This window comes from Triticum urartu, chromosome 2 (assembly GCF_003073215.2).
Source record: "Triticum urartu cultivar G1812 chromosome 2, Tu2.1, whole genome shotgun sequence".
NCBI classification, from domain to species: domain Eukaryota; kingdom Viridiplantae; phylum Streptophyta; class Magnoliopsida; order Poales; family Poaceae; genus Triticum; species Triticum urartu.
The window spans coordinates 505,913,373-506,057,551 of NC_053023.1; the positions used below are offsets into that span (position 1 = coordinate 505,913,373).

At 46.1% G+C, this 144,179-nt stretch overlaps 1 pseudogene; it reads left to right on the plus strand.

Annotated features, from left to right (window-relative positions):
- Positions 1 to 104,562: 104,562 nt before the first annotated feature.
- On the plus strand, positions 104,563 to 105,433 carry LOC125537151 (annotated as a pseudogene).
- Positions 105,434 to 144,179: the final 38,746 nt, after the last annotated feature.

Genomic DNA, 144,179 nt, shown 5'->3' on the forward strand with positions numbered 1-144,179 from the left:
GTGACTATAGACTTGCAAGATAGGATCAAGAACTCTCATATATTGATGAAAACATAATAGGTTCAGATCTGAAATCATGGCACTCGGGCCCTAGTGACAACCATTAAGTATAGCAAAGTCATAGCAACATCAATCTCAGAACATAGTGGATACTAGGGATCAAACCCTAACAAAACTAACTCGATTACATGATAAATCTCATCCAACCCATCACCGTCCAGCAAGCTTACGATGGAATTACTCATGCACGGCGGTGAGCATCACGAAATTGGTGATGGAGGATGGTTGATGATGACGACAACGACAAATCCCCCTCTCCGGAGCCCCGAACGGACTCCAGATCATCCCTCCCGAGAGGTTTTAGGGCTTGGCGGCGGCTCCGTATCGTAAAACGCGATGATTTCTTCTCTCCTATTTTTTATCCCCGAAAGCAGTTATATAGAGTTGGAGTTGGAGTCGGGAGGTCTCCAGGGGGCCCACGAGGTAGGGGGCACGCCCTAGGGGGGGAGCGGCCCCCACCCTCGTGGCAAGGGTGTGGGCCCCCTGGTCTTCATCTTTGGCGGGGATTTTTTATTATTTATTGTAAGATATCCCGTGGAGTTTCAGGTCATTCCAAGAACTTTTGTTTTCTGCACATAAAACAACATCATGGCAATTCTGCTGAAAATAGCGTCAGTCCGGGTTAGTTCCATTCAAATCATACAAGTTAGAGTCCAAAACAAGGGCAAAAGTGTTTGGAAAAGTAGATACGACGGAGACGTATCAGTGGGGTTGAGCTTCCGATCCTTGGATGGCGCAGTTTGCTCCGGATCTAAGGCCAGAGCGGTTGCAGGAGCTATCTCCTAGATGCGGTCCGATGACAAATTTAGGTCATGTCCATCGGGGTGACCAGGAGTGGTTGTCGCAGTCTCGAATACGGCAAAGATCAAGTCTCCACAGATGTCCGCAATGTCGTTCAAGCTCCCAAATCTATCCTGGTGCCCAGGGGCGTAGCGATCGATCTGCTCTAGATGGCCAAGCGAGTGGGCCCATAGTGTGAAGCCGCCGAACACGAAGATCTATCCAGGGAGGAAGGTCTCCCCTTGGATAGCATTGTTGTTGATTATTGAAGGGGCCACCGAACCTTTTGGGGACGGCACAGTGGAACTCTCAATGAAAGCACCAATGTCGGTGTCAAAACTGGAGGATCTCGGGTAGGGGGTCCCGAACTGTGCGTCTAGGATCGATGGTAACAGGAGACAGAGGACACAATGTTTTACCTAGGTTCGGGCCCTCTCTATGGAGATAATACCCTACGTCCTGCTTGATTGATATTGATGAATATGAGTATAAAATTTTTCAATTTTTTTTCGTTTTTTTCTTAATCTCGGGTCACTATGGCTTAATCTCAAGTCAAATCGCACTCCATGGTCAAACTTCCCGGAAGGTCACCCATCCTCACACTACTCCAGCCCGAGCACACTTAACTTCGCAGTTCTATCCAACCCCAGCACCAATTCACTTAACAGGCACTTGTTGATATATCTATCATATCAATCCTATTAAACCTTTTTGATGTCTAGGACTTTGTTCATGTAATGAGTGTGATGAATTTTGAAAAAATATTTCAAACTTCCCGGTCATATTACGTATCATATTTTGAAAAAAATCCAATTTTTTTAACCCAATTTTTTTTCTGTTACTAGTGGCGCACATAGCAAATGGTGCGCCACTAGTAAGTTTGAATTTTTTTCCATTTCCCCCCCTCTAGATCTTAAAAGCCCTGTATCTTTCATTTTGTTAGGTTTTGGGGGATTATGAAAATCTTGAACGTTCCCCCGGTTCAATTCAGATGTAACTTTTCAAGTAGATGATTTTTCAGATAATTTTTTTAATCCGAGTTCGTATACAAAAGTTATGCCCATTTTACTAAATTCCAGAGAGATTTTGCAAATAAAGTCAAAATTCATATTTGTAAATTTTCCCAACAACTAGGCCACATATCACATGGAAACTTATTTTCTTTTATTTTTTTCTAAAACTGAAAAGGCGGTCCACAGGGGGGTGCAAAGAAAGTTAGTAATGGTGCACCACCTAACAATGCGCCATTAGTAACCCTGGTTACTAATGGCGCACCTGTTACGTGATGCGCCATTACTAGTTTTTGCAAAAAAATAAAAAAAATGTTAGTAGTGGCGCACCATGGTTGTGGTGCGCCATTACTAGTTTGAACTATTAGTGGCCCACTGTGCCTTGGTGCGCCATTACTAGTTTTGGAAAAAAAATCGCTAGTAATGGCGCACCGTGTGTCTGGTGCGCCATTAGTAATGAGGACACTAATGGCGCACCTGTATCTGGTGCGCCACTGCTATATAGCGCTATATAGCAGTGGCGCACCACATACATGGTGCGCCATTAATGTCCATATTAGCTATAGCCCTTTTCCTAGTAGTGATTATTCTTGGTAGACCTTTCCTTAGAACGATTGGTGCAATTATTGATATGAAGGAAGTGACTATTATATTCCAATTTCCATTGAGGAAAGGCATGGAACACTTCCATAGAAAGAAAATTAAATTACCATATGAATCTATTATGAGAGCCACTTATGGATTGCCTACCAAAGATGGCAATACCTAGATCTATCTTCGCTTTTATGCCTAGCTAGGGGCGTTAAACGATAGCGCTTGTTGGGAGGCAACCCAAATTTTATTTTTATTCCTTGCTTTTTGCTCCTGTTTAGTAATAAATAATTTATCTAGCCTCTGTTTTGGTTGTGTTTTTTTGTGTTTAATTAGTGTTTGTGCCAAGTAGAACCGTTGGGAAGACTTGGGGAAAGTCTTTTTGATCTTGCTGTAAAAAAGAGAAACTTTAGCAATCACGAGAATTGCTGCCATTTTTTATTGGACATTGATATATAGTTAATTATTTTTGCAAATGATTAATAGATAAATTCCTCAGGTCCAGAAATTTAGTTTAGAATTTTTTGGGTTCCAGAAATTTGCGTTAGTTACAGATTACTACAGCCTGTTCTGTTTTTGACAGATTCTGTTTTTCATGTGTTGTTTGCTTATTTTGATGAATCTATGGCTAGTAAAAGAGTTTATAAACCATAGAGAAGTTGGAATACAGTAGGTCTAACACCAATATAAATAAAGAATGAGTTCATTACAGTACCTTGAAGTCGTGTTTTGTTTTCTTTCGCTAACGGAGCTCATGAGAATTTCTGTTAAGTTTTGTGTTGTGAAGTTTTCAAGTTTTGGGTAAAGATTTGATGGATTATGGAACAAGGAGTGGAAAGAGCCTAATCTTGGGGATTCCCAAGGCACCCCAAGTTAAATCCAAGGACACCAAAAAGCCTAAGCTTGAGGATGCCCCGGAAGGCATCCCCTCTTTTGTCTTCGTTCATCGGTAACTTTACTAGGAGCTATATTTTTATTTGCCACATGATATGTGTTTTTCTAGGAGTGTCTTGTATGATTTGAGTCTTTGCATTTTAGTTTACCAAAATCAACCTTGCTGTACACACCTTTTGAGAGAGACACACATGAATTGGAATTTATTAGAATACTCTATGTGCTTCACTTATATCTTTTAAGCTATATAGTTTTTGCTCTAGTGCTTCACATATATCTTTTAGAGCACGACAGTGGTTCTATTTTATAGAAATAATTGATCTCTCATGCTTCACTTATATTATTTTGAGAGTCCTTTAGAACAAACTGGCAATTTTCTTTTAGGCATTATAAAAACTTTCATATAAGTCCATTGAATACTAAGAGAAGTTTGATACTTGATTGTTTTGAGATATGGAGATGGTGATATTAGAGTCATGCTAGTTGAGTAGTTGTGAATTTGAGAAATTCTTGTGTTGAAGTTTGTGATTACCGTAGCATGTACGTATGGTGAACCGTTATGTGATGAAGTCAGAGCATGATTTATTTATTGATTGCCTTCCTTATGAGTGGTGGTCGGGGACGAGCGATGGTCTTTTCCTACCAATCTACCCCCCTAGGAGCATGCACGTAGTACTTTGCTTCGATAACTAATAGATTTTTGAAATAAGTATGTGAGTTCTTTATGACTAATGTTGAGTCCATGGATTATACGCACCCTCACCCTTCCACCATTGCTAGCCTCTCTAGTACCGCGCAACTTTCGCCGGTACCATAAACCCACCATATACCTTCCTCAAAACAGCCACCATTCCTACCTATTATGGCATTTCCAGAGCCATTCCGAGATATATTGCCATGCAACTTTCCACCGTTCCGTGTTTTATGACACGCTTCATCATTGTCATATTTCTTTGCATGATCATGTAGTTGACATCGTATTTGTGGCAAAGCCACCATTCATAATTCTTTCATACATGTCACTCTTGATTCATTACATATCCCGGTACACCACCGGAGGCATTCACATAGAGTCATATTTTGTTCTAAGTATTGAGTTGTAATTCTTAAGTTGTAAGTAAAAATAAGTGTGATGATCATCATTATTAGAGCATTATCCCAGTGAGGAAAGGATGATGGACACTATGATTCCGCCATAAGTCGGGATGAGACTCGGGACGAAAAATAAAAAAAAGAGAAAAGAGGCCAAAAGAAAAAAAAAGGCCCAAATAAAAAAATGTGGGAAAAAGAGAGAAGGGACAATGTTACTATCCTTTTTCCACACTTGTTCTTCAAAGTAGCACCATGATCTTCATGATAGAGAGTCCCCTATATTATCAATTTCATAAACTAGTGGGAATTTTACATTATAGAACTTGGATTGTATATTCCAATGGTGGGCTTCCTCGAATTACCCTAGGTCTTCGTGAGCAAGCAAGTTGGATACACACCCACTTAGTTCTTTTTTTGAGCTTTCATACACTTATAGCTCTAGTGCATCCGTTGCATGGCGATCCCTACTCACTCACATTGATATCTATTAATGGGCATATCCATAGCCTGTTGATACGCCTAGTTGACGTGAGACTATCTTCTCCTTTTTGTCTTCTCCACAACCACCATTCTATTCCACCATAGTGCTATATCCATGGCTCACGCTCATATATTGCGTGAAGATTGAAAAAGTTTGAGAACATCAAAATTATGAAACAATTGCTTGGCTTGTCATCGGGGTTGTGCATGATTTAATATTCTGTGTGATGAAGATAGAGCATAGCCAGACTATATGATTTTGTAGGGATAACTTTCTTTGGCCATGTTATTTTAAGAAGACATAATTGCTTAGTTAGTATGCTTGAAGTATTATTATTTCTATATCAATATTAAAATTTTATCTTGAATCTATCGGATCTGAAAAATCATGCCACAATAAAGAAAAATTACATTGAGAAATATGTTAGGAAGCATTCCATATCAAAAATTCTGTTTTTATCATTTACCTACTCAAGGACGAGCAGGAATTAAGCTTGGGGATGCTTGATACGTCTCCAATGTATCTATAATTTTTGATTGTTCCATGCTATTATATTATATGTTTTGGATGATAATGGGCTTTATTTTACACTTTTATGTTATTTTTGGGACTAACCTTTTAACCGGAGGCCCAACCCAAATTGCAGTTTTTTGCCTATTTTAGTGTTTCGTAGAAAAGGAATATCAAATGGAGTACAAACGGAATGAAACCTTCGGGGGTGTTATTTTTGGAACAAACGTGATCCAGGAGACCTGGAGTGGACGTCAAGAAACAATCGAGGAGGCCACGAGGCAGGGGGCGCGCCCACCTCCCTGGGCTTGCCCTCCACCCTCTGGGCCCCTCGTTTCTCCACGGACCTACTTCTTCCTCCTATATATATCCATATACCCCGCAAACATCCAGGAGCACCACGAAACCCTATTTCCACCGCCGCAACCTACTGTACCCAAGAGATCCCATCTTGGGGCCTTTTCTGGAGCTCTGCCGGAGGGGGCATTGATCAGGGAGGGCCTCTACATCAACTCCATGGCCCCTCCGATGATGTGTGAGTAGTTTACTTCACACCTTTGGGTCCATAGCTAGTAGCTAGATGGCTTCTTCTCTCTCTCTGGATCTCAATTCAAAGTTCTCCTCGATTCTCTTGGAGATCTATTCGATGTAATCTTCTTTTGCGGTGTGTTTGTCAAGATCCAATGAATTGTGGGTTTATGATCAAGTTTATCTATGAACAATATTTGAATCTTCTATGAATTCTTTTATGTATGATTGGTTTATCTTTGCAAGTCTCTTCGAATTATCAGTTTGGTTTGGCCTACTAGATTGATCTTTCTTGCAATGGGAGAAGTGCTTAGCTTTGGGTTCAATCTTGCGGTGCTCGATCCCGGTGACAGAAAGGGAAATGACACGTATTGTATTGTTGCCATCGAGGATAAAAAGATGGGGTTGAGATCATATTGCATGAGTTTATCCCTCTACATCATGTCATTTTGCTTAAGGCGTTACTCTGTTCTCATGAACTTAATACTCTAGATGCATGCTGGATAGCGGTCGATGTGTGGAGTAACAGTAGTAAATGCAGGCAGCAGTCGGTCTACTTGTCACGGACGTGATGCCTAAAAACATGATCTGTAACGCCCCGAGACCGATGTGCCAGGTGTCCTCCAGTTATTCGCTGTTGTTGCCTTGTCTTTTCTTGCATGTCATGCATCTCATATCATGTCATCATGTGCATTTCATTTGCATACATGTTCGTCTCATGCATCCGAGCATTTTCCCCGTTGTCCGTTTTGCAATCCGGCACTCCTATGTCACCCGGTGTCCCTTTCTACCTCTTTTCGTGTGCGGGTGTTAAACATTTTCGGATTGGACCGAGACTTGTCATGCGGCCTTGGTTTACTACTGGTAGGCCGCCTGCCAAGTTTCGTGTCATTGGGACTTCGTTTGATACTCCAACGGTTAACCGAGGGACCGAAAAGGCCTCGTGTGTGTTGCAGCCCAAAACCCCTCCAAAGTGGCCCAAAACCCACCTAAACCCCCGCCATCATCTCAGTCATTCGATCACGATCGCGTGGACGAAAACTGCACCTCATTTGGACTCTCCTAGCTCCCTCTACCTATAAATATGTGGATCTCCTCGAAAATTCGCGCAGTCTAACCCTAGCCTTCCTCTACCTCGCGCCCGGACAAAAACCCCCGCGCCGCCGGACATGTTCGCGCCACCCTCCTCAGCGAATCCGGTGCCGCCACCTCACCACCCTCTCTCTCCTCCCACCGTGGGCCTGAGGAGACCCAGATCCGGCCCGCCCGGGCCCGGATCCCCGCGCCGCCGCCAAGTCAGCGCCGCCCCGCTCCTCCTTCGACCGCGCCGATGCCTCCTCTCCCCGCGAACGCCACCTCGGCTGCCCCGGTGAGGTTCCGGCCGCCGCCTCGCCAGTTGGTCTCGCCGCCCCGCCGCTCCGGACAAGCACCGGGATCCCACGCCTCCCGCAGCCGCGTGACGCCGCCCCTTTACCGCCGGCGCGCCACCGCGGCGCCGGCGCCGGCCTCCTCCGTCCGAGCTCCTCGGCCCAACTCTGGCCACCCTGTTTTCTCCTCGCCGGTGAACCTCGAGTGCCATGTTGCTATAGTACCACCCGGATCTGGATCCAGATCTGATATCCACCTCAGTTGACTTTCCCCCCGTAACCCTAATTTTTATGCAATCTTCATCATGCCATAACTCTGTCATCGTGGCTCCGATTCGTGCGTGTAGCATATCAAAATGTTCGTCTCGACGAGTACATCATTACATCTCACTGCATCATTTTTATTTGAGCTCATCTTGATACCCGAAATGTCGTTGGAAGAGGGCTATGTGATGATTATGTCAGATCTGTTTCAGCAAATGGCCTTTTTCTCATTTTTGCCATGATTAATGTGTGCATGCTATGATCCTGAGCTCTACATCTGTTTTGTAGAATGCCATGCCATCTTTACAGGGGTGTATGCCATTTATTTTTCTGATCTTTGTGGTGAGTAGCACAATCATGCAAAGTATCTTAGTCAATGATGCTGATTTCAGAGACTTAGAATTTCACAAAATCCTTGCCCTGTTATTATTTTTATGCCATATGTTCATGTTGTTTCCTAGTGATCCGTGCCTCTTTTGAGGATGATCAGTAAGGATGTTTTGTTAATATTGTTGTGCTCTATCCATCCATGTCTTTGTTTGCATTTATGGAGCACCCTAGCTTGAGTCAATCGAGCTCTACTTTTGCTATAAAATGTTCCTGGCAGATTGTTAACATGTTTAACGATTTTGCCAAGCTTATTGTTATTGATCCGTGCATGCTATGTTGTTGTTCTTGCCATGTCTAGCTCCTATGCCATGTCTTCTTCATGGGTGTATGCTTAGTTTGTCATGCCATGCTCTGTAGTGAGTGCATCGAGCTCGTAAACATGCCTACTTGTTAATCTGTTTGCATGCTCCAGTTTTTCACCAAGTCTGAATCTGTTTATGTTTTTTCTATGTTCACATGCTTGTAATTGTATTTTCTGATTCCTTTTGGCTCAAGGTCACTAAGGGACTTTTGTTATATGCTTAGAGTATCTTCATGCCATGCCTTTATTTTCCATGATATGTTCCTGTAGAATGTAGTTTTCATGCTCTAAAGATTGCTTCCTGATGATAAATTCCTGACATGCTGTTAATTACACCAAGTCTGAGACCTGTTATCTTTTGCACTTTTGCCATGCTTGTTTAAACCTATTATTGGATGAATTAGCCATAGCTCAGTGTACATATTTTGTCAAGCATCTTGATTGGATCCCTGCCATGTATTTTGTTGTCATGTTTGAGTGATGTAGCATATTTAACTTGATGCATTTAGTTGGTCACTTGCTGATTATCGCAGACCGGTGCCATAATTGTTTTGTTTGCCATTTCCAAACCGTGCATCCGATTCCGGTGATCTTTATATCGATTTCAAACGAAATCAACTCCCCTTTCCAGTGGCACTCTTGGATTTCCAAGTTGAGGCCAGGTTCAATCATTCCTTTCCAAATCATGCATATGTATGGCATACCGCATCCCGCATATCATACCATGTTCATCTGTTGGTTGTTTACTATGTTGTGTGCTTCTTTCCGGTGTTGCTTCTTCGGGTTGGTTCCGATAACATCGCGTTTGTGAGGACCCGTTTGACTACGTCCGTTTGTCTTCTTCATGAACTCGTTCTTCTTCCTTGCGGGATTTCAGGCAAGATGACCATACCCTCGAAATCACTTCTATCTTTGCTTGCTAGTTGCTCGCTCTTTTGCTTTGCCGATGCTGCGATACCTACCACTTGCTTATCATGCCTCCCATATTGTTGAGCCAAGCCTCTAACCCACCTTGTCATAGCAAACTGTTGTTTGGCTATGTTACCGCTTTGCTCAGCCCCTCTTATAGCATTGTTAGTTGCTAGTGAAGATTGGAGTTTGTTCCTTGTTGGAACATGGATATTTTGTTGGGATATCACAGTATCTCTTATTTAATTAGTGCATCTATATACTTGGTAAAGGGTGGAAGGCTCGGCCTTATGCCTGGTGTTTTGTTCCACTCTTGCCGCCCTAGTTTCCGTCATATCGGTGTTATGTTCCCGGATTTTGTGTTCCTTACACGGTTGGTTTATAATGGGAACCCCTTGACAGTTCGCCTTGAATAAAACTCCTCCAGCAATGCCCAACATTGGTTTTACCATTCGCCACCTAGCCCCTTTTTCCCTTGAGTTCTGCAGACTCAAGGGTCATCTTTATTTTAACCCCCCCCCCCCCAGGCCAGTGCTCCTCTGAGTGTTGGTCCAAACTAGAGCCCTGTGCAGCGCCCCCTCGGGGAAACTCGAGGTTTAGTTTTGGTTGTATGGAGCGCTCATCTGAGTGTGCCCTGAGAACGAGATATGTGCAGCTCCTATCGGGATTTGTCGGCACATTCGGGCGGTGTTGCTGGACTTGTTTTACCATTGTCGAGGATGTCTTGTAACCGGGATGCCGAGTCTGATCGGATTGTCGTGGGAGAAGGAATATCCTTTGTTGACCGTGAGAGCTTGTGATGGGCTAAGTTGGGACACCCCTGCAGGGTTTGAACTTTCAAAAGCCGTGCCCGCGGTTATGGGTAGATGGGAATTTGTTAATGTCTGGTTGTAGAAAACCTGAAGTTGATCTTAATTAAAATACATCAACCGCGAGTGTAACCGTGATGGTCTCTTCTCAGCGGAGTCCGGGAAGTGAACACGGTGTTGGAGTAATGTTTGACGTAGGTTGCTCTAGGATCACTTCTTGATCATAGTTTCTTGACTGTGCTTTTGCCTTCTCTTCTCACTCTCATTTGCGTATATGTTAGCCACCAGATATGCTAGCCGCTTGCTGCAGCTCCACCTCATACCTTTTCCCTACCTATAATCTTAAATAGTCTTGGTCGTGAGGGTGTGAGATTTCTGAGTCCCCGTGACTCACAGATACTTCCAAAACCAGCTTGCAGGTGCCAATGATACCGTGCAGGTGATGCAACTGAGCTCAGGAGGAGCTCGATGAAGATCTTGTCCTTTGTGTTGTTTCGTTCTAGTTGATCAGTAGTGGAGCCCAGTTGGGACGATCGGGGATCTGTGTAGCATTTGGGGTAGTCTTCTTTTATTTTGGGTTCCGTAGCCGGACCTTGATTGTATCTGGTTGATGTAATGCTTTATTCATGTATTGTGTGAAGTGGCGATTGTAAGCCAACTATGTATCCTTTCCCCTCTATTTACTTACATGGGTTGTTGTGAAGATTACCTCACTTACAACATTGCTTTCAATGCGGTTATGCCTCCAGGTCGTGCTTCGACACGTGGGAGATATAGCCGCATCGAGGGCGTTACAAGTTGGTATCAGAGCCTTCCCCGACCTTAGGAGCCCCCTGCTTGATCGAATCGCTGGTGTTGTTGAGTCTGGAAAAATGTTTTGAGTCATTTAGGAATTATATATATCGGAGAGTTATGAATTCTTGTTACTCCTCAGTCCCTTCGTTGCTCTGGTGAGGCATCCTGACGTAGAGTTTTGACTCTTCTCTTCTCAAATTTCATAAAAAAAAAGATCACGCGGGTATCTTGGAATCGTTTCGATGGTTTTGTGACAAGAACATTGTTCTTGGTGCCTCCTGACATTTAGGGGTTGTGGCAGTGTCCCGGGGAGTTGAGCTCCGAGGTGTTGTCATCACAATTTTATCGTTGCAGTTCTGGAATATCCTTCGTTGACCATGAGAGCTTGTGATGGGCTAAGTTGGAACACCCCTACAGGGTTTGAACTTTCGAAAGCCGTGCCCGCGGTTATGGGCAGATGGGAATTTGTTAATGTCCGGTTGTAGAAAACCTGAAGTTCATCTTAATTAAAATACATCAACTGCGTGTGTAACCGTGATGGTCTCTTCTCGGCGGAGTCCGGGAAGTGAACACGGTGTTGGAGTAATGTTTGACGTAGGTTGCTCTAGGATCATTTCTTGATCATAGTTTCTCGACCGTGCCTTTGCCTTCTCTTCTCGCTCTCATTTGCGTATATGTTAGCCACCTGATATGCTAGCCGCTTGCTGCAGCTCCACCTCATACCTTTTCCCTACCTATAATCTTAAATAGTCTTGATCGTGAGGGTGTGAGATTTCTGAGTCCCCGTGACTCACAGATACTTCCAAAACCAGCTTGCAGGTGCCAATGATACCGTGCAGGTGATGCAACTGAGCTCAGGAGGAGCTCGATGAAGATCTTGTCCTTTGTGTTGTTTCGTTCTAGTTGATCAGTAGTGGAGCCCAGTTGGGACGATCGGGGATCTGTGTAGCATTTGGGGTAGTCTTCTTTTATTTTGGGTTCCGTAGCCGGACCTTGATTGTATCTGGTTGATGTAATGCTTTACTCATGTATTGTGTGAAGTGGCGATTGTAAGCCAACTATGTATCCTTTCCCCTTTATTTACTTACATGGTTTGTTGTGAAGATTACCTCACTTGCGACATTGCTTTCAATGCGGTTATGCCTCTAAGTCGTGCTTCGACACGTGGGAGATATAGCCGCATCGAGGGCGTTACATGATCATACCTAGATATTCTCATAATTATTCGCTTATCTATCAATTGCTCGACAGTAATTTGTTCACCCACTGTAATACTTATGATATCTTGAGAGAAGCCACTAGTGAAACCTATGGCCCCCGGGTCTATTCTCTATCATACAAGTTTCCAATCTATTTTATTTTGCAATCTTTACTTTCAGTCTATATCATAGAAATACCAAAAGTATCTATCTTATTATTATTATCTCTATCAGATCTCACTCTTGCAAGTGGCCATGAAGGGATTGACAACCCCTTTATTGCGTTGGTTGCGAGGTTCTTATTTGTTTGTGTAGGTACGAGGAGACTCGCGCGTGGTCTCCTACTGGATTGATAAATTGGTTCTCAAAAAATGAGGGAAATACATACGCTGCTTTACTGCATCACCCTTTCCTCTTCAAGGGAAAACCAACGCAGTGCTCAACCTCAAAAAAACGCAGTGCTCAAGAGGTAGCACTCACCCACACCCCCTGTTATTCTACGGCGACGGCAGCCTCACACCGCAGCCGAACCAGTGAACCCTCGTACTCCTCTCTGCGTGGGCATCCACTACCGCGTCTTCCCTGGCTCCGCGTCGTCCCCTTCCTAGGCATCGCCGTCGTCCACTGCCTTGGTGCTCTCGGCGCGGCGTGGTCCATGTGGTCAACGACCGACGTCCATCGGAAGATTACTGTACGTGGAGAGGCTGACAGTTGGGTCCACAGCAGCCGCAAGGAAGTTCCTCCTTATTACGCGCTAAATAATTATTCCTGCACCTGACAGCGGGGACCCACTAGACGGGCGACCGTATTTCGATAAAAAACGTTTCCCCCTGACTACTGGGACCCACCAGCTACATCTTCGCACACAAGGAAGTGCGTCCGGGCAAAAAGAAAAACGATTCGCCCCTGACTGCTGGGACCCACCAGCTATATCTTCGCATGCAATGAAGTGCCTGACAGTCGGGACCCACCTGGTCGAAGCATACGTAGCATTGTCATTCTGGTCGCGAACGTGTACGTACATACTGGTCGATGTAGAGCGCGCACGTGTCGTAGTTGAGGCGCGCATGTAGCATGTACACATACGTACAACGGCCAGTGTGCAAGAAAGAAAATATGTCCACGTACGTACATACGGGCGGGGTCTTGAACGCATACTCGCGCATACGTACGGCCAGGGCTCGTGTACATGGCTGGGTCAGAACGGAGAAACTGCGTCATCGTTGTTTTCATGGGGAGCCAACCGGCTAGGTCGGAATGGAATGCGTCGTCGTGTCCATCGGGAGGGCTTGGATGGAACAACCGATGGAAATGAGGCCTGGCGTACCGCAGAACGGAGGAAACGGCCTTGTGTTCGACCAGCCATGGTCGAAATGGGGGTCCTATTCATCGGGAGGGGTGTGGCGTACCGCAAAACAGAGGAAACGGACTTGTGTTGGAGTGCTACGGTCGAAACGGGGGTCCTGTTCATCGGGAGGGGTGTGGCGTACCGCAAAACGGGACTCCGCGGGATACTGTTCATCTCCACCGTCGACCCCCTCCAGCCTCCACGGGCTACTGTTCATCCACCGTCGACCTCCTCCAGCCTCCACCTGCGACTGTTCATCCACGGGCTCCTGTTCATCCAGCCTCCACCGCGCGCTACTCAACCGGCTACTGTTCAACCAGCCCTCTCCATGGGCTCCTGTTCAACCACCCCTCCACGAGCTACTGTTCATTCAATCCTCCACCATCTACTATTCATCCAGCCCTCCACGGGGTCCTCCTGATGATCCAGCCCTCCATAGGGTCCTGTTCATCCAGCCCCAACCGGCTCGATCAATCGGGGTCATGTTCATCCAAAGGCAACACCACGAGGTCCTGTTCATCGACCCCCATCGGGAACTATTCATCCAAACCCCCCAGCAACACTCACTGTTCATCCAGAGGCAGCATCGATTGGCTTCAGTTAGCAGCAGTAGTGAAGGACTCGCTCAATCAAGTTCAATTAACAACCACCGATCGATCGCTCGGGTTCAGTAACGCATAGCCTACAGTGCAATCGCTCGAGTTCAGTAGGCGAACGCCTCACTCGGGTTCAGTTAGAGCCCAATGCCTCGCACCCACGCGCGTGCATGTACGAGAGAAACGCGCAAACCTCCATGCATCGCTCGGCCCCGACCACCCACCGTAACCGGGAACACCCCGATATTTTCCTCGCCCTTGCTTCTACCATGGTTTTTTCCGTCATGGACGGCCCAAAGAATGTCATGCAGCTGCGTCTCCGGCCCGCCCAGTACGAAAAGCCCATTTTCTGTCATGATTTTTTGTCATAGAAGTAGGAGCCCACCACATATATGATGATACCGGGTTTTGTCACAATTATCGTCATAGAAGTGTCATAAGTATGATAGAAAAAAATCGTTCGGTCCAAAATGTCACGGATGTGTCTTTTTTTTTGTAGTGCACGCCGGTACGGGCGTCGTCGGTGCCGCGTCGTACCGCGCCACCGATGTATGCGGTGGCCGCGCCTCCCGTGCTTGTGGCCGCGCCTCCCATGCCTGCGGAAATGCCATGCAGGCAGAGACAGAAGCTGGGTGCGTGGAGAGCAACGAGTCGGTGGCCAGCTTCTCCGTGTCCGCCGCCATCATTGAGGAGAAGTAGAACACAGGAGGCCGCCGCCACTTGGGTCCCATGAAGGCCACCGCCGAGGCGACGACTGCGCATTCAGGTGGTTTCTTTGCTGCTTCATCTCTTCCGAGGACCTTTGTCGACCCTGCAAGTGTCTGCCGGACATGAGGAAGACAAAGGGATCGGCAGGTGGCCATTTAGATTAGGTACTCTCTCTCTGGTTGGCGGGAAATATTTTTTCTAAGAATGGATAAATTGGATGTATCTATAACTAAAATAAGTCTAGATACATCCATTTCTGGGACAAGTATTTCCGGACGGAGGGAGTATTAATTATACCAAGAGAGTCGGATTAGCACCGCTTAGTTCATGTAAATGTAATGAAATCTATCATGTTTATATGAAGATCCAGCTTTTTTATATGAAATCCTGCATGCTTATATGAAAACAGTCCGTGTTTGCACGAATTTCACCTGGTTGGTTAGAGTTGTGAAAATGTATGCCGCTGGCGTTTGATGTCATCCTCCGCGGAAGTAAGCGGGAGGCACTTGTGCACGTCGGTCCTAAACAAACAGTTTTTAACCCCTTTCTGCGACTGCATCTGGAACTGCCGCCAAGTGAGTGTGGGCGATAGGGGGGTCCTTCCCACATGACCCAGAAACCATCGGGGATATGCCCTCTTGGCACACACGTTCGACAAAATGAGGTCGCTGGCGAGTATTCAAATACGGAAATACGTGCAGTAGAGCTAAAAAATACAATTATATGGAGAAATTGTTTCCGGTCGCAAGTACATCCCACACAGTCAGTCCCCGCTAACGTTTTCGTTCGTATGTACATCACACATAGTCGCTCCAAGGAAAACGTTTCCGTTCACAGGTACATCACACACAATTTTTCCTGTTAAATCGTTTGTGGTAGCGTTGCCATTGCACACGATATTAATAATTTTATCATTTGCGTTATTGAATGCATCACACACGGTGCGCAGAAAGAAACTGTGTGGCAAAGGTTGTCCATCACACACACTTTTTATGTGATAAATGTTTATGCAAGGTGGCCTACGCAAATAGTTTTCAATAGAAAGTCGTGTGTGCAGTGGAGATTGATCGCACACGTAGTGGATCCTAGAAACGTTTCTGATCTCCACGTATATCCCAGATGTTTCGATTTCGCAAACCGTGTGCAGTGTAATCCCTATTTAATCCATAATTAATCCGTAATTAATCCAATTAATCCCTAATTTAAAAATCACATGTTATGAATTTGAAAGTAGGCAATCACTTATTTTATATACAACCATGTTTATTACAAATATAGGTTCAACCATGAATCCATAATTCAATGAACATGTACATATACTGAAGAACTACAGAAGCACCAAGTAAAGAATGATGAACCACAGTTGTACTAAAGACTGTAAAGAGAGAGGCGAAAGACATTCTGGTTGCTGGAGAAGGTGAAGCGGAATGCCCATATTGTGGCCTCCTCCATGCGTAAGGCGCGCATGACTCTAGGCCAACCCCTTGTGATGGTTGCTCGTCCATCCGTCACTGTCTTCATTAGGACTTCTTGATGCTCATTGTAGTATGGATGAAATACTTTAACCTTCATTGCGTGTCCACCAATCATGTACTTTGCAAGGTAATCTTGAGTGAACTGCTTCGGGATCCACTGGGAACGAAAAAGATTCAGACATTGTTGTCTAACAACTAATTATGGGCAGTAAAAAGAGAAGGCTGCAGAGTTTGTAGTTACCATCCTACAGCTTACTGTTGTGTTGGATAGAGCATAAACAAATAATTTGCTTGCCACCATTCGTATCTTGTTGCTAATAATCCTTACCAGTTTCCTCACTTGATGCTTGTTCATCAATATCTCATTGCCCCATACCAAAAAGGGTCGATGCGTGGATCCTTGCCAAGGGCATATGTACCAACAAGCAACAAGTCAACATTAGAAGCTAACTAGTGTCCAGGCCTGGATCTATATGCACTACATTATGGAACGACAGGGGGTGTCGTGGAATTGTCACGGCAGATGTCCTAGTGAAACGACTTAGTCGTGGAGCCATGGCAGCTAGGAAGCTCAAAGGGGTTGATCGGGACAAAGGACACGAGAGGTTTATACTGATTCGGCCCCTTATGGTGAAGGTAAAGCCTAGTCCAGTTGATGTGGTATTGCTAGGTTTCGATGACCAGGGAGTGAAATACGCTAAGCCTGATTCTCGATTTGATGTTACTTACCCTAAGCCGCCGCCGGGTCGTCCCCTTATATACACGGGTTGGCGCCTGGCGGCCTACAGAGTCCCGGCCGGCTCATACAACGTGTCTGGCTCGGTGACTTCTTTTACATGCCTTACTTTACAAGTCTTATTCATATGTGGCGGTTTATAATTATGGTCCTTAAGCTGCCTCTAGGCTTGGGCCTATTACAAGCTTTATCCTAAACTATAACCTTGTATACTCTTCGGGCTTCTGTTTAAGTAACCCACCATTGGGATTGACCCGGCCCCTCCTGGGCGGGTCATACCTGGTAGTCATATCCCCAACATTAGGCCCCAGGTTGATTTGAACTTTGTTCTTGAAAATCTTCAATACTTAGAAAAAATCCAAATATTACTACTTTGCGGAAGCCTTGTAACCCGCCATGACATCATCTCCGGATTTTTCGGAAACCCGCCACCACGTCATCTTTTAATGGATCTTTATCTTTAATGCCTTTCCGAAAATCGAGGCGCCTGGGTAGCTGGATAACCATGTTTCGGTCTCCTCGTTTTTCACGCCCACTTATGAGTCTTCTCCTTATAAATAGGCACGACTGGCCTTTCTTCATTCTTCCCATTTTTCCATCGTCTTCTTCCTCTCTCGCAACCCTTCTGTCGCTCAAGCTCCGCCGCCACCGCATCGCTCATCGTCGTCCTCAAGCTCGGCCGCTGCATCACCCTGAGCTGTCCAGAGAAACGGCGACGACCCTCCGCAGCAGATCTACGTCCGTAAGTTCTTGCTTTCTCACACCTTAGATCTGCATTTAGGGTTTGCGAGTTCTTTATTGTGTTCTTCGCTGTTCATCGCAGATTTCTTTCAGTCTCTCCACCGCACCCTCCTTTGATCTATAGGAAGTATAGAACCTATGCAGTAGTTGTTTTGCATCCATTTCTGATGCTAGTAGATCCCTTTCTCTTGTACAAATGCCTCTTTAGAACTGACGAACTCCTCTGTACTGGTTTTTAGGTCTAGATTTATTTTCCTTTTTTCGAACCGTCTTGATCCAAAAGAATAGCAACAACTTGTGAAACTTGTTTATCTCAGCACTTAGCCAATTCCGACTCAGGTAACTTTTGAATGTCTTTAGTCATGGCGGCTTATCATGCCAGCTCACTTTTCCTTTATATTTCATTAGCCCTTACTTAAGCCGCCATTACTCATTTGTACTATCATCATTTAACCTGTAATTCCACCAATAATTTGAACCGGCACATTACTTTCTTTTCAGTTTGTCCTTTTTTCATCATGTCGTCAAAAGCGCCAACGGTCTGCAACTGGGTTCCTTCCACAGTCACTGAGGACACCTTGAAAGATTTTGTCACGATCGGATATTTGCCGGCGAAGACTATTATGTCTATCGTGCTCCTGACCCGGCCGAAGAACGGCCTCAGGCCAAAGACGGTGAAGTTATCGTTTTTACTGACCAATGAATCGGGGTTTTTCACCACCCGGCTCAAAGTTCTTTAGAGACGTTCTGCATTTTTTCAAGCTTCATCCACAAGATCTTGGACCCAACTCCATATCCAATATCTGCAATTTTCAAGTTCTCTATGAGGTATATCTTCAAGAGGAACCGACTGTGGAGCTCTTCAAAGAGTACTTTTATTTGAACCGCCAGAATGAATGCACGAACGACCCTAGCTTGGAACTTGGCGGAATCTCGATACAGCACCGATAGGGTGATGTGTTTCCTTTAGTAGTCTTACCAAGCCATCCCAAAGATTGGAACCAAACTTGGTTCTATTGCCAAGACACACCGCCAGCTTATGAAAAACCACTGCCGGGTTATCGCGCGGAGCGTCTTGATTCTAAGTTTCTGCTCCCTGACAAGCTTACTGCTGCTGAACGCAAGAAGCTTATCCCATCTATCAAAAGGATTCAAGCTTTATTGGGAAACGGCTTAACTGGAGTTGACCTGATCCATTGCTGGATCGCATGGCGGGTCATCCCTCTAAGCCGTCGATCAAAGTTGATGTATAAATATGGCGGAGGCCCAAATGACTCTCTACGTCATAGTTCTGTACAACTAACTAAAGAGGACATTGTTGCAATGTCAACCATCCTCATGAACGGAAAATACGAGGACTGCAGTAAGGTTGGATTAAATCCTTTCTGCAAACTTAACCCGGCACCAGAGGTGAACCACCTTGACCTCCTTTTTTCTTCAGTAGTTAACTACTTGCATGACTTTTAAACTGTTATTTGCCTATAGGCCAAATCTGACTTCTGGAAGGCCAAATATGATCATGAAGCCGCCAAGGAGGTTAGAGCCGCTGTCATAGCCGCCAGGAAGACAACCCGGAAGTCCAAGAAGAAAAAGACTGCTTCTGATATATTCCAGTTGGATGACATTTCTGAGTCGGAGGTAGCCCTTGACTCCCTTGGCCTATTTTTTAACAACCTTATTGACACTGACTATTGCCAAGACGACATGGGGGCCAGCCAGGCAGCAGAAGAGGTAACTATTTCCTCCGACTCAGAACTTTTGCCAAGACCGAAATCTCGACTGGTAACCCGGAAAGTAAGGTTTTCACACCCTTTGGCTTATTTGGATCCTCATTTTCTTTTGAAAAAGCAACAACATGGGAGCCGTCGTCAGGCCCGGACTAATGACGACGATGAACTGCCCTCCGTCTTACAAAAAACTCCTCGAAAACGCCAGAATGAGGTTTCTTTCACCTTTGTCTTTTGCTTTTATCAATGAATCTATTTCCTTACTCTCTTAACTTTATTTTACTTTTGCAGGAGGTTTCTCGCTCTTCTGGCGACTCATCACAAACTCAATTTCTGGCTTTCAAGACTGCCCCTGGGTAAGGAAAATCATCTTTATTCTGCATCTTTAAAACTGCATCATTATACTAACTGTCTCATAAAATCTTTCTTAGCGGTCAAGCAAAGTCCAAGAAAGCCAAGGTGACTAAACCGGCAGAAGACCCGAAAGATCCTACACCTGAGCTGGTAATTCTGACTTCTGCTCTTGAACAATCTGAAGCACCAGAAGACCCTGCTGCCAACATTCAACCCGACCTTCCCGAGACGTCAGCTGATGAGACCATTCTCAATCCATCCACCGTCGGGCCGTCCAACTCAGCTAACCCGCGGGCGTCTTTTGACAATGACGTCCTAATCACTGGTAGCAGATTCGTTGAGCCGGGCAATCCAACTGTACTGGCTAGGCACTCTGCCAAACAAGAGCCTCTGGAAAGGTAGAAAGTACGGTTTGACGTCTCTCACTATGCTCAACTGAATGTTAGTGACGTGCTGTCTGGATACCTCAGTCATGTGCATTCCACCCGTGACTCGGAAATTGAGATGGTGAAGCAATTGCAACTGAAATATGAGGTATGTTCACCGGCTTTCATTAGCTTACATATGTTGTGCCAGCCCCCAAGTCTCCGAATTATGATGAACCTGAATGATCCGTAGACTTATGATATAAGTTGATGCTCTGTCTTAGATTTTTCTTAAGTCCAGCATAACTTTCACCTGTAGTCCCCAAGGGCCGGCTCATTTTATCAGGAATGAGCCGGTAATTGACTTTATAACTATCTTGAATCCGTCCAAACAAATAGTGTGCTCCGGCTCAACATGAAAAAACTTTCTGAATATCATGCATTAGCCCCCAAGTGCCAAGTGTTGTTACTTGTAAAACACTTGGGACTTCAAACATAGATGAGCCATTTTGCATTTTTTTAATTGATTTGGCAGACATTAGCCCCCAAGTGCCGAGTGGTGTTGCGTTGCAAAGTACTTGGGACTTTATTCATTATAACCTTTATTGAAATCAATTTTAACACACTTGTGCATGTTGGCAGACCGCCCTAACTGAATTGGGTTCTCAATTAACTAATGCAAAGACCCGGCTGGCGGATCAAGAGGTGGAGATAAAGAATGCTGACTCCAAACTTCAATTGAGCCTCTCTGAAACTGAAAAACTGAAGACCAGTTTTGATGCGGAGAAGAAATCCTGGGCCGATGAGAAAACCTTACTGATACAGCGTGCTGAGAAAGCGGAAGCGGCTCTCAAAGAGGTTACCACGGAGCTCACCGGCTTAAAAAACCGTGTGTCTCAGATGGTCTCCACAATCTTTGGTGAGTCATTTGCATTATTTACTTACACTCTATTTTTGCAAAAAGAATATAAGCCGCCTTCTTAACCTTTTAAAACACCCGTAGGTCCCCGGAGCAACAATCTAAGCCAAAATAGTTTAGTAAACTCAAGGCGCTTTACACCCTGGTGGAGTAGTTGTACACTGGAGCTCAACGGCGCTTGCCACTATATCCCCAGTCAACCAAGGACCAAACCTCTTGAGTGACGTCTTGAAGAAATTGTCAATCTTACCTGCCAGATTCCAAGAGGTCAGGCGGTCTTGCGCAAGAGTCGGAGCACTAACCGCACTGAGCCGTTCCAAAGCCTGGGTACCGGAACTCGACCTGGCGGATGTAGCCAAGGGGTATCCCCCCTTGAAAGAAGATGGGACTCTGTTTGATCAAGACGATTTTGTTGCTTGTGTGAGGGGAGTTCGTCCTCATGCTACCATCCTTGGTGAGGAAACCAATATTGATAAATATCAGCCGGGTTTTGATGTTGAGAACAAGAAGATGGAAACTCCCTCATATAAAGTGACAGATCTTATCCCGCCGGTTCGCCAACACACTTTTGCCCTAGATATTGACCCAGCTGGTCTAATTGACGATGAAGCTGAGTTCATTGCTCTGGATGGCTTTGATTGGTCCAAACCCAGCTTCCAACCAGTAGAGGGAGGTGAACCGGCAAGGGAGGATTCATAATCGTCCGAATAATCCGGCTTTTATTTGAGAAAAAACAGGTTTAACCTTTTTGGGCTCTCAATACCTTGTAATAGGTTAGCTTGAAAACTGCCTGTTTTGCCTATGCCGTCGTGCATAGTATGTTGCATATGACTGTTTTACCTGTCATGTCAGTATATGCATTATATCCTTTATCACATCTGCAGTGTTAGGGTGTTCCTGTATGCAAAAGATTAAAAAACTGTACTGGCGGTTTATCGCTGGACAGGTCAAAACACCCGATACATAACTATGAAACCATCATAGTGGAATAATCAGGACCAGATGTAAAGATAAACAAGGCTAAAAAGCCTTTGATTAACGAAAAAACACAGATAAATCTGTTTTATGTACGACAATGTCATACCTGTGTTCTTTGATTCTGAACTGCCGGCTTATATGACCCGGATAGTAAGGTTAACAACCCAATCTTTGTAGAAGTTAATACCTCCATATGTCTGATGATTGTCATACCTTGGAAACTCATTATACAATAACCGAGTCAGTTTAAATTGAAACCATACTTACAATTAGATTTGAGACAACAAAAAACCAGTAAAACAAAATAGTATGTTTCAAACGATGTAAATCAAGCATTAAGAATAATTTGGAGGCTACTGATTCGAATACGATCAGTAAACCAGACCAAAGGGGTTAATCTAGGATTCGAATACAATCATATAGCCCCCAGTGGCTTTGGCATTGCGTCGATCAAGAGGGTACCGACAGCTATGTTCTCTTTGGTTCGAATACGACCTATGTTTGAACAGGAAGCCCCCAAATGACCTTGAGAGGTTTTTAACGACCCTGATTCAAATACGATCCAAGTCAGACCCAAAAGGGGTTAAGCTATGATTCGGATACTTCAAGAAGCCCCCTAGTGAGTTAGGCTTTGCGCCGATCAAGAGGGTTACGACAGCTATGTTCTCTTTGGTTCGAATACGACCTATGTTTGAACAGGAAGCCCCCTGGTGACCATGAGGTTTAACGGCTAGATTCAAATACGATCATGAGCCGGACCAAATGGGTCAAGCTAGATTCGAATACGATCAGCCCCCTACTGGTCGTTTGAATAATTATAATAATAAAGATATATGATCAAAAAAAGGACAGAGGTCCTGCTTTATTATTTATCATAATATATACAATGTCAAAGTATGTACATTATGAGAGCCGGTGGCTCAAGTGTAGTAAGGCCGGAGATGAGCAATATTCCACGGCCAGCGGGTCTCCTCCTCCGACTTACGTGAGTCTTGGTGCTCTCGAACATCGATAAGGTAATATGACCCGTTGTTTAAGTTTTTGCTGACCACAAAGGGTCCTTCCCAAGGTGTGGATAGCTTGTGTGCATTAGACTGATCCTGGATGAGCCGGAGCACCAGATCACCTTCTTGAAAGGTTCTGGACTTAACCCGGCGGCCGTGATAACGGCACAGATCCTGTTGGTAAATTGCTGATCGGGCCGCTGCTAAGTCCCGATCGTCATCTAATAAGTCAAGAGCATCCTGTCGCGCTTGTTCATTATCAGTTTCAATGTAAGCCGCCACGCGGGGCGAGTCATGATGGATGTCGCTGGGCAGAACTGCCTCTGCTCCGTAAACCATGAAGAAGGGTGTATAACCTGTAGACCTGTTAGGGGTAGTATTGATACTCCATTACATAGAGGGTAATTCTTCCACCCAACATCCCAGCATCCGTTGTAAAGGGACCATAAGCCGGGGTTTTAGACCTTTCAGGATTTCCTGATTGGCTCTTTCAGCTTGACCATTGGATTGGGGGTGAGCTACTGATGATACATCAAGCCGGATATGCTCCCGTTGATAGAACTCTTCCATGTCTCCTTGGGACAAGTTGGTGCCATTGTCAGTGATAATGCTATGTGGGCAGCCAAAACGAAAGACCACCTTCTTCATGAATTGAACTGCCATGGCCGCATCACACTTACTGCTCTGCCTCAACCCATTTTTTGAACTTGTCCACTACCACCAAAAGGTGCGTCTTCTTATCTTTAGACCTTTTGAAAGGTCCAACCATGTCAAGCCCCCAGACTACAAACGGCCAAGTGATTGGAATCATCTGCAATTCTTGAGCCGGCACGTGCGCTCGTCGTGCAAATTTTTTACACCCATCGCACCTACTAACCAGATCCTCCACATCAACGTGAGTCGTTAGCCAGTAAAAACCATGACGAAAAGCTTTGGCCACAAGAGACTTTGAACCGGCATGATGGCCACAATCTCCTTCATGGATCTCACGAAGAATTTCTTGACCTTCTTTAGGAGAGACACAACATTGAAACGCTCCAGTGACACTGCGATGATACAACTCACCATTGGAAATTGTCATTGACTTAGACCGCCGGGTTATCTGTCGAGCCAAGGTCTCATCCTCCGGCAAATCACCCCGGGTCATGTAAGCCAAATATGGCATTGTCCAATCTGGAATGACATGAAGAGCCGCCACCAATTGTGCTTCTGGGTCTGGAATAGCCAAGTCCTCTTATGTAGGCAACTTGACAGAAGGGTTATGTAGAACATCTAAAAAGGTGTTAGGCGGCACCGGCTTACACTGAATCCCAACCGGCTTAAAGCATCGGCCGCTTCATTTTTTCTACAGTCAATGTGCTCCACCTTATAACCCTTGAAGTGTCCAGCAATAGCGTCAACCTCACGGTGATAAGCCGCCATGAGAGGGTCCTTGGAATCCCACTTGCCTGATACTTGCTGAGCCACCAGATCTGAGTCGCCGAGGCACCATACACGGCTTAAACTCATCTCTCTAGCCATTCGAAGCCCATGGAATAAGGCCTCATACTCAGCTGCATTGTTAGTACAAGGAAACATCAATCGCAATAGATAACAAAATTTGTCACCTCAAGGAGAAGTTAAAACAACTCCAGCCCCCGAGCCTTCCAATTGTCTGGACCCATCAAAATGAATCGTCCAATATGTGTTGTCTGGCTTCTCTTCAGGTATCTGCAACTCCGTCCAATCGTTAATGAAGTCCACTGGTGCTTGAGACTTGATGGCAGTACACGACACATACATTAAACCATGAGACCCAAGCTCAATGGCCCACTTGGAGACTCGTCCTGTGGCTTCTCTATTTTGAATAATATCTCCTAAAGGAGCAGAGCTAACCACAGTGATAGGATGACCCTGAAAATAATGCTTAAGCTTCCGGCTTGCCATGAATACCCCATGAACAAGCTTATGCCAATGTTGATATCTCTATTTGGACTCAATGAGCACTTCGCTGACGTAATAAACCGGCCTTGAACCGGATGTTCCTTGCTAGCCTCCTTGCGCTCGACGACAATGGCCACACTGACAGCACGTGTGTTAACAGCCACATATAACAACAGTGGCTCCTTCTCAACCGGAGCAGCAAGAACCGGCGGTTCATCGAGCTGTTGTTTCAGATCTTCAAAGGCAAAGTTAGCAGTGTCACTCCAGACAAAGTCATCCGTCTTCTTCATCATTTGATACAACAGCATAGCCTTCTCACCCAACCGGCTTATGAACCGGCTCAAAGCTGCGACACGACCCGCCAGCCACTGAACGTCATTGATGCACGCCGGTTTAGCCAAAGATGTAATTGCCTTAATTTTTCCGGGTTAGCCTCAATGCCTCTGTTAGACACCAAAAAGCCCAAAAGCTTGCCAGCTAGGACACCAAAAACGCACTTGGCCGGGTTAAGCATCATCTTGTAGACCCAGAGGTTATCAAAGGTTTCCTTCAGATCAGCTACCAAGGTTTCCTTCTCTCGGGATTTCACCACTATATCGTCTACGTAAGCATGAACATTACGCCCAATCTGATTATGAAGGCAATTCTGTACACACCGCTGATAATTCGCCTGGGCACTCTTAAGCCCAAAAGGCATAGACACATAGCAGAAGGCTCCAAACGGAGTAATGAAAGCCGTCTTCTCCTGGTCCTTAACTGCCATTTTGATCTGATGATAGCCAGAATAAGCATCCAAAAAGCTCAAACGGTCACAACCCGACGTGGCATCAATGATTTGATCAATACGAGGGAGAGCAAAAGGATCAGCCGGACAAGCTTTGTTTAAATCTGTGTAATCCACACACATACGACAAGTGCCGTTCTTTTTTAGCACAAGCACCGGGTTAGCCAACCACTCTAGGTGAAAAACTTCAACAATAAACCCGGCCGCCAAGAGCCGGGCCACCTCTTCTCCAATAGCCTTGCGCCTTTCCTTGTTGAACCGCCGAAGAAACTTCCTGACTGGCTTAAACTTGGGATCAATATTGAGAGTGTGCTCAGTGAGTTCTCTCGGTACACCCAGCATGTCAGAATGTTTCCATTCGAAGATGTCCCGGTTCTCACGGATGAACTCGATGAGCGCGCTTTCCTATTTGGGATCCAAGTTAGCACTGATAATGAATTGTTTGGATGAGTCGCCAGGCACAAAATCAATCATCTTGGTATCGTCAGCTGACTTGAATTTCAATGCCGGCTCATGCTCAGTAGTTGGCTTCTTGAAAGACGTCATGTCCGCTGGGTCAACATTATCCTTGTAAAACTTCAATTCTTCTGTTGCACAAACAGATTCAGCGTAAGAAGCATAACCTTCTTCACATTCCAAGGCTATCTTCCGGCTTCCATGCACTGTGATAGTGCCCTTATAACCCGGCATCTTGAGCTGCAGATAAACATAACACGGTCGTGCCATGAATTTTGCATAAGCCAGCCGTCCAAACAGGGCATGATATGGGCTTTTGATTTTGACCACTTCAAAAGTTAACTTCTCTGCCCTAGAATCATGCTCATCTCCAAAGGCTACTTCCAGCTCAATCTTACCAACTGGATATGCTGACTTACCAGGCACTACTCCATGGAAATGGTGTTGGATGTCTTAAGACTTTTGTCAGTCAACCCCATGCGATGGAATGTCTCATAAAAGAGAATATCGATAGTACTACCTCCATCCATGAGTACCTTAGTGAATTTGTATCCACCAACCTGAGGGGCCACCACCAAAGCCAGGTGACCCAGATTATCGACCCGGGAGGGTGATCTTCCCTACTCCACACAATAGGCTGCTCAGACCATCTCAAATAACGTGGAACCGCCGATTCAACCGCATTCACAGCTCTCTTATGAAGTTTCTGGTCCCTTTTGCATAAACTGGTGGTGAACACGTGGTACTGCCCACTGTTTAGCAGCTTTGGGTTACTTTGATACCCGGATTGCTGCTACTGCTGACTACCTTGGCCGGATTGCTGATAATAGCCGCCTTGATTCCCCTGAGGGCCCTGGCCATGAAAAACACTGCCACCTGAGCCGCTGCCCGTGCCATGAAAGTCGCCACCGCCTGAGCCATTGCCAGGCCCATGATTACCGTCGAACATGTTAGAATTCTTGAAAGCCTTCATGATCGTACTGTCTTTCCATAGATGGGTGGCCGGCTTCTCCCGGGTGCCGTGCCTTGGACAGGGTTCATTTAACAACTGCTCGAGGGTGGGACCTGACCCGCCTGACCGAGGAGGTGGCCTCCCCTTATGCCGTTGATTGTTGCCTTGTGCGTTGGTGTTAGCTACAAACTCCAGACTACCGTCAGCCTTACGTTTATTATTACCTCCTTGATTTGCCGGGTTATGCTGATGACCTTTGCCGTTGCCATTCTTCTTTCCCTTCCCTGTCTTCTCTTCGTCAGACGCAGGATCCTTGGTACTATCAGAATCGGCGTATTTAACCAAAGCCGCCATCAGCTGGCCCATGTCATTGCAATCACGTTTGACCCGCCCCAGCTTCTGTTTCAGAGGTTCAAAACGCCAATTTTTCTCCAACATTAAGACCACGGAGCTGGTATCCATCTTATCGGATGAATGTATTATTTCCTTCACCCGGCGCACCCAATGGGTCATGGATTCACCTTCCTCTTGCTTGTAGTTAGTTAAATCCACAATCGACATGGGTTGCTTGCATGTTTCCTTGAAATTCTGAATAAACCGGGCCTTTAACTCGGCCCATGAGCCGATGGAATTGGATGGCAACCCCTTCAACCAAGTGCAAGCTGTTCCATCCGATATCATGGTGAAGTACTTAGCCATTGCTGCGTCACTGACCTCCAGCAACTCCATGGCCATCTCATAACTTTCGATCCATGCCCCGGGTTGTAAGTCAGCTGTGTAGTTATGCACCTTCTGAGGCCCCTTGAAATCCTTTATTAAACACTCATTACGTAGAGCCGGCACCAAGCAAGGGACACCTCCCGTCCTTGTGGCCACACCTGCTTCAGCAGTGGCCGTTGGATAAACCGGAAAAGCCTGGTGAGCTGCATGCTCCGTTGCCTGTTGAACCGCCCGCTCGGCCTCTTGGCGGATCCTCTCCTGGTCCACCAAGTTAAGAGCTCCATCATGCGCCGGGTCATACCTGCATGGTTGGTTACGGCGCTGAGCATTGCTTGACATGGCTGCTGAATCCATATGCCTGCTATAGCTTGGGCTTCGGCTTGGGCGAGGGGTTGAATGGATCATGTCTCGACTATAAGAGTGTGACTCCTGCTACGCCAGGGCTGTCTGAAGAAGATCTTCGACCCTTCGTGTTTCGATCGCCATCGGAGAATCGCCTTCCATTGGGAGAGCCGCCAGACGTGCTGATGCAGCAATCAGATTCTCCAAAGGGTTAGAAAAATGACCCGGCGGCGTTGGTGTATGATGAGGCGGAGCCGTATTCACCCGAGGGGGTTCCATAGCTCGTGGCTGACCCAGCATCCCAGCCCCGGGTGTTGTAATCTGGCTGGCCTCCGGCGGGTTACTCGGACCAGCCCCGGGTGTGTGGAAAAGATTCCTAGGATCATAAGTCAGGGGCAGACGTGATTGAATATTCTGGTGTCTTCTCCTCATGACCTCGTTTGACGCGTTTAGATTCATTGAAAGCTGAAAAGCCTCTGATTGAGGCTGTTGATCCCGGGTGTCCAAAGCCGCCCGTTCTACAGCCAACCGGACGTCCTCCGCCGCCAAATTTTCCTTGGCTTGAGCTATCTCCTCACGCAGCCATGCCACCTCCGCATCATGTTCAGCCTTGTCTGCCGGTTCAACCACGGTGGTCAACAGGGCCGTCATTTTATCCATAAGATCCATCAACAGCTGAGCCGGCGGGCGTGCAGGGTCTCCTGACCTGGTCGCTGCCGTCCCAGAGGTTATTGCTGCCGTAGCTGTAGAGTTTTGTGCGGGCTGTGTACCAGTCACGAAGACCCCCGCTCTGATCGGCGGCTCAAAGGGGTCCGGAATACTACTGCCATCGGAACAGCCTCCAAGACCACCATCTGGTAGTTGATACAATGAATCCGTCTCACTTGTGGATAACTCACTGTCAGAATAGATGTTCGTCTCACCACCATCCACAGATCCTTCAGAGAACTCCCCTCCATGGATGAAACCCACGAAGCCATGCTTCACGGCGGGCTGAGTCTGGGCGGGTCTCACACACTGAGCCGTCTTGATGAGGTCGGTGCAGATGTCCGTCTCAGGGCCCAGCTCGCCGATCTGGCCAATGAAGACGTGGATTCCACCGAAGGGGACCCGGTACCCATACTCAATTGAGCCGGTGTCGGGGCCCCAGCCTTCATTGTCGATGTAGAACTTGCCGCGACGACTCTTGGTCATTCGGCCCGCAACATATCCCTTGAGCCCTTAGAAGTTGCCCTTCAAGAACTCAAATCCACCATGCGCTGGCCCCATGGTGGGCGCCAGGTAGGGGTCCTACTTTATTATTTATCATAATATATACAACGGTGGGCGCCAACTATCGTGGAATTGTCACGGCAGATGTCCTAGTGAAAGAACATAGTCGTGGAGCCATCACAGCTAGGAAGATCAAAGGCGTTGATCAGGACAAAGGACACGAGAGGTTTATACTGGTTCGAGCCCTTACGATGAAGGTAAAGCCTAGTCCAGTTGATGTGGTATTGCTTGGTTTCGATGACCAGGGAGCGAAATACGCTAAGCCTGGTTCTCGATTTGATGTTACTTGCCCTAAGCCGCCGCCGAGTCATCCCCTTATATACACGGGTTGTCGCCTGGCGGCCTACAGAGTCCCGGCCGGCTCATACAACGTGTCCGGCTCGGTGACTTCTTTTACATGCCTTACTTTACAATTCTTATTCATACATGGAGGTTTACAATTATGGGCCTTAAGCCGCATCTGGGCTTGGGCCTATCACAAGCTTTATCATAAACCGTCACCTTGTATACTCTTCGGGCTTCTTTTTAAGTAACCCGCCATTGGGATTGACCCGGCCCCTCCTGGGCGGGTCATACCTAGTAGTCATATCCCCAACAGGGGGAGTACAAGCCGAGGGATGAAGCTAACCTCGGCAGAAAATGGTGGCCACTCCTGTTGTTGTCCTGCATAAGTAGTGGAAAGGCATGATAAGTACAGCAATCTTAACATCAAACAAATATAGCAAAGGTAAATAACATCATCTCCAAGTGATAGCTTGAATGGAATGCAATGTTACCGACAGCAGGCTTAACAGTCATCAAATATTTCAATTCAAACTGGTATTGTTGAAAATGAATAGAACGTAGGTAATGCTTAAACATCACACTGGATAAATGTGTAAAACTGAAATAAAGGGCATGTGTTAACTACACCAGGAATAACTAGAACCGAATATAGCCGTTCAAACTGGTATTGATGTGGTCGAGCGGCACAGTTCCGACTTGCACATAATGAACCACACATTGTGACTGACTGAAATAAACAAGGCATAAATGACCAGTATAACAACCAAATATAGCCATTGAAAACTGGACAAAGTCTCACTGCAACCAACCTAACAAGCAAATACAGATAAATAGGGCATATGCTTGAAAATTGGACAAATGCTCACTTCAACCAACCTAACAAGCAGATAAAGATAAACAAGGCATCTGCTTGATAACTTGAGAAATGCTAAAAAAGCAACCTAACAACCAAATACAGATAAACATGGCATCTGCTTGATAACTGGACAAATGCTAAAAAAAAGCAACCAAACAACCAAATACAGATAAACAAGGCATCTGCTTGATAACTGGACAAATACTCACTGTAATCAAACTAAGAACCAAATAGAGATAAACAAGGCATCTACTCAATAACTGAAAAAATGCTCACTCCAACCAACCTAACAACCAAATACAGATAAACAAGGCATCTACTCAATATAAACAACCAAATATAGCCATTCGTGAAACTAAAGTGGACAATTCAAACTTAAACATCACATAGACCTATTGAACAATACATTTTTGCATAACTGAAATAATTAAACACGGCACAGTTAAAGCACCACACGAAAAATGCTACTACAACAAAGGGTACGGGTTGGCAAGCTATAAAAGGTAATATTTGCTGATAGAATGTTGCCTCACATTTGATGGACGGGATCCTTCTAGTTGGAAGAGCACAGACCCATGGTGCGCTCTCTGATGTCACAGATGGGTTGTTTCACCTTGAAAGAACCTTCGTGGGTGCCCTCCTCGTGGTCGTGGTTGTGGTCAATGAGATCTGAATTGGCAATTGAGGATCCCAAGCCACCGCCATAGAACGTGTCCTTCAGAAGTGACAAAATGGGATTGATGGCGTATAAAGCTCGCAAATCCTTGACCGCTTGGTGGAGGAGATCAACGGCAGGGCCGTCGAAGAGACCGACGGCAGTTGAACCAAAGGGGTTGGGGATGGACCACTTAACCTGTGACATGGCTCGCGTGAAGCTGTCGGTGTGGATGAGCTTGATGTCGTAGCCAGCTTTCCCGAGATACAGTAATACGCTAGCCCGCTGACATGAAGCCTTCGGCATGGCAACGTAGTCAACACCTTCGCTGACTTCCGCGGCGACGTGTTGCTCCGGGATCGACAGGTCAGGGCAAATGGCGGCCACCTCGCCAATGTCCGTCGGAGAGGCCATGATAAACCTCTTCTTGCTCGAACGCTCGTCGGGCTCCTCGAGATACGTGGTCGAGCTTAGGCTGCAACATTCTAGAGCAGGGGATGTGGATCTGGCGGGGAGGGACACCGCAGGCCTCATCTAAAAAATCAGGGGAGTGGGGCGACGGTATGGGAATCGCTAGATAACCTGAACTTTATTATCTAAGCTAGGAGAAACGGGCAGACCGGCAGGGTTGGCGGAGGCGCCGGCGGCGGCCGCGATCTAGCGTTCGAATGGGGGAGGGGGCGGGTGGGGGACTATGGAGGGGAGTGGTGTTTGAGAATACGTTGCGGCTACTGAAAATTTTAGTAATGGTGGGTGGAGATGGTCCTGGGCGAGGGAGGGCGAAGGTTCAAATGCCTCAGCTGCTAAAATTTTACTATAAGGTCCGTGCTGGAGGAGTGTGGGTGACAGTTGAAGTACGTCGGCTACTAGAAATTGGGTAAAGGAATTGATGCGGGGCGGGAGTGCCCAAGATCGCGCACGGTCCAATAACAATATGCGTGTATGATAATAAGGAAAAGTGGAGCGGATCCGCCAATTTTTGCAACGCTCAAGGCGGGTAGTTTGTTTTTTATATTTCTAGCTAGCTGGTCTATCACACACAGTTCATCCTAATTTCCAAATAAACTTACCCGCCTTTAGCTTCCACAGGTGGTGGTTTTACAGTGCACTTGCATCGCACATGGTTAAGCCAGTACCTCCACCCTTTGCTCGTGTTTGCGCGGTCGTGCTGATTTCAGTGCACTTGCATCACACACGGTTGAGCCAGTACCTCCACCCTTTGCCCATGCTTGCACGGTCGTGGTGATTTCAGCGCACTTGCATCGCACACGGTTGAGCCAGTACCTCCACCTTAATTTGCTCGTGCTTGTGTGGTCGTGGTGATTCACATTGCACTTGTATCACACACAATTTAGATATTATACCCCGTGTCCGTTGAGGATCATCAGAGTCTTTGCAGCAAAAAATAACGTTAGCGAGGGTCAAAAGATAGCCACACCAGCATGTGGCCCAAATATATATAAGTGAAAAGGGTGGTATGTGATGTTCAAAATTCCAATGCACAACTTTGACCCCGCGGGCCCACGGTTGGGCGCGTCATTGAAGATCGATGAGAGGGGCTAGAAGTCAAGAACCACCTGGAAGTGGCCAAATATATGTACGCATATTGGGTATGTTTAAAACTTTAAATACATAATGCATAACTTTGGTGGCACCTGCCTCGCAAACCCAAAAGCACCCTAACAACCACCTAGCTAGGATATATATAATGACATAATGTCATACCTAGCTAGGATGCTTGGCCCACCACGTCCCACTTCGTGTCAGCGGGGAGGATGCACGTAATGATCGATATTTTGGTCATACATGCATGTCACCATGACCTACCATAAGACGGACCAATGAATCTTTCGTTTGGTCAAATGACAGTTGTTGTTCTCGATAAACCGCTTGGGCCAATAGATTGAACCATCATAAACATCGCACGAGAGGGACCACAAAACCAGCACCTCTTGCATGTGGCCCAAAATGATGTACGTTGGGAAGGGGTGATGTGTGTTTTCAATATAGAATAATGTACAATTTAGATGTGGTGCCTACCTCTCGATACAGACAAAAACCATGAAGGCAAGGAAGTTAAGGACGAGATACATACGCAGGGTTTGATGTAGGTCGAACCAAACAATCCGAGCATCTGGGAGGGAACCCTGACAACGCATGAGCTCGAGCTTTGGTTGATCGACATTTGATGGTGACCGGCCCTAACATGAACTAGGAGGAATCCATTCATGGCCAACACATACCCCTCATTATCGGTCAAAGGGATGATATATATGCACTCGGGGAGCCCACAGATATCCATGTCGTCACAAAAAACCGCACAAGGGAGACGTGGTCGATCACAAGACCCCGTATACACTTCATGCAGCCCGAAAATATGTATGGGTACGATGGTGTATGATGTGTTTAAATCCCAAATGCACAACTTCGATGGGCCACGCCAAGTACATTACAAACCGAAACCGTACCTGACTCCAAGCCTGGTTCAATACCTAGCATGGGACACATCTATATATATCTATACATCTATACACATATATAGTGTGTGAATAACTATGAAAGTTGCTCGTTGGATGAAGCCAATCCGACGGTACAGAGATGGCAAATCCAAGAACTACTGGTCGTTGGATATCATCTACATTCCACCAAATTCTGCCACATGTACAATCTAAAAGACTCCATGGTTGAACTTAATCATAATGCACAAACCTCTAAACACAAGCACTTCTCCTTTGTTCTCTAGAATCTTCCATATCTTAATTGCCCAAACCTTTTTTTCTAAATGAATTGTCACTTTTTGTTTTTACCTTTACAATGCACAATTCCTTGAATCCTAAAATAGTTTATTTCCAAAACTAATTGATTTTGGATGAGATGAACTATAAGAATTAAAAGAACATCTACATCATGCATATCTGGGATAAGAGGCGGGAAACTGATGAGAGGAGTGGCGAGAAACGGTAGCCTATTTTGAATGAAAACCTAGTAGAGAAGGAAGCGTGAGCTACACGACGCATGCGCACAGTGCTTACCCATCTATTGCATGTGCTGTCGAAAGGGCTAAGGGTTGCCGTTCGATCTGGGAGCATCCAACGGTGCACACGTACGATCCGTGGGGTTTGGGTTCTGGCCAGTAAGAACCCAGGACTCAGATCACGCGTGCAGTGGGGGGGGGGATATCATACGGAAACCAACATTCGGTGCAAACCGGTGAAAACCATGAGAAAAAGATGTTTTGAAGTTTCAACAAAATGTAAACAAATGTGGGATGTTCAGACGATGATGTTTTATTGGCACACAAAATTTCAAGTTGAAACACATTAGGAGATGTGAGCTATGAAAAAGACAAAATCAGTGTTGAATAGTAATGTCACTATTTAGGGCTGAATTTGTCTTTTTCATAGCTCACATCTCGTAATGTTTTTCAACTTGAAATTTTTTGTCGCAATAAAACATCACCTTCTTAACATCCCACATTTTTTCAGATTTTTATGAATCTTTAAAATATGGTTTCCACAAAGTTTTCATTGAATATCGGCTTTCGTGAGTGAACCGTGTGCTATTTGAAAACATTTCGTGAGAATAATCTTGGTTTTTAAATCCCCGTAAATCCAAAACTAAGCTAAAAATCGTGAAACCTGCCATGGTGTCACGACATTGCACTTATATGTCGAGGAATTTTTTTCATCCATTGTGGCGCAAGTTTTATTACAAGCCTCTTACAAACCGGAGCTTCTCTCAAAGAAGCCTCGTGGTTCCGATAGGGAAACGTGTTCCCCTTGTGGGCGAAGCGTAATCACTGCCTCTTTTCACCTTGTATTTTCTTCTACGAGCAACATGGAACGACAAGATATCCGTGCTGCAATTCAAACTTATTCAGGGTTCGTTTGGCATTTTTATACACTAATTGAGTTTCCTAGGCATTTAATGTCCATAATTCAAATCTAAACTACAAATATATGCTCCAGTTCACCAAAATGGCTAGAAAAATTATACATGTGTCCTTGGGTGCATGTTTAGGTCTCATGCCAGGAATGGGAATGAATTACAACCGTACCAGTGTCCTGGCTCTTCCTCAGACATTTTGAATCTTGGTTTTTAAGTCCCCATAAATCCTAAACTCACCAGAAAGTCATCAAAGGTGGCAAGGTGTCATGTCATGGTGCACATATATGTTGTGGTAAAAACATTGCCAGTTTGGGCCAAGCTTTATTACAAACCTCTTACAAAACGGAGCTTGTCGCAAAATCCCTCGTGGTTTCGATAGGGAAACGTGTCCCCTTGTGGGCCAAACGATAATCACTCCCTCTTCTAGCTTCGTATTTTATTCTACACACGACACGGAACAACTGGAGATTCGCGCTGAACTTTGAAATTATTCAGGGTTCCTTTGACCTTTTTATTCATTAATTGAGTTTTCTACGCATTTAATGCCCATCATTCAAATCCGAACTACAAATACATGCTCCAGTGCACCAAAATGGCTAGAAAAAACGTACATGTTTCCTTGGGGTGCATGTTTTGGTCCCATGGAACAAATGGGAACGAGTTCAACCATCTCGCCGTCCCGGCCTGGCCACAAACTTTGTGAATCTCGGTTTTTAAATGTCTGTAAATCCAAAACTCACCAGGAAATCATGAAACTTGGCATGGTGTCACTACATGGTATATAGAATTTCCCAATTTGGGCGAAGCTATATTACAAGCCTTTTACAAACCGGAACCTGTCACAACCCTCGTGGTTTCGGTAGGGAAACATGCCCCTCTTGTGGGCGAAATGATAATCGATGCCTCTTCTCACCTTGAACTTTGTTTTCTACAGGCAACATAGAATAACAGGAGTGTCGGGCTGAAATTGGAAACTGTTCAGGGTTCGTTTGGCCATTGTATATATATTACTAATTACTAAGTTTTCTATGCATTTAATGTAGTCCATAATTCAAATTTGAACTACAACCACATGCTCCAGTGAAGGAAAATGGGTGGGAAATCGTACATGTGTCATTGGGTGCATGTTTAGGTCTCGTTAAGGAATGAGAATGAATTACAAACTTGTCGTCGTCCTGAAACAATGAGAATCTCGGTTTTTAAATCCTAGTAAATAAAAAAGTCACCCAAAAAACATGAAACTTGGCATGGTTTCATGACATGGCACATATATGCTGTGGTAAAAAAATTGTCCAGTTTGAGAAGAGGTGGACACATTAGTAGCCAACAAAGAACTTTTTGAAATAGAAGGCTGACACGTTAATATCGCAAACGGTTGTATTATATTTACCGTGTTGAAATTTAACCATACTCAGTGGCGTGCATGCAGCTGTTTGACTAGACGGGACGAGCGTGAGAAGTCCGCCGTGTAGCTTCGATGGGACGAGTGCGAGCAGTACGGTGCATAGGCTCGATGGGACACGTGCATCCTGTCCACCTCGCAGGCTTGACGGGACATGTGCGAGTAGCAAGGCCTCCCATGCTCACCGGGAAGCGGGCTCTTTGACCTCCATGCACCAGCCGCCGCCCACCTCGCTAACAACTTCTCCATTAATGGGTTAATTAAAGCACTTGGACGGAGGGTGTTTGCTTGTGATCCCATAGCAGCATTTGCTTTCTTCGTGTTTTCAACTAGTATTCCGCCCTAAATTAAATTGCCACATAGGGCAACGGATAATATGACCACAAATAAAATGGCAACGGATAGTACAACGAAAAATTTACAATGGCGCACATAATAATTGTCTTACATATTCCGGATAATTTAAAATGCCACATGCGGCAAAGCCCGGAAGACACGGGGGCAAGAGAAGAAGGAAATTGCAGACAACGATCTGGTCGCTACTATCTCTACTCGTCGATGGATCGCCGGGCGGCGAAATCCTCCAGCAGCTTCTTCAATTCCTCACGACTCTACTTGAAAGCAGCCACGGATTCCTCCACCTCCTGCTCGCGCTCGATCCGGAGCTACCACAAGCCACCCATCAGTTCCTTGACGACCGCTTTCAGCGTCATCTGCGAGGCACTGCTCTGCTCATGCAGCATCTTCCAGTCGGTGGCCTCCTCCTCCTTCTCGGCGACAAACTTGAGGAGCTTTGCATTGTCATCCATGAGCTGCTCAACGAGGCCGGTCGCCTTGTCAACCGAGGCATCGCTTGTTGGGGATCGTAGCAGAAATTTAAAATTTTCTACGCATCACCAAGATCAATCTATGGAGTAATCTAGCAACAAGGGGAAGGGGAGTGCATCTACATACCCTTGTAGATCACTAAGCGGAAGCGTTGCAAGAACGCGGATGAAGGAGTCGTACTCATAGCGATTCAGATCGCGGTTGATTCCGATGTAAGCGCCGAACGATGGCGCCTCCGCGTTCAACACACGTGCAGCCCGGTGACGTCTCCTACGCCTTGATCCAGCAAGGGGAGAAGGAGAGGTTGGGAAGACTCCGTCCAGCAGCAGCGCGATGGCATGGTGGAGGTAGAGGAGCGCGGGACTCCAGCAGGGCTTCGCCAAGCATTACGAGAGACGAGGAGGGAGAGGGGTAGGGCTGCGCCAACAGGGAGATCGAATCGTGTGTTGGGCTGCCCCTTTGCCTCCACTATATATAGGGGGAGAGGGAGGGTTGCGCCCCCACCTAGGGTTCCCACCCCAAGGGGTGCGGCAGCCCTAGATCCCATCTAGGGTGGCTGCCACAAGGGGGAGAGGGGGAGGCGCACCTGGGGTGGGCCTTAGGGCCCGTCTGCCCTAGGGTTTGCCCCCTTCCCCTCTAGGAGGCGCCTTGGGCCATGGTGGGAGGCGCCCCAGCCCACCTAGGGGCTGCTCCCTTCCCACTATTGGCCCATGTTGGCCTCCGGGGCTGGTGGCCCCACCTGGTGGACCCTCGGACCCCTCCGGTGGTCCCGGTACACTACCGGTGATGCCCGGAACACTTCCGGTGGCCAAAACCATTCTTCCTATATATTAATCTTTACCTCCGGACCATTCCGGAACTCCTCGTGACGTCCGGGATCTCATCCGGGACTCCGAACAATACTCGGTAACCACGTACATACTTTCCCTATAACCCTAGCGTCATCGAACCTTAAGTGTGTAGACCCTACGGGCTCGGGAGTCATGCAGACATGGCCGAGACAACTCTCCGGTCAATAACCAGCAGCGGGATCTGGATACCCATGTTGGTTCCCACATGCTCCACGATGATCTCATCGGATGAACCACGATGTCAAGGATTCAATCAATCCCGTATACAATTCCCTTTGTCTATTGGTACGATACTTGCCCGAGATTCGATCGTCGGTATCCCGATACCTTGTTCAATCTCGTTACCGGCAAGTCTATTTACTCGTTCCGTAACACATCATCCCGTGATCAACTCCTTGGTCACATTGTGCACATTATGATGATGTCCTACCGAGTGGGCCCAGAGATACCTATCCGTTACACGGAGTGACAAATCCCAGTCTCCATTCATGCCAACCCAACAGACACTTTCAGAGATACCCGCAATGTACCTTTATAGCCACCCAGTTACGTTGTGACGTTTGGCACACCCAAAGCACTCCTACGGTATGCGGGAGTTGCATAATCACATGGTCTAAGGAAATGATACTTGACATTAGAAAAGCTTTAGCATACGAACTACACGATCTTATGCTAGGCTTAGGATTGGGTCTTGTCCATCACATCATTCTCCTAATGATGTGATCCCGTTATCAACGACATCCAATGTCCATGGTCAGGAAACCGTAACCATCTATTGATCAACGAGCTAGTCAACTAGAGGCTTACTAAGGACATGGTGTTGTCTATATATCCACACATGTATCTGAGTTTCCTATCAATACAATTCTAGCATGGATAATAAACTATTATCATGAACAATGAAATATAATATAATAATAACTAATTTATTATTGCCTCTAGGGCATATTTCCAACAGTCTCCCACTTGAACTAGAGTCAATAATCTAGTTCACATCGCCATGTGATTAACACTCACAGGTCACATCGCCATGTGACCAACATCCAAGAGTCTACTAGACTCAATGATCTAGTTCACATCACTATGTGATAAACACTCAAAGAGTTCTGGATTTGATCATGTTATGCTTGTGAGAGAGGTTGTAGTCAACAGGTCTGCCATATTCAGATCCCTATGTATTTCGCAAAACTTTATGTCATATCATAGATGCTGCTACCACGTTCCACTTGGAGGTATTCCAAATTGTTGCTCCATTATACGTATCCGGTATCTCTACTCAGAGCTATCCGGATAGGTGTTAAGCTTGCATCGACGTAACTCTTTACGTCGAACTCTTTATCACCTCCATAACCGAGAAACATTTCCTTATTCCTCTAAGGATAATTTTGACCGCTATCTGGTGATCTACTCCTAGATCACTTTTGTACCCTCTTGCCAGACATGCGGCAAGACACACATCAGGTGTTGTACTCAGCATGGCATACCGTATAGAGCCTATGACAAAAACATAGGGGACAACTTCATCCTTCCTCTTTCTTCTGCCGTGGTCAATCTTTGAGTCTTACTCAACTTCACACCTTACAACTCAGGTAAGAACCCCTTCTTTGACGGATCTATTTTGAACTCCTTCAAAAACATGTCAAGGTGTGCGTTCTTTGAAAGTATCATCAGGCGTCTTGATCTATCTCTATAGATCTTGATGCCCAATATGTAAGCAGGTCTTCCTTTGAAAATCACTCTTCAAACAACTGTTTATGCTTTCCAGAAATTCTACATTATTTTGAATCAAAAATATGTCATCCACATATACTTATCAGAAATGTTGTAGTGCTCCCGCTCACTTTCTTGTAAATACAAGTTTCTAGCAAACATTGTATAAACCTAAAAGCTTTGATCACTCCATCAAAGCATATATTCCGACTCTAAGATGCTTGCTCTAGTCCATAGAAGGATTGCTGGAGCCAGCATACCTTTTAGCATCCTTAGGATTGACAAAACCTTTTATTGTATCACATACAACTTTTTCTTATGAAAGCTGGTAAGAAAACTTGTTTTGACATCCATTTGTCAGATTTCATAATCGAAAAATACAGCTAATGCTAACATGATTCCGACGGACTTAAGCATCGCTACATGTGAGAAATTCTCATCGTAGTCAACTCCTTGAACTTGTGAAAAGACTCTTTCCCACAAGTCGAGCTTCATAGACGGTAACATTACCGCCCACGCCCGTCTTCTTCTTAAAGATCCATTTATTCTCAATGGCTTGCCAATCATCGGGCAAGTCCACCAAAGTCCATACTTTGTTCTGATACATGGATCCTATCTCGGATTTCATGGATTCTAACCATTTGTCGGAATACGGGCCCACCATCGCTTCTCCATAGCTCGTAGGTTCATTGTTGTCTAACAACATGATATCTAAGACAGGATTACCGTACCACTCAGGAGTAGTACATATCCTTGTCGACCTATGAGGTTCGATAGCAACTTTATCCGAAGCTTCATGATCACTATCATTAACTTCCTCTTCAACAGACGTAGGCACCGCAGAAAACATCTTTCTGTGTTGCATCACTCTCTGGTTGAAACAATGGTTCGACAACCTCATCAAGTTCTATCTTCCTCCCACTCAATTCTTTTGAGAGAAACTCCTTCTCGAGAAAGGACCCGTTCTTAGCGACAAACAATTTGCCCTCGGATCTGAGATAGAAGGTGTACCCATCTGTCACCTTTGGGTATCCTATGAAGATGTGTTTGTCCGCTTTGGGTTCGAGCTTCTCCGGCTAAAGCCTTAAGCATCGCAGCCCCAAACATTAAGAAGTGACAACTTTGGTTTCTTGCCAAACCAATGTTCACACGACGTCATCTCAACGGACTTAGATGGTGTCCTATCTAAAGTGAATGCAGCTATCTCTATCGCATATCCTCAAAAATAAAAACGGTAGATCGGTAAGAGACATCATAGATCGCACCATATCTCATAAGGTTCGATTACGACGTCTGGACACACCATTACAACTATGGTGTTCCAGGTGGCTTCAACTATGAAACAATTCCACAACGTCTTAAGTGATTGCCAAACTCATAACTCAGAAATTCTCATCGATCAGATCATAGGAATTTGATCTTCTTGTTATGATGGTTCTTAACTTCACTCTGAAATCGCTTGAACTTTTCAAACGTTTCAGACTTGTGCTTCATTAAGTAAATATACCTATATATACTCAAATCGTCAGTGAAGATGAGAAAATAGCGATATCCACCGTACGCTTCAATTCTCATTGCATCACACGCATCGGTATGTATGATTTCCAACAAGTCACCCGTTTCATTGTACCTGAAAACGGGGTATTAGTCATCCTGCCCATGAGGCATGGCTCGCATGTGTCAAGCGATTCAAAATCAAGTGACTCCAAACATCCATCGATATGGAGTTTCTTCATGCATGTTACGCCAATATGACCTAAGCGGCAGTGCCATAACAAAGTGGTACTATCATTATTAACTCTACATCTTTTGGCGTGAACATGTGTATTACCACGACCGAGATTCAATGAACCATTCACATAGGGTGCATGACCATGAAAGGTATTATTCATGTAAACAGAATAACAAGTATTCTCTAACTTAAATGAATAACCGTATTGCAATGAACATGATCTAATCATATTCATGCTCAACGTAGACACCTGATAACATTTATCTAGGTTCAATACTAATCCTGAAGGCAGATGGAGCGTGCGATGGTGATCTCATCATCTTTGGAAACACTTCCAACACACATCGTCACCTCGCCCTTAGCCAGTCTCCGTTTAGTCCGTAGCTTTTGCTTCAAGTCACCAATAATAGCAACTGAACCGGTATCCAATACCCAGGTACTACTAGGAGTACTAGTGAGGTACACATTAATAACACGTATATACTTTGAAGTTGCCAGCCTTCTTATCTACCATGCATTTGGGGTAATTCCGCTACCAGTGACCGTTCCCCTTATAATAGAAGCATTTAGTCTCGGGTTTGGGTTCAACCTTGGTTCCTTCACTGAAGCGGCAACTGGTTTGCCATCCATGAAGTTTCCCTTCTAGCCCTTGCCCTTCTTGAAACCAGTGGTCTTGTTAAACCATCAAAACTTGAGGCGCCTTCTTGATTTCTACCTTTTGTGGTCTTTAAGCACCGCGAACAGCTCCGGGATCAACTCCATCCCTTGCATGTCATAGTTCATCACGAAGATCTAGTAGCTTAGTTATAGTGGCTAGAGAACTCTATCAATCACTATCTTATCTGGAAGTTTAACTCCCACTTGATTTAAGTGATTGTAGCACCCAGACATTCTGAGCACATGCTCACTAGCTGAGCTATTCTCCTCCATCTTGTTGGCAAAAGAACTTGTTAGAGGTCTCATACCTCTCAACACAGGCATGAGCCTGAAATCCCAATTTCTGCTCTTCGAACATCTCATATGTTCTATGGCATTCAAAACGTCATTGGAATCCCGATTCTAAGCCGTAAAGTATGGTGCACTAAACTATCAAGTAGTCATTAGGATGTATCTGTCAGGTGTTCACAACATCCACAGACGATGTTGTAGGGGTTTGCACATCGAGCGGTGCATCAAAGATGTAAGCCTTCTATGTAGCAGTGAGGACACTCCTCGGACTACGGACCTAGTCCGCATCATTGCTTACAATATCTTTCAACTTAATCTTTCTCTAGGAACGTATTGAAACAGGGAGCTACAACGTGAGCTATTTATCTATAACATATTTGCAAAGACAATTTAGACTATGTTCATGATAATTGAGTTCATCTAATCAAATTATTTAATGAACTCCCACTCAGATAGACATCCCTCTAGTCATCTAAGTGAAACATGATCCGAATCAACTAGGCTGTGTCCGATCATCACGTGAGACGGACTAGTCATCAACGGTGAACATCTCATGTTGATCGTATATTCTATACGACTCATGTTCGACCTTTCGGTCTTCCGTGTTCCGAGGCCATGTCTGTACATGCTAGGCTCATCAAGTCAACCTAAGTGTTTCGCATGTGTCCCGAGGCCATGTATGTACATGCTAGGCTCGTCAACACCCGTTGTATTCGAACGTTAGAATCTATCACACCCGATCATCACGTGGTGCTTCGAAAAAACGAACCTTCGCAACGGTGCACAGTTAGGGGGAACACTTTTCTTGAAATTTTAGTGAGGGATCATCTTATTTAAGCTACCGTCGTTCTAAGCAAATAAGATGTAAAACATGATAAACATCACATGCAATCAAACAGTGACATGATATGGCCAATATAATTTTGCTCCTTTTGATCTCCATCTTCGGGGCTCCATGATCATCGTTATCACCGGCATGACACCATGATCTCCATCATCATGATCTTCATCATCGTGTCTTCTTGAAGTTGTCTCGTCATCTATTACTTCTACTACTATGGCTAACGCTTTAGCAATAAAGTAACGTAATTACATGACATTTATGTTGACACGCAGGTCATAAATAAATTAAGACAACTCCTATGGCTCCTGCCGGTTGTCATACTCATCGACATGCAAGTCGTGATTCCTATTACAAGAACATGATCAATCTCATACATCACATATATCATTCATCACATCCTTTTGGCCATATCACATCACATGGCACATGCTGCAAAAATAAGTTAGACGTCCTCTAATTGTTGTCGCAAGTTTTTACGTGGCTGCTATAGGTTTCTAGCAAGAACGTTTCTTACCTACGCGAAAACCACAACGTGATATGCCAATTTCTATTTACCCTTCATAAGGACCCTTTTCATCGAATCCGATCTGACTAAAGTGGGAGAGACAGACACCCTCTAGCCACCTTATGCAACTAGTGCATGTCAGTCGGTGGAACCTGTCTCACGTAAGCATACGTGTAAGGTCGGTCCGGGCCGCTTCATCCCACGATGCCGCCGAATCAAGATAAGACTAGTAGCGGCAAGTAAATTGACAATATCGATGCCCACAACTGCTTTGTGTTCTTCTCGTGCATAGAAACTACGCATAGACCTAGCTCATGATGCCACTGTTGGGGATCATAGCAGAAATTTAAAATTTTCTACGCATCACCAAGATCAATCTATGGAGTAATCTAGCAACGAGGGGAAGGGGAGTGCATCTACATACCCTTGTAGATCGCTAAGCGGAAGCGTTGCAAGAACGCGGATGAATGTGTCATACTCGTAGCGATTCAGATCGCGGTTGATTCCGATCTAAGCGCCGAACAACGGCGCCTCCGCGTTCAACACACGTGCATCCCGGTGATGTCTCCTACGCCTTGATCCAGCAAGGGGAGAAGGAGAGGTTGGGGAAGACTCCGTCCAGCAGCAGCACGACGGCGTGGTCGTGGTGGTGGAGGAGCGCGGGACTCCAGCAAGGCTTCGCCAAGCACTACGAGAGACGAGGAGGGAGAGGGGTAGGGCTGCGCCAACAGGGAGATCGAATCGTGTGTTGGGATGCCCCTTTGCCTCCACTATATATAGGGGGGGAGGGAGGGCTGCGCCCCCACCTAGGGTTCCCACCCCAAAGGGTGCGGCAGCCCTAGATCCCATCTAGGGTGGCGGCCACAAGGGGGAGAGGGTGAGGCGCACCTGGGTGGGCCGTAGGGCCCATCTGCCCTAGGGTTTGCCCCCTTCCCCTCTAGGAGGCGCCTTGGGCCATGGTGGGAGGTGCCCCAGCCCACCAAGGGGCTGGTCCCTTCCCACTATTGGCCCATGTAGGCCTCTGGGGCTGGTGGCCCCAACTGGTGGACCCCCGGACCCCTCCGGTGGTCCCGGTACACTACCGGTGATGCCCGGAACACTTCCGGTGGCCAAAACCATACTTCCTATATATTAATCTTTACCTCCGGACCATTCCGGAACTCCTCGTGACGTCCGGGATCTCATCCGGGACTCCGAACAACATTCGTTAACCGTGTACATACTTTCCCTATAACCCTAGCGTCATCGAACCTTAAGTGTGTAGACCCTACGGGCTCGGGAGTCATGCAGACATGGCCGGGACAGCTCTCCGGTCAATAACCAACAGCGGGATCTGGATACCCATGTTGGTTCCCACATGCTCCACGATGATCTCATCGGATGAACCACGATGCCAAGGATTCAATCAATCCCGTATACAATTCCCTTTGTCTATCGGTACGATACTTGCCCGAGATTCGATCATCGGTATCCCGATACCTTGTTCAATCTCGTTACCGGCAAGTCTCTTTACTCGTTCCGTAATGCATCATCCCATGATCAACTCCTTGGTCACATTGTGCACATTATGATGATGTCCTACCGAGTGGGCCCAGAGATACCTCTCTGTTACACGGAGTGACAAATCCCAGTCTCGATTCGTGCCAACCCAACAGACACTTTCGGAGATAACCGTAGTGTACCTTGATAGCCACCCAGTTACGTTGTGACGTTTGGCACACCCAAACACTCCTACGGTATCCGGGAGTTGCACAATCTCATGGTCTAAGGAAATGATACTTGACATTAGAAAAGCTTTAGCATACGAACTACACGATCTTGTGCTAGGCTTAGGATTGGGTCTTGTCCATCACATCATTCTCCTAATGATGTGATCCCGTTATCAATGACATCCAATGTCCATGGTCAGGAAACCGTAACCATCTATTGATCAACGAGCTAGTCAACTAGAGGCTTACTAGGGACATGGTGTTGTCTATGTATCCACACATGTATCTGAGTTTCCTATCAATACAATTCTAGCATGGATAATAAATATTATCATGAACAATGAAATATAATATAATAATAACTAATTTATTATTGCCTCTAGGGCATGTTTCCAACATCGTTGATCTTGAGCAGCTTCATCAAGCCGTCGACCAGCTCCTGCTGCATAGTGATGCCAGTGAGAATGTCATCGTCGCCGGCGAAGGACTTCAGGAACGCCGGCTCGTCGTGATGGCTGACGCTGTGAATGCGCTTGTGAGAGCCCTCGCGTGCCCATGGGAGCTTGTTCAAGGGCTCCGCGGAATGCCCGGACATCTCTCCTGTGGCTGCGGCTTCGCAGAGGGACCTCTCTAGTGCTTCCGCGACCTTGGTCTTTGCTGCCTGGTTATATATCCACCCTAAACTCCTCCTACCGTTCATGGCAGAATGACTTGATAGTGAAAACTAGTTTTGTGGGTGATGAGTAGAGGAACTGTGAAGTAATTTTCAAGTGGGTAGTTTTTATAGCCTGGTGCTAAGTATGAACACATATTAGTTTGATAAGTGTGAACAGATTTGCAATTACTTATTGCGTTGTAATCAACAATGTGATGAGAAACAAGGTCAAAATTTAGTGATGGCAGAAGGTTGACCACGTGGTTGCTCGTCGTTGAGGCGGCCGTGGCGTGCTCCGCTCTGGCGTCCCTACGCGCTCTCTGCTCTCGTTGAGGCAAAGTTACACTGGCAAATGTTAATAATTCTTAATAATTGTCTTACATGTTCAGGGTAATTTAAAATGCCAAATGCGGCAAGGCCCAGAACACTCACGACCTACATATGCATACAATTATAGTAAAATATAACCTAAAAGGCTGAGTTGGCGGCCTTCCCATGATATTCTTCTCGGACTCCATGATCAGCATAGCACCCTTGCAGTCGTTCACTCCGAGTGTCCCGACCCGCCTCCGCCTACGGAGCTGCTGGCGCTGGGTGGCTCTTGGGGTTGCTGGGCCTCTTCCAGAAGAGCTTGATAGCTTGCAATCGCGCGCATGACAACTCCGCAGAACTGCTCCATTTCCATGTCTCTGGCCTGGTAGCAAACTCCGTCGATCACCTGCATCCTCAAGATATCACGTTAGCTATGTTCTACTTTGTCGGGGACATCAACTCCGCCGAGGATGCGCTCGAGCCGGGCCACCACATCATTGGGATCGAGGTTGACACAGCCGCCGCGGGCAATGATGAAGCTGTAGGCTGCCTTTATCTTGACTGAATCGCAGAGGTCCTTTGCCACTTCCTTGCAGGGCATTCGGCTCTTGATGAGCACTGGTGACGGTGGCTCTTCGGGTGGGTCGTCGACCATGCTGCCGAGCAGCTCTAGATCTTTTGCACGGTGGATGGAAAAATGCTCATCACACCTCCTCTGCAATATGTCAATTGTGCTCCCAAGGACTGTGACGCCGATATCGCTGCCGATGGGCCATGGTGCCTGCACCGGCCGATGAAGCTCTTGCTCCCCGACCTAATCCGTCTCGTTCTCCTCGCCGAAGATGTAAGGCAGGTAGGCATCAACGTCGAAGCTTTGGTCGTTGCCTGGCATGCTTGGAATAACTAATCGTAGATGGGTGAGTACTAGATCTTCGCAGAGTGTCGCGGCGGTGCGTTGCTGCCTGTGTTATATGTAGCAAGCCGTTAGCTGGTGGCGGGAAACCGGTGAGGGAGTTGGCGTGGATTTTACTATTCATCCATGTGGAGCGCGGGAAGCATTCGCTGGAGCGCGGGAAGACTAAGTGGAGCACACACACAACCCGAATACCGTATCCGGTGCCACGTGTTATTTATCACACAAGTGTTAACATAAGGAAATGTATGTGTAACTTACTAATCATCGCACACGAGTACTCGAAGACGCGTCATGTGCGATACTCCTAACCACCGCAAGCAACTAGTTTGCATTTTTCAAAGTTTTTTGTACACACAGAATCGCACACGAACTAACTGTATTAACTGTCTATGTTGTAATTTCTCATAACAAACATTTCATCCGAGTCGGCTATTTGCCACGTACCACACACATCTTGTTAAGTTGAACCGTTTCTGTTGCATTCGCTAATCGAAAATAGTTCGTCCGAGTGAACCGTATGCCCTATATCACACACACCTTGATTTGGCTAACCGTTTATGTTGCACTCCCTAATAGCAAACAATTCATCGGAGCAAACTGTATGCCGTATATCGTACACACATTGATATGGCGGCCCGTTTCTGTTGTTCTGCCTCATCGCAAACAGTTCGAACAGGTTAACCGTGTGGCCTGAATCGCACACGCAACTAAAATCTGAACCGTGTTTGACGCGTCCTCAATCGCAAATGTTTTGCACCTTTTTTGACGGTTTTCATACACCACCGTTTGCGATTATTGCATCGCACATAGTTTCTCGAAGGGTCTCTAATCGTAGTGTCGCGTTAGCAGCATCCAGCAGTAGTGAGGAAATTTGATGGCTGCCGTTGGAGATGCTCTTATGCTGGAAATAATATAGCCACATCCAATCCATTTGAGTTAAATTGCGTGTATGATTCTCCCTCTATAAAAAGTTTATTGCATGTACAGTGTACACATGACTTGCAGGGTGGCTACAGTTTCATATAGGAAATTAAAAAGAAACAAATCCATCCTTAATCTTGTATTCTAAGTACTCTGTGGGTTCCACTATCAGTATAGTAGCGAAAGAAGTATATATTAAATAAATAATATATAGTATCAAAATCTAAAGTTAAAGACAAAATTCAAACTCAGGTCATCGCGTTGCGAGCATCAGGCGCTAACTAGTCCAGCACATTTTTGTTGTAGACCATGCTGGAGATATATCTCCATGTCTACTCTTATACTCCATCTGTTCCTAAATATTTGTCTTTTTCAGATTTCAAATGGACTACCACATATGGATGTGTATGTTGACATATTTTAGAGTGTAGATTCACTCATTTTTGCTCTGCATGTAGTCACTTGTTGGAATCTCTAAAAAGATAAATATTTAGGAACAAAGGGAGTAGAAAACAGAGTTGGTAATGATGGTGTGCGCGCCACCTCAATATAGGCAATATAAACAGATTTATATCTAACGGATAGGAAGTAAACTATGGCAATTTTGCAAAAAGATACCCACACTCCTCTCCATGTTTGCAAATAAGGTCTTCCCTCGTTCATCCTTTTCTCTACTCTTACTAGCAATGTGCCCGTGCGTTGATGCCTTCCCACCCACCCAGGTTCAAGGCATGGTACTTGCAATTTGGGTTTGTTGCACCAATTATACTGTAGGGGGTTCCCTTACAGTCTTTCTATCAAAAAAAATGTGCCCGTGCGTTGCAACGGATCCAAAATATAATAATACATGTTCACAAACTTGAAAGAAAAACACTCTAGTTTGGTGTATATATCACTAAAAATATACTCGTATTAGGTTTCACTCAAAATGTATTCCTTGTGGCTATTTTGATGTGGTGGGGGAGGGATGTGGTTGGTTTCAATATACTAAGGGGTTTCTGCAAGTTGGAGCAGAGAAGTGGGGTCTTGTTGCAAAAAGCCACGACTTACATCATAGTCGTTAGATGCAGATCTGATGGTCAGAAATGACGGATGGCAGACACACTGTCATCACCAACTGAGTCTTTTGTAGGAGTAGAGAAAAAAATAGAGTTGGTGATGATGGTGTGCCTGCCATCCTGCAATATAGGCCGTCCTATTTATATCTGGCAGATAGGAAGGAAACTATGGCACTTTTGCAACAAGATACCCACACCCTCCCCACATTTGCAAATAAGGCCTTCCCTCGTTCATCCTTTTCTCTCACAAGATAAACTACTCATATAAATGCATCTTGATGTTCCGTGCAACGCATGGGAATCTTGCTAGTCTATCACAAGATAAACTACTCATACAAATGCATCTTGATGTTTCGTGCAACACACGGGCATCTAGCTAGTTTCTTTTAAAATAGTTACTGCGATAATTGGGTTGAAGTGATATATTTTATGTCTGCCCTGAATGATTTTAGATTCACTAGTGGTAACAAAGAAAAGGTTGTATTGCTAATTACAAGAAAACAGGGTGAAAGCTATCACATGAGGCCAGTAAAAACAAAGCACATTGGGTTCAGCGTCATCGTCACTACAGCTGTGCACGCGCGAGAAGTCTACATAACGAGGGGGCTACGGAGAAAAAGAGGTATCGAGTGTGTCTGAGTGAGGCACAGAGACACAATGTTTGAGAGAGAAACAAATTGATATATTAAGATCAGATCGAGTTGTCACCCTTCTGCTGTCATTGTTGGGGTTGGGGTCAGGGTGGGGAGGGAAGGGAGAGAAAGACGTATCGAGAGTGTGCGCCATATGCACAGAGGCACAACTAGCGAGTGTGTGTGTATCTGTGTGTGTTTGAAAGAGGAGTAGATAGATTACTATCAAGATCGAGGTGCCACCCTACTCCTTCGGTGTCGGGTAGTGTGTGTGTGTGCGCGCGCGCGCGCGTGTGTGTGCGTGTGTGTTTAAGAGAGAAGCCAATCGATAGATTAGTATCAAGATTGAGGTGTCACCCTACTCCTTCGGTGTCGGGAAGTGTGGGTGGGTGGGTGGGGGGCAGTGAAACTTACATATCTTTACTCTTATAAAAAAACAGAGTTGGTGATGATGGTGTTCCTGCCATCCTACAATATAGGCCATCCAATTTATATCCGACGCATAGGAAGGAAACTATGGCAATTTTGCAAAAAGATACCCACACCCCTCTCCACATTTGCAAATAGGGCATTCCCCCGTTCATCCTTTTCTCCCACAACATAAACAACTCATACAAATGCATCTTGATGTTCCATGCAACGCATGGGCATCTTGCTAGTAGGGAGAAGGAGTTTGTGTGACACATGTCTATATTAAGGGATAGGTACATAAGATGTGTGCCAGGCATACTTATGTCAGGACCCCGATTCCAAGTCACATCGATCTAGCCGGTAACACCTCATATCACTTTGCGGCCTCACGCATGGTATTCCCACGGGTGTCGCCTTACCATGGCCCGGGACCGTTTGCGCCTTTTGGCTCACGTATATGATAATGTCGCTAGCATCCATATGACAGAGAACCCGGGCCGACATGGCTAGTCATGAACCCAAAGCGGCACTAACCTATGGGGACAGGCATACATGAATCACATCGAGCATGTCGGTCAGCAGCGTGTGAATCCGGGCTGTACCACTGGGCTAACAGGACTCCGGGAACCCGGGCTGTAGCAGGCTAGGCATGACTCCAGATGTCACCGCGTGACATTTCCCCGAAGGGACAGACACAGGAACGAAGTGAAACACATGCCGGCCAGTCAAGTGCACTAAACAGTAGTGCTGGGCTAGCAGGACTCCGGTGAACCGGGCTGTAGCGGACTACTAGGCTCATGGAAGCACTAGACTACATTTCCCCATAAGAGAGGCTACCAAGGATAAACAACTAGGTTGTCGGATCCCACACATACCAAGCATTTCAATCATACACACAATATGCTCGATATGTGTAAATACAACATGGCATCACAACATAACTCTACGACTCAAGTATTTATTCATTAGGCTCCGAGGAGCGATATATTACAAACATGGGTCTCATGACCCAACATTCAGAGCATACAAGTCAAAGCACAAGCGGAAGCTTAACATGTCTGAGTACAGACATCTACAAATGGAAAAGGCTAAGAAGCCTGACTATCTACCAGATCCTACCGAGGGCACAAGATCGTAGCTGAGGTATCAAGCTAAACGTCGAAGTCCACGCGGAACTACTAGCGAGACTGACGTCTCTCTGCAAAACATAAAATAGGCAAACGTGAGTACAAATGTACCCAGCAAGACTTACATCAGAACTAGCTACATATGCATCGGTATCAACAAGGGGGGGGGTGGTGGAGTTTAACTGCAGCAAGCCAGCTTTGACTCAGTGACTAACCTGAACTACGATTGCAAGCAACTCTTTTGAGGTGGCGCACACGAGTCCACATATTCACCATTCAATACACCACTATGGATCCGCTCCTGTCTCCCTACGAGAAGGCCATCCATAGCACTCACACTTATCTTGCGAGTTTTAGAGTATCCACTTTCATTTGTCTATGAACTGTTATAGGCAACCCAGAAGTCCATTACCGCGGACACGGCTATTCGAATAGATTATGTTAACCCTGCAGGGGTGTACTTCTTCACACAGCTCTCACCACTTACCGCCGTTTACACGACATGTACACGGCAACCTTCAAGCGGAAGCCCAACGAGGGTGTCGGCCACGGCCTACCTAAACACTCAAGTCTCTAGTCCAGGTTTATCGCCTATCCAGGTTCCATCCGCAGGGAGTCCGGCCGAGGTTTCCACATACGGCCCCGAACGATGTGAACAGGGTTCCCGAGACACCAAACAGGCGCCCGGTACACCGTGCCACGGTGTATCTACCGCAACATAGCCCACCCCTAGGGTCGGCGCTACGCACGGCCGCCAACACATAACCTAGAAACACCAGAAACTAGTTGCAACTCCTGGACAGAGTACTAGGGTGATTAAGAAGCCGAGAGGGTCAATTCAGGATCCCAATGAGTGGTATTAGCTGTTCATGGATCACAGACACAGAACTCAGTTCCTGAGGACGGCTGCAATGAGACAACCCACCATGTACTCCTACATGGCCTCTCACCGCTACGTTTACCAAATCATGTTCACACACTTAGCTCACACACAGTAGGACATGTTCATCACTGTTCCAATTCACCCCCGATGAATCAGACTTGACTCAACTCTAAGCAGTAGCAGGCATGACAAACAAGCATGAATGAGTAGGCACATCAGGGCTCAAACAACTCCTACTCATGCTAGTTGGTTTTATCTATTTACTGTGGCAATGACAGGTCATGCAAAGGAAGGGGTTCAACTACCGCAGCATGTAACAGTTGAATCGTTGTTGTCCTAATGCAGTAAAAGAGAGCAAGAACGAGAGAGTGGGATTGTATCGGAATGAGCAAGGGGGTTTTGCTTGCCTGGCACTTCTGAAGATAGTATATTTCTTCATCGGTGTCATCGAACTCGTCGTCGAAACCATGTCTACCGAGAGGGGACAAATACCGGCAAACAAAGAGGAACACAATCAATGCAATGCAACAATTATGATGCATGATAATGTCATGGCAATATGCTGTTGATTGAGCTAATGCAACTAGAAACCATATTAAATGAAGTTGGTTTGAACCCTAGGTTCAAATTCAAACTCCATAAGTGAGAGTTTAAATTCCATTTATGTGAATTGGCCTAAACAGTAGGCATAAGTTGCTCTAACATGCATGAAAATGCCAGAAACATATTCCTTGAATTTTTCTGATAATTTTTCATATATAATTTATTTCATTTGGAGTTACGGTTGAATTTCTATGATTTTTGGAAGTTTTGGACATTTTCTGAATTAAATAAATCATTTCTAATTTATTTAAAATCCAGAAAGCATTACTGCGTCAGCCTGACGTCAGAATGATGTCAGCAGGTCAACAGGGGCTGGTCCGGGTCAAACCTGACCAGTGGGACCCACTGGTCAGTGACTCAGTCCACTAACTGAGTTAGTTAGTGTTAAACTAACCCTAACCAGGCTGTTAGCAGGGCGGGGCCCGCATGTCAGTGTCTAGTTTAGTTAACTAAATTAGTTAGCTCTAATTAATCTCGAGTTAACTAATTAGGGGCTTGGGCGCGCGTGGGGAGCACACGCCCTCGTCCTTCTGGCGAGAGGAGGGAGATGACTCGCATCGGCCAGCTGGGCTGGGCCGTGCTGGGCCAGGCCAGGTGAGTGCCAGGTACAGTGCCCTCTCTTGTTATTTTGTTTTCTATTCTTGTTATTTTGTTTTGATTTAGTTCAAAGACCAAACCATTTTCAAAATTCATGAAAATAATTGTGTGAACTAAATGGACTTCTCCAAAGCTAGACAACAATTTTCAGAATTATTGAACATATATTTATTATATAATAAATATAGATCCAATTCAAATAGTTATTGAATTAATTTCAAATGCACAAAATAAATATTTCTGAAACTCCAAAAATATTGGTTTGAATTTTACCTCTTGCCAATATTTTTACAAAATAACAGGAACATTTCCTTCGACTCATTTGAAAAGATTTTTAATGTTGATTATTTCTGAAGTGATTTCTGAGGGTTTCAACAAACCTCAATTCAACTTTCAGAAATTTTAGACATGATGCATGAGTGCAGATGCAACTATTTCACTCAGGTACTCTAGGGCTGTGACAACTTAAAGCATCACGAAGATAAACAAACGATGTGCATGCAAGTGCCGGAAAAAAGAAGCGAATACAATGTCTATGCGCGCACCTGTGTGTGTGAGAGAGAGAGAGAGCAAAATCTCAAAACAAAAGGTGCTCTACTGGAATCCCATTGTATGTATTCATATGGTTCCAGAACTCGAGTTAACCTTAGGCATATGTGTGAGAGACATAATTATCCTTTTAGATATAAGTGGTTGTGGGTGGGTGGAATTAAAGGGGTGGGCGTGTTCAACAGAGAGAGTGTGTGTGTTTCTGTGTGAGAGACTTGTAGGGCGGGGTAGAAAGACGAATTCTAACATTGACGAAGGGAGAGAAATACACGAAGTGCGTGTGTGTGATTCCGATGCCCATGGGGAAATGAGATATGTATGCGTGTGAGAGAGATTGCACAATTCATTCACGTATCACTATCTAGCGATCGTGGACGTGCGTCGCTTGAACATAAATCAATATCTACTTCGTATCGTGGCCCAAGGTACACTATCGATTCAATGCTATAAAGATTGGACACTCACATATCACATTTTTTCAATCTAAATAAACATTTTCAATTGTGCATGCCAAAGTTACAGTGATGTTTCTTCAAACCACCAATGTAGCTATCATGTACATGCACCATTGTTACTCTTGCATTCAAATTCATTAGTCTTGTATGATTTAAGGTTCTATTATGAAGTAATATATGTAATATTCATATATGAATCCAATGGGTACGCAATTTATGAAATGGAGGCTATGTAATCATATGAGGTAACACATTTAAGTAGCGGACTACAATATCCGTTTCTTTTGTGGGACTACAATGTCCATTTCTTTTTGTGCGCCTCTACACTAACACGTCAATGCATTATTTTTAAAGTAAATAACCAATGGCACTAAATTATCTATTTACATGAGAAATACATAGGCTGAGCGTTGATCCCTTTTTTTCTGTGAACGCGCCTCTACACACGTACGATTGGCCGCGCCTGTGTGAATGTCCAAGTTATCGGCGCATCATCGTGAGTTATTGTCTTTTTTCTGGGGTGGACTTCACACCACTTATTAACCGCTGACGCGTGCCCCGTGTACAGAGTCTCGCATGACCTTCCCGCTAGCACGGTCCAAAATTAGTTGAAACTGGATACAAACGATCCCGCGGGCGGCAAAACTCCTGCCTCCTTCTAAAATTTCCGCCACCTAGTCTTTAGCATGCGAAATCCTAATTTTGTCCTTCGTGCACGAAGAACAAAAGTAACAATACCGCCCTCATCTACATAATAGGTCAGGGCTGCTTTGGTAACTTCCGGTTCCCCCACCACACGGCACCCCCATTTCCTCTCCCCCTCCCGCAAAAACGACTAACTCCATAGCACCAGAGCATCTTACATCACGCCGTCCGTACTTCATCGGCCTTTCTTCCCCTTCCCTCTCAAAACCCTAGATTGCGCATCCATCGGCGTACCAGAGCCCATTCACTGCCAGCGGCGGTCACCTCGTTGGATCTGCTTCTGCGGCCGCATCTACACCTCCCGCCTCCACTAGAAACAAGTAGACTACTCATCCACCACTATACCACAGCCCATTCAGTGTCGGCCTTGTCCATGGCACCGGATCTGCTTCGCCGGTACTCTCGTCAACCGCAGCGCATCTGTAGCGGCTCATTCGTACTCCCCACCGGAGACGCTTCGTCCACCCCCCCCCCCCCCCCCCCCCCCCCCCCCCCCCCCCCCCCCCCCCCCCCCCCCCCCCCCCCGCCGGAGCTGCCCCACCGGCGCTCCTATCGATGACCTCTGATCCTCTTCGTCGACACCTTCCTCAACACTACCGGAGTCGCTTCGCCGACACCATCGTCAACCCTACCGAAGTAGCTTCGCCTATACCATTCTCAACCCTACCGGGGATGCTTTGCCAACTCACAAGTCCACGGCCATAGATCCGCTTTGTCGCACCCTCATCCAACCTACCGGAGCAGCTTCTGACGCCCCGTCCACGGTCGCAGATCCGCATCATCGACACCATCCTTAAACCAACCACCGGAGCAGCTTCACCGACACCCTTGTCCACGGCCACAGATCCGCTTCACCCACACCATAGTCCATCCTACCGGAGCCGCTCGACAAACACCCTACTTGATGGTTCTAGATCTCCTTACTGAACCCCGACAGCCAGCGCATCGTCATCACCCTTGACGTTTCTAACCTGATTCCCACCGCCTGGCAAGATGCCAAGCACCCGCCATGGCCTAGGTACTTCTCCTTTAAACCCGTCCAACATCACCTGTCCGATGTACTTCAAATATACTAACATGTCGCTGTTACCTGTTATGCAGCTGGCAAAAACTACAAGGACGATGTTTCTTCTATATCTAACAGCTTGGCCAACCAAGATCCTGGATTGAGGCATTGCTATGATCTTGTAAGTGTGTCTCTCTCTCTCTCTTGTACTGTTGTGTGCCTGCTAGCGTGCTTTGCTAGGATTTTCGACTAGTAATCCCTTTGTGCACACAATGATTTCTACTACTGGCTGCTAAATTAAATATGTAGAGGTCATACATGATACTACCTCGTACCTCCATTCCTAAATATAAGTCTTTCTAGAGATTCCACTATAGGCTACATACGGATCAAAATGAGTGAATGTACACTCGAAAATGCATCTATATACATCTGTCTGTGGTCCATACTGGAATCTCTACAAAGACATATCTTTGGGAACAGAGGTAGTACATTACACAAAATCATAGGTGGGATGTAGGAATTCCAGTGCACTACATTAGGCTCCCTTAGAGTGCCTGCTAGTCCAGCACAGAGTCATGGCTAGTTTATGCTATGCACACAATCGTTAATTGGTGGTTTAAATATGCGCAAGGGATATGCAATGTATTATCATGTAGAGATGTCTGAAATTAGCCGTGTCAACTTGCATATAGGGTTACACAATGAAAAAGCACAAGATGTATGTGGCAATTTCATGGAACATCGCAAAAAAGGAGAGGTAGCGGTGAGCCTATACAGTGTGCTATGGTAGGTCACTCCTCCATTGCAATCATTGTGACATGTTATTTGTATGTCAGTTCTGTTGGCCAAGTTTCTTAGGAACACTTATTACGAGTTATCCTAAGAAAATAAGCACATGTGAATATAAGCTCCAGTCATATACCAGCAGGAGCTCATAGCAATTCATCATATAGCAGCAACAGGAGCAGCTCATAGCAATTCATCATATAGCAGCAGCAGAAGCAGCTCATAGCAATTCATCATATAGCAGCAGCCGGAGCAGCTTATAACAACTCATCATATAGCAGCAGCAGCTCATCGCAATTCATCATATAGCAGCAGCAGCTCATAGCAATTCATCATTTAGCAGCAGTAGGAGCAGCTCATAGCAATGCATCATATAGCAGCAACAGAAGAAGCTCATAGCAATTCATCGTATGGTGGATCAGAATGAAAATTTGGCAAAAAAATCAAAGGAGATCCTCACCTTGTTGGATGAGCTCATCCTTCAACAGCACCTCAAGGCCACGTCCTGGGAGGAGGAGAGGGGGAATAGGGTGCCTTCTTCCGCAGTGTGGCATCAGCCATAGTTGTGCGACGCCCGCTGGAGTAGTGCGTTGGACGGACCATAGTGGAGTAGCTGCTGGAGACCATGAGAATGAGGGGCGGTGCCAGAGGGAAGAGCAGCCGGGGAGATTTGGCCCTACCCGCCGGCCATGTAGCCTAGCTGGACAAAGCATCGTCAAGGACCAAGCCAGATGGGACCAGTGGCGATGGCTCCCTGGAGGAACCCTATCACTGCAGGCAGGGGATCGAGGTAGATGGAAAGGGGAGAGGAGATTCAAGTGGCCGGTGCAATTGCATTTTGAGTGTAATATAGGCAGACAACAGTCATTTCACTATTCCCCTTCCCTTCAATTTTTAGTGAGCTTCTACCCGAAAAAAACCCCTCCAAAGAGAGATAAGTTAAGCCCAAGCCCATAACTCAAAAATGATTTCTTTACATCTTTTATGGCTTATTTTCAAAATAAGCTCTGAAAAGGCGGAATAGAACTGGCCCTTAACCTGCCATTCAATTGTGCGTGCAATAATGAATCACTCCTGCCTGCTATATTGTATATTTAGGCATCATCATACATGGCATAACCTAATACATGTGCATTCCATTGTAGAATCTAGAATATGCAATGTTTATGTTAGTTCATACGTTGCACATGATGTTTAAATGCCCCTTAAATCTGGTCAGTCAAGTGATGGTCTTTAAGCCTCCTTCTTTGCTTCTTTTCTTGATACATCTGTTCAATTGCTTGTTTGCATCAGCCAGCCATACCAAAACTGTTTGCTTTGATTACTTGTTGTTCTTGACCTAACACTCTAATAGAGCTTGTCAACGATTTAAACACTAAGGGCTGCTGTAGTGGGGGCTTGTCTAACTCATAGGTGACATAAAGGTTTGGCTGTACACTAAAGGAGGCTCTCCAAGAGTACCTGGAGATCTAGTTCGAAGGTATGCCTACTTTTTACATAGTGCACACATAGTAAATGCTCATTTCATTGTGTGCAAGTGCAAGAGATGTGGCATGTTTCATCATGTGGTGTTGTTTTGTTATAATCTCATCCTTTTGTATTGTTCACATAATGGAAAGTATGCATATTTATCTTCCAAGGAGACGAGTAATTAGTTTGTGTCACCTTGCAGAGGGGGTGCAATGAAGATAATATTGAGGATTTCCAAGTACAAGATGTTAGGAAGGAGCCTTGCAACAGAAGTAGGAACAGCGCTGAGCCTGTTCAACCAGTTAAGGTAAGTCACTGTATCCAACTCAACAGTTCAATTCCTTGTTTGTTTCAGGCATAGTTAGTTTGCTCTTTTCAATTGCTTTATTTGTCCTCAGATAATGAGATGCCCAAGCAATGGTGCCTAATGTTGGGTACTTGTATAACTATTAGTTGACATAATTAAAGGCCTTACCATTTAATTACTCTAGCGAAGTGTGCCTGAAGCTTTGAAGTCTATTAACCAACTATTACTGCATGAGGCTCACAATCTAGTTTATACTAGGCTAATGTTTTCATAGCTTTGCTTGCTGTAGTAGGTTTGTATGAATCCCTCTGCTGTTCATTATGCTCCCTAAGACTTTAATTGAGCTACAGAATGGCCAACTGCTTGCTTACTTATACGCAACGTGTTGTCTAAATTTGTAACATGTCTGTGTTTTGAATTTGGCCCCAACATCATGCTCCTCTAGTGAGCTAAGAGAGATTTCTGTATGTAGGCTGCACAGACTACCATTTTTATAATTTTTAAAATATCACCTACTTATGCTTCATGACGTGTAACATTATTGTTAGTCCTGTTTTTTCATGTACAAAATAGTCTGTCTTGATCGTTTCACTGTTGTAAATATATTTTTGCCCTAGTCATGTGTACTTATAGAAACATTTCAGGATGAAGTGACATCAACACAAAGATCTGTGAGCAGTGCGGCATGGCTGTTACCGAATGATTATGGATTGGAATTGGAATGTGTTGATGTTCTCAAGCAAGACAACGTGTACATGATTCTCAATGTATAATCAACAAGTTGAGACTGGACATGCAGATATTAGATGCAGGAGTCAAAAAATGAAACAAGACACTGAGGTAACCACGAAGGAATTGGAGATTTTGCAGACTCAAATTTGTGCTATGTGAATCCGGCCAATCCTATTTTCTAAAGAGATTATAGTTCAAATGGTAAGTTCTATTGATGCGTGTCCATGATGTATGAGCTTTATTTGTCCAGTGTATGTAATTTGTTGTTTGTGTATGCTTTATTATCACTGGTGCCGACCTATAATGCCTAGTGGGTATATTCGGCTGTAATTTCTTTATTGTATAGTGTAGGATTATTGTATGTTTCTATCCCTTAGTCTTTTTATTGTATAGTGCATGTTTTTAGAGGCGGTGGTATAGAGTAGGATAATTCTTAAATATGCTATATCGTTGAAACAGGGGCCCACACTCCCAAACATTTCCTAGACGCCATACAAATGAACAAAAATGTGTAGTCAAAGCGGGCCTTAATTGGGCTGGTCAAAATAATATTAAATGGATCCCAAATGATGTGGACCACCGTAACAACGGCTCTTAGCAGGCCGTTAACAGGCCAAAAGCTCGATAGGGTCGTATAAATGGAAATGGCCTGCAAGCCTCTAGCAGGCCGAAATAGATGTCAATTTTGTCTCGGCCCTTTTACTTTATGGGCCAGTAAGAGGCCGAAAGTGTTATGGGGCAGAGGAGGCCCAATTTGCAAACTAGGCTTTTAACAGGCCGAAAGTCGCGCTGGGCTGGAATGATGCCTTGCGCAACGTGGGCCCCTAATGGACCTAAAGTCAAAGGCCTAACTGTTGTTTGGGCCGTTAACAAGCCGAGAGACAAAATGGGCTAGGAGTTGGCCCATTTACCGAATGGGCCGATTACAGGCCTAATGTCATGGCGGGCTAGATTCGGCCCAGCTGCAGAATGGGCCGACAAAAGGCCGAATGACGTTCCGGGCCGTTAACGGGCTGGAACTGACGATGGGCCGCTAACAGGCCGAAAGAAGCTGGGCCCAAAGATGTAGCAGGCCGTTAACGGGCTAAAACTGACGATGGGCTGGAAATTTTCAAATTAAGAATGGGCCTTTGATGGGCCGACTCTGTGTAACTTATATGGGCCATGCTTGTAAATGGGCCTGACTCAAGTAGGCCACTAATGGTCCGGCCCGCTTATTTTGACAAGCCCGACCTTTTAACCTGAATTTGCAACTGTTGGGCTGGTCCATGTGTCGACATATCACAGGCACATCTCGCCCATTGGATGAGTGACACATGTGCCAACGCGGAGCTGACACGTGGTTTCGTCGGCTAATGAGAATTTTACACGTGGAAAATCATCATTGGCCGTGGCTGTTAACGGGTTATCGGATCCAAAACCGGACCCGATAGCTTAACGGCGACCCGTTACGATGGATGCCACATGTTGGTCACCCTTGACGAAAGCACTTCCATGACACGGCATTTATCGTCATGGAAGTGAACACTTCTGTGATGATAATTTTGGTATTGTCATGGAACACTTCTATGACAGCACGGGTATGACTATCTTGATTCTGTCATAAAATCATCATGGATGTACATGCATGACAGAAAACGTGACCTACTGTAACAAACACGTATCATCATGGAAGTGTTTTTTTGTAGTGAATGGACATCAATTGCATTTCATTTTAACAGCAAGCATTTCAACACTACTCTAACAACCATTTTAACAACCACATTATGAACACTCTAACAACACTACTGTAACGCCCATGATGCATATATATCTCCCACGTGTCGAGGCATGACTTAGAGGCATAACTGCATGGTGGTTTTGTTGCAAGAGGGGTAATCTTCACACAATCCCATGTACTGAATAAGAAAGGGATAAAGAATTGGCTTACAATCACCACTTCACAGAATACATAAATAATTCATACATCATCCAAATACACTCAAAGACCGGCTACGGTCAAAACCAAAAGAAAAGCAAGATATGCCCCAAATGCTAGATCCCTGATCGTCCCAACTGGGCATCACTACTGATCAACCAGAAAAGACACAAAACAACGATCAAGATCTTCATCGAGCTCCCACTTGAGCTCGGTTGCGTCACCTGCACTGGTATCATCGGCACCTACAACTGTTTTGGAAGTATTTGTGAGTCACGCGGACTCAGCAATCTCACACTCATGGGATCAAGACTATTTAAGCTTATGGGTAGGATAAGGTAATGAGGTGGAGCTGTAACAAGCGCTAAGCAAATACGGTGGCTAACATACGCAAATAAGAGCGAGAAGAGAAGCAATGCAGCGGACTTGAAGCTAGAAGTGATCAAGAAGTGATCCTGAAACTACTTACGTTCAAGCATAACACAAAATCGTGTTCACTTCCCGGACTCCACCGAAAATAGACCATCACGGCTACACACGTGGTGGATTCATTTTAATTAAGTCAATTGTCAAGTTCTCTACAACCGGACATTAACAAATTCCCATCTGCCACATAACCGCGGGCATGGCTTTCGAAAGTTTATACTCTGCAGGGGTGTCCCAACTTAGCCCATCACAAGCTCTCACGATCAACGAAGGATATTCCTTCTCCCGGAACAACCCAATCAGACTCGGAATCCAGATTACAAGACATTTCGGCAATGCTAAAACAAGACCAGCAAGACCGCCCGAGTGTGCCGACAAATCCCGATAGGAGCTGCACATATCTCGTTTTTAGGGCACATCGGATGAGCACTCTGTACAACTAAAACCAGCCCTCAAGTTTCCCCGAGGTGGCGCTGTAAAGGACTATAGTTCGGACCAACACTCAGAGGAGCACTGGCCCGGGGGGTAAAATAAGATGACCCTCCGGCTCCAAAAACCCAAGGGAAAAAGGCTTAGGTTGTTAGCCAAATGTAAAACCAAGGTTGGGCCTTACTGGAGGAGTTTTATGCAAAGCGAACTGTCAAGGGGGCCCCATAACCCCAACCGCGTAAGGAACGCAAAATCAAGGAACATAACACCGGTATGACGGAAACTGGGGCGGCGAGAGTGGAACAAAACACCAGGCATAAGGCCGAGCCTTCCACCCTTTACCAAGTATATAGATGCATTAAATAAATAAGAGATAATATGATATCCCAACATAACCATGTTCCAACATGGAATAAACTTCAACTTCACCTGCAACTAGCAATGCTATAAGAGGGGCTGAGCAAAAGCGATAACATAGCCAAACAACGGTTTGCTAGGATGGTTGAAAAAGGTTGGAGGCTATCATGGCAATTTGGGAGGCTTGATAAACAAGTGGTAGGTAGCGTGACATAGCAATAGAGCAAACAACTAGCAGGAAAAGATACAAGTGATATCGAGGGTATGGTCATCTTGCCTGAGATCCCGCAAGGAAGAAGAACGGGTCCAAGAAGTAGACGACCCAACGTAGTCGGACGAATCCTCACAACTCTGAAACGAAACTAAAACTAACGAGAGAAGCAACCCGGAAAGAAACAAGCAACATAGTAAACAACCATCGCATAAACATGGCATGATGCACAACCAAGTATGATGCATGTCCGATTTAAAGAGGAATGGCATGGCAAAGTGCACAAACAATACTACAAATTAAGTGGAGCTCTGCATATTGACGAAACACCACATGACTTATTTAGTTCTCTCTCGGTTATGTACTCATCAAATTTAAATGTTGTTTAACATGGCAAGAGGTGAGGCATATATAAACTAACTATTTAGGCAACTTTAAATGAGGCCGGAAACAACAAACAACAATTCCGGAAAATCCTCATATGCAAATTTTAGAGTTGGTATTGTTCTGCCCTAAACCATATTTTAGAGTTGTTAAACATGCAAAGTAATTTCACCATGTTAAACTATGCATTTTTCTGCCCCATTTACATATGAAGTTTATGAAATTTGGAGCTACGATTATTTAGTTATGAAATAAATCATTTTAGCATGGCAATTAAGAAAAATAATGCAAATAGCAATTTAAACATTTTAAACATGCATGAAAGTTGGATATTATGAAACTAGATAAAATTCTAAGCATTTTACATATATAAAACATTTTAATATGATGCACGGTTGGTGAGTTAGTAAATGCATGAAGTGCAAGGGGTTTTCTGTAAAACTGGCGGGCTCTGGATAAATAGATAAATTCACAGAATAGGAAAAAAATATACTGGGCAGAATCTACTAGGTGCGAGATACTAAGTTGCACTGAAGGCATCAAATAGGTAGAAGGGGGGTTGCTCACCCATGGGCCAAGCCCAAGTCGCTGGTGGCGGCTAAGGCAGTGCGGGCTGGGTGAGGAGGCGTGCGGGGCCTTGGAGGTCGATGGAGGCGCGGTCAACGCTTGGGACGAGCGGGCCCCTAATGCTCATTACCAACAGAGGCAGCAGCAGCAGGTCATGGTGATGCAGAAGGCGGTAGAGGCGCGATGCAGGGGCAGGGACCAGCGGGCGCGACGGATCCGACCCATACGAGGGTCAGGGAGGAGGTTTTCAGCGAGGAGGAACTCCGGCGGTGGCGCTGCTCAATTGAGCGAAGTGGGCAGCAGCGGGTTCGAGCGGGCGAAGCAGGGGAGACAGCAGCACTGGAGTGGAGCGGCTCGATGCAAAGGAGGAAGACATGGCGTTGTTCTGTTGTTCGAAGCAGGGGAACGAGCAGGCGCCGCGTAGCTCCGGCGAGGTACTTGGCGGGGTGACAGGGTGCTCCATGGCGGGTCCCAGTGGAGAGAGACGAGAGGGAGTTGAGGGTGAGGAGTGAGGACGGAAGAGAAGAGAAAGGAGGGAGCATGGGGAGCAGGGAGATGGCGACGGCCTGGCGGTGGTGCTCGTCTCCGGCGAGCTGGCAGGTGACACACGGGACGACGGCGGGGCCGAGCAGAGGAAGCGTACGGGACGGGCTCCAGAAGAAGCTCCTCTTCCCTGGATCGAGAGGAGACAGGGGCTTCGGGAGAGCGAGGAGGATCTCCTCTCCTTAGATCGTGCACGTTAGACAGAGCGCTCCGGCGTGGCAGCCCGAAGGGATCGAGGGAGATCTGGTTGGTGGTAGGTGGGTTGGATCGGGCAGGATCCCGATGAAGAAGGAGACCAGGAGGATGCGCTGGTTGGTCTGATAAGGAAAACGAGTGGCGGCGCACTGATGGAATGGATGGGACAAGCTCTAGGGTTAGGATGAATTTTTATAGCCTATGGATTTTGGCTAGGGCCAAATCAGACCCTCCGGTTAGATTGGACAGTTGGGAATAAATAGGTTAGGGAGTCCAATTAAAAAACGGAGATGTTTTATAGATGTTTGGGGATGATCTGGACACAACGGTGACGACTGAGTGGGTCGGGTTCGGGGAAGTTTTCGGACGCGCGAGGGGGTTCGAGAACTGTGCGGAGAGGGTTCCGTCAAAAGGCCACAGAGGCAAAGGGGTTTTGAGGACGTTTCGGAGCCGTTCGATCCCCATCGAACGAATCGGAGCGGAGGGGGGGTAGGTAGGTGGGCTAGATGGGCTGTGTAGATGGTCTAGGTGAGGGAGTCCTGGACTAAGGGGTCCTCGGGCGTCCGGCCTATTAGCCATGGGCCGGACTGGTGGGCTGTGAAGATACAAAGATCGAAGACCGCACCCGTGTCCGGATGGGACTCTCCTTGGCGTGGAAGGCAAGCTTGACGACTAAATATGTAGATTCCTTTCTTTGTAACCGACCTTGTGTGACCCTAGATCCTCCCGGTGTCTATATAAACCGGAGGACTTAGTCCGGGGAGGGGGATTCATTATCATAGCCATACAAGCTAGACCTCTAGGGTTTAGCCATTACGATCTCGTGGTAGATCAACTCTTGTAATACTCATATTCATCAAGATCAATCAGGAAGGACATAGGGTATTACCTCCATAGAGAGGGCCCGAACCTGGGTAAAACATTGTGTCCCCTGTCTCCTGTTACCATCGACCTTAGACGCACAGTTCGGGACCCCCTACTCGAGATCCGCCGGTTTTGACACCGACATTGGTGCTTTCATAGAGAGTTCCACTATGACGTCAACGACAGGATCGATGTCTCGCCTTGTTCTCAAGGGTAATATCACCACCGAAGGAACGCTATCTCCAGGCCAAACCCTCCGGCTAGGCGGCTTTACCATGACCGCCCGTTCGGTCGTTAAGCCGACAATGACCTCTCGGGTCATTGAAAACCCCCTTCATATCGACTCCGAACACTCCAAGCAGATGAATCCGGCGGAGCTTTCGTCCTTAAACAAGCTCCTAGATCGCATCGCCGCCCTGGGGGCGCTACAGACTATGATCGAATCTGGCTTAAACCCGATCGGAGAGAAATCAAATCTCCACCGATCACCCACCAGATAGTGGTAGTCGAGGAGCGAGTCGGCAACTCTTCCTCCATACTAAGGATGGACTATGTCCGGGTCTCCAGTCTTGAAGAGCCGGACACCTACCCACGAGGAGATGCATCCTGCCCTCCGAACATAGACTCGGATGACGGGCCTAAGAAATTAGTGGATATCCCGGAGCCTGATCTTGTAAGTTTTGAAGACCTTCAGACTCCGGATCAAAAACTGGGTCAAGGTTCAGATTTAAATCCACCCACCCGAATACAAGCGCTCTCATGAGCATACAACAACAGTCTTAGGAAACGGTCCACCACTTCTAGGTCAGATTCCTTCTTGTCAAAAACAAGATTAAAGATTGCCGCGACGAGGAAGCGATCTCAGTGTTCCGCAACAATTGTAGGGACGAAGGAATCCTCAACGCCGTCAACCGCCATCGCATCCTACACTTCGCTGACTTGGCAACTATCGTACAGAAGTACAGCGCAATGGAAAGCGCTTGGAAAACTCAAGCAACCCATTGGGAGTCATCGGTCCCCACTCAACCCCTCATTCAGGAGAAAAGGGTGAAGCCTTGCAACACACCCGGTTCAATAGTAAAGAAATACATGTCCAGTACGGGGTGTGGAACCATTCTGGAAGGATGGCTCGATGGGCCATGCAAAATACGTGCAACACCGGATAACATACCAACACATAGCCTTAGAGCATGTTGGATACTCCGGCAAGTGGCCAAGAGCGGCGAGGATATCCTCACCAAAAATAACCCAGAACAACACCCCCTAGAGGACAGCGACCCCAAAGTACTGACGGTCTTCGAGACATTCGCCTCAAACAATAAGCGGAAAAGAGCACTACGTGAACTCACCAAAGTCTGTGAAATAGCAGCAATAAACCCTTGGAACGACACGGCTATAACTTTTAATGACGGTGACGAACCAAAATACAGGACAATCCGAGCACCAGCCGCCTTGGTCCTCAGTCCAATCGTGGACGACTTTCGGCTCACCAAGGTCCTCATGGACGGCGGAAGTGGACTAAACCTCATCTATGATGATACAATACGAAAAATGGAAATAGATAGGAGCCGCATCAAGCAAAACAACACGACCTTCCAAGGAATTATTCCCAGTCGGGAGGCACGGTGTGCGGGAAAAATCACACTCGACGTGGTGTTCGGCACACCGGAGAACTATCGGTCCGAAGAAATAACCTTCCAAGTGGCCCTTTTCAATAGTGGATATCACGCCCTCTTAGGGCGAGATGCATTTACGCGCTTCCAAGCGGTACCCCATTATGGATACATGCAGCTTAAGATGCCTGGGCCCAACGGTATAATCACTTTAGCTAGTGATCCGGACATAGCACTCCACGCCGAGTATAAAACCGCATCCTTGGCCCTCGAGGCCTTATCTGAAGCCCTCACGGCCGAAGAATTAACTGTGTTGCGCTCCATGGTGGACAGGGATGATGTGATCCTTGACAAACGACCCAAATCCACCTCCTTCAAACCAGCAGAAGAAATAGTCAAATTCCAAGTCCATCCAGTGGACCCAAGAAGACAGCATCCATTGGAGCACAACTAGACCCAATGGTTGACGCCGCGCGACGAGAGTTCCTGCCCAAGAATTTGGATATATTCTCCTGGCACCCTTCTGATATGCCAGGAATCCCACGTGAGTTGGCCGAACACAGCCTCAATATATTGAAGGGATATAAACTGGTCAAGCAAACACTGCGGCGCTTTTCCGAATCCAAACATCAAGCTATGGGGGAGGAGCTAGCGAAGCTAATCAAGCCAGGATTCATTAGAGAAATAAAACATCTGGATTGGCTGGCAAACCTGATGATGGTTCCAAAGAAAGACAAGTCATGGTGCATGTGCATCGATTTCAAAGACCTCAACAAGGCTTGCCCTAAGGATCCCTTCCCCCTCCCCCGCATTCACCAGATCATTGATGCTACCGAAGGACACGACTCATTATGCTTCCTTGACACATATTCCGGATACCATCAAATTAAAATGAAGGAGTCCGATCAAGCTGCAACAGCATTCATCACCCCATATGGGCCATTCTGCTTCAACAATATGCCCTTCGGACTCAAGAATGTTGCCGCCACTTATCAACGCATGATCCGAACATGCCTGGAGAAACAGATCGAAAAGACAGTTGAAGCCTATGTGGATGACGTCGTAATCAAGAAAAGGCATGTCGAAACACTAATAGACGACCTACGCCTCACATTTGACAATCTCCGCGCATATGACATTAAGCTCAATCCAGAAAAGTGTGTTCTTAGCATCCCCATAGGGAAGCTGCTGGGCTTCATCGATTCCAATAGAGGAATTGAAGCAAATCCAGCCAAAATCCAAGCTCTGTCACAATTGGCTACGCCAACAGACCTTAAACAAGTCCAAAAACTCGCGGTTTGCGTGGCATCTCTAAGCCGCTTTATCTCCAGACTGGGAGAAAAGGCACTGCCACTCTATCGTCTTCTACGGCGAACCGATCACTTCGAGTGGACGGACGCAGCAACAGCCGGACTAGAAGAAATAAAAACCCTTCTAGCGAGCAACCCAATCTTGGCCACACCAAACATAGGTGAACCCATGTTTCTATACATATCGGCAACACATCAGGTGGTGAGCGCCGTACTCGTCGTTGAACAAGAACAAGACGGACACAAATTCCCGCTTCAGAAGCCAGTATACTATGTATCCACTGTCCTTACTCCATGCAAATTCTGGTACCCCCATTATCAAAAGATAGCATACACGGTCTTCATGGCATCCCGAAAGCTACGACACTACTTCCAGGAGTGTTCGATCACGGTGGCTTCAGAAGTACCACTCAACGACAAAATAAACAACCGCGATGCCATGGGCCGGATTGCCAAATGGGCCATTGAGCTCCTCCCATTTGACATTACATATAAACCATGTTGAGCCATTAAATCCCAAGTACTGGCTGACTTCATCGCCAAATGGATAGAGGCCGAACTCCCTAAAGAGTACAGCACATATTCCAATTGGGTTATGTATTTCGATGGCTCCAAAATGCTGGCAGGACTAGGAGCGGGCATCGTTTTAACGTACCCTACCGGAGACGTCATTTAGTATGTACTCCAAATACTATACATAGACTCCAATAACGTAGCCGAATACGAGGCCTTATTGCATGGTCTCCGGATGGCTGTCTCCATGGGCATACAGTGCCAGGAGGTGCGCGGGGACTCAAACCTCGCAATATCTCAAATAAATGGAGACTTCGATGCCAAGTACTCGAAGATGGTAGCTTATCGTAATGTCGTCCTAAAAATGTCGGCTCGGTTCGTGGGACTCGAGTTCCATCATGTGGCCTGAGAAAGTAATCAAGCGGCAGACGTTCTTTCTCGCATAGGCGCTAAGCGCGACCCCGTCCCACCCAACATTTTTCTAGAAAGGCTTTTTAAGCCATCCGTGGAGTAGCAGGGGGAGGGAGGCAACACTAGTCTGGATACGAACACAACCCCAGATTCCGAACACACCGATATCGTCGGAGGCTCAACCACCGAAATAACACCTTCGGCCCATCTCATTATGGCAGGCATTGCCCCATGGACCGAACCATTCCTAGCCTACCTTAATAAGAAGGAGATTCCCGAGGATCAGAATGAGGCCCGCTGCATTGTCCGGCGTTCGAAGGCCTACAAGGTTCATGATGGAGAGCTCTATAAAAAAGCGCTACCGGAGTTCCTCAAAGATGTATCTCCAAGGAAGAGGGCCTGCAGCTCTTGGCAGAAATTCACGCCGGACTCGGCGGTCACCATGCCACAGCTCAGGCCCTTGTTAGCAAGGCCTTTCGTACAGGGTTTTATTGGCCGACGGCCCGAGCAGATGCACATGACCTTGTCCAACGTTCCGTCGGATGCCAACTCTTCATCAAGCAAAGCCATATCCCCCCATTGCCTTACAAACAATGCCCATCACTTGGCCTTTTGCAGTCTGGGGACTCGATATGGTCGGACCCCTTAAAGGAGGAAGCCATAAGAGAAAGTATATGCTGGACATGATGGATAAATTCAGTAAGTGGATAGTGGCCAAACCAGTCAAAACGGCTGAGGCGGGGCCGGTAATAGATTTCATATCCGGTGTGGTACACCGTTATGGTGTTCCACATAGCATCATCACCGATAATGGCTCTAATTTCATAGCCAATGAAGTGAAAACTTGGTGTGCTAATCTAGGCATTAAGCTCGATTACACCTCTGTCTATCACCCATAGACAAACGGTCAAGTCGAATGGGCTAATGATCTTATTATGAGCGGCATCAAACCCAGACTAGTGCGGTCTTTGAAAGAATCAGACAAGCACTGGGTGGTGGAACTTGACTCCGTACTCTGGGGGCTGCGGACCATGCCCAACCGCACTACTGGATATACACCTTTCTTCATGGTGTACGTTCTGGAAGCAGTGTTACCCTACAACATTATTCATGACTCACCTCGAGTCCGCATGTACAAAGAGGGAGAGGCTGAGCTTGATCGGCGGGATAGATTAGATGCCCTGGAGAAGGAGCGCGATGTCGCAAAAGCCCGTTCCACATTTTATCAACAGCAGGCTCGCAGGTATCAAAGCAGAGAAGTGCGGGCCAAGACTTATAATGTTGGCAAACTCGTTCTACGCCTGCTGGAGAAGAAAGAGAACAAACTCAAGCCCAAGTGGGAGGGTCCCTTCCTCATTGACGAAGTTCTCACCGGAGGAGCATACCACCTGCGTGATGCGTCAGACAATCACTTGGAGCCGAACACTTGGAATGCAGCCAGACTTCGACGGTTCTATGCCTAGTGCTGAACTCTGTGTTCGTCTCCTTCCTCATGTTATTAACGTTATTTTGTTTCTCTCTTTTCGTTTTTTATCTCTTTTTGTTTTTCTCTTTAGCCCTACATCTTTAGTACGGCTAAACCGTGCTCCCACGATGTGTACATCTCCAAATATGTACGTCCATTATACCTGGGGCTTCTTGTACAGAAGCTTGATATTATTCTTTGAGCATCAAGCTCACCACATATGCGTTCTTCGCCATTATATGCATTGATATGACTTAAGTTTTCGCCAAGCTGGGTTGCCTGGCTCCTGTGCTTATGCCATACGTTCCCGTTAGTTCGCCTAGGGCATAAAGGGAGCACCTCTGCGATTGTTACTGCCGGGTCATCCGGATGTGTACCTCGGACTAGGTGAACCCGAAAGCTAGCATTCTTAAGGGAATATTCGGTCAGTGAATTAAAGACGTTTCCGCATTCACTCCATTGTGAAACCCCAGAAGTTACTTACTCTACGATTTCTTCAATCACAGTTCGGACATGCAGATTAAACGCATGCACACCTAGGGAAAGGAACCCTTAATGGAACTATTGTCTCTAAAGATGTTTCTTACATAATGTAATATAACATAACTAGCCGGATACACATTGTTTGTTCAAGCAACTATGACCCCTACACCTCGTTTCCATGCATACCCCGGTATATTCTACCGCTAGGGTATTCGGAAACACTCTGCACCTTCGGGTCCAGAGGTCGAAGCGAAAAGGTCGGCCATGACAATTGTTTTTATAATCCAGCTAGAATCACATATGTCAGGGAAAGTACATAGTCACTACGACTCAAAAATTTCCTCCCCTATGCCGTCCAGCACGCGGTCTAATTTACAATCCTGCTGGGAATATCTGGCGGCTACTTCTACTTGTTCATATACTAAACTAACGGGAATTTCTTCCCCATTTGACCCTAGCGGTCCGACCCGTGCCATGTGATTTGGATCCAGCTTGGTATACTGCGTTTTTACCATGGCCCAGGCCTCTCGCGCACCCTCTCGGCAGGCCGATATCTTCCATAGTCGGATATGCCGCCGCGCTCCCTTGAACAGCTCTACAATCTTATCCATACTCCCTGGAGGGGAGGCGGATGGCCATAAGGCCTTGGCTATACTCCGCATTGCCTTCCAAGATTGCTTGTGTAACTGCGACAGCCCTTGAAGAAGATCACTTGATGATCCGGACACCTCCTCTTCGGGACGGCCCATCAACATACCTGCAATCACAACTATATCAGCCAAACTGTACCCCCCAAACTATTATAAGGTAAATTCGGCCACATACTGAATATGCCGCCTCGCAGCTTTTTGTTCTCCTTCACGGATTCGGCTACCTGGGCTCACACAACTTTCAGTTCTTCGCCCAATTTGGTGATTGAATCTTGGAGTTTGTTTTTCTCCTCTCTGACTCAAGTCAGAACGCGCTCGCCTGCGGCATGTTGTCTCTTCGCCTCTTTTTCGCTCGTTTGAGCGGCCTTCAGTTCCTCTCCAAGTTGGTCCGATGACCCTGTTATGAGACAAGCAGCAGTTGCAACACAACTGGCGTATAATTTTTGTTTCTCAATGGAGCGAAATATTACCAGAGGATGCCTTCTTGAACTTTTCCAGTTCGGTGGTAGCAGCAGTTAGATGTGCCCGGCACTGCTCCAGCTCTTGGGCTAGCACGTCGTTCTTCTCCGTAAGAACCTGGTTATGCAACGATCCTTAAAACATTTTCTTCAAGTCTCGGGGGCTACGGGCACATGGTTATCAAATTTGGACAAGGTAAACTTACTTGCACATCTTTCAAATGTTGCTCGGTGGCTCGGTTAAGCCCATCTCAAGCAGCTCGGATGTATGCATCAGCCGAGCTGAAGGCACCGAACGCCTCTTTTCAGAAGCGGAGATTTCGTAAAACGGCCCTCCTGCGCCGGTGATTCATGGCGCTCTCCACTTTCGAATTGATGACGGACATATTTTCTGAACCCTCGGCAGAAGGACAGTCCGGCGCCGCTCCCATATCGGGCTCCATCTCTTCGGCTGGGACCGAACTCTGGTGATCAGGAGTACGACTGGTCGGGTCCCTAGACACAGTTCGTGGAGCCTTTTCCCTGATACAAAATGAATATATAAGTCACAGCTGGACGCGACTGCTAAAAAGAGCATAGTTGCAAACCCATACCTCTTCAAGGAAGGCCCGACCGTATCTCTGTTTGCCTTCCTCTTCAAAGGCCTACCCGACGCGGGAGCCGCTCTCTTTGGAGATACCCCCGGGGCAGCACGACGCGCCAAACGCCTCCCCTTCTGAGCATAGGATAGTGCGGTGAGTGAGGAAGAATGAGAAAACCCTCTCGGACAAAGTGTCTCCTAATTACTTACGTGCGAAACAGGAAGGAGGCCGGGGTAATGGACGTTGATGGGTACATCCGTGCCGTCATAACTCATCTGATAGAAAACTCCATCTTTGAGCTCCACCAATATGTCTGGATCTTCCTCCTATCCGGGGTCAAGATCCCGATTGTGATTCTCCGGCTGAGGGGCGGGGTCATGTATCCCCTCGACAGCCTTTCGCCATTCTTGTCATGAATGAATAAGATATCGCCCTTCAAGAATAATTCAGGGAGAGGGGTCGAATAGTGGAGTTAGAGCTTACCCAGCTAGGAGAATTGTACATAGAAAACCGGTCTCGATTTTAGAGACGGACGAACTCCTCCTGCTCCCCTTTATACAGTTTGTCCAATATTTTAGCCAGAGCAGCGGGAGTCTTCGGGCCCTTCTAACCGTAGCGGGAGGCGTCGCCTTCCCCATTGTAGTGCCACATGGGTAGCCCTCTATATTGGAGCAGTTGGACCCCCCCCCCCCTGGCGCGCGCGCGTTATGGAGACCGCCATTACCTCGACTATTGACAATCCAGACAGGGCGAGCATCTTAATCTTGCCCAGCAGCAGATTGATCTCTGCGCTATCCTCTTCCTTGAGGCTCCAAGGACGCCAACTATGGCGTTTGTTCAACAGAGTATTTGAAAATTCAGGGAGGCCCCTATGGACTAGGTCGGGAAGTGCGACGTTGTCAATATAAAACAATTCAAAGGTCCACTCTTTGGAATCTTTCTTCGGTGTGCCGGATAGGTACCCGGTCTCAGCAATGCACCATATTTCGGCCCCGGCCACTTCAAATATCGATCCCTCATGGTTGCGCGGAACAAGACAAAACAAACTTCTCCATAGATCAAAATGGGCCTCACAACCCAGGAATGATTCACATAAAGCGACATAGCCCGCAATATGCAAGATGGAGGCTGGGGTAAAATTGTGTAGCTGGAGGCCATAATACTCCATAAGCCCTCGGAGGAATGGGTGAATTGGAAATCCCACACCCCTCAGTAGATAGGGGATGAAGCACACTCGTTCCCCCGTGGAAGGATTGGGGAAATCCTCCGCCTGGGTTTTGCCGTTGAAGGAAGCCAACCCTGCTCGAATAGGGACCAGATCCGCAGGGGGGGAGAAATCCCTGCGTTTGCAACTTCGCCAATCGACTGTGGGACAAGAGCACGTCTCCCACTCACCTTTCTCCGGGTTGGAACGGGAGGAGGAGCTGGGAATGTTGGCCATGTGGGAATGGTCTTTCCTAGCAATCTTTGAGGATTTTCTTCATATGATGCCGAATGGATCTGAGACCCTGACTGTTCCCACATGGTCAGGGTGTTATTTACAAAAGGATACCCTGACTGTTTGCATTCGCCCAACACGTCTCAGCTGAAGTCATCGATGCACAGAAGCCGAGGGGCGCAACCTTGAATTAAAAATCGAATATGTTACTTGGAAGTCGGAGGAGGAGGAACCCATCTTGCAATGCCGGAGACAATCTGCGCGCCGAACACCTCGTCATTGAAGCCTGGTTCGGGGGCTACTGAGGGAGTCCTGGACTAAGGGGTCCTCGGGCGTCCGGCCTGTTAGCCATGGGCCGGACTGGTGGGCTGTGAAGGTACGAAGACCGAAGACCGCAGCCGTGTCCGGATGGGACCCTCCTTGGCGTGGAAGGCTAGCTTGACGACTAAATATGTAGATTCCTTTCTTTGTAACCGACCTTGTGTAACCCTAGATCCTCCCGGTGTCTATATAAGCCGGAGGACTTAGTCCGGAGAGGGGGATTCATTATCATAGCCATAAAATCTAGACCTCTAGGGTTTAGCCATTACGATCTCGTGGTAGATCAACTCTTGTAATACTCATATTCATCAAGATCAATCAAGCAATACGTAGGGTATTACCTCCATATGTCCCCTGTCTCCTGTTATCATTGACCTTAGACGCACAGTTCGGGACCCCCTACCCGAGATCCGCCGGTTTTGACACCGACACTAGGCTCAAAAGAGAGAAGAGTTGGCAGCCCGGCAAGGGTTTCCGAAGACCGAAAACGTCCGACGATTTGACCGACTATATTGTCGCTATAGTTATCTGTTGGGGCATCAAACGAACTCCGAATGCGATGAAATTTGACAGGAGGTCTACCTACACTATAATAAGGCCGCACGCCAACCTTCAACCCATTTCGAAAACATTTCCGGCCACTTATAAAATAATATTTCGGACATGCCGGGGACGCGAGCAAGTGTTTCTGGGCTCAGAATGGACAACGGAAGGAACGTGGAGACCGGGACGGATGCAACTTTTGAAAACATGATGATGCAATGCACACGATGAAAATGCAAAGATGCAACACGCAAACGAATGACATGGAAATGACGGCGAATAACCGGAAGACACCTGACGCATCGGTCTCGGGGGTCACAACACTCCACCACCACAAGAGGATCTCATCCCGAGATCTAGGATGGCACCAGAGAGAAACGGAAGAGAAAGAGAAGAGGTAAAACTAAGTTGCTTATTGGACAAACGAGTGCAACCATGAACCTTGAGAGGTTGAACAAATTGAAAGAAAGAATACAATGAAGATGAACAAAGTTGAAAACACTCTGTTAGAAAAGAGCAACAAGGAACATTACTAGAACCTAGTAGGTTGAAAGACATAAGAAAAGGGTTGCAATGGACAAGAAGTACATGCAAGCACTCCAGTTGAAATGAGAAGTACAAGGAGCGATATAGATCAATTACGACAACACTTCGGTTGGAAATGGAAGGCAATAATATGAACTTGGCCAAATGACAGCACTTGGATGAGACTCAAGTTAGAAGAGGAATGATAGACACAACACTCTGGTTAAAATGAGATAGAGAAGGAATAAGAATGATATACTTTGGACAACACTCCGACTGTAAATGGAAGGAATTGAACATGAACTTGTGAAGATTGGATGATACTTGACGAAATCAACAACACACTGCCTCCAGAACTATTGAAAGAATGGCATAATGGGTAAGAAAGATTTCAGACAGCACTCCAGTTGAGAAGGGATGTAAAACTTGACAAAATGGGAAGAACTTGAAAAGAGGGCATGACACTCTGGTTAAATGGATAAGCATGAAAAGAACACGATCTTGAGAAGACGACATGATTGGTCGAAGAGAGCAACATCACAATACCTCTAGAAGAGATAATAGTAGATAGATAATTGGAATAACAAAATGTAGAAGAAAAAGGCAACTTCTGCCACAATTCAATTTGAAAAGCATCCTGAGAAGAGGGAATGAACGGAGTTGTTGGAAAACCAACAACAAAAGAATAAGCTTGTAGTGGTTTTATGGAAACATCTCAACATTATGAGGTGACAAACGGCCACTAAAGGAAGCCATTGATTTGAGTGAGAGCACCCAGGCGATGAAAAACTTCTTTCACCAAGAGGATAGGAGAAAACTTGGATCATTGATAAGCACCATAATAGCAACATTCCTTAGGGAAGGCTTTAGGTGAAATATGACGCAAGATAACTCCAACTAAGAGATTGATGGATTGAGAAGAGCTCATGCTCGAAGAAATTGATGGGTTTAACTATCTCATTCTTGACGACTGTTGAATCATGACACACGAAGGGAAATTGTCAAGAGTGACATAACACCACCTCGAAAGATAAAGTAGAACGAATTGCATTTCGGAATGCAAGATGAAGAATGCTTGAACTTCTCAAAACAAACATGTGTTGAGCATCATGTTTAATTTAGATTATGACTTGGCGGATCATAACTTTAAGAGAAATCTTGAAGAACAATTGAAGAATGAAAAGAATCCTTGATGAACCACCATGTAGAGCCTCCATGAAGAACTCTGATAATAAAAGGGTGATATAAAGAAAGAGAAGTTGAAAACACAAGGTGAGGCCTTGCAATGATTTAGATGGAGCTTCGCGACGAGATAATGCGGAAAACCTGGAACTCCGGAAAAGAAAAGATGAAGCATCTCGAACCGAGAATGCGACATGATGAACAACTCTGGAAATAAGAAATTAGATCACTTGGATGAAACAATAATAAGAATTACGTTATGCGTATCCTTCACCAATTTAGATTGATGACAAGGAACAGATTTTCCATAATACTTATTCTCATAGAAGGATTAAGAGAGGAATAGCACAAAACTTGAGAGGTCTTGGTGGAACCACCGTTGGGATTTGGAAACAACGAATGAATTGATACGATAACAACGGAAGAGGAATGTTGGATGAACCGCCGTAAGAATTATAAAATGAACAAAGAAAGAATAGCGAAACACCAGGAAGAATTAGAGAATCAATGAAGATACTTTACGGAATTGGATACAAGAGAACGAAGAGATCATGAGCTGATTAGAGAATACTTGAACGATGCCCCGTTAGAGTTCGAGAGCGAGAGCTGAAAGCTGAGAATGAATAAACCCGAAATGATGGCCTTCGTTGGAATAAAATGGAAAGAACTCATGAAATGCTCCGGTTGGGTGAAAAGAATTCTCACAACCGAAAACAATTATGAGAGGATGGCATCAAGCTAGAACCATGAATCTTCAAGAGAATGGACCAAGATTTTAGGAGAAATCTCTTGGTCGGTTTTCAAAATCTGAGAATGACGATGAGATATGCCACCATGAATTATTGAGGCACTCCGGAATGAAGAATAGAAAGGTTGAGCCAATGATGAAAAGAATTTGAAAGATCTTGTAGAAAGACATATGACTGATGATAATTCATTCTTACGTCAACTTTGAAAGAATTTGAGGGTAGCTCCGGGAAAAGACTTGTGGGTTAGGGCCCACTCAAAGATACACCGTTGAAGTGATTTTAAAGAGAGATTGCACCTATTGATTTAAATGTCTCGAAAGACATAGCAGCCTCGAAATAGCTTGAACGAATTAGCAATGGAAACACGGATCTTTTGAGATATCTTCAGCACTCCGGAACAAATGAATAGCGAGAGGTGAATAAATAAGAGAGTCTTCGATGAGAACTTCCAACATGGAAAGCATGTGAAATGAGGAAGGTGAAAATGATGAAAACCGAAAGCTTGAATTTAGTCCACCGGAGAAGAAAAGGGGAGGAAGAAGGAAAGAATGATGAACTTGAAGCTTCTGAGCATCTCCATGAGAAATCACCGGGTAAGAACATTGAAGGAAAGGAATGAAGGCACTTCACATGAATAAAATGGATAATTGATTTGATATCTCTGTGTCCTTGAATAAAAAGGTGGGAGGGCGGGAAAACAAAGGCAACTTGGGACGGATGAAACAAACATCGTTGAGAAAACTTAGAGTTGATCTTGCGGATGTTGAAAATGATCGGGTCCACTTGAAGAGGAGCATGCCGGTTGGAAAAGAATTGGCATGACCATCTCGGTAATTAAGAAGGGTTAGTATTCACATAGGAATATGAGAACACCACTTAGGAAAAGGTATGGATTCAACACTTGACATTGAAGCAACTCGAATACCACAAACCAAAACAAAAAAAGGATTGGCTTGCAAAATAAGCCAGAACAAACATATGATAGATATTTCGTCCGAAGTTTTCGTGGTGGAGCCCACACGGGCTCGATTGTATAGCACCATCATGTACAAGGCAGTGCACATGACATACGAAGCATCCCTGAGTCAGCATAGCCAAGGACTCCTTAAGATACAACGAGACCACTGTAAAGACAACCATGGATACGCGGACCACTAGACGTCGAACCCCAATCTCATATCATGCATCTGTCGGAAAGATATCCTACGTGATACTTGAATTCCCGCCTATAAACTCCTGAAACTTTCTGGTTATGCAATCTGGTGTTGGGGATACAGGGGAAGCATAATATCTCGCCCAAACTAACAATCCCTACATCCAACTGTATCCATCCGTCAACACATAACCAAGAAACCTTCAGAAATCATGTACCTCAACCTTGGAAAAGCATCTGTTATATGAGTTATGGCAATACTCCCGAACTCCCGCCCCAGTACTAGGTGGCATCAAGGTTATCTCACCAACAACTGCATAAAAGATATTTTCGATGTCGGCGAACTCAGGTATTCCAGAACTGCAACGGTAAAATTGTGACGACGACACCTCGGAGCTCAACTCCCCGGGACACTGCCACAACCCCTAAATGTCAGGAGGCACCAAGAACAATGTTCTCGTCACAAGAATATTGCAACGATCCCAAGATACCCGTGTGATCCTAAAAAAATTTAGTGAAAAATTGAGGAGAGGAAAGTCAAAACTTCTACGTCAGGAGGTCTCACGAGAGCAACAAAGGGACTGAGGAGTAAAAAGAATCCTACTCTCCGATATATATAATCCTAAGACTCAAAACATTTCTATTCTAGACTCAACAACGTCAGCGATTCGATCAAGCAGGGGGCTCCTAAGTCGGGGATGGCTCTGATTACCAACTTGTAACGCCCACGATGCGGCTATATCTCCCACGTGTCGAGGCACGACTTAGAGGCATAACCGCATGGTGGTTTTGTCGCAAGAGGGGTAATCTTCACACAATCCCATGTACTGAATAAGAAAGGATAAAGAGTTGGCTTACAATCACCACTTCACACAATACATAAATAATTCATACATCATCCAAATACACTCAAAGACCGGCTACTGTCAAAAGCAAAAGAAAAGGAAGATAAACCCCAAATGCTAGATCCCCGATCGTCCCAACTGGGCACCACTACTGATCAACCGGAAAAGACACAAAACAACGATCAAGATCTTCATCGAGCTCCCACTTGAGCTCAGTTGCGTCACCTGCACTAGTATCATCGGCACCTGTAACTGTTTAGGAAGTATCCGTGAGTCACGAGGACTCAGCAATCTCACACCCGCAAGATCAAGACTATTTAAGCTTATGGGTAGGAAAAGGTAATGAGGTGGAGCTGCAGCAAGCGCTAAACAAATACGGTGGCTAACATACGCAAATAAGAGCGAGAAGAGAAGCAACGCAACAGTTGTGAAGCTAGAAGTGATCCTGAAACTACTTTCGTTCAAGCATAACACAAAACCGTGTTCACTTCACGGACTCCGCCGAAAAGAGACCATCACGGCTACACACGCGGTTGATTCATTTTAGTTAAGTCAAGTGTCAAGTTCTCTACAACCGGACATTAACAAATTCCCATCTGCCACATAACCGCGGGCACGGCTTTCGAAAGTTTATACCCTGCATGGGTGTCCCAACTTAGCCCATCACAAGATCTCACAATCAATGAAGGATATTCCTTCTCCTGGAACAACCTGATCAGACTTGGAATCTCGGTTACAAGACATTTCGACAATGTTAAAACAAGACCAGCAAGACCGCCCGAGTGTGCCGACAAATCCCGATAGGAGCTGCACAAATCTCGTTCTCAGGGCACACCGGATGAGCACTCCGTACAACTAAAACCAGCCCTCAGCGTGATCCTAAAAATATTTAATTAACAGGCACATTATGAACTAAAACAAGCTCTCATTATGAACACTACTCTAAATGAACACAACTTTAACAACCATTTTAACATCCACATTATGAACACTACTCTAACAACCATTTTAATTAACAGGCACATTATGAACCTCGGGGTTGGGATCGGGGTCGGGGTCGCCTGGGCAGAGGGGGTTGATCGAGGGCGTCCTTCTCCTCCTCGTCGATCTGCGCCTAGCTTCGATCTGCAGAGAGACCAAATTTTGTCAGAGAGAGACTGCTTGGGGGAGGAGCACCGGCCGGTGGAGGGGACTGCTCGGGGGAGGGGACTGCTCGGCGGAGGGGCGTCACGGGGGAGGGGCCGGGCTGGGAGTGGACCTTGGGGCGGCATGGGGGGGGAGCTTCGGGGTCGGGTGCTCCACGCGTCGACGGCGGCGTCGGTGGTGGCCTGGGAGCTCAGAGAAAGGGGATCGAGCGAGAGTGAGAGAGAGGAAAGAGATAAGGTGTGTGGTTCATGTTGTGTAGGCAACTTAGCTATAGCGCGGCGTGGCAAAACGCGCTATAGCTAAGTTAGCTATAGCACTACCCAGCACAAACCGCGCTACTACTAACTTTTTTTCTTTTTCTTTTTCTTTTTCTTTTTTTCTTTTTCTTTTTCTTTAATTTCATTTTTCACAAACTTCCTTCTTTTTCTTTTTATTTTTCTTTCATTTCGTTTTCCACAACTTATTCCTTCCTTTTTCTTTTTCTTTCATTTCATTTTGCAAAACTTCCTTTCTTTTTCTTTTTCTTTTTTTCTTTTTCTTTTTCTTTTCTTCTTTCATTTGCATCATTTGACCGCTAACGGCGGTATACAAAATAGATACACACAAAATTTGTGGATTAGTTGGTCAGCTTGGGCGACGACGACGCTTCAGACTGATCTTCGTCCCTCTTTTGTTCGTTGTCGAATAATTGAGCCCATGGTCGTGACTTTTCCTTTTCCAGGGATTACGATCTTTCATAGGTAATGTAGTATTCATTCTTCTTTTTACGTATGTTTCATCATCATCAGCATCATCTTCCCTCATCGGATCACCGTACTAGTCGTAGTCTTCCTCGTTCCGGACTCCATCCATTCCGACGATGCTCCTTTTGCTTCTCCTCACGACAACACGGCTGAGATTGATCAGGTCGGTTATGAAGAAACATTGTGTCACATGTTTAGCGTGTACCCATGGCTCATTTTTGGCGGTGGCATTAACGGTACCACTATCGGAGTCGGGTATACACATGGTAGTGAAATGTCGGTTTTCTCTTTGTACATTCTTAGCCCATCTGACACGGAACATTGTTGCAATGAGCAATCCAGAGTAGTTAAGCTCCCATATCTCTTCGACCCTTCCGTAATATCTTTCAATTACATTCCCGATCATGGCTTCCATCGCCACCCCTGAGTCTTGGTCATCACTATTTATATCTTTCTCCTCCATGTAGAACGTGTATCCATTGATATCATATGCTTGATAAGTCGCGAGGTTGGTCGACAGGCCATGTGCTAAGGCGTATATGAGCGTTCCGTTCGGACAGCCCTCTTCCGGGGGATTAGCCAGAACTCGCTCTTTGAATCAACGCAAGAAAGTGGAGTTGTCCTCTCTAATAACTTCAGCGTTCATCCTGTGCACCCCATGTTCACGGTACTTCTTTGCGATGGTCTCTTTGTGCAGTGTCACGAAATCCTCTAGCACATCTCGGTGTTGTAGCACTACTAAGTTTGCCCTGTCAAGGTCGTTTGTCGTCCCGAGTGTAACACATTCACATCCCTATGACCGTTGGTGTGACGTTCGCCTTCGAGCCTTCCACAGTGCTTGTTGACAGGCAAAACAACATCAGGGTCTCCAGTGCCTACTAGATAACTCTCACATAAATAGATGCACTCTTTGGTCAGATATCCCTGGGCTATGCATCCATATGGACGGGACATATTACGAACAAATCCTTTGATGAACCCATTCATCCTCTTGAACGGCATCATGCTGTGCAGGAACGGCGGCCCTAGGTCAATGATGTCGTCCACGATGTGGACACGTAGATGCACCATGACATCAAAGAACATGGGCGGGAAGTACATCTCTAGCTCATTCAATATGACAATGATCTCTTCCTGTAGCCTATGGAGTTGCTTCACACTGATCGAGTTTTGAGAGATAGCATCAAAAAGTGGCATAGGTCAGTAAGTGTCTCACACACATGTGTGTCCATAATCCCTCTAAGTGCAACCGGGAGTAACTGAGTCATCATCACATGACAGTCGTGAGACTTCATCCCGCTGAACTTTTTTTCTTAGTGTCCAGATATCTTCTTATCTTCCCACAGTATCCGGAACTAACTTTGATTCCGACAAGGCACTTGAACAATTGATCGACCTCCTTCAGATCTAACGTGAAGCAAGAGGGGGGCAATATTTTTCTTCCTTCTTGTTTACTTTTTTGCCCCTATCTTTCGTCTCCATCTCGATCTCGTCTGGCGACTTTTCACTGGGCATTTGGAGATTTTTCCTGATATTCAAAATTCCAAGTCTTTTCTTGCCTCTGGCCCATCCGTGGTCCTCTCTGGCATGTTCATCAATGTTCCAAGCAAACTCTCGAGGATATGTTTTGTGATATGCATTTGATCAAGGCTAGAAGGCGTGTCGAGTTTGGGCCAGTATTCCAAGTCCTAGAAAACAGATCCCATCTTCCATACCTTCAGCAGCGGCTCTGCGCCTTTTTCTTCGTCTTTCCCGGCGAGGGGTACTCTTCCCAGTTCTTCAATAACTCATATATTTCTGCACCGCTACGCTTACGTGGAGGACCTCGATGCTTAGCCTTACCCTTGACTAGATCTCCAAGCTTTCTCCACGGGTCATCCTTCTCGAGCCATCTTCGATGCCCCATGTACATGATTTTTGAAGACCTGCCATCTTTCGATAGCTGCTGAGAAGTTGTATCATCCATGCACCTCATGCATCCACAATATCCGTGGCACACCTGGCCGGAGAGATAGCCGTAGCTGAGATAGTCCTGCACCGTCATGATCAGCGCGACTCTCATGTAGAAATACTCTCCTTTTCTTGCATCCCATGTTTTGGCCGGCATTGTCCATAAGGTCTGTCGCTCCACTTTTAGTAACCCGAGATACATATTTATATCATTTCCCGGTTGTCTCGGCCCTTGAATAAGCATAGCCATGTGTATGTATTTTTCCTTCATGCACAACCAAGGGAGGTTGTACATCCATACAAACATGGTCCATGTGCTATGATTGGTGTTCTGGTTGCCAAATGGATTCATGCCATCACTACTAGCGCCAAGCATAATGTTCCTTGGATCATTTGCAAAAAATCAAATTCAGCGTTTAATGCTCTCCACTGGCTAGCATCTACGAGGTGTCTCAGCTTTGGATCATCTCCGTCATTTGTCTTCACCCTCTCCGCGTGCCAGCGCTTGAGCTTTGCTTCCTTAGGATCTATGAAATACCGCAGGAGACGTGGAGTGATCGGAAAGTACCATACAACTTTCCGTGGAGCTTTCTTTCTGGCCTTTTTATATCTTGAAGCATTGCACTTTGGACATATGGTTTTTTCCGCATGCTCATTTCGATATATGATGCAATCATTGATGCATCTGTGATATCTAATGTGTGGCAGATCAAGAGGGCACATGATTTTCTTTGCCTCCTCGACACTAGTAGGACACAGGCTTCCCGCGGGAAGAACCTTCTTTAGATACTTCAAAAGCTCATCCAGGCTTGCATCCGTCCATTTTTTTGCCTTCGTCTTTAGAAGTTCTAGTGTGAAACTCAAGCGGGTCACCTTAGGATCGCAACCATCATACAAAGGAGTCATCGAGTCTACCTCCAGTTGCGCCAGTTTGGCCTCCTCTCTAGAAGCAGCTCTGTCGCTAGTCGTCTTCTTGTGAAGCAGGTCTCGAACATGCGGGTCCTGCATGGCTGAACTTAGTAGTGACGAAGACGGCGGCATGTCCGCGTCTTTTCCGCCTTGAACTGCCTCTTCGCCATCGACATTTCCGAGGCTGTCTTCCTCTTCGGGCACATAATCGGTCATCTCTTCATCTGGTGGCCCCATCTCGTTATTTCCTGCCCCGTCGACGTCCTCCTCATCATCATCATCATCATCATCATCATCATCTTAACTTATCCACCGAGTATGGCCATCCATGAAACCATGCATGAGTAGGTGCGCCCTGAATTTACCACCCTCAAAGGGGCCGAGCCTGAATATTCCTTTGCATTTTCGACACGGACATACAACATCCTTCAGTCTTTTCTCATACATGTCGTCCACCGTGGATTACCAGTGTCTTTCCACCATCCTTCCATTGACCTTCATGATCACCTGCACATGGAGCAGATATTATAACCACGTATGCATGCATGGATCAAATTCATACAAAAATTCGGCATGACCTTCCCTAAGCATAGGACATATTGAGTTTGCCCGAAATTCACCGAAACGGAATTGAATCGACATTTCAGCAAAACATAGGCAACTCATGTCACCCACATTATTTCAACAAATACACAATGTAGGCAACTCAAATTATGCCACGCACAATTCAGTATATTCTCATATCGCCCATATATATATATATATATATAGTTTCGGTCCTATCCACACAAACACTTTTTTTGCTCACCTATGTGTCGAGGGATATCGAGCACCTTTCTTCTTAATTACCTTGTAGCTCTAGATATAGCTCTAACTAGCTAGCTAGCTAGGGAGAGAGAGAGAGAGCTAGGGAGAGAGAGGGAGGAGAGGGAGAGGAGAGGGAAGACATTAATGGAAGGGGGTGGTGGAGGGCAAAGAAGAAGGGGAGGGAGGGCATTAATGGATGGTGTGGTGGAGGGAACAAAGAAGTGAAGGGAAATATGCCCTAGAGGCAATAATAAAGTTGTTATTTATATTTCCTTATATCATGATAAATGTTTATTATTCATGCCAGAATTGTATTAACCGGAAACTTAGTACATGTGTGAATACATAGACAAACAGAGTGTCACTAGTATGCCTCTACTTTACTAGCTTGTTAATCAAATATGGTTAAGTTTCCTAGCCATAGACATGAGTTGTCATTTGACGAACGGGATCACATCATTAGAGAATGATGTGATTGACTTGACCCATCCGTTAGCTTAGCACTATGATCGTTTAGTTTATTGTTATTGCTTTCTTCATAACTTATACATGTTCCTATGACTATGAGATTATGCAACTCCCAAATACCGGAGGAACACTTAGTGTACTATCAAACATCACAACATAACTGGGTGATTATAAAGATGCTCTACACGTGTCTCCGATGGTGTTTGTTGAGTTGGCATAGATCGAGATTAGGATTTTTCACTCTGATTGTCGGAGAGGTATCTCTGGGCCCTCTCAGTAATGCACATCACTATAAGCCTTGCAACCAATGTGAATAATAAGTTAGTTGTGAGATGATGCATTACGGAATGAGTAAAGAGACTTGTCGGTAACGAGATTGAACTAGGTATGATGATACCGACAATGGAATCTCGGGCAAGTAACATGCTGATGACAAAAGGAACAACGTATGTAGTTATGCGGTTTGATCGATAAAGATCTTCGTAGAATATGTCGGAACCAATATGAGCATCCAAGTTCCGCTATTGGTTATTGACCAGAGATGAGTGTTGGTCATGTCTACATAGTTCTCGAACCCATAGGGTCCGCACGCTTAACGTTCGATGACGATCGGTATTATGAGTTTATGTGTTTAATGTACCGAAGGTAGTTTGGATTCCCGGATGTGATCATGGACATGACGAGGAGTCTCGAAATGGTCGAGACATGAAGATTCACATATTGGAAGGTTATGTTTGGACACCGGAAAGGTTTCGGATTAGTTCGGGCATTTACCGGAGTACCTAGGGGTTACCGGAACCCCCCGGGGAGTTAATGGGCCATGATGGGCCATCGTAGAAGAGAGGAGGAGGCGGCCAGGTGTGGCGCGCCCCCACTAGGCCAAATCCGAATTGGGGTAGGGTTTGGGGGCGCCCCCTTCCTTCTCTCCCTCTTCCCTTCCTTCCCCCTCCAAGTGGGAGTAGGAAAGGGGGGAAACCTACTCCTAGTTGGAGTAGGAATCCCCCCTTGGGGCGCGCCCTAGGAGGCTGGCCCTCCCCCTCCTCCACTCCTTCATATACGGGGGAGGGGGACACCCCATAGACACACAACTTGATCTTAGCCGTGTGTAGTGCCCCCCTCCACAGATTTCCACCTTGATCATATTGTCGTAGTGCTTAGGCGAAGCGCTGCATCGGTAACTTCATCATCGCCATCAACACGCCATCGTGCTGACGAGACTCTCCCTCGGCCTCAGCTGGATCTAGAGTTCGAGGGACATCATCGAGCTAAACGTGTGCAGATCGCGGAGGTGTCGTGCGTTCGGTACTTGATCGGTTGGATCGCGAAGACGTTCGACTACATCAACCACGTTACTTAATGCTTCCGCTTTCGGTCTACGAGGGTACGTGGACACACTCTCCCCTCTCGTTGCTATGCATCCCTAGATAGATCTTGCATGATCATAGGAATTTTTTTGAAATACTATGTTCCCCAATAGTGGTATCAGAGCCAAGTCTATGCGTAGATGTTATATGCACGAGTAGAACACAAAGGAGTTGTGGGTGTGGGTATATACATATTGCTTGCCGTCACTAGTTGTTTCTTGATTCGGCGGTATTGTTGGATGAAGCGGCCCAGACCGACATTACATGATCGTGTTCATGAGACTGGTTCTACCGACGTGCTTTGCACACAGGTGGCTAGCAGGTGTCACTTTCTCCAACTTTACTTGAATCGGATTCAATGAACAGGGTTCTTTCTGAAGATCAAAAAGCAATCACTATATCGCGTTGTGGTTTTTTGATGCGTAGGTAAGAACGGTTCTTGCTAAGCCCGTAGCAGCCATGTAAAACTTGCAAAAACAAAGTAGAGGACGTCTAACTTGTTTTTCAGGGCATGTTGTGATGTGATATGGTCAACATGATTATATAAATTATTGTATGAGATGATCATGTTTTGAAACACAATTATCGGCAACTTGCAGGAGCCATATGGTTGTCGCTCTATTGTATGAAATGCAATCGCCATGTAAATGCTTTACTTTATCACTAAGCAGTAGTGATAGTCGTAGAAGCAATAGTTGGTGAGACGACAACGATGCTATGATGGAGATCAAGGTGTCAGGCCGGTGACGATGGTGATCATGACGGTGCTTTGGAGATGGAGATCAAAGGCACAAGATGATGATGGCCATATCATATCACTTATATTGATTGCATGTGATGTTTATCCTTTATGCTTCTTATTTTGCTTAGTACGGCGGTAGGATTATAAGATGATCTCTCACTAAATTTCAAGGTATAAGTGTTCTCCCTGAGTATGCACCGTTGCTACAGTTCGTCGTGCCGAGACACCACATGATGATCGGGTGTCATAAGCTCTACGTTCACATACAACAGGTGCAAGCCAGTTTTGCACAAGCAGAATACTCAGGTTAAACTTGACGAGTCTAGCATATGCAGATATGGCCTCGGAACACTGAGACCGAAAGGTCGAGCGTGAATCATATAGTAGATATGATCAACATAGTGATGTTCACCATTGAAAACTACTCCATCTCATGTGATGATCGGACATGGTTTAGTTGATATGGATCACGTGATCACTTAGATGATTAGAGGGATGTCTATCTAAGTGGGAGTTCTTAAGTAATATGATTAATTGAACTTTAATTTATCATGAACTTAGTACCTGATAGTATTTTGCATGTCTACGTTGTTGTAGATAAATGGCCCGTGTTGTTGTTCTGTTGAATTTTAATGCGTTCCTAGAGAAAGATAAGTTGAAAGATGATGCTAGTAACTACACGGACTGGGTCCGTAACTTGAGGATTATCCTCATTGCTGCACAGAAGAATTACGTCCTGGAAGCACCGCTAGGTGCTAGGCCTGCTAGAGATGCTAGTGATGACGTTAAGAACGTCTGGCAAAGCAAAGCTGATGACTACTTGATAGTTCAGTGTGCCATGCTTTACGGCTTAGAACCGGGACTCCAACGATGTTTTGAACGTCATGGAGCATATCAGATGTTCCAGGAGTTGAAGTTAACATTTCAAGTAAATGCCTGGATTGAGAGATATGAAGTCTCTAATAAGTTCTATAGCTGCAAGATGAAGGAGAATAGTTCTGTCAGTGAACATATACTCAGAATGTCTAGGTACCACAATCACTTAACTCAGCTGGGAGTTAATCTTCCGGTTGATAGTGTCATTGACAGAGTTCTTCAATCACTGCCACCAAGCTAAAAAAGCTTCATGATGAACTATAATATGAAAGGGATGGATAAGACAATTCCCGAGCTCTTCGTGATGCTAAAGGCTGTAGAGGTAGAAATCAAGAAGGAGCATCAAGTGTTGATGGTCAACAAGACCACTAGTTTCAAGAAGAAGGGCAAAGTGAAGAAGGGGAACTTCAACAAGAACGGCAAGCAAGTTGCTGCTCAAGTGAAGAAGCCCAAGTCTGGACCTGAGCCTGATACTGAGTGCTTCTACTGCAAAGGGACTGGTCACTAGAAGCGGAACTGCCCCAAGTATTTGGCGGATAAGAAGGATGGAAAAGTGAAAGGCATATTTGATATACATGTTATTGATGTGTACCTTACTAATGCTCGCAGTAGCGCCTGGGTATTTGATACTGGTTTTGTTGCTAATATTTGCAACTCGAAACAGGGGCTACGGATTAAGCGAAGACTAGCTAAGGACGAGGTGACGATGCGCATGGGAAATGGTTCCAAAGTCGATGTGATCGCCGTCGGCACGCTACCTCTACATCTACCTCCGGGATTAGTTTTAGACCTGAATAATTGTTATTTGGTGCCAGCGTTAAGCATGAACATTATATCTAGATCTTGTTTTATGCAAGACGGTTATTCATTTAAATCAGAGAATAATTGTTGCTCTATTATATGAGTAATATCTTTTATGGTCATGCACCCTTGATGAGTGGTCTATTTTTACTAAATCTTGATAGTACTGATACACATATTCATAATATTGAAGCCAAAAGGTATAAGTTTAATAATGATAGTGCAACTTATTTGTGGCACTGCCGTTTAGGTCATATTGGTGTAAAGCGCATGAAGAAACTCCATGGTGATGGGCTTTTGGAATCACTTGATTATGAATCACTTGATGCTTGCGAACCATGCCTCATGGGCAAGATGACTAAGACTCCATTCTCCGAAACAATGGAACAAGCAATAGACTTATTGGAAATAATACGTACTGCTGTATGCGGTCCGATGAGTGTTGATTCTCGTGGCGGGTATCGTTATTTTCTGACTTCCACAGATGATTTGTGCAGATATGGGTATATCTACTTGATGAAACATAAGTCTGAAACATTTGAAAAGTTTAAAGAATTTCAGAGTGAAGTGGAAAATCATCATAACAAGAAAATAAAGTTTCTACGATCTGATCATGGAGGAGAATATTTGAGTTACGAGTTTGGTCTTCATTTGAAACAATGTGGAATAGTTTCGCAACTCACGCCACCTGGAACACCACAGCGTAATGGTGTGTCCGAATGTCATAACCACACTTTATTAGATATAGTGCGATCTATGATGTCTCTTACTGATTTACCGCTATCGTTTTGGGGTTATGCTTTAGAGACGGCTGCATTCACGTAAAATAGGGCACCATCAAAATCCATTGAGACGACACCATATCAACTGTGGTCTGGCAAGAAACCCAAGTTGTCGATTCTTAAAGTTTGGGGCTGTGATGCTTATGTGAAAAAACTTCAACCTGGTAAGCTCGAACCCAAATCGGAGAAATGTGTCTTCATAGGATATCCAAAGGAGAATGTTGGGTATACCTTGTATCATAGATCTGAAGGCAAGATATTCGTTGCTAAGAATGAGTCCTTTCTAGAGAAGGAGTTTCTCTCAAAAGAAGTAAGTGGGAGGAAAGTAGAACTTGATGAGGTAATTGTATCTATTCCCTTATTGGAAAGTAGTTCATCATAGAAATCAGTTCTAGTGATTCCTACACCAATTAGTGAGGAAGCTAATGATGATGATCACGAAACATCTGATCAAGTTACTACCGAACCTCGTAGGTCAACCAAAGTAAGATCCGCACTAGAGTGGTACGGTAATCCTGTTCTGGAGGTCATGTTACTTGACCATGACGAACCTACAAACTATGAGGAAGCGATGATGAGCCCATATTGGACAAAATGGCTTGAGGCCATGAAATCTGAGATGGGATCCATGTATGAGAACAAAGTGTGGACTTTCGTTGACTTGCCCAATGATCGGCAAGCCATAGAGAATAAATGGATCTTCAAGAACAAGACTGACGTTGACGGTAATGTTACTGTCTACAAAGCTTGACTTGTTGTGAAAGGTTTTTGACAAGTTCAAGGAGTTGACTACGATGAGACCTTCTCACTCGTAGCGATGCTTAAGTCCGTCCGAATCATGTTAGCAATTGCCGCATTTTATGATTATGAAATTTGGTAAATGGATGTCAAAACTGCATTCCTTAATGGATATCTTAAAGAAGAGATGTATATGATGCAACCAGAAGGTTTTGTCGGTCCAAAAGGTGCTAAGAAAGTGTGTAAGCTCCAGAGATCCATTTATGGACTAGTGCAAGCATCTCGGAGTTGGAATATATGCTTTGATAGTGTGATAAAAGCATATGGTTTTATACAGACTTTTGGAGAAGCATGTATTTAAAAGAAAGTGAGTGGGAGCTCTGTAACATTTCTAATATTATATGTGGATGACATATTGTTGATTGGAAATGATACTGAATTTCTGAATAGCATAAAAGGATACTTGAATAAGAATTTTTCAATGAAAGACCTCGGTGAAGCTGCTTATATATTAGGCATCAAGATCTATAGAGATAGATCAAGACGCTTAATTGGACTTTCACAAAGCACATACCTTGATAAAGTTTTGAAGAAGTTTAAAATGTATCAAGCAAATAAAGGGTTCTTGCCTGTGTTACAAGGTGTGAAGTTTAGTCAGACTCAATGCCCGACCATTGCAGAAGATAGAGAGAAAATGAAAGTCATTCCCTATGCTTCAGCCATAGGTTCTATCATGTATGCAATGCTGTGTACCAGATCTGATGTGTGCCTTGCTATTAGTTTAGCAGGGAGGTCCAGGAGTGGATCATTGGACAATGGTCAAGAATATCCTGAAATACCTGAAAAGGACTAAGGATATGTTTCTCGTTTATGGAGGTGACAAAGAGCTCTTCGTAAACGGTTACCTCGATGCATGCTTTGACACTTATCCGGATGACTCTAAGTCACAAACTGGATACGTATTTTTATTGAATGGTGGAGTTGTCAGTTGGTGTAGTTCTAAGCAAAGCTTCGTGGCGGGATCTACGTGCGAAGCAAAATACATAGCTGCTTCGGAAGTAGCAAATGAAGGAGTCTGGATGAAGGAGTTCATATCCGATCTAGGTGTTATACCTAGTGCACCGGGTCCAATGAAAATATTTTGTGACAATACAGGTGCAATTGCCTTGGCAAAGGAATCCAGATTTCACAAGATAACCAAGCACATCAAGAGACGCTTCAATACCATACACGATTAAGTCAAGCAGGGAGACAGAGATTTGCAAGATACATACGGATCTGAATGTTGCAGACCCGTTGACTAAGCCTTTCTCATGAGCAAAACATGATCAGCACCAACACTCCATGGGTGTTAAAATCTTTACAATGTAATCTAGATTATTGACTCTAGTGCAAGTGGGAGACTGAAGGAAATATGCCCTAGAGGCAATAATAAAGTTGTTATTTATATTTCCTTATATCATGATAATATGTTTATTATTCATGCTAGAATTGTATTAACCGGAAACTTAGTACATGTGTGAATACATAGACAAACAGAGTGTCACTAGTATGCCTCTACTTGACTAGCTCGTTAACCAAAGATGGTTAAGTTTCCTAGCCATAGACATGAGTTGTCATTTGATGAACGAGATACATCATTAGAGAATGATGTGATTGACTTGACCCATCCATTAGCTTAGCACTATGATCGTTTAGTTTATTGCTCTTGCTTTCTTCATAACTTATACATGTTCCTACGACTATGAGATTATGCAACTACTGAATACCAGAGGAACAATTAGTGTGCTATCAAACGTCACAACGTAACTGGGTGATTATAAAGATGCTCTACAGGTGTCTCTGATGGTGTTTGTTGAGTTGGCATAGATCGAGATTAGGATTTGTCACTCCGATTGTCGGAGAGGTATCTCCAGGCCCTCTCGGTAATGCACATCACTATAAGCCTTGCAAGCAATGTGCTAATGAGTTAGTTGTGGGATGATGCATTACGGAACGAGTAAAGAGACTTGCCAGTAACGAGATTGAACTAGGTATGATGATACCAACGATCAAATCTCGGGCAAGTAACATACCGATGACAAAAGGAACAACGTATGTAGTTATGTGGTTTGACCGATAAAGATCTTTGTAGAATATGTAGGAACCAATATGACCATACAAGTTCTGCTATTGGTTATTGACCGGAGATGAGTCTCGGTCATGTCTACATAGTTCTCGAACCCGTAGGGTCCGCACGCTTAACATTCGATGACGATCGGTATTATGAGTTTATTTGTTTTGATGTACCGAAGGTAGTTCGGAGTCTCGGATGTGATCACGGACATGACAAGGAGTCTCAAAATGGTCGAGACATGAAGATTCATATATTGGAAGGTTATGTTTGGACATCGGAAATGTTTCGGATTAGTTCGGGCATTTACCAGAGTACCGGGGGGTTACCGGAACCCCCCCAGGGAGTTAATGGGCCTTGATGGGCCATGGTGGCAGAGAGGAGGAGGCGGCCAGGTGTGGCTGACGCCCCCCTAGGCCCAATCCGAATTGGGGTAGGTTTTGGGGGGGCCTTTCCTTCTCTCCCTCTTCCCTTCCTCCCCCCTCCTAGTTGGACTAGGAAAGGGGGGAAACCTACTCCTAGTAGGAGTAGGAATCCCCCCTTGGGGCGCGCCCTAGGAGGCCGACCCTCCCCCTCCTCCACTCCTTTATATACGGGGGACAGAGCACCCCATAGACACACAAGTTGATCTTAGCCGTGTGTGGTGCCCCCCTCCATAGATTTCCACCTCGATCATATTGTCGTAGTGCTTAGGCGAAGCCCTGCGTTTGTAACTTCATCATTACCGTCAACACGTCGTCGTGCTGACGAAACTCTCCCTCGGCCTCAGCTGGATCTAGAGTTCGAGGGACGTCACCGAGCTAAACGTGTGTAGATCGCGGATGTCGGCATCCTGAGAATGGGGTACCCAGACTTTCCTGCCTGCGGCCCAGGCTATGGCTCCACCAACAGCCTGGTACGGCCCATCTTCATCAGCAACCATTCAAGACCCTCGCGAGGGGCCAAGCCTCGCGAGGCGGATGATGCAAGACCTCCTCGGGGTCAGCCTCCCTAGGCCGGCTCCTGAGGGGCGGAGATATCTATGCAAGTGGCACCTCGCGAGAAGCGCGTGACGTGAGCCATGACGACCAAGGCTAGGCGGGCGCCAGCGGGCGCAGAGTAATCGTTGCCTCTTTGCTGCTAAAGGGGCAAGCGCAGGCGAAGAGTCCTGAGGCATCAGGCAAAGGTTTACATATTGGTGCAACGAGACCAAGGCCAGCATGACGGCAGGACGGAGGTCATCGCGGAGCCCACGACGGCGTCACTGCCGGAGTCTTTGCCAGGCGAAAACCACCTTTTGTCAGGATAACTTGTACTAGTTGTCCCTCTTCAAACTAGCTGTTGTGGGTTCACTTCCCACCGAATATTTGGGAAGAGGACCAGGGCCTCTATAAATAGGACTAGCCACCACCATAGAGCGGGACGGATCATCCAGACCATCCTCACACACACAAGCTCATCGAGCTGAAGAACACCTCTCCTCAGGAGGTTGTTCTTCCCTTGTACTGTTCATCATCAGCCTACAAGGCAATCCACCACACCACACTGGAGTAGGGTATTACACCACAACGTGGCCTGAACCAGTATAAACCCTTGTGTCCCTTGTTCTTCGGGTTTGGCGAGTTAGGCTTAGAGATCATTGCGAGAGTGGGCTCGCGGGGGAGAGAGATCTTCATGCGCACCCTAGTGTTCGAACCTCAAGGGTTTTCCGGAACCCGTAATCTGACATTTGGCGCGCCAGGTTGGGGTGCGCTGAAGCTTTTCTCCCACTGGCCAACCCATCAACACCCCGGGGTTCCAATGTCTGGTGACCCAAGGACCAACGCCGACCCTTGGGCAGATTGGCCCGTCAGGGCAGCGCCATCTTCTCAGGAAGACCTCAATTCCACACTCCAAGCGGCCCACGCAGCGCCGAGCGCCGCAGGACACGGGCGGCGCGCATCGGCGCCCCCGGCCCTCACAGTGTGGCACGCATGGGCCGCCGCAAGATCCTCAAGCTACGCAGCAGCAACGACACCGCACACCTGACGGGAACATGCGAGCCGCACTCGTAGTGGAGCGGGAGCTGTTGCGGTGCTGGCTGGCTAAGGGCGGCTGCGACGCATTGCTGGAACGCGACGCTAAACTATTGGACGATGCATCCAGGGGTACGCCGCCTTTTTGCTCCCTACTTACATCTCAAGTTGTGGCAAGATTGCACGGCGGGCCTCGTCGCGCTCGCATACTCCCAGGTGCACCAGGAGGGCTCGTCGGCACCAGCACGACCAACAGCGCCGGACATACGACCATGCTTGTGCTTCCCCCGAGTGGTGTAGGAGCGGGCGTTGCCCCTCGCGTTTCCAACGGGGCGCCAACCTACAGCCACCAGGGGGTGCAATGGGCCTGGCAGCATGGGGGTGGGGCGTCTCGGCGGGGTTCCAGAGCGGTGGCTCCGGAAGCCTATGTGCCCCGCATGATGGATCAAGAGTACACACCAGAGGATGACCCCAACTCATTCCTCGAGCCGAGCTGGGAAGAAGAGATGCTGGAAGTGGAGGCCTTCCGAGAACCACCCAGGAGCTTCACCGAACCAGCCAACAACAACAACCACAGGGTACCACTAATATCTCAGGAGCAGGCTTAGGCTAACCATGGGTCGCAGGTGAACTCGGACGTAGCGCGGATGACGACCCCAGCACAGCAGCCCCGCTCCAACCAGGGGTAGCGCGCTGGGGGATGCATGGGAGAGGCCTGGAGCAGGACCCTCCCCCGTGCCGCATGGAGCAAGGCGTCGCCCGGAGGTAGGTCCTCTGTCGGGGAGGCGCCGGCGAGCCCTCCCCCCGGCAGAGGGCCCGTGGTCGCCGAGGACACCGCCAGCGTCCCCTTTGCCCCTTGGCACCGTCCTGGTTTTCGGACGCCCCAACGGTGGTCGAGGGCGGCGCAGGGCGGAGCCCTCGTCTGGCGATATGAAGCAAGGCTCACGCCTGTGAAGGTCTCCGCCCGTGACACTCTCACGTAATAATGAGTGGGGCTGTACACGCCCCGGAGTCCCCGGAGAGCCGCCCTCGGGCCTCGGGGGCTCCCGCCCACGTCCTAGTGGAAGCACCATGCTCCGCGCTGGCCGTCGACATTGTCCCCCAATGACTATGCTCACGGCCATTGAAAGCACTTAGCTCCGCGCTGGTGGGAAGACAAGAATACTAGCTAGGTGTTGGACATGGTCATTTGCTTTCAACCCCTCTTTTCTGTAGCTTGGTTTGCCGCCTTTTCGGATTTGAGCTTGAAATTGTATTTTCATTGACAAGTGCGGGGGCGTCTTTTTATGGTTGCATTGGTTTCTTGAGTTTTCTGGTCCTGTGCCTTGTTTTTAAGGCCCGCACCTGCTACCCCTCCCTGACAAGCACCTCGCGAGCCGGGGCTAGGCCTCGCATGCGCGCGCCTCCTGCCGCGCTCAGGCGCTTGCCTCACGCGAGACCCTCTTGGAAAGACTAGCAGGCTCCTTAGGAGCCCAACACCTTGCGGGCCCGTGAGGGACTCCCCTCGGGAGAAATACACACCGGCAACCATAAGATCAGTCAGAGGTCTGTCAAGACTGAGGTAAGTTACTACAATAAGCTCGCGAAAAACTGGAGGATTCGCAGAAGCATGTCTCAAGTCTGACTTAAGGAATAAAACAACAATTTGATTACATGAGGGTCTCCCCCTCTCCAAAATGCTCTTACATCTTGAAGGGTCGTGCCCAAGATTTTGTGTGTAGGTTTGAAACAAAGGGGGATGGACTCAATCGGAAATGTCGCTCGCGACATCTCCTGAATCGTTCCCAGACATGCTGCTGGCGTCGTCGTTGGCACCATCTCTGACATCGTCGACCACGCCTTCTTCATCCGCCACGACCACCACTGCGTCATCATCAGAAGCGAAAGCCCTGACCAGAGCATCCACATTGTTATCCACCCAATGCACCAGCTTGTCCCGGATGGCTCTGGGCACTAGGGCGATGGCGGCGTCGAAGTCGAAGTGGGGGTCGATGTTCTGAAGATGACTGAAGACACGAGAAAACACGTGCCCAAAGAGTCCTCGACTCTTTTCGTCCACGAGCTAGTGAGCCCTCTCGGCCCGGTCCTCCAGGCGCGTCACGACATCGGTGAAGAAGCGGAGATGGCTGGCATAGTCCTCTGCGTGGGGGTGAGGGGCGTGTTCGTCGCAGATAGTACCCAACGCATGATTGGCCCATACCCTGAAAGCCCGGAGCATGGGAGCATGCTCACGCAGCAACGTCTGCTGGCGGAGCGCTTCCTCCCTGCTCTGTTGCACGACGAACTCGGCATCAGTAACCTGCCGGGGGAGCGGAAGTAGTTCGGCGCGGGCTGAGGCCAACTCGGCCTGGACAGAGATAAGGGCCGCCGCAGTAGCTTTCTCGCGTTGTTCCACTTCATCCAACCTTGACCTGAGGGCGGTGGTTTTGCCCTCAGCTTTGGCTCCCACAAGCTTCAGCTCCAGGTTGTATCTGCTGGCAAGATCCGCCCGAGCCTCCGCCACCCTATGGTCGATCTCCTCCTGGATCCTGGCCTCATGCGCACTGGCGGGATCCTCCGCTTGGGCAACTTGGTGCTCCCTCGTCTCCAGCCGCTCAAGCTCGAGGCTGCGCTCTGTGCCCTCCAGCATCAGCGCCTCCTCACGCCTTAATATCTCCTCTTCTTCGAAAGGCGCCCCCTTCATCAACGCCAAGGCAGCCCTGCGCACCTCGACTTGCTACTCCAAGGAGGCATTCAGAGCCCGAAGCTCCCCTTCGTGTTCCTCCACGGCCGTGCGGCGGTGGTCAGCCTCCCTGGCCTCCTCCAAGGCTCGGGTGCAGGCCTCGCGCGAGGTGGCAAGGGATGCCTCGGCCTTCACGTTGGCGCACTCACGTTGGAGACGCCCAAAGTCGATGGCCACCTTCATCTGATGCCATCGTCCGCCGGCCAAAGGCCTTCGGTTTCAAGGCGGGCATCAACATCCGCAAGCTCCTCCCCGAGCCGGCTCAGCGCGCCCATCGCCTCCCAGAAGAGCTCGTGGCGGACTGCTCCGCGCTCGCGTGCAATCTCGAATGCGCGGCCGGGTCCGTCATCCACGCCAGGATGTGTTGGAGAAGCTCGAAGCGGCTCGCCCTCTCCCAACAGGGGGCTGGGGGCCGGCACCTTTCCAGTCGCCCTCCGGACCTCGGTGAAGGCCCGGTAGGGTGGGGCCTCGTCGCTCGGAGGTAAGGCCAGAGCTGAGGCCGCCCAGCCGCGGGCAAGGACCATTGATGGGGCCCTCGGCACACTCTCCGCACCATAGGCTGGACCACGAAGAAGGCGCGACAAGAGCTCGGGGTCAAGACACCAAGCTGGCACGTCCGCCTCCCCGGCAGGCCTTGCGCCGTGCGCGGTAGGACAACATGGAGCGCTCAGAGTCAGCAGAGAGCCTGAAGCAGGCAAGGATTGCTTCTAGGGAGACTTCGCCGCCCTGGTGGAAGGGACCCTGAGGAACTATGGTTAGGAGGAGAAGCGGCACTCAGGAAATTACAAAGATAAGGCACTTACTCATCAATGGTGATGTACTTCCTCCGCTTCAATGGCCGGAAGGCGTTTCCACTGCACCTTGGGGACACCTTCCTCTTGCAGAGCGCTTCGAAGTTGTGTCGGAGTTGGCCGAAGCCCTGGCTACGGTCACCAACACCGGGCGCGGCTGGCGTAGCTCCTGGGGAGGTAACCTCAGGAGTGCGGGGCAGCGTGGAATCTTCGGTCTCCGCCTCGTGGCGACTCGCTGGGGCCTCGGAGGCTTCAGCCTCAGGAGCATTGAGCTACATCACTTCCCCAGCCATTTCCTCAGGGCGGCTCTCGCGAGCCCCGGGAGACGGCCCCTCAGGAGCCCCGAGCGGCGCCGGTTCCTTAGCAATAGCACCGCCATCGTTCGACAATGGCCACCCCTTGCACCCGCTTCTGGGTTGGGCATCGCGCTGGTGGCAGGCAGGGGGGCACGAAGACGGGGCTCTCGCGAGGCCCTTCAAGGCCAACTGGGCATAGTCCCCATTCACTACAAGAAATATGTCAACTTGTGACCTTCTGTTAGTGACCCTGGAAGAATTGGTCATAGATCTATGACCATTTCAGACCAATTGGTCAAAAGTTGTTCGGGGGGCTCCAAAACCTAAACTATAACGACCATTTTGGTCAGAAAGGTCGTAATTTCCTTACACGAAATGGTCATAAAGCAGATAGCACTGGTCTGCTGCCTTATTTCTAGCTGATCATGACCAATATAGATGGTCATAACCTTGTAAATTGTGGTGGGTTGCTATGACTAGGCGCCACCTCATTAGTTTTGCCTATGTGTCATGTCCATGTGGCAGTTTTTGCCCTAGGTTGTGAAGCAACCTATATTTCTGTCATTCCCAAAATTCCCAAAAAAATCTCATAAATTCTTTGGGTCATATCTTCATCAAAATATGTAAAAATCCTTTCTTGCCTAGTTCAAAACTAATTCAACAATATTCATTTTCCTATTCTGTTCACGACAGCACTTTATGAAGGAAGTGCTATTTATATATTCTTGATTGCCCTCGGAATTTTTGGGCACTCTTTCCTATCCAAATCATTACCGCATGACAAAATTCAGCTCCACTTGCCTAGCAAATATTCCTCGGAAAATTTCCAAAGTTTTTGTCCACCTAGAAGCATTGTGAAGGAAGTACCTTTTTTATATATCCAAATGACATGAAATTTATACAGTTTCTTCATATGCCCAAATTATCACCCTCCTCCAAATTGCAGCTCAGGCAAATTATCTATGCGAGCCCAGGTTCAATTTATATTTTATGGCCAAATTGGCACGTTGCAAAGCAAGTGTTATCTAGACCCCTCCTATTAACCTCAAACTCTTTGGGCACTCTTCCATACCCAAATCATTGCCACATGATAATATTCAGCTCCATTTTCCTAGTCAATCTTTCTCAGGAAATTTTCAAAGTTTCTACCTCGAGAGAAGCTTTGTGAAGTAAGTACTAGCTAGGCTTACCCAAATGATCTGAAAATCTACCAAGGCAAATTTGAGCTCATTTCATTCATCCAATTTCTCACACTAGTTTTCCCAAGTTTCTGTCCATAGAAGAGCATTGTGAAGGAAGTACCACTTTGGCATGTCCAAATGGTATCAATTTTCTACGGTGCTTTCCAATGCCCAAATAACCATCCTCCACCAAATTTCAGCTCAACCCATTCATTATTTTGAGCCCAGCTTCAACATTCATATTTCTGTCCAGTGTGGTACTTTGCAAAGCAAGTACCACCTACGATCCTCCTTTTGATCTGAAAATTTGATCTTAGTAGATGATCATCCTCAGCAAAAACTCACGCCCATTGGCCATGTGCATTTCCCGTACCGCTAATCAAACACTTGGCTGCTAATTCATGTTTGAGCATCGATCGGTCTCCTCATGATAATCTTATGTTGTAATTTTCTTCCTAGAACCTACCTGGGGAGTTCCCAGCCCACTAGACATGCCTAGGCTGCCCAGAACACATGGCAACGCCACGGTCACGCGGTGACCACGCGTCGGGCATGCGAGTTTACGCGCTCTAGAGTTGGGAGCCTTGGCCACCGCCCAAACCTTGACGTATCGCCATCAAACCATGTATTTATGATTAAATATGTGCTTATGTAACTATAAATGATTTTTGGAAAAAATAAATAGTAAACTATGAGGCAGCTGCAGTTCAAATTTGACCCGCTTCCTGCTGAATCGGCGGGAATTTGTCTTTTTCACCAGAGGTGGATCAAAACTTTTGACGCCCAACAATTTTGTCAATTGTGCATTAAATATGGCCTAGTATTTTATAAAAATGATTTGGTCCAATTTTGCAACAATTATTTGGGAGGTCCTTCACAAAAAAACCTCCTTTTGGGCACTCGAAAAATGGAAAATGGTTTTTTCGTCCAAAGAAAATGAAAACTTCCTTAGGCAACATTGTTTGCCATTCCAATATACACCCTTGTGCACAATATGGGATCATTTGAACAAATTATGCCATGAATGTGGCCATAAGATTGATCATTTGGCTTGAAAGCCATTGATATCCACAGGTGATAGCTCAATTTTGAGAACACTTTTTAAAAATAATTGCCGTATTACAAGTTTGTTATTTTTCCTGGGAACTTGGACACATATAATGACACAATGCGAAGGTTACCCAATTTTTTGATTTTTTTTAAATTTTTATGCCCGTTTCAAAATGCGGTCAAAACGGCAGGAATGACCGTTCCTAGCTAGTGGTTGAATCTTGAATTTTTTTGGTGTTTCTCTGATTAAATAGGTACTTATGTAACTAGAAATGATTTTTGGAAAAAATAAATAGCAAACTATGAGGCAGCTGCAGTTCAAATTTGACCCACTTTCAACTGAATCGATGGAAATTTGTCTTTTTCACGAGAGGTGGATCAAAACTTTTTGCACCCAACCATTTTGTCAATTGTGCATTAAATATGTCCTAGTGTTTTAAAAAATTGTTTTGGTCCAATTTTGCAACAATTATTTGGGAGGTCCTTCACAAAAAAACCTCCTTTTGGGCACTCGAAAAATGAAAAATTGTTTTTTCGTCCAAAGAAAAATGAAAACTTCCTTAGGCAACATTGTTAGCCATTCCAATATGCACCCTTGTGCACAATATGAGATCATTTGAACAAACTATGCCATGAATGCGGCCATAAGATTGATCATTTGGCTTGAAAGCCATTGATCTCCACACGTGATAGCTCGTTTTTGAGAACACTTTTTTAAAATAATTGCCGTATTACAAGTTTGTTATTTTTCCTAGGAACTTGGCCACATATAATGACACAATGCGAAGGTTTCCCAATTTTTTGATTTTTTTGAATTTTTTATGCCCGTTTCAAAATGCGGTCAAAACGGCGGGAATGACCATTCTTAGCTAGTGGTTGAATCTTGGAATTTTTTGGTGTTTCTATGATTAAATAGATACTTATGTACCTAGAAATGATTTTTGGAAAAAATAAAGAGCAAACTACAAGGCAACTACAGTTCAAATTTGACCCGCTTCCAACTGAATCAGCGGAAATTTGTCTTTTTCATGAGAGGTGGATCAAAACTTTTTACACCCAACCATTTGGTCAATTGTGCATTAAATATGTCCTAGTATTTTAGAAAAATGATTTGGTCCAATTTTGCAACAATTATTTGGTAGGTCCTTCACAAAAAAACCTCCTTTTGGGCACTCGAAAAATGGAAAATGTTTTTTCGTCCAAAGAAAATGAAAACTTCCTTAGGCAACATTGTTTTCCATTCCAATATGCACCCTTGTGCACAATATGAGATCATTTGAACAAACTATGCCATGGATGTGGCCATAAGATTGATCATTTGGCTTGAAAGCCATTGATCTCCACACATGATAGCTCGTTTCTGAGAACACTTTTTTAAAATAATTGCCGTATTACAAGTTTGTTATTTTTCCTAAGAACTTGGCCACATATAATGACACAATGCGAAGGTTTCCCAATTTTTTTATTTTTTTTATTTTTTATGCCCGTTTCAAAATGCGGTTAAAACGGTGGGAATGACCGTTCCTAACTAGTGGTTGAATCTTGGAATTTTTTTGGTGTTTCTATGATTAAATAGATACTTATGTACCTAGAAATGATTTTTGGAAAAAATAAAGAGCAAACTACAAGGCAGCTACAGTTCAAATTTGACCCGCTTCCAACTGAATCGATGGAAATTTGTCTTTTTCATGAGAGGTGGATCAAAACTTTTTACACCCAACCATTTGGTCAACTGTGCATTAAATATGTCCTAGTATTTTAGAAAAATGATTTGGTCCAATTTTGCAACAACTATTTGGGAGGTCCTTCACAAAAAAACCTCCTTTTTGGCACTCAAAAAATGGAAAATGGTTTTTTCGTCCAAAGAAAATGAAAACTTCCTTAGGCAACATTGTTTGCCATTCCAATATGCACCCTTGTGCACAATATGAGATCATTTGAACGAACTATGCCATGGATGTGGCCATAAGATTGATCATTTGGCTTGAAAGCCATTGATCTCCACACCTGATAGCTCGTTTCTGAGAACACTTTTTAAAAATAATTGCCATATTACAAGTTTGTTATTTTTCCTAGGAACTTGGCCACATATAATGACACAATGCGACGGTTTCCCAATTTTTTTATTTTTTTTGAATTTTTTATGCCCGTTTCAAAATGCGGTCAAAACAGCGGGAATGGCCGTTCCTAGCTAGTGCTTGAATCTTGGAATTTTTTTGGTGTTTCTCTGATTAAATAGATACTTTTGTACCTAGAAATGATTTTTGGAAAAAATAAATAACAAACAATGAGGACGCTGTAGTTCAAATTTGACCCGTTTCCTACTGAATGAGCGGAAATTTGTCTTTTTCATGAGAGGTGGATCAAAAAATTTGACACCCAATCATTTGGTCAATTGTGCATTAAATATGTCCTAGTATTTTAGAAAATTGATTTGGTACAATTTTGCGACAAATATATGGTAGCTCCTTCACAAAAAAAAGTCATTTTGGGCACCCGGAAAATGATTAAAAATAGCTAGAAAGATCAGAAATGCATAGAAATTGGTCCTTATCCATAAAATGTGGTCTAAATCTAGTGAAAATTTGTGTGGTGCCATTTTGCAAAATATTTTTGATAGCTACTTCACAAAATCCCTCTATTTTTAGTACTTAGACATTTTTTTAAATCACTGGTTTTTCGAACCAATCACGACTCTTCCCATGGATTGATGACATGGCGCCCATCCATCCATCCATCCATCTCTCCATCCCACATCCATCCATGCATCTATCTACAGAAAAAAAGAAAATAAAATGAAAAAGAGATACCCCCCACCCGCAACCCAAACCCTAGGTCAGATCCCATCGACCCCCCCCCCCATCGCACCCCTCCTCTCCTCGCAGCTGCCGCACTCCTCCTCCCTCAGATCCTCGCCGCCGCCACCTCCTCCTAGATCCCCCTCTCCCCGACCCAGACCTCCCTCTCTCTGCCATCCCAAACACGCTGCCGGCCTCCCCCACCCCTGCCGCCGCCGATCTCTTCATCGCCCGCAGCGCTGGCCATCCTTCCTTCCACCATCCAGATCCCCTGTTTCCTCACTGTCTCGCATCGCCGCTACCACCTCCCTCCGGCGGAGCTCGTCGCCATTCCCCACGCCCTCCTCCTCTCTCCCCTCCCCTTCCCACTCCCCACAGCGACGGTCGACGGCCTCACCGCGGCGCAAAATCCCCCACCACCATGAAGCCAGCGAGGATGTTCCTGTGACGGCCGCTGGTGTCCCCGCCGCTGCCACGGGCCCTCACCGCCGAGGCGCCCGTCTCCGTGCGGCGGCTGCGCGTGGTGCGGTGCATGGCCAAGGAGCGACGGGTGCGAATGGTGGCGAAGCAGATCCAGTGGGAGCTGGCGGACATGCTGACCCGCGACCTCATCATGCAGCGCGCCGTCCTCCCCGAGGCCGCCCTCGGCACCAACCGCTACCTCTCCTCCCCCACCACCATCGCCGACGTCGAGCTCTCCAACGACCTCCAGGTCATTCCCGGACTCTCCCTCGAAACGATGCGGCTGCGCTGCAATCTGGGATGCTGAGTTCCTTGTCTCTGCTCCGGTTTGTGTCTGCAGGTGTGCAAGGTGTATGTGTCCGTGTTCGGGGAAGAAGGTGGCCATGGCCGGGCTCAAGGACAATACCAAGTACCTCCAGGTCACGCCCGAGCTCTCCAACGACCTCCAGGTCACGTCTGCTTACTTCCCATTTTGTTTATAGATCATTATGCTAGTTTCTGTCTTGTTTAATTGGTTAATTGTTCATGCTTGAAGTTAATTAGCTGGAGTAGTTGGTTAGTTACACACTGGTTGGTGCATGCTAGCTCAAGTGTATACATGCATGGATGTATGTGTTTTGTAGTTGAAGGAGTTCATTCTGTGCAGCCGGAGGCGTACAAGTTCAAGATCGGCGACCGGGTTTTTCGGAGGCCCGAAGACCCACCCCTGGACCAAGTTATCGAGATGCTATAGAAGCACAAGGATAAGTCTCAAGATGAAATCTAGCTAGCTGGCTATAGTATGCCTTATGCTCTCGTTGATTTATTTCTTTTGCGCTCTTTTGCAGTTCTATATTGATGAGTGAGCGATCTGGTAGCAGCTAGCTAACTGCCTCTAGATTGTAACCCTGTTATGGGATGTGTGGTTGCGCATGCGTTCTGCATTGTCAAATGTGTTCTCTGTTGTCACACATCGTATGCAATGTTGTTCATAGTTTTTATATTTGTTGTCATGTGATGCGGTCACTGAATTGCTCAAATTTGCTGGCCAAGTACTATGTAGTGCTGTTCTATGCTAGGCTACCAGGCTAGGTAACTTCTGTATCAAAATCATGGATTCTAATCTTTACTATTATCTGTCATGGATCAACAATGATGCATCACAGGTAGTAGTAGTAGAGTCGGACTTGGTGCTGCATTGCCCAGTTATTAGCTCCTTGATCTGTTCCTCACAGTGTGGGGTCAGCACTTTACCTCAACTTGTCTGCATTTTCTCTCACACACTAGACTTGCTCATCCATAACACAATGGCAGTGCGTGAGTGAGTCCTGTAGGTATGTATGTTTTTGGGCTGGTTGTAGATGGCTTTGTATGTTATGGTAGTGTGCTTGCTCTCCCTGCTCTGCTTTCGCTTGTAGAAAAGAAGAGCAGAGCAGGGTAAGTAAAACACACTAGCAACTCTCTAATTAGAACACCAGATGCTGTGCAACTCCCTACTAGTAGATACCAACCACATGTATCTACAGATTTACTACTAAATCCAATTACAGTACTACTCGATGTTGTGTGATTCCTTCCATTCTATGATTGATAAAGGAAGTACTTCATTAGTAACAAGACATGCTAATCTGGTGCTGAAATTTATAAGCAACTAAATTGTGCAGAATTAAGTTTCACATTCAAATCGAAGGTATGTCATGTGTGCACCATGGACAGAAATTTCAGAGCCAACAGAAAGAAATTCTACTCTTTACCACAGAACAGTATACAACATTACTTTGTTGGTTGCCTGCTAATTGTGTGCAAACTGCTTATCAATAGCTTATCAAGCACTGCCTGACTGGCTCGCATCGCTCTGCTGTCGTAGTTGTGCCGTCAGTGCTCTTTCCTCTCTGTCTGTCTACGACAGCAGGATTCATGCACCAAACCAAGAACCTGAATCTTTTGTTAGGCTGCTAGTAAACTAGGTTGTACTCCTTCCAATTGCAAGTTGGATAGAACCTGCAATTAAGTGCATAGACATACATGGATTCTGGTTCAATTCGTATGTATGTCTGTATGTGCATGCTTACGACTTTGACTAAAACTAGTTAATTCATTGTTCTACCTTGAAGGTGACCAGTCCCTAGCTACGTGCTTTGGTCGGTCCTGCTAATTTCAGCTCCTATGATTTTTAATCTCCGTTTTCTATTTTCCCCAGCTACCAAGACTCTGAGTTTGTGGTGATGGCAGCTGACACGAAGCCGATCGAAATCTTGCCCCACCCCCTGTTGCTCCCTAATGATAACAAGGTAGAAATTCTGTCCGTATGCTGCATCATATATAGTACTGCTAATTAGTTTGTATGTCGTTGCTTGCGTGATATGGTTAGACCGACGACTGTCAAGCTCATAATTCTATATGATGTGTCAAAGGTTAACAGAATATATGATATGACTTGTGTGCTGACCTCTAGTATCTTGCTTATCTGTAGTGTGTTTGTTGTACGCTTGCCTTTCTTTGGCCTGCTATTCTTATTTATCAAATGAAAGGACATTCTGTTTGGCAGTGGGCGGTTTTGCTCAAAAATAAGTAAATAATTTGTATGTGCATGCTGAAATGTTAGATGTCTGTTGGTTGCTATATATGGGCAAGATGAATTGAGTCTTGATGTGTACTTGTCAATTCTAGCTTATATTGGTGTCTTGCGATCCTAAAAAATTATTGAATCATGCTGTGTACTTGTCAATCCTGCTGTGTGTTCATATTGCGTCTCTGTTTTCTTGTATGAACGAGTTATCTCATTTTAACTAGCTGGAGAACAAAAAGCATGGTACTAGCTCAATTTTTGTTATCATTCTAAATAAGTTTCCCTTTCTTGAATGGTATGTTCTGATTCTTCACCTTTTCTGATTCTTCCCTGCTGATTCATGTAACAGGGCGACCGAGGAAGGCATGTTGTTTGTTTTCTTGAAGGTCGTTTTGTTTGTTCCCAGCCCTAACTACAGTTGTCCAGCTAGTTCGGCATGTTGTTCATATCACTATTGTAGTCCAACGAGTTTGGCATGTTGTGAGTTTGTGATTGCTTGTAAAGCTTGTAAGGTATTGTATTACACTTGTAGTCATTACTGTGATTGCCACTGTATTACACTTGTAAGGATCTGGTTGCTCTTATTTCAAGTATTATGTGTGCTTTCTGTCCGCCCATTTAAATACTGGTTCGAATATGAAGAATATGAGCCTGATAGATGGGACCCACTTACCAGAACATGACAAATGGGACCCAGTTACCAGAACCTGACAACCGGGACCCATCTGACTAGTGGACCCTTCTTTTGGAAAAAAAGAAAAACTAAATTCGTTTAGACAAAAAGGCCACAACCCAACAATAAAAAAAGTTGCAATGTTGGGCTTGGCCCATGAAGCCGATCAAAAATTGATAGAAAAAATATATAAAAAGGCCGAATTGTTGGGCTAGGCCCATGTAGAAAATCGAATTGGACCAGGCTGAATCTTGTGCCACATCAGATCGCCACGCTGGATGCCTACGTGGCCTGGGGAGGTTGCTAGTGACCAAAACGCCACAGTAGATGTATTTTGGTCATAAACGTCTATGACCATTCTAGAAGAAAGGTCGCTATAGTCAGTTTATGACAGCCAGCTTTTGACCTTATGTTTTTGGTCACAAAAGGTCACAAATTGAAAACAGTGACCATTCAGTGACCAATAGTGTTGGTGACAAGTTGACATATTTCTTGTAGTGATTTGTCGAAGAGGGGCATCTGCTTCACGAACTCCACCTTATTCGAGCAGCAATACAGAAGGCAGCCTTCCTCCGGCAGGCTGGCAGTTAGAGGGTCGCCCGTTAGAAGCTCGAGCACTGTGTGTCGTGCCTCAGGAGCAAGGGATGGCACCTGAAGCCTCATGCGGTCCCGGTAGCCGGAGAAGGTCCACATCGGCCGAGAGTGGCGCTGAAGCGGAGCAATGCAGCACCGGATGACCTCCTTCACCACCATAGGCGTCGTCACCCCAAGGCCCTTCAGCCTGGCTAGCCGGTGCCAGACATGGGTGAGCCGCTAGTCGGCGAGCCTTGCGTTCTCCCAGCTGGAGCTTGGGGCGGCCGGAATCCATGGTAGCAGCAGCAGGGGATTGCGCATGCCAACATCCACATACACCCATCGCTTCCAAAAACCTCCGATAATGGGCGAGAGCTCGAAGTCGATCCTCGAGCCGGCTATCGCGGCCACAGCGTGAAAAGATACACACCCCATGCGCTGGAGAGTGTCTGTCAGATGCAGAGAGAAGAAGTGGCAGAGTAAGGCCATGGATGGGGCAATGCCCACCATGGCCTCGCAGACAAAGGCGAAGACAGCAAGGAGGGTGATGGATTGGGGGTCAAGGTGCTGCGCCTTGATATGATAATGCGAAAGCACCGCATTGAAGATGTCGGAGAAGGGAGGGATCAGGCCGGCCCAGAAGGCATGAAGATGGAGGGGGGCCTCGGTGGTCGAAATGTCGATTTCAGCAAGGGAAGCAGGCCTAGCAACCATCGCCCCCATTCATTGGTGTCAGTGGCGAGCGCAGGGCGCACCTTGCCCATCGCCTCCTGGTTGAGAACCACCAACCGCTCGACAACGGGTTCGAAGATCAGCGGCGTAGGAGCAGAGGTACGGGACTCCTTCTTCCCCTTCTTCTTCCGGCGTGGTGCCATGGAGGCGTGGAGAGCTGGTATCAAATCAGATGGCGGGAAAGGATCTGTTGTTTAACAGAAGACGAGGGAGCTATGGAGCACTCGTTTGCGATGGGGGTGGCGCTGTGTAGGCAACGGTGGCTGCTTAGCCAGGTGGAAATCAAGGCTGCGTGGGGAAGTGGAGGCACCCACGTCCCATCAACCTGCACGCGTTAGTCAAGGTCGTAGGCTATTGGGGCCCGCGGTGCTCCGCACTTCACCCTTGTCTTCGCCGCGAAGCCAAGTGCGAGCGTGCCTTGGGCCCGAGGGCTACTGTCGGCATGCTTCCCAGGGTGTGGCTCCACCAGTGGCCTGGTACGGCCCATCTTCATCAGCAACCATTCAAGACCCTCGCGAGGGGCCAAGCCTCGCGAGGCGGACGACGCAAGACCACCTCAGGGGCAGCCTCCCTAGGCTGGCTCCCGAGGGGCGGAGATATCTATGCAAGGGGTGCCTCACAAGGAGCGTGTGACGTGAGCCATGACGACCAAGGCCAGGTGGGCGCCAGCGGGCGCAAAGTACTCATTGCCTCTTTGCTCCTAAAGGGTCAAGCGCACGCGAGGAGTCCCGAAGCATCAGGAAAAGGTTTCCATATTGGTGCAACGAGACAAAGGCCAGCAGGACGGTAGGACGGAGGTCACCGTGGAGCCCACGACGGCGTCACCGCTAGAGTCTTTCCCAGGCGAAGACGACCTTTTGTCAGGATAACTTGTACTGGTTGTCCCCCTTCAAACTAGCCGTTGTGGGATCCGTTCCCGCTGAATATTTGGGAAGAGGACCAGGGCCTCTATAAGTAGGACTAGCCACCACCATAGAGTGGGACAGATCATACAGACCGTCCTCACACACACAACACTATAAAAAAAGACACATCCGTGACATTTTGGGCCAAACAAAATTTTTTTCTGTCATACATATGACACTTCTATGACAATAATTGTGACAAAACCCGGTATCATCATAGATGTGGTGGGCTCCTACTTCTATGACAAAAAATCCTGACAGAAAATGGGCTTTTCGTCCTGGGCGGGCCGGAGACGCAGCTGCATGACATTCTTTGGGCCGTCCAGGACGGAAAAAACCATGGTAGAAGCGAGGGTGAGGAAAATTTCGGGGAGTTCCCGGTTACGGTAGGAGGTCGGGGACCGAGCGATGGCCGTTTCACTCGTACACGTACACGCGTGTGTGCGAGGCGTTGGCTCTAACTGAACCCGAGCGAGGCGTTAGGCTCTAACTGAACCCGAGAAATTGCACTGCAGGCTATGCGTTACTGAACCCGAGCGATCGACCGATGGCTGTTAACTGAACCCGATCGAGCGATTCCTTCGCTACTGCTGCTAACTGAAGCCGATCGATGCTGCCTCTGGGATGAACAGTGAGCGTTGCGGGGGGGGTTGGATGAACAGTGAGAGGTGGTGTTGCCTCTGGATGAATAGGACCCCGTGGTGTGGAGGGCTGGATGAACAGTAGAAGGTGGAGGGGTGCCCGTGGAGGGGTGGTTGAACTGGACCCTGTGGTGTGGAGGGCTGGATGAACAGTAGAGGGTGGAGGGGTGCCTGTGGAGGGGTGGTTGAACAGTAGCTGGTGGAGTAGCGCGCGGTGGAGGCTGGATGAACAAGAGCCCGTGGAGGCTGGAGGAGGTCGACGGTAGCCCGTGGAGGTTGGAGGACGTCGACGGTGGAGATGAACAGTATCTTGTGGAGTCCCGTTTTGCGGTACGCCACACCCCTCCCGATCAACAGGACCCCCGTTTCGACCGTAGGAGGTCCGTTTCGTCCGTTTTGCGGTACGCCACACCCCTCCCGATCAACAGGACCCCCGTTTCGACTGTAGCAGGTCTGTTTCATCCATTTTGCGGTAAGCCACACCCCTCCCGATCAACAGGACCCCCGTTTCGACTGTAGGAGGTCCGTTTCATCCGTTTTGCGGTACGCCAGACCCCTCCCGATGAACAGGATCCCGTTTCGAACGTGGTCAGTCGAACACAAGGACGTTTCCTCCGTTCTGCGGTACGACAGGCCTCGTTTCCATCGCCCGTTCCGTCCAAGCCCTCCCGATGAACACGACCACACATTCCGTTCCAACCCAGCCGGTTGGCTCCCACGCGTTCCGTTGCCTCCTGATGAACACGACGCATTCCGTTGCCTCCCCATGGACACGACGCATTCCGTTGCCTCCCCATGAACACGATGACGACGATGTTTCTCCGTTCTGACCCAGCCATGTCAACGAGCCCTCGCCGTACGTATGCGCGAGTAGGCGTTCGAGACCCCACCCGTATGTACACATACGTGGCCGTATTTTCTTTCTTGCACCCTTGCCGCTGTACGTACGTGTACATGCTACGTGCGCGCCTCTACTATGACACGTGCGTGCCTCTACATCCACCAGTATATATGTACATACACGTTCGCGACCAGAATGACAACGCTACGTACGCTTCGACCAGGTGGGTCCCGACTGTCAGGCACTTCCTTGCGTGCGAAGATGTAGCTGGTGGGTCCCAGCAGTCAGGGGGGCGAATCGTTTTGTTTATTTTTTGCCCGGACGCACTTCCATGCGTCCGAAGGTGTAGCTGGTGGGTCATAACAGTCAGGCGGGAAACGTTTTTTTTTGCGAAATACGGTGGCCCGTCCGGTGGCTCCCCGCTGTTAGGTGGAGGAATAATTATTTTGCGCGTAATAAGGCGGCACTTCCTTACTGCGGCCGTGGACCCAGCTGTCAGCGTCTCCACGCACAATACTCTTCCGATGGAAGTCGGTCGTTGACCACATTGACCACGCCACGCCGAGAGCACCACGGCGGTGGACGACGGCGAGGCCTAGGAAGGGGACGACACGGAGGCAGGGAAGACTCAGCAGTTGTTTCCCATGCGGAGGGGAGTACGAATGTACGAGGGTTTACTGGTTCGTCTGTCGTCGCCGGAGAATAACATCAGGTGTGGGTGAGTAGAGGGATGGTTAGGCCAGCGATGGGAGTACGATGGGGCGGTGAGGCATGCGCGGCAGCATAGCCGGTCGCGGGGAGGAGGCAGCAGGTAGTCCCGCCGGCGCTTGTTTGAGCGGCTGGAGCAGGAAGAGCAGAGATTGAAGAAGCACGACAGCCGTTGGATGGACATCCAACAGCCAGTGCTTGTGCATCAACCTTTTTTTAGGAAAGCCTCAAATCTGTGGAAAACAGCATACAGCCCATCTGCCATTATTTCTAATAATTTACAGCCCATTTGCTAATTCTTAAGGTTTTTTTTTGGAGACCATATTCTTTTAGTTAGCATTACAGCCCATATTGTGGCCACGGTTAAAAAATTATACGAAATTTTGCATATTTCGGTGTGGTCCGAACTGTTTTTAATCCCAAAATTTCGACTCACATTCAAACTGATTTTAAAAATAAATGTATATCAATATAAAATCCAACAAATTCTCCACGCATAAAAATTAATGTAATTTAAAATCTTGAAATGAAAAAAAAGATATTTGAAACTAATTGCCGGTTTGATGTGTTTTAAAAATGTACAGCCCATTTCTCATTACTGATGGGCCATTTTCTCGGCCAGCCGAATGAAAGATGTCCTCGTCTTGAAAGATTTGCAGCCCAACAGGCCTGACAAAGCGACTTACTTGGCAAATCGCAAAAAAACTGGGCTGTGGCCATGGACCCAGCTGTCAGCCTCTCCACGTACAGTACTCTTCCGATGGAAGTCGTTCCTTGACCATGTTGACCACGCCGCATGGAGAGCACCACGGCGGTGGACGACGGTGAGGCCTAGGAAGGGGACGATGCGGAGCCGCGGACGACGCGGAGCCAGGGAAGACGCGGCAGTGGAAGCCCGCGCGGAGAGGAGTACGAGGGTTCACTGGTTCGGCTGCGGTGTGAGGCTGCCGTCACCGCAGGGCCTGGCCAGCGGTGGGAATAGTAGGGGGCAGTGAGGCCTCTGCGGCAGCACTGCCAGCCACGGGAGGCAGGAGCATGCGGCATGACCGGCACTGCTTTGGGCGGCTGGAGAAAGAAGACCAGTGGTTGAAGAAGCACTACGGCCGTTGGATGGACATCGTATGGTTACTGGAGCTAGAATCGTTCATATTGACTAAGTTAACAAAGCCCTTCTTCCCCGTCAACTTAGTAGGCCCACAAGTCAGCCTCCCACCAAGGTGGGTCCCAGCTAGCCGGGGGGGTTGTGCATAATAAGGAGGCACTTCCTATGGGTCCGAGCTGACGGCGGGGGGAACATTTTTTTTGCGAAATACGGTGGCCCGTCCGGTGGGTCCCAGCAGTCAGGGGGAAACGATTTTTTCCGGAAAATACTGGTGGCCCATCCGGTGGGTCCCCGCTGTCAGGTGGAGGAATAATTATTTTCCGCATAATAAGGAGGCACTTCCTTGCGGCTGTCGTGGACCCAGCTGTCAGCCTCTCCATGTACAGTACTCTTCCGATGGAAGTCGGTCGTTGACCATATTGACCACGCCGCGCAGAGAGCAACACGGCGGTGGACAACGACGAGGCCTAGGAAGGGGACGACGCGGAGCCGGGCAAGACGCGGTAGTCGATGCCCACGCGGAGAGGAGTACGAGCGTTCACTGGTTCGGCTGCGGTGTGAGGCTGCCATCGCCGCAGAATAACAGGGGGTGTGGGTGAGTGGAGGGATGGCCTGGCCAGTGGTGGGAGTATTATGGGGACGGTGAGGCCTCTGCGGTAGCACAGCCGGCCATGGGAGGCAGGAGCAGGCAACACGACCGACGCTGCTTTGGGCGGCTGGAGCAAGAAGACCAGAGGTTGAAGAAGCACTATGGCCGTTGGATGACATCATACGGTCACTGGAGTATTGACTAAGTTGACAAAGCCCTCCGTCCCCGTCAACTTAGTAGGCCCACAAGTCAGCCCAATAATATGGTGGGTCCCAGCTAGCAGGGGGTATTCAGTTTTTTAGGCGTAATAAGGAGGCACTTCCTTGCGTGCGAAGATATAACTGGTGGGTCCGACCTGTCAGCAGGGGGGACATTTTTCCGCGAAATACAGAGGCCCTTCCTGTGGGTCCTAGCTGTCAGGTGGAGGAATCATTATTTTGCGTGTAATAAGGAGGCATTTTCTTGCGTGCGGCCGTGGACCCAGCTGTCAGCCTCTCCACGTACAGTCCACTTCCGATGGATGTCCTTCATTGACCACGTTGACCAGGCCGCGCCGAGAGCACCAGGGCAGTGGACGACGGCGAGGCCTAGGAAGGGAATGACACGGAGCCAGGGAATACTCGGAAGTTGTTTCCCACGCGCAGGAGTACGAGGGTTTACTGGTTCGTCTGCCGTCGCCCAAGAATAACAACATATGTGGGTGAGTAGAGGGATGGCTAGGCCAGCGATGGGAGTACGGTGGGGCCGTGAGGCCTGCGCGGCAGCATAGCCGGCCGCGGGAGGAGGGAGAAGGTAGTCCCGTCGTTGCTTGTTTGAGGGGCTGGAGCATGAAGAGCAGAGATTGAAGAAGCACGGCAGCCATTGGATGGACATCCAACAGTCACTGCTCTCGTGTGTTGACTAAGTTGACAGGGCGTTGCGTGTGCGTCAACCTTTTTTTATGAAAGCATACGCATCAACCTGTAGTAGGCACACAAGTCAGCCTCAAATCTGTGGAAAACTGCATACAGCCCATCTGCCATTATTTCTAATAATGTACAGCCCATTTGCTAATTCTTAAGAATTTCCTTGGAGCCCATCTTCTTTTTGTTAGCATTACACCCCATATTGTGGCCACGGTTAAAAAGTATACGAAATTTCGCATATTTCGGTGCGGTCAACTGTTTTTAATCCAGAAATATCGATTCACATTCAAACTATTTTGAAAAATAATTTATATAAATATAAAATCCAAATAATTTTCCACGCATAGAAATCAATGGAATTTAAGATCTTGTAATGAAAAAAAAATTGAAACTAATTCCCGGTTTGATGTGTTTTAAAAATGTACAGCCCATTTCTGGGCAAACTGAATGAAACTCTCCTCGTCTTGAAAGATTTGTAGCCCAGCAGGGCCGATAAAGCAAGTAGGCCTTGTTTGGGTATTTCTTTAAAAAAATAGAACTGGGCTAGCCATTTTCAGCAAGAAAAAAACACAACTGGGCTCATGATGTGGTAAACATAAATAAAACCCTGGCTAGACGGGCCACAGCCCCCGCACAGCCCCGTTGTTACCCTGATCCGTCGCTAAAACTAGTATAAAAAACAACTGCTTGTTCCTAAAAAAACTGCGCAACTTGCTGGGTCCCTGGTGTCTGCCGCTCGTAGTGTAATTCTCTCGTTTATTGACTATGTTGACAATGGCGTGAGCCCCAGATGTCCAACCATTAGGAGGAACCATATTTTTGGGCTTGTACTATAGAGGCACTTGCTTGCGTAATGCCATGACGCTGGTGGGTCCCTACTGTCATCCTCTCCACATATAGTCATCTCCTTGTTCCTCTCGGTTGTTGACGACGTTGACAACGCAAGAGGGCGGCGCATCGTGCACGGCGAGCGAACCAAGGATGCAAGGCGGAGGATGACGGCGAGGCCTCGGACGGAATGAACAGGAGCTATTGAAGATGCGTCGGTCCAGTCGCAGGCGGAGGGGAGTACGAGGGTTGACTAGTTCGGGCGCAGGTGCGTGTTGGGGCTGACGTCGCCGGAGAATAACAAGACGTGTGGGGGAATAGAGGGAGGGACTGGCCAACATTGGAGGGTACGTACGGTAGGGCGGCGGAGGCACACCCAGCCATGGGAGGCGGGAGCAGGCGGAGCCGACGGGGTGGTTTGGTTTGGGCGGCTCGAGGAAGAAGAAGACAAGAGATAGAAGATACATGAAAGATGTTGGATGTCAATCCAACGGCTGGTAGGCAAAATCGTTTGTTGACTGGCTAGTAAGTCGACACCACCTTGGATAGGCTATTTCCTCGCGGGTCCCAAATGTCAGAATCCAAATCTGTCACGGTCATGCAGCCTTTCCTATGAAATTTACAGCCCATTTGATGTGCTAGTTCGAAATAAGTTTGTGGGTGCTGGTGGGGGCTAATCACTTGTCTTTTGTAATGCACAGTGAGCTCAAGCAGCCGGTGAGAGTGATGTTATTTCCCTTGGTTGGGATTTGTTACAATATTTCACTCTAAATTAAACAAATGGCAAGCCATTTGCCTTGTTTCAAAGAAAATATGACAGTCACAGCCGAGTTGAAAAGGGTAGGAACATCTAACTCCAGCTTACAAAATGTATAAAAGCACGAGGTTTAATTGTTCATCAGGTTTACAAAAAAAAACTAGATTGAAAAGGGAAACAACATCTAACTCCAGCACTGTATTCGGTAGTCATAGTCAAATGGATCGGTCAGGTCCATAGAATGAACATCCTGGGTCATAAAATTTACTGGATTATGACCACAATATGTTGTAAATAGAAGCCCGGCACGTTCAGAAGCTCTTTTGCCCACCTAAAACTCCTTTTTTGCTCTTCGACATACCCATCCATCAAAACCATGTTGCTGATAAACTTAAGCCTGATGGACAATAGTAACCTCGCATTCAGCAGGAAGAATGTGACAAATCTTGTGTTTGCACGGTTGGCTACATATCGTTCTAGCATTATTGTCTTCAATAGAATCTCATGAGAAGTGAGAAAATCCCAATGCTTACGAATCCACTGATTGGTTATAACTTTCTTACCCCGTCTTGTTGCCTAAATAGACATGAAGATTGAAAACAGTTAAGGTCTAAAAGAAGAGTGTCGAAAGAGCAACAGTTGAATGGTTAATTCTAGTACACTATATGCGGGCTTCCAATGTGCGTGAAATTATCACCTTTATATACAACTTCTCCAGACATGGAAAGCATTGCAGCAAGCCAATAATCTTGTTCAGATCAAAACTATTCATTTGGATAGATAAGATCTTGAGAGAATCCAGCACCATTGATAGGCCATCCATGGAGAAACTCTTCATTGAGCATAGAACATAATATTAGTACAAAATGTGTACTCCAAGATGATATATAAATTATGCGCAGAAATTTAAAATGCAGCTTATGGTTACAAGTGTAGATGATAATACAAAGTACCTGAAGAACTGTGGAGCCAAACACCATATTGAAATGAGCACAGAGATCATGTATTACACCCAAGGTCTCTAGTTTAGGCGCGGAGAGGACGGTTATTTGCAACGGTGAATAACTAGAATCAAGGATCAACCATTGAAGTGAAGGGGCATCTTGGATGATGAGCTGCCTTCCATCAAAAGAAATTCCAATTCTTACAAGGTTAGGCGACTTTATTTGGAGACAACTGATTCTAACTGTGAAAATAAGCACCAAGCACTCCAGCGCAGGGCAACTGGAGTGGATGATGCTGTGCAATGAGGCCTCCGATATACGAACCCGCACAAGTGAAAGTTTCTTGAGAAATGGGAGTCGAAGGTTTAGTACCAGATTGTCTGGTAGGTAGCACAGCGCAAAGGTGGCGGTGTGGAGAGAGGACGAAAACCGTGAGATGGACATGGGTGCTGAGGGCACAAGTTCATGGCGTTCGGTATGTGGTATGTGATTTCCAGGGGAATAGTAATACTCAAGCAGTTGTAGTTCTGTGAATTCAGGGGATTTCAGCCAGGCGTCCATCGTGCAGGGCATGGTATGCTTGCTCAGGTAGCATGACGGATGTAGAGGCTTTGAACGGAGCCCTGGTGGGAGGAGATGATGGCTCTGGGGATTTCAAAATCATTGAAGAGAGATAGCTGACGACAGTCGAGATTAAGGGGCACGGCGCGCCATAGAGGGCGCCACCGAATTGAGAGGACTTGGGTGCGGCAGCAATCCTTGGTGGGGAGAAGCGAGATGATCTCCCCAAGGATGGCGTCCGGGAGATCGCTGATGTGGTCCACCCGAGATTCTACGGGTTCCTGGGATCCGGTGGGGGCGGGGTCGCTGCTTCTCCCCGCGCTGCCGGGTGCAGGATCTACAATAGGCGTCGCCGCTGGCGGGAGCCTCATCTTCTTGGCGCTGGGGTCAGCCGACTCAATTTTCCTCGAGGGCGTCGCGTCGCGCTCATGGATTTGAGCAGAGTAACGAATGACGAGCCTAGTTGTAGTGCGAGCGAAGAAGAAGGGGAGCTGGGGGTTTTCTGTAGGAGTGAGGAAGAAGGGGAGCTGGGGTTTGCTGTAGGAGTGAGGTGAGAAATTTGGGGGTACGAGTGGAGCGAGCTGACCTGAGTTGGGTGGGAGCGAGGAGGAAGAATAGCACCCAGGTTTTTCGGGGGGGGCGGTGTGCTGGGTGTGGGTAGCACCTCTCATTCAGTAAATATATGGGCTTTTGAATTGATTTTACTATTTACTAGTGTGGATGGGCTGTTTTGGCCCCAGAGAAACAATTACTACTAGTACAGTGGAGACACTCTACAGCTACCTAGAAAAATAATTACTACTAGTACAGTGGAGACACTCTACCACTTCTGGCTCCTCCTAGGTCATTGAAACGTCTCCCTCTACTAAATGTTGTTATACTTTTGTTCACCGACATGCCGGCCATGCAGCACGCGGGCCCAAATGCCATCCACCAAATTAGAAGGCATTATGCAGGCGGAGAGTCACCCCGGTCGTAGCGCGGCAGTAACGAGCCGTCGTATCACAAAACTCCACCTCCCCTTAGTCTAAGTTTGACGGACGAAGCAACCATCATTTCACTCTTTGCTGAATCCCCTTCTCCCTCACCGTCTTCAAGAAAGGCAACACTCGCATCTGCCACTATTCTTCTCTCCGAATGAATGGAAGGTAAGCGGATCCATGATGTTGGTATATTTTCGTTCAGAGAAAAAATAAGAACTTTTGCAAAGCAGTAACCGATCCTCACTCTCTTTTTTGTTTCATTGTCATTGCGATTGTGTTTTCCTTTCAGTGGTCTCCTAGTATTCGTCAGTTTCATGATGGACCAAGGAGAACCAAGCAAAGATCTGCCGATATTGGAGCAGACACGGGAGGCTGATCCCCACGAGATAGAGAGCTCCAAGAAGATGGAGGCAACCACCGAGCTGACCCCAGATACGCTCACGGGCACTACTGAGATGGTCAACGCCCCGTTTGAGGTTACAGCCCCCGTGGCACTGCAGGAGCAGTTTTCCCCCCTTCGAGGATGTGTCCCCCCCCCCCCCCCCCCCCCCCCCGCTGAGCTGCCCAAGGTGATTTCCTTCTTTGCCGATCTTGATTGTGGTTTTTCATCTAAGTATGTGGTGATTTTTTTAGAAAAGGAAGTATGTGGTGATTAATAATCCAAAAATTTATTAGCTTCGATGCCATGCTATACATAGTGGTTTAAATAACTTGTGTTTCTTATACTGAAAAGTAATTCAGAATTTGTTTCTATTTCAATTAGAGCCCTGATGTAGACAAGGATTGTGTGGTTGTACATGTCACTCGCTATGAGGTGGACGACCTGAATATACGCACTGGGAAAACAGAGTTCTTAGGCTGTTGGATCCTGGAAGCCATTTGCGGTTATACCAATGAAGAGTTGTATTCCAGCCTCACTGTTGTCAGGCGTGTTGTCCAGGGTGTACTGAAGCACAAGAAGTTCAAAGCTACTCCTTCGTTTGTGAGGCATATTGTTCTTGTCAAGCTTACGTAGGAAGATGACGTGGCATGCCTCCACAAACAAGTTTATCAGTGGCAAGGCCAGAAGGTTGTCTTCATGAAGGTTCACAGGATTGAGCTGCTGCAGGACGTCCTCGATGATGTTCATGGCAAGGTCCTTCTTGTGTCCAGCCCAAATTAGATCGAGGCATGAAATAGTTGCCCCAGCTAGTGTTTAATAGTAGTTTGGATTGTGTCTAATTATCCGAACCTTGCCTGTTATCGACCCCTCTGGGGCTAGTACTCTGTTTGAATCCATCTATGGGAACTGCTGCTACTTTTGTGTGCCCGTGAATCATGTGAGAACCATCATAAATGTTGCCGAAACAGATGCGTCTTCACTAGTTTTTTCATGAATATGGCATGGTAAGACATAAGTTGTCATGGTTTATCATACGAGCAGTGTGTGTTTTGATCCCTATTCAAGAATTCATCCGATTAACCAGTTAACTTGCCGATTAATCCCTACTCATAGGGTCACCGAGTAGCCGATAAACCGAAAAATCGTCCGATTAATTGATTAAATGGTCGATTAACTTGCCGATTAGCCGATTAATCCCCTACTCGCTACCCAACCGAGCTGCTACCAGTAAACGATTTCCTCAACAATGGTTTTGATGAAATAGAGCACTCGTTCGAGAACCGTGCGCCGACGTATACATAAGTACTTGTAAACACTGTTGGTGCTACCCCACTTGTAAGCAGTTGTGCAAAACATGGCACATTGGCTCAGCTCGCTTCAACACTAGGCTATCGACCAGCTAACAATCAACAATTTGTTGTCTGACATATAAGCAACTATGTATCTTGTTACAGTGGTTCATGCAGTTAATTGAGGCCACAATGTAATAAATTCCAAATATTCACACGCTAGTCCAGCGCTCATGTGGAACACCCACATTAAACTCGTCTTCATAAAAAACTTGAAAAGCATAAGTTAAGCAATTTTATACATCTCAATGATTCATAGAACATAACAAACATATACTAGTTCACAGCAAAAGACAAAGTTGTGAGAAGGTTTACAAATCAGGAAAAAACAAGTAAGGCTTCTCTGAGCAAAGGGCCTCCCGGTAGGCTTAAATTTCCTGGAGTTCACTCTGGTTTTTTCTTGTTCCCACAATCCAGGGTTAGGTTCTCTCATTCCAGAATAGCCAATTATAATTTTGGTCTCAGCTGGAATGCTAAATTGAACCATGCAGTGTACTGACCAGCTGAAATGCTTGTGCATTCCACTAAATTTAAGCACCGCTATTTGCAGAAATAAGCAGACCACAATGCACTTGTCCGCGCACAGATAACCCACAGGTATAGGGGATCGCAACAGCTTTCGAGGGTAGAGTATTCAACCCAAATTTATTGATTCGACACAAGGGGAGCCAAAGAATATTCTCAAGTATTAGCAGTTGAGTTGTCAATTCAACCACACCTGGAAACTTAGTATCTGCAGCAAAGTGTTTAGTAGCAAAGTAGTATGATAGTGGCGGTAGCGGCAACAAAAGTAAAGACAGCAAGAGTAATGTTTTTGGTATTTTGTAGTGATTGTAACAGTAGCAGCGGGAAAGTAAATAAGCGAGAATCAGTATATGGAAAACTCGTAGGCACCGGATCAGTGATGGATAATTATGCCGGATGCGGTTCATCACGTAACAGTCATAACATAGGGTGACACAGAACTAGCTCCAATTCATCAATGTAATGTAGGCATGTATTCCGTATATAGTCATACGTGCTTATGGAAAAGAACTTGCATGACATCTTTTTTCCTACCCTCCCGTGGCAGTGGGGTCCTATTGGAAACTAAGGGATATTAAGGCCTCCTTTTAATAGAGAACCGGAACAAAGCATTAGCACATAGTGAATACATGAACTCCTCAAACAATGGTCATCACCGCGAGTGGTCCCGATTATTGTCACTTTGGGGTTGCCGGACCATAACACATAGTAGGTGACTATAGACTTGCAAGATAGGATCAAGAACTCACATATATTCATGAAAACATAATAGGTTCAAATATGAAATCGTGGCACTCGGGCCCTAGTGACAAGCATTAAGCATAGCAAAGTCATAGCAACATCAATCTCAGAACATAATGGATACTAGGGTTCAAACCCTAACAAAACTAACTCGATTACATGATAAATCTCATCCAACCCATCACCGTCCAGCAAGCCTATGATGCAATTACTCACGCACGGCGGTGAGCATCATGAAATTGGTGATGGAGGATGGTTGATGATGACGACGGCGACGAATCCCCCTCTTCGTAGCCCCGAATGGACTCCAGATCAGCCCTCCCGAGAGGTTTTAGGGCTTGGCGGCGGCTCCGTATTGTAAAACGCGATGATTTCTTCTCTCTGATTTTTTTTCTCATCAAAACTCAATATATGGAGGTGGAGTTGGAGTCGGAGACACAACAGGGGGCCCACAAGGTAGGGGGGCACGCCCTAGGGGGGGAGCCCCCACCCTCGTGAGAAGGGTGTGGGCCCCCTAGTCTTCATCTTTGGCGAGGATTTTTTATTGTTTCTCCTAAGATGTTCCGTGGAGTTTCAGGTCATTCCGAGAATATTTGTTTTATGCACATAAAACAACACGATGGTAATTCTACTGAAAACAGCGTCAGTACGGGTTAGTTCCATTCAAATCATACAAGTTAGAGTCCAAAACAAGGGCAAAAGTGTTTGGAAAAGTAGATACGACGGAGACGTATCAACTCCCCCAAGCTTAAACCCTTGCTTGTCCTCAAGCAATTCAGTTGACAAACTGAAAGAAAGAAAGAAAAACTTTTACAAACTCTGTTTGCTATTGTTGTTGTAACTATGTCAATCCAGCATTCAAGTTTTTAGCATAGATCATAACTAACCATATTTGCAATAATTCTCAGGTCTCACAATTACTCATATCAATAGCATAATCAACTAGAAAGTCATAATAATAAATCTCGGATGACAACACTTTCTCAAAACAATCATAATATGATATAACAAGATGGTATCTTGCTAGCCCTTTCTGAGACTGCAAAACATAAATGCAGAGCACCTTTAAAGATCAAGGACTGACTAGACATTGTAATTCATGGTAAAAGAGATCCAATCATAGTCATACCCAATATAAATTAACAGTGATGAATGCAAATGACGGCTGCGCTCTCCAGCTAGTGCTTTTTAATAAGAGGGTGATGACTCAACATAAAAGTAAATGGATAGGCCCTTCGCAGAGGGAAGCAGGGATTTGTAGACGTGCCAGAGCTCGGCTTTGCAATAGAGATAAATTGTATTTTGAGCGGTATACTTTCATTGTCAACGTAACAACTAAGAGATGGCGATATCTTCCATGCTAAACACATTATAGGCGGTTCCCAAACAGAATGGTAAAGTTTATACTCCCCCTCCACCAACAAGCATCAATCCATGGCTTGCTTGAAACAACGAGTGCCTCCAACATACATCAGGTCCCAGGGGGAGTTTTGTTTGCAATTAATTTTGATTTAGTTTGCATAAAGCATGGGACTGGGCATCCCGGTGACCAGCCATTTTCTCGTGAGTGAGGAGCGGAGTCCACTCCTCTTGAGAATAACCCGCCTAACACGGAAGATAAGGACAGCCTTTGTTGATACATGAGCTATTCGAGCATACAAAACAGAATGTTTATTTGAAGGTTTAGAGTTTGGCACATACAAATTTACTTGGAACGGCAGGTAGATACCGCATATAGGAAGGTATGGTGGACTCATCCGGAATAACTTTGGGGTTTAAGGGATTGGATACACAAGCAGTATTCCCGCTTAGTACAAGTGAAGTCTAGCAAAAGACTGGGAAGCGACCAACTAGAGAGCGACAACAGCCATGTATAAAATTAATAAACATTGGATGGAAGTATGAGTAGGATATAACCTACCATGAACATAAATATCGTGAAGGCTATGTTGATTTTGTTTCAACTACATGCGTGAACATGTGCCAAGTCAAGTCACTTAAATTATTCAAAAGAGGATACCACCCCATCATACCACATCATAATAATCTCAATAGCATGTTGGCATACAAGGTAAATCATTATAACTCATAGCTAATCAAGCATGGCATAAGCAACTATGATCTCTAATTGTCATTGCAAACATGTTTATTCATAATAAGCTGAATCAGGAATGAGGGACTCATCATATTTACAAAAACAAAAGAGGTCGAGTTCATACCAGCTTTTATCATCTCAGTCAGTCCATCATATATCATCATAATTGCCTTTCACTTGCACGACCGAATGGTCTGAATAATAATAAGAGTGTGCGTGCATTGGACTAAGCTGGAATCTGCCAGCATTCAATAAACAGGAGAAGACAACGCAATGGGCTCTGGGTTAAATCAACAATAATGCATATAAGAGTCATTTCAACAATTTATTTATGGTCTTCTCCTACTGACCCCCAAAGAAAAGAAATGAAATAAAACTATTTACACGGCAAAGCTCCCAACAAGTAAAAGAAGAACGGGAAAAAAATTGGGTTTTCTTTTTAATTATTACTACTACAGCAGAAAAATAAACTACTACTAATTTTTTTGGTTTTTTCTTAAGGTTTAACAAACACACAAGAAGAAAGCAGGAAAAAGAAAATAGACTAGCATGGATATTACAGTGAAAAAGTATGAGCACCGACATCTAGCAATGTGTGTGTGAGCATAAATGTAATGTCGGTGAGAAATACGTACTCCCCCAAGCTTAGGCTTTTGGCCTAAGTTGGTCTATGGCCATGGCTGGCCTGGCGGATATCCATAATAATAGTTGTTGGGGTCGTATTGTGATGAGGAAGGATAGTTGGGATCATACTGATGTGCAGCGGTTATCGCCCGCTGAGCTGCCGCGTGGAGTTGAGCTGCCTCCGCTCTCCTCTCGTACTCTTCTGCCTCCTCTCTGGTAATAAAATATCTTCCTTTTGTCTGTGAATCAAAGAAGGCAGGAGCAGGGAGAGTAATACAGAAAACACGTCGTTTATCAAAAATTAACCGATATAAGAGAGGTGATTCAGGCCTCTCGACAAACTGGTGCGAAGCCATAGAGTTATAATCTAAATATGCAGGAGGCAACTCCATATCACCCTCACGAATGTCTATTTCAAGAAAATGAGCTAAGCGGGTTGCATAAATTCCTCCAAAGAAATCTCCACTATGTCTATTATGATGCAACCTACGAGCTACAATGGCTCCCATATGATAAGATTGGTCTCCTAACACAGCACTCCTAAGAATGCTGAGATCAGGGACACACATGTGACATGCTTCATCCTTAGCATTTATGCATCTAGCGATGAAAAGCGCAAAATAATGTATAGCAGGAAAGTGAATGCTCCCTATGGTAGCCTGCGTTATATCTCTGGATTCCCCCACAGTTATACTGGCAAGAAAGTTTCTAAATTCAGATTTAGGGGGATCCCTAATACTTCCCCATGATGGAAGTTTGCATGCAAGAGTGAAATCCTCTAGGTCCATGGTATAAGATTTGTCATAAAGATCAAACATGACTGAAGGAGAATTACGCGAAGATGAATACTCAAACCTCCTCACAAATGAACTTGTGAGATCATGATACTGGGGGCATTTGTTAGCCTCAAAATCCACAAGACCGTCATTGCGCAAATATGCTTTGAATTCTTCTTTAATTCCCGCACGGTCCATAAAATTTTCCGACGGCCATTCGCAAGGCCGTACTGGAGCGTCTCTTGGTGGATCCTCATCAGCATCGTGCATAGCAATCCTGGGTCCTTGCTTCTTAGAGGAACCACCTTGGAACATCTTCCTAAGCATATTGTTTTTCTCTGAAAAATTCTGAAATTTTTAGTAACTTCAAAATAAAAGTAAACCAAACTCAATAAAACTGATAGCAACTACTCCTACAAGGGCCTAGAGCCTATATCAAGCATTAGAACTACTTAGAACCATATAAATTTGACATGCAAGCTCAAGAACATGGTCACCTATGAAGCACAAATTTGCAAAGAATAAAGCACTAGAACAAAAACTAATTGGACCAATGGAGGAGTCACATACCAAGGAACAATCTCCCCAAGCAGTTTTGCGAGAGGTGCTTTGAGCAAGGAGATCGAAAATCACAGAAAAAGTGGCTGGAACTCGTGCTTGAGTTGGTTTTTCGGGTTTGTGTGAGATAGAGGAAGAAGATGGGTGCTGGGATAAGTGGAGGAGGGCCACCGTGGGACCACGAGGCAGGGGGCGCGCCCTATAGGGGGGCGCCCACCACCCTCGTGGCCAGGTGGCAGCTCCTTCCGCGGTAATTTTTGCACAGTAAATCCTCAAATATTGCCGAAAAAATCATATTAAATTGGCATGGCATTCTGAGGACTTTTATTTTCGGGATATTTTATATTGCATGGATAAGTCAGGAAACAGACAGAAAATACTATTTTTACTTTATTTAATATAAATAACAGAAAGTAAAAGTGGGGTACAGAAGTTTGTGCTTCTAGTTTCATCCATCTCATGCTCATCAAAAAGAATCCACTAACAAGGTTGATCAAGTCTTGTTAACAAACTCATTCTGATAATCATGAAACCGGAGAAATTTCGAATAACACTAGGTTACCTCAACGGGGATATGCACATCCCCTATAATAAGTATATCATATTTCTTCTTGACAGTAGGAAGAGGAAATTCAAAACCTCCAAATATAATCGATGGAATTTTTCCAATAGAGTTGATGCTATGAACTTGAGGTTGTTTCCTCGGAAAGTGTCCCGTATGCTCATTACCATTAACATGAAAAGTGACATTGCCTTTGTTGCAATCAATAACAGCCCCTGCAGTATTAAGAAAAGGTCTTCCAAGAATAATAGACATACTATCATCCTCGGGAATATCAAGTATAAAAAAGTCCGTTAAAATAGTAACGTTTGCAACCACAACAGGCACATCCTCACAAATACCGACAGGTATAGCAGTTGATTTATCAGCCATTTGCAAAGATATTTCAGTAGGTGTCAGCTTATTCAAGTCAATTCTACGATATAAAGAGAGAGGCATAACACTAACACCGGCTCCAAGATCACATAAATCAGTTTTAATATAATTTCTTTTAATGGAGCAAGGTATAGTAGGTACTCCGGGGTCTCCAAGTTTCTTTGGTATTCCACCCTTGAAAGTATAATTAGCAAGCATGGTGGAAATCTCAGCTTCCGGTGTCTTTCTTTTCTTAGTAATGATATCCTTCATATATTTAGCATAAGGATTTGTTTTGAGCACATCAGTTAATCTCATACGCAAAAAGATAGGCCTAATCATTTCAGCAAAGCGCTCAAAATCCTCATCATCCTTTTTCTTGGATGGTTTCGTAGGAAAAGGCATGGGTTTCTGAACCCAAGGTTCCCTTTCTTTACCATGTTTCCTAGCAACAAAGTCTCTTTTATCATAACGTTGATTCTTTGATTGTGGTTTATCAAGATCAACATCAGGTTCAATTTCTACATCATTATCATTACTAGGTTGAGCATCATCATGAACATCATCATTAATATTTTTACTAGGTTCATGTTCATTACCAGATTGTGTTTCAGCATTAGACATAGAAATATCATTTGGATTATCAGATGGTTCAGCAATAGGTTCACTAGAAGTTTGCACAGTTCTATCATTTTTCTTCTTCTTCTTTTTAGAAGAACTAGGAACATCAATATTATTTCTTTAAGAATCTTGCTCGATTCTCTTAGGGTGGCCTTCAGGATACAAAGGTTCCTGAGTCATTCTACCAGTTCTAGTAGCCACTCTAATAGCATAATCAATTTTCTTACTATTCATTTCATTAAGCACTTCTTTTTGAGCCTTAAGTACTTGTTCTACTTGAGTGGTAACCATAGAAGCATGTTTGCTAACAAGTTTAAGTTCACCTTTAATATTAGCCATATAATCACCCAAGCGTCTAATCATATAAGCATTTTCTTTTAATTGTCTACCAAAATAAGCATTGAAGTCGTCTTGCTTATACATAAAGTTATCAAACTCATCCAAGCACTGACTAGCAATTTTAGTAGGAGGGACTTCAGCTTTATCATATCTATAGAGAGAATTTACCTTTACTACCTGTGTCGGGATATCGGGATCAGGAGGTTCTTCAGTAAATAAATAATTAAGATCATATGTTTCTTCAACGGGCGGTGAATTAAGACCATGTATTTCTTCAATAGGAGGTAAATTATTAACGTCTTCAGCTTTAATACCTTTTTCTTTCGTAGATTTCTTTGCCTCTTACATATCTTCGGGACTGAGAAATAGAACACCTCTCTTCCTCGGAGTTGGTTTAGCAATAGGCTCAGTAATTGGAGCAGGAGCTGGCTCAGGAGCTGGCTCAGGAGGTGTCCAATTATTTTCATTTGTCAACATATTATTCAATAGAATTTCAGCTTCATCCGGTGTTCTTTCCCTGAAAAGAGAACCGACACAACTATCCAGGTTATCTCTGGAAGCATCGGTTAGCCCATTATAAAAGATATCAAGTATTTTAGGTTTCTTAAGAGGATGATCAGGCAAAGCATTAAGTAACTTGAGAAGCCCCCCCCCCAAGCTTGTGGGAGACTCTCTTCTTTAATTTGCACGAAGTTGTATATTTCCCTCAAAGCAGCTTGTTTCTTATGAGCAGGGAAATATTTAGCAGAGAAGTAATAAATCATATCCTGGGGACTACGCACACAACCAGGATCAAGAGAATTAAATCATATCTTAGCATCACCCTTTAATGAGAATGGAAATATTTTGAGTATATAAAAGTAACGCGATCTCTCATCATTAGTGAAAAGGGCGGCTATATCATTTAACTTAGTAAGATGTGCCACAACAGTTTCAGATTCATAGCCATAAAACGGATGAGATTCAACCAAAGTAATTATATTAGGATCAACAGAGAATTCATAATCCTTATCAGGAACACAAATAGGTGAAGTAGCAAAAGCAGGGTCGGATTTCATTTTATCTCTAAGTGATTCTTTGTTCCATTTAATTAATAACCTCTTAAGCTCATATCTATCTCTGCAAGCAAAAATAGCGGCAGAAGATTCCGCATCAAAAAGATAGCCCTCAGGAATAACAGGCATATTTTCATCATCACTATCATCATTGTATTCAGATTCAATAATTTCCTTTTCTCTAGCCCTAGCAATTTGTTCATCAAGAAATTCACTAAGGGGCACAGTAGTATCAGGCATAGAAGCAATTTCATCATAAGTATCATGCATAGCAGAAGTGGCATCATCAATAATATGCGACATATCAGAACGAATAGCAGAAGCAGATGTAGGTGTCGCTAACTTAATCATAACAGAAGGTGAATCAAGTGCAGAGCTAGATGGCAGTTCCTTACCTCCCCTCGTAGTTGAGGGATAGATCTTGGTTTTTGGATCTCTCAAGTTCTTCATAGTGTCCAGCAGATATAAATCCCAAGTGACTCAAAGAATAGAGCTATGCTCCCTGGCAACAGTGCCAGAAATTAGTCTTGATAACCCACAAGTATAGGGGATCGCAACAGCTTTCCAGGGTAGAGTATTCAACCCAAATTTATTGATTCGACACAAGGGGAGCCAAAGAATATTCTCAAGTATTAGCAGCTGAGTTGTCAATTCAACCATACCTGGAAACTTAGTATTTGCAGCAAAGTGTTTAGTAGCAAAGTAGTATGATAGTGGCGGTAGCGACAACAAAAGTAAAGACAGCAAAAGTAATGTTTTTGGTATTTTGTAGTGATTGTAACAGTAGCAGCGGGAAAGTAAATAAGCGAGAACCATTATATGGAAAACTCGTAGGCACCGGATCAGTGATGGATAATTATGCCGGATGCGGTTCATCATGTAACAGTCATAACATAGGGTGACACAGAACTAGCTCCAATTCATCAATGTAATGTAGGCATGTATTCCGTATATAGTCATACGTGCTTATGGAAAAGAACTTGCATGACATCTTTTGTCCTACCCTCCCGTGGCAGCGGGGTCCTATTGGAAACTAAGGGATATTAAGGCCTCCTTTTAATAGAGAACCGGAACAAAACATTAGCACATAGTGAATACATGAACTCCTCAAACTATGGTCATCACCGCGAGTGGTCCCGATTATTGTCACTTCGGGGTTGCTGGATCATAACACATAGTAGGTGATTATAGACTTGCAAGATAGGATCAAGAACTCACATATATTCATGAAAACATAATAGGTTCAGATCTAAAATCATGGCACTCGGGCCCTAGTGACAAGCATTAAGCATAGCAAAGTCATAGCAACATCAATCTCAGAACATAATGGATACTAGGGATCAAACCCTAACAAAACTAACTCGATTACATGATAAATCTCATCCAACCCATCACCGTCCAGCAAGCCTACGGTGCAATTACTCACGCACGGCGGTGAGCATCATGAAATTGGTGATGGAGGATGGTTGATGATGACGACAGTGACGAATCCCCCTCTCCGGAGCCCCGAACGGACTCCAGATCAGCCCTCTCGAGAGATTTTAGGGCTTGGCGGCAGCTCCGTATCGTAAAACGCGATGATTTCTTCTCTCTAACTCATCGAAACTCAATATATGGAGGTGGAGTTGGAGTCGTAGACGCAACAGGGGGCCCACGAGGTAGGGGGCGCGCCCTAGGGGGGGCGTGCCCCCCACCCTCGTGAGAAGGGTGTGGCCCCCCTGGTCTTCATCTTTGGCGAGGATTTTTTATTGTTTTTTCTAAGATGTTCCATGGAGTTTCAGGTCATTCCGAGAATATTTGTTTTCTGTACATAAAACAACACCATGGTAATTCTACTGAAAACAGCGTCAGTCCGGGTTAGTTCCATTCAAATCATACAAGTTAGAGTCCAAAACAAGGGCAAATGTGTTTGGAAAAGTAGATACGACGGAGACGTATCACACACATGTCCAAAAAACCACAGTGCAGCCGTGCCAGCTAGTCCTCGGTCCATGGATGAACTGGTAGAAAGTGCATTCCGGACTAGGATGCAGTTGTTTTCGCTCGTCCCTGCACTGCAATCAGGAAGTAAAACGTACGAATCAGCTTCTTTTAGATTGCGTTGGTCATTCTACCTTAGTTACTACCAATGTAGGGATACCTTGAAGACGGGAGGTTAGACAACGGCAACGAGGGATAGCCATCTCATTTTGCGCAGTTGTACTAAAACTGAGGTGTGTGCTTTTGATTGCGCAGATAGAAATGATACGGAGACAGACATCCCGAAAAGATATGGAGACAGACATCCCTATTTGCACAAATACGAAATACGATTATTTAAACAGTGACAGATATTACTACTTTCCCCCGTTTCCTATTAGAACCAAGTCCTAGATTCATGCTACAGCTTTCCCACTTTCTTCCTTGTTTGAACCAACGCTTTGAGTCGACTGTATGAACTAGCTTTACTTCTAATAATAGTAGAAGTTTAGGTGGCTTTGGAATAGTGGACGGAAGTAGAAAAGGATCCACACGAAGGGAGCTGGGGCAGTAGAGCAAGGCAGGTTTCGAAGGAATATATACCTGAGGGTCGTCGGCATGTGGCAAAGACGGCGTCGGGAGGCCGCATCTTGGCCACAATACCGCAGGGACGAAGAAGGGGTCGGAGGCCCTCCCGAGCCAGCGCTCTCTCGGAGAGAACGGCACGGCCGCCGATCGGGACGCGCGTGCAGCCGTTGGTCTCCTCCCTCGCCGCCGACGACAACGTGAACGATGCACCTACAGCACTGCCCCGGTCGAGGTTGTCCTGCCAGATTTGTGACCAGCCGTGAGCTGAGGGAGAGTGTGGCCACCTATGTGTTGCTTAGATCTGGAGAGCATAAGAGAGTGAACGAGAGGATCCCTAGTAAAGCAAGCGCTAAGGCTCCTGCTTTTATATATAGTGGAGTGATTTTGTTGTACCATCTTCAAAAAAATGCGCTCCTCCGTGTACCCGCGAGTGGGTGTGAGAGAACTAGTGCGTGCGTGCACTGCTTCTCTTCGTGAGAGTACAATATACTATGCCCAAAGAACGTTCACCGCAAGAGTAATAGTATAAGTGTGTGATGTGTGAGCTAAAATAAAATGTGTGCGCCGTCTTTTGTACTTTAGAAGTTCTGAGGGTAGGGTGTGAAGAGCACATATGTGCGTGACGTCTACCTGCAAATAGACGGTGGGTGTGACGTGCGAGTCTGCGAGAGGACTCGGGAGAGTCATGACTCGTGAGGGTGCGTGTGCGTGAGAGAGAGGGGGCACGTATCAATGCAATGCATGTGTCCGTAAATCATTATCCGACAAACGTTCGCCACAAGCCTTTTCCTGACGAACGCCGTTAGGACCGTTAGATCGGCATCCGACAGTGTCAGTTTTGCCATGTCATTTAACAGAATAGCCACTCCTCCTACACACAAATCTTCCACGTCAGTGTTAGCAACTGCCGTACGCTCCCTCCGTTCTGAAATGCAGTGCATATAGCTTTATTGAAAATTCGAAACTCGCAAACTTTTACCGAGTTTTCGTGTACCAAATTGCACATGTAGAATACCATGTATATATCATTTCATTCATCTTCGAGAGGTAACTATAAAGATGGGTGAGGAGTCTACAAAGAAAGACCATCGTATCACCCGCAGCAATTTCAAGCATCCTTTAGTGTCGAGGAATATCATAGGAACTCTATATGATATGATTTTTATAGGATTTTTTTCCTTTAGAGCCAATTGGTTCATAGGAATAGATTCATATACTCCACATTTCAAAGGAAATAAACATGATATCATTTCTATAGCTTTAGAGCCACTTGGTTCATATGAATGGATTCCTATACTCCCCTAGTTTCAAAGGAAAATAAACATTAGCGTATATTCAATAGAAAAGCTCCTATGATATGAACCAAATTACATCTCTTTTCTAATCCCTCCTCATAGGAATTGAGATACATGTCATCTCTAGATTCAATAGAAAAGTTCCTATGATGTGAACCAAATGACATCTCTTTTCCAATCCCTACTCATATGAATTGAGATGCTCCATGTCATCTCTTTCCCTACAACTTCCATGTATACATCTTCTATTCCTAAATAGATAGTACAACCCACTAGTAGCTTTTTTCCAAAACATGCAACTATGGCACAAGAACTATATAGTGTGCCAATAACTTTGAAAGATGGTCGCTGGATGAAGCTAACCCGACAGTGCAGAGATAGGCAAATCCAAGCACTACTGGCCGTTGGATATCATCAACATTCCACCAGATCTGCCACATGTACAATTTAGAAGACTCCATGGTTGAACTTAAGCATAATGCACAAACCTCAAAACACAAGCACTTCTCCTTTGTTCTAGAATCTTCTGTATCATAATTGATTATTTTTTCTAAATGAATTGCCATTATTTGTTTTTTACTTTATGATTTACAATGCACAACCCCATGAATCTTAACATTTTTATAAAACTAATTGATTTTGAATGAGATGAACTATAAGAACTAAACGAACATCTACATCATGCATATATGACTCAAAGCTTTACATGCTATAGTGTGTATTTATTCATAATTTGGTTTCGAAATCACATGCGTTCAATACATGTGTACCTTACTAGTTTTGAGTAGAGTAGCAAATTTCACGCGGCCCCGGGTATATCAAAATGCATGGCCCATGCATCATTGCCTTTCGGTCGAACCTACATCCACAATTTTTTTGTACGTACTATATCTCCACTGGTCCCTGAACCCAAAATGTTGCCTCGTTCCCGTAAATCCAAGCGGCCCACACATATTTAAGGCGTCGACTCGAACCCGTTTACTACGATGTGGCCCCGCACGCTGTAGTACTCCTACAAACCCTACCGCCGCACTCATCATCGGTTTTCTTCAAGAGGACGAGGGAGAAGCCGATTTGTAGTGGAGGCGCTTTCAAAAAAAGGATCTGTAGTGGAGACCCCTACCCTAGGGTGCCCTAGGTAGCTGCCACACGCATCATTGTTTTCTCTTTTCTTTATGCTCTTGCGCCCTAGAGTGAAATGATGGTTGCTTCGTCCGTCCAGCTTAATGCGGGAAATGTGTGGCTTTGTGATTTGACCCCTCATCACTCATTTTCTACTACTGCGGCGCTACGACCGGGGTGCCTCCAATTCCAACCGCTGCTCTGAACTGTAATTTGGTGCATCGCATGTGGAACAAGACGATGGATGAGCCACATGTCGGCCAAAGGGGTCATGTTAAGTGTGTCGCCATTTCGTGTGCGGACTAACCCTGCTTGAGTTGCTACGCCAACATGACAAGAGCAGCCTACCACTTGGTTTTGCTCCTTGGTGAATCCCGACTATATTGATCTAAAAAGATACGTGCTGAATTACCCTCTCCGTCTCGGGTTTTTTATTTTTAGGCGTCTCGGTTTATAGGGCCTGCACGTAGTTCTAGGTCATCCATTTGACTAACTAAATATGAGTTACTATGTCACAAAAAGTATATCATTGGATTCTTAAGTGGATGTAGTTGTATTTAAAAGTCGAGGGCAGGGCTTTTCCTGCGCGGTAGGCGGGGCAGTTCCGCCTAGTCGGTTCGACAGAGACACGAGAAGACGAGGGAGTAGGCTGCTGCAAACGTAGGGCTGTGTGATTTGACAGCGAGTTATTGTTGGATAGGTTGGGCCCCGTGATTTGACTTGCCATTATCATTTTAACTGTGGCGCTACGACCGACATGAGTCTCCCGATTCCTGACCACCTCCATACAGGTGCCTCTCCCAATGCTCCACCATGTAGTAGAGGCTGGCTCTTGCATGAGACTAGCCACAATGGAGAGTAACATACACTAGTAACATACACATTTCCCTAGACTATGTTACTACCTTCATAGTGGGTAGTAACTTAAGTGTGGTAACATGCAAAGATTCATTTATTATTTTATAGACTCATATTGCATTGGGACATGTGATGTTACAATAACTAGATAAGTTACTACAACTAGCTCTCTCCTCATTAACTCATTGCCACATAAGCAAATTTGCTGAGTTGGACCCAATGTTACTGCTGAAGTTACTCCCACCGTGGCTAGTCTGAGAGCCCACTTCTCCACTTTTTCCTTGCCTCTCTTTCCTCCACATATGCAAAAATGCCATGTAAAGCGCACTATTGTACTTACTTTTACTTGCTCCTACGGGTGCTTAAGCTTGCCACATAGGCATAAAGTCTGATGTGGCAAGTTAATCAAGAAGAGAGAGACTGGTTTGGTGACCCAAGGAAGAAAAGGTGCTAAGCGCGTGTACCTAGGTGAAAAGACAATTTTGAGTCTATAGCTAATGAAATGAAGCAAACTTAGCAACACCATTTCATTGGAAGAGGTCACTCCTTGGCAAATGCAATAAATACAAGTACTCCCTGTGTCCCATAATATAAGAACGTTTTTGGCACTACACTAGTGTCAAAAACATTCTTATATTATGGTATGAAGGGAGTACGAAGAAACAGATAGAGAGGAGTAAAAATATACACTTATAGCCAACCTTATAGACAACCTTATTGTAGTATGAGTGACTAAGTGATGACTATGTATGACATGCCAACATCATATAGCCTAATGCACCGTGTTAAATCTCCAAGGGCGCGACCGCGCGAGCGACACGACGGTCGTGGTAGGCGCAACCATGATACGAGCTGCTGGCAGCCCTTGGATCTGAGATCAAACGGTCGCATGCTAAGTTGCTGAAAATTTGCAGAATAACCCTCCAGGATAGTATATTCACCCATAGGTCTAGAATCACGCCATGCAACCGTTCGATCTCAGATCCAAGGGCTCTCAGAAGCCCATATCATGGGAGAATGGAAAGCCACTACCCTGCCATTCGCATGCTGGCAGTTCGCTCCTACTCATCCCCGCACGTCCTTCAATACTACGGCGGTTCGCTCCTAGTCGTCCCATCCATTCACATTACGGCAGTTCCACTAATCCTAACCCTCCTCCCAAATCCATGGCGTCCCAAATCTCCACGATCGGTGGTGAGTACAAGGTTAGAACCATCACCGGCGATGAGTTCAACGTCATCTACACCCGTTCTTCCGCGACGGTGAAAGGATGCCTTTCTCGCTTCAGACGCATATTCGAAAACTCAGATGATGAGTGGGTCGCTGGGATAGATGTTGAGTACACCACAGTCCTGGGACTAGAAGGATCTAAAGGATGAAGAGAGGAAGAAGCCCGCCGTGATCCAGGTTTGCATACATAACGTTTGCTTGGTCTACCACATATGCCATGCCGACGTTGAGTGCCAGGATTTTAAGAACTTCCTCAAGGACAAAATAGTGAAATTCGTTACCATAGACTTTAAGAACGACAAAGAAGTCCTGGGTCGGATAGGCCTCGTTGTAGGAAACCCCTTCGACCTCCAGAAGAATCGGCTGGTGCCCTCTCGTCAGCCTTCAACGCTGACCCTGGCAGGAGCCATGGTTCATCCTTCGTATCGTAAACTGGAGAAACCTCATTACACGTTTCATCCTCATGCATGGTAGTGGAATGTACTAGATATAGACCACATCCACTACGCTACAATGGATGGCTACCTTTGTTTCAATATCTACGAGGGTTGGATGAAGAGCAACAGCCAAGTGTGTGGTTCAAGCAAAGAAGTATTGGCCAAGAGGAAGAGGGACAAGGATAAAGTCGAGGACGTGGACGAGGACTCCGAGTAAGGTGGCAGTGTCGTTGCTCATGGTGGTTCTAAACTTCTAATGCAGTGTCTACCGGATTAGTTGCATAGTTTAATTTCAGGTGTGCTTAGTATAATTTGAGGGGTGTGTTGTGCTGAGCCCCCAGCAGAACTATGTTATGTTTCTTCTTGTTACTTTAACTCTTCAGTATGTACATACTACTAGTATTTCTTTAATATAATTTAGCACCCCAATTAAGCGCGTACTAGCTTTTTTAATAGTACTATATGCATAATTTGGCGACGGGCGCTCTCTATATGTACCACCTTTTTTTAATTTCAATTTTTGCTCCATGGCGCAATCCATCGATAGTACTACTGTACAAAAGTATACATTTTTTAAAAGGCTAGAGTACTGTTCATCACATATATAGCGAGTTAAATTCTCAACCTAGAACGATGTGCATGCCATGTAGTAAACCGATACGGAGGAAGTATAGTAAAAATGAGGTGATTTTACCGAGCGATCGGCGGGGGAGCATGGCCTGTCATGCGGTCCCACGTGTCATGATGTACCAAGGCGATGCGCGTGTCCCTCTTGAGGTAGAAGCAATACTATGTGGTTTGAGATGATGGCGAACCGAATTGTGAAATAATGGTTGCTTCGTCCGTCTGGGAAGGTGCGGCATTGTGATTTGACGTCTCATTGCTCATTACTACTACTGGGCCGGTACGAGTGGGGTGCGTCCCCCCTGCTGTTCTGCACTATTATTTGGTGCTTGACACGTTGACCCGGTTGCTATATGTCCCACATGTCGGCGATAGGAAGTACAAAATTCATGAAAGGGAGCGTCGACGGAGGAGTATACTAAAGAATTCATGAAAGGGAGCGACTTAGTTTTGGAAAAATCTATTTTTACGGAGTACGTACCCACTAGGGTTTATAGGGCTCATCTAAAAAACATTCATTTTTCCATTTGATAAGTCTCAATTCTACTATACTAGTAGTAGTACCATTACATGTTGGATTTCGAGGTGAGTTAGATCACCCGACGCAAGCAGTGTCAAGAGGAAACTAACCAATGCATGTACAAGTTCATGGAAATTTAGTGGTCATTCATGCATTCGTTCTAATTAATGCCTCGGTAAACATAACTTCTTGAGAAAAACGAGCGTACTAATTACTTGTGCAAACTACGAAATTAATTTGACCACTCACCGTCTACCTTGGTTGGAGAGATTTTGAAATTGAGCCATAAACTGGAAAGGAGGGAGTAGTAACTTTTGTCTCGATTACTATTTGTGGCCTTGTATAGATGCAAAATGTATTTTTTTATAGTGGCCTTGTATAAGTAAATGGAGGGAGTACTAACCAAAGTACGTAGTAGGGACGAGGAGTAAACGGAGGGAGTAGTAAAATTTTCTCCTCGTGCTGCGAGCCACCGCGCCCGTGGGCGAGGGAGCGGGCGTAAAGGCGCACGGTAGTACTACTACTACTACTACTACTCGTAAGCAAGCTTCACCTCATCCTGCGAGCCACCGCGCCCCTGGGCGGGGGAGACGGCGTACTAAGCAAGCTTCTCCTCGTTCTGCGAGTTGACGGGACACATCAAAAGTACTCCAGTGTATAGAGCCTTGCCTCTAAGGTAGGCCCCACATGGTTTGCCTCTTTTTTAATCTAACATAACGCGTCAAGTCGCAATTTGTTTGTTCACCCGTGGTAGATGATCCTCCCTCCACCAAGTGGACAACTAGTACACATGCCAAGTTACCACGTGGGCTGCCTTTTTCGTACAGAAATGAGCTCCATCATGTACCCGTGCGGGTGTGGTTGGGAAAGAGACAGGAGTACGTGCGCCATGCGTCCACCTCTTCTCTTCGTGCACGTCCCCCACCTACGTGGGTGTGTGTGAGAGAGATACAAACCAAGACATAATGTGTCGTCCATCCACATGCCTCTGCCCAGTCCGACCACCAGTCACAACCACGCCCCACTCCTCCTCACCTTATCTCTCATCTTTCTCCCTCCATTTTTATATACAAGGGGCCACTATCAAAATTACAATTTGTAGATATACAAGGCCACTAACACTAATCAATGCAATATTAATGGTGTTTGCCTCGTGGTACTAGGAAAGGAGGACATTAATTATCCCTTGCATGCATGCTGGAGTTTGTAAAAAAATGCATCTTGATGTTCCGTGCAATGCACGGGCATCTTGCTAGTCCATGGAAACAACACATGGCAAAATTCCACGGCGAACGAGGGATTTGAATCTGTTGGGAGGGGCTGTTTGGATCTTGCCCGGGGTAGCCAAAATATTGGCAACCCTTTTGTCCACCGGTGCCTTTGCCACCGATGAATGAGGAATGGCTCGGGTGCTCATGATGTCATGCATCCTCTAGCGCGCACGTTGGAGACGAGCTCGCACGAGCTGTGTTCTTTTGTCCCACAACGTCGCCCGAGCCGCCCGCAGACCGACCGGCGACCCGCAAATTACGCCATCCAACCGTAGCCGCACACATTATGACAGCAACTCAACCAACCGGACGAAATTCATGCAAACACGTAGACAAACTGATATTTCATATAAACAATGACGGAAATCATATAAAATACCGGATTTTCATACAAACATGACGGATTTCATTACATTCAAATGAACTCCGCGGTGCTAGTTCTAGACAGCACAGGTATATAATACCTGGCCTAAATGGTCGCCCGTCGATCGATTTGTGTTCCTCATGTCCGGCGGCATGATCATCGGACTGCCGGGAGCCCCGCAGGTATATGCTTCAGCGCAAAGGACGGCTCGCTTCCCCACTGCCCAACTGATATCATTGGCTGGTGCCGAAGATGATGGTGGCCGGCACCGGTTCGAGTTCATCACCGGCCACTACTTCGCCATGGCCGGCACCGGCTCAAGTTCATCCTAACATTCCCCTCTTCCGTGGAGCCCATGCGGGGTCGACGAAGGTCCTCGCAACAAAAGGATCCGGCAAGACACCTACTGTGTATGCCGGCATTGCCTCCACGGTGGCCTTCATGGGACCCAAGCAGCGGCGGCCTCCCGTGTTCTACTTCTCCTTGATGATGGCGGCGGACGCGGAGGCGCTGGCCACCGACTTGTTGATCTCCGCGTACCCGGCTTCTGTCGCTGCTTGCATGACGCCGCCGCCGGCATGGGAGTCTCGGCCATAGAAACGGGAGATGCGGTACGAGGCGGCAGCGTGGACGGCAGCAACGACACCCGTGCGCCGCTCCTCGTCGAGCTGGCCTAGAGCGGCGAGTTGCTGAACCGCGCGCCGGCTTGGGGCGGCAACTGGCTCCGTCGGGCGAGGGGGGGGGAGGTGGATCAGCGAGCTACATACCTCGTATCCGGCGGGCTACCCAGCCGGCTTGGATGCGGAATAACTACTCTTCGTAAGCCATTGTAAGAGTGGACAAAATGGTGGAGGGGATAGGGGAGCGGCGAAGGTGTGCAATTCTTGGACGGCGTTTGGCCTCGTTTAAAAAGGAGATTAAATAGATGGCGGACGGGAGGAGCTCGGCCGGCGTTGCGTTTAACGCCGGCCCGGTCATGAACGGACGTGTGTCCAGAGTGGGTTTCTCGGCTTCCACACGGGTGGGTTTCATGGAGGCGTTTGAATGCGGCACGGAGGCATGTTTAGCCAGGCGTGCCGCGAGTGGCGCCCTCAACTCTGACCTAGGACACCGTGCCGTTCTTCCACTGACGTGTGGGCTCTTTGGGTGCATGGCTTGCATGTCAGTGACCCAACACAGGCAGCGCACAGCAGAGGAACCTTTGGTGGGCCTCGGCAGTCAAAAGTAGGCATTTCATAAACCGATGATTGTTCATTGAGTGTGACGTCATCTTTTTCATGTAGATAAGCCTACTATGTTGATAGCTCGTTTGATACGTTGTGATTCATAAAGACCGCTACAAACATCAATGTTCTACTTATCACTGATAAGATTGATTAATACCCGTAACAATCCATGACCTTAACAAAGGGTGCATGCACGTATAGGTTGAGTGTGTGTCTTGCGTCATGTGTTGTGTGCATGCAGGCATGCGAGTGTTGCGTGCGTGCAAGGGTACGTTTCAGTGTTGCATGCATGGGTGCGTACGTGCATGTGTTCGTGAGTGCATGTGTACGTGTCAGTGTTGCACGCCAGCATGTGTGCATGTGTACGTGTTAGTGTTGCACGCCTACATGTGTGCGTGTCTTGCGTGTGTGCATGTGTACGTGCGGGGTGAGGCTACACGTCAGTTGAGTGACTTTTTCATCTCTGGTCATTAGATTTTCCAGCCGTTGGATACGAAATCAAGGGCCTCCAGTTTATCATCAAACTCCCCCCCCCCCCCCTTAGCCGGCAGCCACCACCGGCCGAACCGCCAGCCCCCGCCGCCTGTGGCCGGCCCGCCCTCCCCGAAACCACTCCCCATCGCCGGTCCGCCGCCGCACTGGCCATCCCTCTAGCCCCCCCCCCCCCCCCCCCCCCCCCCCCCGCCCCCGCCGAGCTTTTTTTCCAGGGATCCCCACCCCACCGCCCAATGAACGCCCCCCAACCGCCAATGACTGCCAACGAGAGGTCTCACGACTGTGAATACCCATCGACCACTAATTTATTACCATTTCTATCCTTCATATACGCACTGACGGGTGGGCCCTATGGTAATGTGCGCTGCAGAATGTGGACCGTTTGACTGGTCAATTGATCGTGTTATCAACAAATTAAGGAGCTGTATGGTGAGCCAGTGACCGTATGATCACCCTAAAATGTACTCCTGTTTTAATAACACAGTACAGGCTCAAACTACCATTTCTTTCTTTCATATATGGGCTGACAGGTGGGCCCCACGGTTACGCGCCCCGATGGTGCACCACTAGTTTGACTGGTCAATTGATTGTGTCATCAACAAAATACGGAGTTGTACGGGTGAGCCAGTGACCGTATAATCATGATATGTATTTGTTTAACACGGTACAGACGCAAGGGCTCATATATACGCGCAAGCACTCACCGCTATAAGCGCACACATGCGAACCCTACCCCTATGAGCACCTTCGAGAGAGTGGGCCAGCATATATGATCTTGAGATTTTACAAAGTCACCATAGGTGCCTCGTAGTCGAGTGGAATGTCTCCTCCCACTGAATGTACATCACCGGAAAATACTGAAATTAACACAAGATAAATGCGAGCACCGGGACTTTAACCTTGGTGGGCTCGAGAAACCACTGTCCTCTAACCATCCAACCACATGTTGGTTAGCACGACAAAATGTATGTGGTGACCGTGATGAGCTTATCCTGAATTCCAGTGACCATATCGTGCTTTCTCTTCAAATACAATGACCGTAAGTGTCGTCAACAAAATATGGAGCATGCATCAAATGCAAAGTCCGTCAGTGTCATCAACAAAATATGGAGACGTATCGTGAGCTAGATATCGTTGTACTATTGTATATGCTTATTTTCTTAGTGGCCGATTGCGTGTTTGGTGTTGTGGGCACATCATTTCTAGTTTAGGTGGGTCAACATGAAGACTCATGGGTCGGTTCCATCCTGCGCCACATATAGGTTGGACCAAGACGTGTTATACGAAGACCCATGTGGAGGACTCCGCGTACAACACGAAGCTACCAGAGTCGCGGAGGACTCTATCCCCACTGGTGATAAGCCGACTATATATGATTTGTAACCCTAGGCCCTTAGTATGTTATACAAGCTTGGGGGCTAGTTCGTGATAGTATACACACACGCACAATGCCTGGTATTCATGTGTACTTTGTACACACCCCTATCACTAATATACAGTACCAGGAGTAGGCTCTTTCTTCAACTACAAGGGTCCGATCCGAACTAGGGTAAAACTTTGCCTCGTATTACCATCCAGCCTAACAGCCAGGGATATCCTACCGAATGATATGATGAAATCATATCTGCAACTACTAAGAGAGAGGTGTGTCGGGGGGCAATGTGTGCGAGAGAGGCCTAAAGATAATGGCGTGCGGGAGACACGTAGGCACATATATGTGCGTATAGAGGGCTAGTAGAGACCGTGCATGTGTATATATGCATGTGAGAGAAATAGTGTTTTCCAACTGAGATTAGTGAAAAGAGTGGTACATAGTAGTTAGAAAGAGAGAGAGAGAGAGAGAGAGAGAGAAACAGAGAGAGCATGTGCGTGAGACACCCCGACACCCTGAGAGAGATTGTGAGCATGTGTGAAAGAGAAATGCCGATGCATATAAAGTGTGTGCACTTATGCGTTAGATAGAGAGAGATATAACGCGTTTGTGAGAACGGGGCGAGGCATAGTGCATCTACGTGTAAAAGGTGGTTCTAGTCATGAAATTAAAATATAAATAGCATTATTATTTTTGGATGAGATTATGAATTTTGCAAATTGCATATGGACGAAAATCGGTCTATCAGACACCCATACTCTATTGAATGCTAGCATGTGCATGTGTTTATTTCATATTATCGATCCATAGAGTGAGAGCAGTTTGAAATACAGGCAATGGATGCTTTTGCAATTCATATATAAACATTAATTAGTGCACTCCATGTTGTTAGTGTGAAGCACTTTATACATTTGTCACTTTCATGGATACATTCCAAATTGCTAGCTACGAAATAGAATACATGTCGAATTCAACATAAAGGGGGTTTCGAAGATTTGAATTCATAGGAAGTGCATTCATCTATTTGAACCCGAGATAATGGCATTTGTAAATCAGATGTGAAAGGGGGCATCAATATTTGTTGTGAGTTTGAACATGCTATATATATTCATACGCATATCTAACTTTTTTTGAACCAAGGAGATTATATCTGGAACCATGCATGAACTGAGGTAAGTTGCATATTTTTTAATATATACTTGTGTACAATGTATATTCAAATGTACCCCCTCCATTCCAAAATAATCGTAGCTTTAGGATTTTCAAGAGTAAAGATTTGTGAAGTTTGACAAATCCTGAAAGTTCAATTCAAGAGAACCGAAAACGTTAATGCTTCTGCTCCCAAATATTGAACAAAGCGCCAAATAGGCCTCTGGTCACCTGAAACCGCGCGAGACTAATTTTTTGGTGGTAGGAAATTACTGTCCTGACTCTGGCCCGTGTACCCTATCAGCCCGATGTCCAAAGGTCTAAACCGGGGTAGGTTTGTAACTTCACCAAGACGCCAGTCTCAACCGCCTCCGAGAAGCATCCATACGCCGTGGATGCCTACCCATGCGCTCGGCCGAAATCTATCCCGCCCACATTTGGGACACCTGACATGACTGTCCTACCCCCAACCCGCAATATGTCCAAAATTTTAGATGGCGGCAAAGTTTGTAACTTTCCCCAAATTTCAAACAAGCGCATCTCAAACCGAAACATTGTTCCCCCTTAATTCCCCGCCTCCCTCCGTTTCCCCATTCATACTCCGTGGGCGCGAAAACGCCCTCTCCACCAGCCGCGAAACCCCAGCCTCCTCCGTCCTCCACCCCATAGCGGCCAATCTACCGCCGCCCTCCTCCATCACGCCGGAGTCGGTACCCCGACGTCGTCGTCCAACGCAACCGCAACCCCAACGCCCTCAAAGACTTAGCAGCTGAAGCCGAGATAGAGCTGCCTCCATGACGCCGACGCCGA